The sequence below is a fragment of the Balearica regulorum genome, chromosome 3 (assembly GCF_011004875.1).
Source record: "Balearica regulorum gibbericeps isolate bBalReg1 chromosome 3, bBalReg1.pri, whole genome shotgun sequence".
Classification (NCBI taxonomy): Eukaryota; Metazoa; Chordata; class Aves; order Gruiformes; family Gruidae; genus Balearica; species Balearica regulorum.
Genome location: NC_046186.1, coordinates 69,766,960 through 69,911,138, shown reverse-complemented (window position 1 = coordinate 69,911,138; position 144,179 = coordinate 69,766,960). Strand labels below are relative to the sequence as shown.

Below are 144,179 nucleotides of genomic sequence, written 5' to 3'. Positions count from 1 at the left end.
CTCCCTTGACATTTCTTTTCTGTCAAAATATAATTAAAGAATAGCAAAAATGTGTTTCAGTAATGCATATAATTATGTCTCCAGCTGTAGACATATTTGCTTGAAGTGATAAAAATAAAGGCATTCCCAGGTGCTAATGTTGACTAATCAATCTGCTGTTAACAGGTAACACACCTTCTACTGAAAGAAAGGAAAAGGCCATTTTCCCAAATCAGTCAGTGCATCAGTCAAGAAGTCAGTCAAGAGAAACCAGGATAACAGAAGCATTAGATATGTACCACAGGCCCTGAATTAATGTGAATTACTAGAATTAAATTATATTTCTATCCAAAAAGTTATTCCCCCAGCTCCTGCAAGAAAGGTAATAATGTTGATCACATTTCTTGAAAAGCTTGAATTGTAACTTTTACATATTATTCTTTAGTAGAGGGACAAATTATGAGCTTCAACATGTAGAACTGTTTCTTGATTCTTCTTTGGAGACAGAGCAGCAAAATTTGCAGCTGTTCCCTGCCTACCTGCTCCTTTCCAGAACATACTTCTTTTCAAACCTGTAAAGACTCCAAAAGGTTCAGCGGAGAGAAAATGTATTTTTACCTGAGGTACCTGATGACATATTGTCACCCAAATTGACACAGCCCCCAACCTCAACAGAAGTGTTTGTTCTACCATTGCCTCCCTTGCCTCTAACTCTAAGAGGAATTCATCCAGGAATGGAGAATGGGAAAAAGAATTTCAAATACACAAACGAGTAAGTGAATGTCCTGGCAGACTCTGGTCCACCCTTCCCAGTGCATTTTGCTTTGCCTTGCAAGAACTGAGGAAATGGAGGAGGCTCCACTATTGTCCTTTAGGGCAATCCCCATATCTATGCCTTGCACTCTTCTCAAACCTGGAGCTGAAATCACAGCTAGGAGCCCCAGAAAGACCATGTGAAAGCCTGTGCCAATTGGGAAGAGCCTAGCAAGTTTAGTTCCTGCTCTCAGGATTACTTCTGATTTATTGCTTACTATTGGGAAGCAAGTAAGGTGTTGGCCAGAGTCCTCCGCCTTGTAATTCACATAGATTCTGGTCTGGAAATGCAGCAACACAGCACTGCTGTCACTGAAGGGACCTGCAGGTCCGAACAGAAGGTACCAAGTAAGCTAAAGTGCTGTTCGCGTTAGGGTGAAAATAGTGACCACAGTATGGGATCCTAAAGTCCATCTAAGTCCTGCTTTAATTGTCATAATTGTTTTCTAGATGCTTCTTCTCTCTCCCTATAGAAATCTTGTACTTGAGCAGCAGGAATGAAAACCTCGTTATTTTGATGGTGTTCTTATTGTATTCTTCCTCTCCTTCAGACATTTCTAACTGTTCCTCCAATGGCTCCGCAGCACTAGTTACCTCATTTATTGTAAAGTTAACACAATGGTGGTATCCTAACATCAACCTGGCTTGCTGATCAGCCAAGCAGTCCTTATCTCCAAAGGACAAAATACTGCTAATGGAACAAAAAATTCAGAAAAACTAAATTATTTTTGTTATCAAAACAGGTAGGTAAATAAGCAGGGTTTATAAATTCTGGAAACATTACTGATTTCTCTTGGGATATTTCATTAGCTCCATTTTTAATCCATGTACAGATAAAGGGTCACATTTCTGAAAAGTGGTTTCTATTAGCTGTGGAAATATGTTTCAATGTTCTTCTCATAATAAACGTAATATTTAGGGAGTCCTTTATACAGATCCAGTTCAGCAAAGCTCTTAAACAAATGTTTACACTGTAGCGATGCTATGCGCAAAACAACATCACACATTTCCTGTTTTGCCAAAAAGGTTATTGGAATACCTACTTTGACAGAAACATTTGCAACAATTATACACCACACACACACAAAAAAAATCAGTACAGGAATTGTTGGGTTTTCTTCCTACCAATGAATAAACATATTTGCAAACGAACTGATCATAAGCTCGTAGGGAAAAAGATGTTCTGTGTCTGCATGGAACAAGTCACGTTTAAATCCTGCTTTATGACCAGGACTCCACAATGCTATTGTACTTAATAGTAACAATAATAGTACTAACAGTCTGATCCTCGTTCTTAAAGATATCTCCTTTCACACACAGTGACTGTTGTGGTACCCTACCTTCACCCAGGAGAAGCTTCTTGTACCACTGTATATCAGGAAAATGAAGGAAATGCACTTTCTCAGCAAATGCACCAGAGTGCTGCTCTACCCATGCTAACCCAAGGGCACACAGAGACAGCTTCTCAAGACTTTCCAGCACACGCGCGCCCTGGGCATCGCGAGGAACGCGGACTGTACCGCAACCGATTCCACCCTCCATCTCACCAAGCAACATCATAGTGATGTCAGCTACAGCAAACGTTCTGGGAAGTGCGGAGATGGACAGAAAATGGCGCATTGACTTTCTAGATGTTTTCAGTTAATCAAAAAACATCTTGCTAAATGTCTAAAGTGGGGTGGGGGGGTGGGGGAAGTTTCATGTCTTCGGGTTTCTTTGCTGCATTTTGATAATTTTTCTGGCCAGATAGTCAACGATGATAATACTTCAACTGTATCAACTTTTCTTAGCAAGTATTGTTTCAACACAAAAGCACAAACAGTTAAGAAAAAAAATGTTGATCGGAGATTTTTATGTTAAACCACTATGCACTTTTGGAAAAGAAAAGGAGGGAAAGAAATAGAAATCCAGCATAGCTTGTTTTCCCATGAGTCAAAGGCATCGGCTCTTGTCTTTCCATGTCATCTTGCTATCAATAAGCTGTTGCTAGGATGTGAACGTTTCCATGGCAATGAGTGAACTCTTCAGCTTCACTAACAGCACTGTTCTCCACATACACCCCCCACCCACCCCTTTCATTTTCTGAGACTATTTATTTTTTCATACCTCTGGAACAAATATGGAAATGAAAATAGAACAAGATGGGTAAATCCTGCATTGGGCTAAATCCTACGAAGGCCTGAGGACTTCAGTGGACTGCAGGTAATGTCACTGAGAAGAGATTGTGGCTTTAGCCATATTTTGCAGCTGCTTTCTTCTATCTCAGATTTCTGACATGGAGCAGAGCACTATAGCAGGCTCAGAAAATGGCCTGAAACCTGAAAGGCAGCTTGTTCAGAGGAATTCTAAGCGCTGGCTTTGCTGGGTTTGGATGATTTGGCAAGGCAGAGGCTCTTGCGCAGGTACTCTGTGGAGGCGGAGGTGCGGAGGCCGGGCTGCGATTGCCACCTGTTGAGTCTGAAATCGCAACTGCAGGGCCGGGACCCCCACAGGGCTCCCCGCTGCCTGGGCCTGGGTCCCTGGCCAGGGCAAGGCTGCCGGGCGGCAGGAGCCTGCTTGCAGCCAGCGAGCCTGCTGGGCGCCCTGCCTGGCACCCCTGCTTGGGGGCCAGCACTCCCCACGCTGGCTGGCCTTGCCCCCACAGCCTGGCCGCGGCCTGCCTCTCTCTGTGGGGAGGAACTGTAGGGCCTTCCACTGTCGCAGCCTTTAGGGTAACTTGGGCTTCAACTTGGCTGTCACGTACCTATTTTTGCTTGACAAACTAATCAAGTAAGCAAATATTAAATCACTAGTAGGTGAGAAAAAGGGAAGCAGCTCCTGTGCTTCCTGTTTTCTCCTCTCTGTTTTTTACAGGAGGAAAAACACCTTGGAAGGAAATTGTTGGCTGAAAGTCTCCCTCCTCAGGCAAAGGAGACAACGGGCATAAGGCCATAGCTCTCACCTCATTGCTCCGTTTGTTCTTTCTTCTTCAAACAAAGCAAAAGGAAATAGGGAGATAAATGGCAAAAGAGGAAACTGAAGTGCCCCTTCTTGGCTTGCCTGTCTGTGTCTGAAGCACACTGGGAATAGCTGGCATCATCACAAGCTGGTGATGTCCAAACCCTGACATCACACCCCTATTGCTAAGAAACTCTCGGCTGGCTTGCCCTGATGATCCTTTCAGGACACTTGCAGCCCATCCAGTTGCTCAGTCACTAGACACCCTGGGTTCACTTCAGGATATTTTTTAAGATAGAAGGCAAAGCCAGAAGGCAGAATGTGGTAAAAAAATGACAGAAAAATTATATACAAAAAGGTAGGAATCAGCAAGAAGTTTTGAGTCAGCATATAAGAAGTTGTAGATAAGGCAGTCAAGGAAATCCTAATCTGTAGTTGTTTCTTTGCCTCCATTCATCAGATGGCTTTCTAGGAAGCAATGAGTGACAGTAAATCCCAGGAAGTATAGTCCTCATGGTGGTGGAGTTCAAGAGCGATGGAGATGATTAGACACACTACAAATGAGATCAAGAAACTCATAAAATACCTACAAAGATCTCTGCTTTAGAATGGATCAGATATAGACCAAAAATGAGAGGCACATTTATTCTGGTTTTCTTAATAACAGGGAAATACAATTTCAGAGCCCAGTTTATGAGTTCTTTACATCCCATCCCTTCTGCCTCACAATATTTGTGTGGCAACTTCTGTTAGACTCTCAGATATACTCAGCATTATTTTTTTTCCTTAGGAATAATGCATAAATATTTCTGGCATTAAGTACTTTGTGTGTTTGTTTTCCAAGTGGTTTTGACAGCTCTCCTTGACTATGAGACAACATTTTTCTTTAAACTACTCCATTTTCTAGACAGCCACCTTAGGCATAGACACTTTCCTACAACAAAAAGCTTATTTATGGAACTACATTGTTAAAAAATTAATGGTCTGTTACTGCTTTTCATCATTTGGATGGTCCTCTGTTTTCCACAGTCAGCTCCACTGCTCACCTGAGACACTCCAGCAAAGTCTCACCAGTGCCACATAGTCTGAGGTCTAGTCAGGATCTTCAGTACCAATGAATTTATCTCCTGACAGCCATTGCCTTCCCTCACTTTGATAAATCTGCCTTTACACTGAAGATGTCTTCCAGTGCCACATTGAAAGTTAAAGTGTTTTTCAGTGCTTCCTCCTGAGAGTCAAATGAATCAAAAGTAGATCAGACTCTAACCCATATACCTATCTGAGGCATTTATAACCCTGAAAGTATTGGTGCTTAAGTTGCAAAATTAGCATACTGAGCCACTTGGCAACAACATTAATTGATTTCTCACATATACTACCTTAACAGTTGGCATAAGGCTGTCTTTTGCAACAAATATCACCTGAAGATGCTGAATTATGACAGTTGGGGATCTAACACTACATACTTTGTTGCTCACAAGGAACACTGTTGGTGGGGTAAGTTATATAGTGGTAAGGTAGCACATAAGGACATAATCAGGTAGCTAAAAAGCTGGAAGGGGGGTTTGGGCTGTTACTGGCCCAAACAACTCATGAGGATATAAGATAAAAGCAGAACACTCTCAGAATTGCTGTTAGCTGTGCTAAATTCATTAAGAATGTCAAATGTGTTCAGATCCTTTAAACTACTTTTAGAAAAAATTTGTCATTTATCCACTTTCAGAAAATTTGATTTGAATAAAAAGTGGGTCAGCTTGAGACACAGCATCACTTATGCTCAGAGTGGACCATTTGTAGTGCTGATGAAGATAAACTACACGCTAGAACCTGGTCCCAAGTCCACACAGGCCAGTGGGAATCCTGCAATGGACTTCAGTGGGCTTTGGGATTCCCTTTACAAGGGAATGAGAAGTATTGGAGGTAGGAAGAAGCACTGACAAAACGTAACACTTTTTGAAAGGAATAAAGCAAGGAAACATTAAGTTCCTAAGTACCAGCACTGGATGAAACCCAAAGGCAAAAACATCAGCATGTCTCAGCTCTCTTTTCTTTCTGCCAGTGTAAATGATTTTCAGGGGTAACAGGTATCTCTCCACTGCAAGCCAATGATGTGAAAGGCCCTCTGGGTTCTGAGCCAACTCCACACACAGTGTGGGAACACTGCTGGGAAGATCATTGGGAGAACCCAAGGCTGTCCTCCCAGGTCAGAGATAACAAGGAAATAGCACAGTAGTTGCCCTGCGCTGCTCCCATGACTGCAGTGCTCCCGTACCCAAGAAAGCCAGTTTAAAGCAAACGTGACGAGTCCTCTCAGCTGGCACCCCACCACAGGGTATAAATATACTTTGGCTTTGCATTGCAACTTATAGTTCTCATCCTTTCTGCCCTGAACACAGTGCTAAAACTTCTCTTTGAAAACTGGGAGAACGTGCCCACAAAATAAGGTGGGGGTACAAATCCAATCTTTTCCCACTATCTGCCCCAGATCCCTATCAACATTTCTTGCCATAATATTCTTGTATAGCAAGGCCACCAAGGAGTGAGGAGACAAAACAGTATGAGATTTAAAAATTAGTATAGTGTAAATTAATTTAGAACATTAAAATTACCCAAATGCAATCTTGTAGGCTTTGCACAATGTCACTATGAGGAAAGTCAGAATTTCTTCCAAAGGAGGTCATTTCAGTGATGAATGAAGAAAAAAGTGGAGGTAATATCTGAAGTATTTAATGAGCACAATTGCAGCCTTTAAACCAGGTGAGAATTTGGAAAGGTTCTGAAAGGGAATATTACAGTTCCTAGCTGACTCAAACACATGTCCTTATGACTTATAATGTTTAGATTCACCTATCTAATAATACATTCTCTTAATTTTTTACTTTTGGTTTGGGACTAATTAATTGCAACAGCTTGTAAATCTATTTAAACATATTTCAGCTTAAACTGTTGAGATATGTTTTCAGCCTGGACTCTACTTAAATGAAGTTTTTGCCTGTGGATGCATCAAAAGAGCTCAAACCTATATAGTAGTCTTATTTGGTGATGGAATTTGATGCAAACTGAGACAGGCTTTTGTAAAAAAAAAAAATTGAATAATACAAAGTATATCTACACAAAATATCTTACTATCCTACATTATTTTCAGCATTTACCAGCCTTTCTTGAATATTTCACTTTCTTCAGTCATGCTGGTTTACACAAGATAAAATTAATGTTATCTTACTACCAAGCAGCCTGATGTGCATTTATTTGTTTTCTGTATGTTTATCACTTATCTGTTTCAGTTTCTTGATCTAAGGCTGTCATTGCATAAAAAACTGTCCTTTTGTCTATATTCATGGAGTTTTATGTCTTACATACACTCGAGACAGCTCACTTTTCATTTTTGTTACTGCTAATAAAACTTACTTTCTTTGACAGTTTTATTCTCAAAACATCTTTATTTCACCCCTGAGAAATGTAAGACAATATCTAATTTGGAGATGTGGCATATCAGGAAATCTGGATGGCAGTTTAAGTTGAACAAGAACCAGGATCTGCCATGATTAGACATCTGCTAAAAAGAACAGATTTCAGCCCTATCAGAGTGATGCAGCTTTTCCTCACATTTGAAAGCCACATTATCAGGGATGAAGGGGAGCAAAGGGGAGGGGGGTAGTTTCTAGGACATTCAATCTAATATTATTTTGGCAGCACTTGAGAGGTGGTCATATGCCATCGGGACTTGGTGTGGCCCATGGGGAAAAGAAAAAGGCATGGGAGGCTTGCTGGTGGCACCAAGCCACCAAGAGAAGTTTTCTCTGTGCCAGCTAGGTGGACGTGGTTGTCCAACTGACGGCAATTGCTTACAAGCAGGAAGGGATGGCTGGGCAGAGGTGATTTAAGGAGTTCCCTAAAGCAACAGGGCAGCAACAGATGGTCAAAGCTTGAATACCTCCTTTGCCCATGCCAGGGCCCTGGAAAGCCAGGCTGGCTGCTGGTCAGGGAGAGGGACAGAGCTGCTGGGGAAGGAGGGAGTTGGCATTACAGTCGTGCTTTTGTTCAACACCCCCTACAAGAAGCTCAGCTGTTCCAGACTTTGCCTCCCTCCCTGTGTCTCCTCTCCTCTGTGCTTCTCTGTCAGTTTTCCTCCCTACATCCCTGCCTAAGGGCAGGAGCAGCTAAGGCTGAGCCCAGATGTACTCCCTACTGCTTTGGTCTGTAACATCTTGCTTACACCTACTCTGCAAACAAATTTATAGTTAGAGTTTTGGCCTGGATTCTCCAGATTCAAATGAAATATTATTCCTGGCAGAATACTTAGATCCTCCTAAGAATCTAGAGCAGTTATAGATTTTTTCCAGCCACCAGTTCCAGTCTCCTATTAGCACCAGCTGTTATACCACAGATCCCTTTCACAAGCTGGTGGAGCTCCAATCCTGATGCTAGTTAGCATTTCAATCCCTTTACTGCTCTTGGAAAATGTTTCCAGAGCCTTGTTGCTTGGAGCAGAAGCCTCCTCCCAGTATTGAGCCAATTAATGGTTCATTCACACCCACTAGCTTTGCTAGCCATTCCCTTTAACCTAGTTATTTCCCCTTCAGCAGTTTGTCCCCCTGTGCATTTTCAGACAGCAATCATACCCTCTCACAGCTTGCATTTCCCCAGTTTAAATAAGCCAACCTCTTTCCTCTCTTCCCCTCCTACTCACCCTAGCAGTCCCTCCCAGCAGGGACTAGTGAGGTCTTTCCTGAATGGGGGGCAGGAGATTTGAACACAGTATTCCAGAGCAATTCCACAGTGCCTTTTAAAAGGACTGAACATTTCCCATCCGTACTGCTAATACTTTATCTGAAAGTTTACAGAACAGTGGTTGGGTTTTGTTAATATAGGACATTTTCAATTCATAGTAACCCCATGACCAAGCAGTACAGCTGGGTCCTTTTCTTCTATATTTTTCAACTGATGAATTCCAAGCTTGTCATAGAAAACCACTTTATTAGTTTCTAAATTCATGACACTGCATTTAGTATAATTAAATCGTACCTTATTTCTACTACAAGAACCTTCCGTGTCAACCAAAATCCTCTGTATGATATTCTGCTTTTTTTTTTATTTTGTGCTGAGCCCAGCTCTGTATCTTCAGTAAATTTCAGTAGGCTTCCACTTCTCACGCACCATTTTTCCATACCTGAAATGTAGTTCCATAAGATATATCAGTGGGAGTGATTCATTTAATCCTCTCTGAACCTAGAGAAGGTTGCAATTAATCTTACTCTATATCTAGGTTTTCTCTTTGCTTTCAGTTATTTACAGCTGTAGTACAAATTGGTTGATTATGGAGAATTTCACCTGTTCTATTCTGTAGAGCTATTTAAAATACAACCCTCTTCTTCTGGAGAAATAAGACAGTGGATCTGTTTGAAGACTGCAATATTAGAAATACCTACATCTACCCTCTGCTCAATTGTGGACCTTCCACGTGACCTCAGGCAAGGCATCCCAGCACTGGAGATTTTAGAAAAGGACAGACAAACATTTGTCAGAAGTGTATTTTGCATATTTAGTTCTGTCTTAGGGCTGGGGATGAAGTAACTATGTTCCCAACATTCCTTCCAACCTTACAATTCTGTGGAGTAAATCTGCTTCCCTGTGCATTCATTTCTTACTCTTCTCAGATCTTAATCAGTCTATTTGCCAATGGGCTTTAATAGGCAGCAACTATTGCTTACCTTAAGTTGGTACAGTGTCTTAAATGAAGACTTCTGTGACGTTTTGAGACCAAAAGTTAAGAGAAAGCATTTCATCAGTTCCAACAGTATTAATATACTTTCTACAGTTCACATACAGTTAATATAGAGTAAGGTTAGCAAATACGTTTTTCATGGACTACAGTACAATACTGCATATAATACTGTATTATTTCAGAGAGGCTAAAGTTCTGGTTCACTTTAATGTATCATGGGTATCAGCTTATCTACAGTTACTTGGGTAGTAATTATGTTCCTCTCATAGCACCTCAATAAAAAACCTCATTGTATGGTGTAAGTTCTCACTTTGAAAGTGATCTTATCCAGATAGCATTGGCAAGTCTGGGTCTTTTTTATTGTAAGTTCTGTTATTATTGTGGAAAGCGGCTCTTGCCTTTTTATCTGATTTACTATTGTTTGTAAATTGCTTAGTGAATGTAACCTCTAGGAAAAGAATATTAACAATTAATTGGCAGCCAAGGTAGAATATTAGCAAGAATGTGACTTGGTAGCTTAGTAGTTTGACCATTCAGATTAAAGTGAGGAGTCTGGGTTCCCATCCCTGGTTTACAGACCATTTGTATATTCTAACCAATGGCTGCTTGACATAAATATCCAAGTGCTTATTGAAAGAGGAGCCCCAAGCTATTTATTTCCCCGGTGAACAGCCTAAATGTATAGCTAAAGATCAGACCTCTTCTTTTTTTACTTTCTTTCACAACTACCCTCAATTCTTTTATGAGCAATGCCAGAACTGTAACAGAAAAAAAAGCACAATTCTTGGAGAAGGAAAATATGGATTCCTTTTTTTCAGGGGGAAATGGAAAGTGATGGCAGGAGATGCATAAATCTGCATACATGTTGTAACCAAGGAGTTCTTCCTTAGCAAGGAGACACCTGCTTGGAAAGAAAGCAATGGTCACTGCAATGTTGCCTGCAACCTGGGTCACGTGCTCTGAAATTGCCCACAAGATCAAACCCCTCAATCTAGACTGATGGAGGAGCACTTTCAATGACATCTCATATAGACTTAATTTATTTTGTGGTAAAATGTCACACTGTCTGATACAGTGTCTTAACTTAGAGAAAAGCTGCTAGCAGCTCAGGGGTGGCAACTGGATGCTAGTTGTTTTATTTATTATTCTCAGGTAGCTGTCTGCGGGGATAGCTGAAATGAACTTTAAGTCAGTGCCAAAGTCCAACATGAAGTCCTAATTCAGATGCCTGCATTCCTTTCACAGATCTTGGCATAACCTAGCATTTCTATAATGCATATACCTCCTGTGCGGGGTTTGATTGGGATAGAGTTAATTTTCTTCATAGTAGCTAGTATGGGGCTGTGTTTTGGATTTGTGCTGGAAACAGTGCTGATAACACAGGGATGCTTTCGTTACTGCTGAGCAGTGCTCACACAGAGCCAAGGCCTTTGCTGCTTCTCACCCACCCCACCAGCAAGCGGGCTGGGGGTGCACAAGAGGCTGGGAGGGGACACAGCCAGGACAGCTGACCCCAACTGACCAACAGGATATTCCATACCATATGACATCATGCTCAGCATATAAAGCTGGGGGAAGAAGAAGGAAGAGGGGGATGTTCGGAGTGGTGGCATTTGTCTTCCCAAGTCACCGTTACGTGTGACAGAGCCCTGCTTTCCTGGAGATGGCTGAACTGCCTGGCAATGGGAAGTGGTGAATGAATTCCTTATTTTGCTTTGCTTGCATGCACAGCTTTTGCTTTACTTATTAAACTGTCTTTATCTCAACCCATGAGTTTTCTCACTTTTACTCTTCTTATTCTCTCCCCCATCCCACCAGGGGTGAGTAAGCAAGCGGCTGGGTGGTGCTTAGCCGCTGGCTGAGGTTAAACCATGACACCTCTATACAATATTATCTCTCAGACATGCACAGCAACCAGCTATAGTGGTTCGGAAGTCTTCCTTTTCCCATCTTTAATACCTCACAACCACCAAAGAAAATTGAATGTATAAATGTTTTACAGAAATTAATCATAAAATAACCTTCTTTTGTTCTTTAATTTATGCTACATTAAACAAACTGTAAATGTTGAACATGTGACTTTCTGCTTGTCACAAACATCACCTTTCTCTGCACCTAACCAAAATTCAGCATCTCATTCTCCCTTTACAATTATTTTTCCAAAACATGACAAAAATTGAAGTCCACAGAAAGCTGATTGTATTCCTAACTAGCCCTCAGATAATCTATTAGTGGTCAATATCTAGACACAGTTTAGTTAGTCAGCAGAGAGCACTTTGACCTCAGAGTGGATTACTTGCACAGAAGAAATGTAAAACTGGGCCTACTTATTGATTCATTTCTTATGTTTGTTTAAACACTGTTAGACATATGACATATATTGTTTAAAAATTCATAAAGTGTGGGGCATGCTATCGGTGCTTGTCTTTCATGTACCAGTGAGCAGATTTCAGGTGTCACAATGTTCAGTTTAACTCTTTTCAAATTTTTGCCCGTGTGGCAATTCCTTCCCCTGATACCAGAACAAGGTCTGTCATGTTCTCAAACGAACCTTGGACTGAAATCTTTGGAAGGACTGGGATGTCAGCAGCAAAAGTCTACCTATTGAGTCTTTCTTTTTTTTTTCCTTCTCATTCTTCTCTTAACTGTGTACTTTTGACTTCACATAACAAAACCTTTAGGCATCCCATGTGATAATTAAGAATCTGAGAAAAAAGCTGTCAAGACACTCTACTTTTACCTCTGATTTTAAACAAAATTAAACTAGAAATTATGGAAAACACAGCTCAAAATGACTGAATAGAGCAAAAAATTATTAAACTAAAAATTACCCTAAAAATGGAAGGTCATCCAATCCATGCCTCCCTAATCAGGATTAGTTGTTGATGAATGACAGGTGGGCCACTCTCCAGCTTTTTTAAAACTCTCCAGTGCTGAAGATCCCCTGATCTCCCTAGGCAATGGTTAGCTGTCCCCAAGGAAGACAGTCTACCACAGGGCCAGGGAATTGTCCCAGGCAGTGAGCAGTCCTGTCTTGCCTGTGACACAATAGCATCGGGCAGGGCAATGGCCCATTATATTGCCTCAGCTCCAGAGTATGACTCAAAGATCAGGTTTACACTTTGACTACTAAGCTACTCATAGGTTTTGTACTTAAAAAAGAGCTCAGCTATTACAATAAAAACCAAATCCATCAAATATGAAATAGCATCTTTGGAATGAAAACAAACCTCCTTCCTTAACCTTTCCACCCTGTTTGGCTCAAGCCCACAGATCAGGGAAAGCTGAACAAGATCTCACCATACTAAGTGCAAAAAATTATTTTATATCAATTATTCTGATTATTCAGGCTACTAAAGTGATTGAGTGATAGAGGTGAATTCCAAAAATGTTCCTTCCCTCTAAAAGCTAGAAGCTTACCTGGAAAAATTTCAGGCACTGAGTGATAACACAGTCTGTAGCTATTGGATTTGGGAGAAAGAAGGGCTAACGTAATTACAGTCTTCAAAGCTTTGCTACAGTTGTTTCTAGCTACTTGACGATGCATTGAACAGTATTTAAAATGCATATCATTGGCAGTTATGTGGATACCAACTGAAAGCAAAAATAAATGTTAGAGGAAAAATTAACTATCAAAAGTCAGAAGCCAGTCATGCAAAGCTAACTCATTAAGGTAGAAAATTTTGCTTAAGATTAGAGGAAAGTTTCAAGCAGGTTTCCAGAGCATGTGGGACACTCAGCATGTATATGACTTCAGTGCCAGAGGAGCACCACCTTGGCAAAGGACTATCCTTTTATTATGTTAATCACTAATATGAAATCATCTTAATATATATAAAATGACTGGAGACCATTTTAGCAAAATGAGATAAAATATATGCCCACTTCATCCTTTAAGATCAAGCTAGTTCTACTGACTTTTCTGCTGGTGGAAATCTCTAACTCACCTCTTTTTCTCATGTCAGTTTTCCAGTCATCTAATTTTCAACATAACTAAAGCTATACTGACATAAGTAACTTAAAACAGTTATTCACATATACTACACTGCTACTTATATCTTATTCTGTCCCTAGTGGTTGACATGTATTATTTCCCATATTATCTGGCAGTAAGTGCTACAGTTAAGCCTACTAAAAGAATTGCTTTAAATAAATAATTAATACAGCTACCTGAAGAAACTGCAAATTTTGTTTATTTTTAGATCCAGCCCTGACTTTAATTAACCCAAAGCACGTTATTTAAACAAGAGGTGAATGCATGGATACCACTCTGGCTGAATTGCAAATCAGGAGTTCATATACTAAGGTCACAGCTTTCTTAACATTCATAAAGCATGTCTACAAATTCAATTTTTTCCTCTAAACATGGGAGCAATTCAAATAACACCAAAAATTAATCCATCACTGGGTTTTTGCTTATGCAGTACACAGCACTCTCTTCCTGGGAGAAACCAAACGAGGTAAGACTATCAGTCCTAAGCCAGTTTTCCTCAAGCTGTGAGGCAGGGGCAAAGAAAAAAGGAAAAAAGGAAGCATTCATTTTTTTCCTAAAAACAAGTAGAGCTTTCTTTTCTGTTTTTGCACATTGTTTTCTTTGCCAAAAATAATTTTTATAGCCCCAAGGCTCTCTGGCTTTGCATGCCTTGTCCCATTAGTTTTCTTAATGGAACAGCAGATGAGGACATGCCTCACAAATTCATTCAGCTTTGATGTGGGAAAAGGCAATGTTGAGCAAGGAGTAGGTGCAGCTTTAGCAAACAAACATAACTACTTTTCTGACTGCATAAATTATGAACAGGAGAAATGTATTTCCACTTCAGGAACTATTTACAAAGATAGTACTAGATGTATGTGTAAAGTATGCTGAGGCAAACTGTATGGTCAGGGTGCTTGTTTGCATGCCAACACTTAGGAAACTCCTCTATCCTGCAGACCTCGCATGGCAGCGGTCCAGCCAGAGACCTGGGAGTTAGTCTGAAGAGCATGAGCTTCTTCCAGCTTCTACGGGCTAGACTGAGCACATTTAAGGCCAAAACCATGCAAGTAAATACATAATCTTTGCATCTGTAGCGCTGCCCAGTTATACACAGAAGTTCATAAATTCGTAACTGGCATCGAGTCAGTGAATAAGGAAAGATTCTTCCCTGTTTCATTCTGACAAGAAGAATGTCCTGTAGTGCTGCCCTGCACTACTGGAAAAAGCTTTTTCCAGCTGCTACAGATTTGACAAAAGATACTGTTAGTCCTGTGCAAACCAGAGCCAAAACAGAAAAGTCAAATGCTGGCATTGTTCCAATGACAACTATTTAAGTTCAGATTTGACAATGGCATGACATCAGATTAATCAGAAAACCAGTTAGAGGTCAGCAAGTCACTGTTAAGAATGCATATGTACTGGATGGCAAACAGTGGCCAAAAAAAAGGCAGAATATCATACAAGAAGAAATATGAATTGTTTCAGAAAATGTCTGCATACCTAACATTATAGTATTATATCTTTAGAAATCATTGAACTCCATCCTTAATTGTATTGCCTACTGGCAGTCATGATGCATTGGTAGAAAAAGAGACACTGACATTTGGAAACATTACATTAAGTACAGATGGGTGTTAATGTCTTTTAGACAAGAGAGGGCTAAATACAAAATGCCTGCAATTCAATTCTGTTATCTACAGCTGACAGTGGATTTCTGATGAATATGTAAGGATAAAGATAGTTGTAGGCTGTTCTCAGACAGTAGAAAATAGCATTACCACGTGCCATACTTAATTGTCTATGAAAAAAATACAAGGTTATGAATGGGAGCCAGGAAAGGCTCACTGACAGTTCCTCCTGGATTATAGCTCATTATTACCATATTTATAATAAAAACTCTTCCACCTAGGGGAAAAAAAGGGGGGTGGGGGGAAGGATGGTTGAGGAATAAGAAATCTAAGCATTCATAACTGGCATTGCAACAGTGACTAGAGACCAATTCCCCACAATCTTTTTGGAACATCTCAGTAGAAACTAGCAGGTACCTAGTTCAAAATGAGCAGAAGGACATATTTCTCACATAATGGATTGAATGCCACAAATGGGAAAAGGTTACATAGGCTCAAAGGGGATTGGATGAATTCCAAGAAAAAAATAGCTCATGTCTTTGCAAATGCAAAGATATCCTCCCTGTCTCAGGAAGTCCCCAAGTGAAAACCTGTGGAAACCAGAAGAAAATCCAAGGAAGTACTGCTATACTATTCTGCTCCCAATAGCAGCTGCTGTTGATCACTATCAGAGTCAGGATTCAGGTTAACATCTTTAGATTCTTACCCTGGATGTGGATTTATGAACCATAAATGGTATTCTGGCTTTTGCAAGTAACCACAGCCTTGATCCTTCAAAGGTCTGAGTTCTGCAGAAACATGTTAGTGAGTGATACATGAACTTCAGCATCTGCTTAACACTGAATTCAGTGAAAGTGCTGGTATGATTCACTTGAAATAAACCATAAGGACAGGATTCTTGTACTATTTGAGAACACCACGTGGCTGCAAGGACACAAGACTTCCTAAAGACACAACAGGAGGCCGGGGGAACACAATATAGGATATCTTTAATGGCAATGGATGCCTCTGTTCAAGGAATTGAACTTCACCCTGTCTGCAGTGGGCACTGAGAAAGACTCTGTGAGGACTGAGCCCTCTAATTCAAGCTCAGCAGCGCACATTTCACAAAGCTTTTAGGCAGATAAAATGCACACTGTTAATGCACACTTAAATATTCTGCTGCCTTGGGACACAGAGAAGGTACTAATTATCTAAAAGCCAGAGGAGAAGGAATGCTCTGGGACCTGCTCTGGAGAAGGTCAGAAACTTGAAGAGTTTGTTTATTTGGTTGATTAATGTAATTCTAATCCTTCGAATATAATGGGAGAAACAACAGTGAGTCCAACACTGAGTAATACAATGATGCGGAGTTAGAAGACCATTCCATGCACAGAAGAAACACAGTGAACTTCATAGAGACAGAATGACAGAAAGAGGCAAAAGATCTTGGTATCTGAACTGGAAGTTCTGGGAATGCTAAAACATTCCACAGAGTGCCCTGACTGTGGTGAAAATTTATTTTGATTGCAACTATTTGTTTTAAAATTACAATTAGAGCAGATAAGACTAATAAAAGTAAATTATAGACACACCCAAAAAATGTTTGGAAAGTAAAAATTTATGTGAAATTATTTCTTCTGGAAATCGTTTCTTGACAAATTTTAAAATGTCAGGTTTCAAATATAACTGAAATGAAAGTAAATTTTAAAAACCGTAAACTTCTCTGAGAGAATTAATTTCTACTCTATATGTCTCAGAAAGAGATTGTGCATGGGCTTGAGGAATTTACACAGGGACAAGTAATTTTAGACGGAGACAGAAAAAGATTCATTTAAATTATTGAAATTTGCACTATCAGGCAATTTAAAACTGAATTGCCTTTTAGCTCCTGGACTTCTAAAATACATCCAAACCTTGCTTGGGCATAAGGAGAAGATATTCTAAATGAAAGTAGCATTATAGCCAGACTGAGAAGGCAGCTTGTGCTCTCCATTTGTGGAGTTGTTTGGGACATAAATTACTTATATCACAATGGGTCACTTATTTTCGGTGCCCCTAATTTCAACCTGGAACATAGACTCCTGACTTCTTTTACAGTATTCTTCCAGGGAGAGATTTCAGAGGGAGGCAAAGGAGTTGATCTTCTATCTAGAGGATTATACAAAGGAAGTCACGTGCTGTATACATCATATGTCTCTCCACAGGTAGATCTTCTTTTCTTTTCCTCTCCCTTCTTTCCCCCTTTTTTATATTCTTAATGCTAGAAATAAGCTTCACAAGTTTGTGGCATTTGTAGGAGTGGAGAGTTAAGAAATATATATCCACCTTCATGTTAAAGAATGGCACATAAAGTGAACATTGATTATAACCATACCTATACATCCTTAAATACTGTTCTGGGATTACAAGTGAACTCTTTTTCTAAACAAGTGAATGGCTTCCAGCCTTCAGGGCACAAATCTATTTCCTAAGATAACTGGAAATGTCTGGTAATGATGCCTCACCCCCTCTGCCACACAAATATTAGATGGAATGAGCAAATCCTTTAAAAAGGAGATATTAGATTGTTCTAATAGCATGTTGGGACAAAAACAGCCCTTCCCTTGTAAAAATCAAAGTCTCTGATGCTCCATAAAGGTACTCTACTCACACTTTTCTATACCACCAACAAAAGTTCAAATCAATAGTTTAAAATAGCAAGATATTTATGGTGAGAGGACACTCACATTATCCACTAATATCTGATGACAGATATGGTGATTAATATACTTTGGTTTAATTACTAGTATTGCTTATAGAAAACCACAAAAAAAAAAAAAAAGAAAAAAAAAGAGAAAATGTAGAGCAATATGTACCAACTGAGGAATCAGCCCTGACACCTTCCAAGTGTACCTGCCAAAAGAAGCAGGTGGTACAGTGGGCACCAAACGCAGTGAGGGCACAGCTTAGGATCTGAATGTATGTTGACCAACCCAGCAGCAAGTTGCTGTCTGGTAAGGGACCAGACAGGGAATGTGCCCAGCCCCAGTTCAGGGTTCAATCCCTTTGTGCCTGCACTGGTGTCTGGAAACAGAAGCAAAGAGTAGCAAATAACTCCTTTTATCAGCAAGTTACATCAGGTCAACTGATCTTTTCTCCCCCACTCCTTTCTCAGATCCACACAGATGGTAAGACCCAAATCACTCCCACTCAGTTGCTGCAGCTCACCTGCACCCCTTTCCCCCTCTCCAGGGCTGTAACAACAAGGACCGGAGTCTATCCCAAAGGAAAAAAGTTGGTACTTTATTATACCGCAAACTTACAAGGAAAACTTGTAAGCAGAATGAATTCAAGAGAATACAGCACCAGCTGTCTTGAAAAGGCACAAGTCCACAGGCTCCTGCAAACCTACCTCAATTTACACCCAAAAGAGCAAAAAAGCTGTTCTTTCCTGTCTTACAACACTATGGAAGAAAAGAAATAAATAAACTTAAGTCAAAATTCTGTTGCCTCAGCCTGAAAAATTCATTATTTTAGTCAACAAAAATTATTTCAGCTTATCCCAGGGTAACATAGGTCATGACGTTCTCATGGGCAAGTTATCACAAGGGAATTAATGAAATTGAAGTCTTCATTAATTTTAATTACATTTGGGGACTCAACAGAGGCACCTGTGTTAGGGATTTTGAGGTCCAGCACAGTCCAGCATGGACACACACAGTCAACAGAGAGACAGAAGCTTCCTCAGGAGAGAGAAATCCTCTTGCACACAATTCAATGTACTTCCCACTCTGTCACTAACTAATACTGTTCCCCACTGTAGCTCTGTTCTCTGTCCCTCTTGTACATCCTGCAGAGCTGGGAGTCTTTCTTCAGTTCCTAGCAGGAAGAAAATTTCATTATGGCTAGGCTGAAATAACAGCAGGTGCCATAAGAAAAGTGATACTGGAAGTTGCTACGCTCTTATGTTACTCAAGCACAATGGAAAACTTTCCTAGCAGGACCTGGAAGGAAAGAAATACACTCACTGCCTTGCTGAGTTATTTGTTAGAGCCAGATTCTTAGCTGCAATTAATTCTTCTGCATTACAGCTGAAGGACTGTATGCATTTGCTTACATTTTATTTTGCGCTTATGTTCTAAAACCAAATAGCATTTGATGGTACAATGCTGTCCTGGGTGCTTGCGTTTCAAGAGCTCCATCAGAAGGACCACCTGACTGATCAAGTGGGCTATTGGAAAGCATGAATCATGGGGTGCTCTGAAACCAGTTTCACCATACTTGTATACAAAAAAACTTTATTCATTCAAAGAGGGCGGACTGACTTTAGTCTTTCTTCTGTGCAAATGATTCATACCAGGACTAATGAAACTTCAAGGTTTTGGCAATCCATCCTCCCACAATCTGCTATATGAAAGGGCAAGCTTACAATGACGATCTGAACTCTAAATTCATGTTCTAATTACCATGGTTACTCTATTTGACCTTAGAAGTGGTGTGGGGACTGCAAAGACAGTCATGCATGGCAGTTGAAAACTTCACAGTGGCAGGATCATGGTTCCTGCCTTCTAGACTTCCTTTCCTTTGTGTTTATTTTCACACTGACTTCATAGGTTCTTACGAGTTACAGAACTGAGAATTGTTAAGATTTTTATATAAATAAAGTCTTGAACAATGATTTGTCACTGTCCCTACAATTGTGAGCAATCTCAATGAGAAAAAAAATCTCACACCCCCTAACACTATGTTTAGCCAGTACCACTGCACAAGTTCAAGTGGCCTTCTAACCAAGAACACTTCTACCCAAGAGTAACTTGATGAAAGATATATACGCATGAAAAATTATGCATTCAATGGTTAATAACTATTTTGTGTGCTTCCACTGTACATGTAATCTGAGGATTGCAGAACACTTCTCAAATGTTAATTGAACTTTGTAATACCCTTCTGAGATATATAAAAGATGTAATGGATGCTTCAGCTCCTCAGTAAAATGTACTAGCTTACAAGAGAGAACCAAGAAATTATCTGACAGTATATAAACACTTCAACAGGAAATGAGAAATGACAGCATATTACTTTGAAATAAAACAAAGGGAATTCAGTAGCAATTTATTCTAGAAGGCTAAAGCTTCCTTTTGCAGTGGATCCACTGAAACATTAATGAACACATAAGTCAGGAACTCGTTTTTCTCTCCTGTTAGGACAGCTGATCCTTTAGTAATATAAGTGCCTCCAAGCTCCTTCTGAAGTACTGCTGCAGTAACAATTCTGCCAAAAAGAGCCATCCATTGCTTCTCTCCTCCACCTCCTGCAGCATTTGCTATCACTGCGTGGTAGCTATTCCATCAACTACGGCTGTTGTACAATCTCCCAAACTTGTGGGCCCTGACATGGCTGCAGCGCGAAGTGGTGTGACTGCCAGGTAGGTGAAGGGCTTCCTGTTGCTGTTTCCTTTCTCCTTGGAAGCCCCGCTCCACGGGATCAAGGCTCTAGTGACCTCGTTCTCCATGACTCTTTGCCCTGGTGCTCTACACAGTTATAGCAAAAAGAAGATCTTTCTCCCTCCAGAACTTGCAGTCTAAGTAAATAAATATACCAGACAGAATCTGTTCCCTCAGGTAATGATAACTGACAAGTCTTTCCTCAAGTTCCTCTTGCCCTGTGCAGCTCCACAGATTTCAGTGGAATTATATCTTACTTGCCAAAGCCAAATTAGTCCCATAGTTTTCTTTCTGATTAAATGATTTATGATACCTAAAGATAATGGCACAAAAGGAAAAGTTTTGCTATTTGAATGTGATGCTAAGGGTAGCATACCCAAAACAGGCAAGAATAAGACTAACACAGATACTACTATTCTATAATTTCAAGCACCTCAAATACATAAAAACATTTAAAACCAAAAATATATGCAACTACGACATCCATATTTTTAGTCATCCATCACGCAGCTTTCCATTCCATTCCCCATATGTGCTCCCATTTACCTCAGGCAAAAATGCACATACTTCTTCGCTCTATTAATTCTTCCAGGCAAAGACAACATCAAAGTCACACTTCAGAGGTTACAAGAAATCTCAACTTAATAGACTACAGATATTTCATAGGAAAAATCAAAGAGATAAAAGATATTCTAAAACAGTTGAAACCATGAAACTTTCCATAAACGATCATTTCTACAATCCAAAGGGGCAGGGGGGGAGGGGAAGACTATTTTTTTCTTTCACTTCAAATGTCAGTGTACCCCAACAGGACACCTTTCTGTTGCCAGTGGCTGCTAGGATGCTAGGATCCAGAATCTTAGTAACAAATTAAAGGTCATCTTCCTATATGTCATCTCCTACTGTGAATTAGCTTTTGTAATCACTAACTGATGAGAAATTACAAGTGCTTATTATACACATAAGTGTGAAAGCTTCACTTGAAGTTGATTTCTTTCTACTATTGAGGTTATTTAGAAATGAATCATCTCCTATGCTCTCTTTTTAGTAACTGCAGGCTACTTGTAAATAAACAGAAAATAGAAAAGGAAGACAAAACATAAACCAGAGAAATCAGAAACAAATATTTCTTTCAAATTTTAGTTTTTGTGTCACTTAAAAATAAATAAATACAGGACATACTTACAACCTTTCATCCTGTTATAAGTAGTACTATTATTCCTCCCATACAAATGTGAAAACTATGACTCAGACAAGTTGTGTAGTTTGCTGACTCTGTTATGCATTTGATAAAGAGGCTTAATAATTCACTGAGCAGAGTCTATGCATGCTTGCACACATTCACATCACAACTACCTTATGGTACTCTGAATGCAATAATACATCTTCATGTTCCACTGAAATCCTATGCCATGTGGCATCAAGAAAGATTACTACCTGTTTGTAAGTTGTCTCTTGTACTTGCTTCAAAGAAATAAGCTAACCAGGTGTATCTGTCCTACAAAAATTAGCCAGGGAAACTCTTTGTCCTCCTGCAATGTCTCCTTTTATCATTCAGAATGGATTAGTGTGGGAACAAGGCTACAACAGTTCACCTCTTTCTTCAGCCCATGAATTGGCCAGCCACAGGTGAAAGAAGGATCATCCCAAGATAGTTCTGCTTTCTGAGGCAAGAAAAGTGGAGAAGTCTAAGTGCCTTCCTTTGGCGCATTATGTACAGATACAATACTTGTAAGATGCAATCTTGAACATTTATCAAAGGTATGACAAGGATGAATGCAAGTAAGCAAATTCAGAAGTGCTGCGTTTTCTGCCATAAATCCAAACCTGAAACTCAGGAGACTACATCAGCACTCTGCTTCAGGTGCTCTATTTAGACAATGTTACTATCTGGCAAGAGTCATCTATACAGGACTGGGTGAGCTAAGTTCAAACCCAAGGATTTCTTTACAGCAGGCATTTGCAAATGTTAAAGGGAATTTGAGCACCCAAATCAGCAGTTCTCCTTGGTACTTAAGTTCCCTTACCCTACATTTCAGGGAGATTCCCTCCAGTTTGAAATCACAGCCACAACTTCTTCTTCCACTGCTGGGTGCCCATCTCCATGTCACTTCATAAATAGCTGCTGCTGCGACACTTTTTCCCTCATACATCCTAACCCAGACTTCAAGGACAAGAACACCTGCACACGAGCTCACATCTCTCATGAGATCAAAAGGACTTAAGCACAATTTTTAGCAGAGTGCTTAAACAACAGATGATAGTTCAGGGGAGACTGAGAAAAAAGATGAAGTGAAAGACCTTTCTTTTCTGGAAGCTGCTCCACTTTGCTGTGGATAATTAATCCTTTACTTAGCCAGAGCAAAGGGACAATGATAATTACCAATTCAGCAGTTAAGGAGCTTTCCTTCCTGAGGTGAACCTTAGTATTAGTTCCTATTCCAGTGAACACTCTAAGTACAAAATATTTAGCATCTAGTGATAAATGGCAGACAAATAGAAGTGCAGAACTTTACATTTTGGAAAGAGTTTGTGAATCAGTGGTTGTGTATCTAAACCTTCTGGTCAAACTGACCCTTTCTGGCTAAGCGGATGACTTGACCCTTATGAACTCAAGTTGAGCTGTGTTGCATCTCAAGGCAATTGTTCCCACCACCCAAAACAAGAATTGGCCTCCCTCGCTATTTGCAGGTGTTCTAGGACTGCACCTGGCGCATATGAGAAGCCAAAGTTTGACATCAGACTCTTCATGGAATTCAAGCTTTTCTGGTTTATCTCTTCCTTTTCTGTTGTTCATGTCTTTGCTTAGTCTTTAACCCTGCTCCTGCCTTCTGGTCTCCATCTGTTAAGTGCAAGCTTTAAAGTGTAGTGCTCAATTACAGAAAACAGGCAGCCTTCCAGACCAGTTCTGAAAGAAGCAAGGCACACTGCCCACAGAAAGAATGCACACAAGTGTTTCAAGGAGTATTTTGAGTATTAATTGCCATAGCAGACAAATCAAGCAGGAAACAATTACTGTCATGAGCTGGCAAACAGAGGGCTTTCTTTTACACTAATTGATACTTACTGGGAAGACAAAAGAGAGATTAATTCACCTTACAATATCAGTTACTGCAGAAAGGTTTGAAAAGAAAAGCCCATGGCATACCTGTAGGTAATTGCTCCCAGTCGGGTTTGTTACTGGTGCCTTTTGCAACAACTGTTGCAAGGACACTGCTTTCATGATTTATATAAGCCTCTAAAATTATTTCCAACAAATTACTGTAGATATGGTGGTGAAGCGTGCTTCCTCTGCATGTGGAAGAATAGAGAGATAAAGGCTGTGAGGAGGTGTGCTGAATTTTTATTTTGGATCATTCCAGTGGTGTCTCAGCTCTGGCTTATGCTTTCATGAGGGAACAGCAGGGTATTTGAAGGGCACATCAACAGTTCTCTCTCTCTTTTTCCCCATTTAATATACTTTATTCAACTTGGCCTGAAAAAAAAAAAAAAAAAGAAAATAATAGACAAAAATTTCCTAAAATATAACATTTACTCTTTGTTAAGAAACATCACATTCCTTAGAAAATATTTTCTAGGATTTAAGGTCCATAAGCTGAGCCAAGAAATTCATCTCTTCTCTGCTTCTCTTTATAGTAATTTACAGTCTATCTAATATAATTTTTTATTAGTCTGTTGAAATCTTCTATCAACTTTATACAGTATACACAGTTCCCCAGTGGAACAGCCTGAAACACTATTATTTCTTTAGATTTTCTGAATGGCAGAAGCTTGAGGAAGTTTATTTTCATGTTTTAAATTAACAGCAAGCATATATCTGTTGATATCAAAATAAAATGCTGGTGTGTGTGAACAAATATATAAAGACCATTTTGTATTACCACTGACTTCTTGTATTAGAAGCTATCTGAATGCAAAGTATCATTGTAGAGTTTAAAAATCAATAATTATCTGAAAAACACAAGTAATATCTCCCCACAAAACCCTGGAAAATGTGTTCTTAACTTTTCCAGTGATGCTAAGAAAAAGAGATCATAACTCTTTGATTAAGATTGAAATTTAAAATACGGTCTTTATGACTTATTTGAACTCAAAAAGACTGTTTTAGAGGCAAGTCTCACACATACATAAAACTCTAAAACACCAACTTAACCACAGCATTGACCGCTGTGTCCTTAGCTGGCCAGCTGGTCCAGCTTTCAAATCGAGAACATAGAGTCCAAGGTTTGTGTTTCGTTGTGCAGCAAATAAGCAGATTTAGGCACTTCAGAATGAGATCCACCAAACTCCGCCTGTCAAGGATGTGACCCCCTGTGTTAGCGAACATGAAATGGTGACGACAAAGGTGAGTGTGACATCCTGCCGTTGTTAGTGACTCGGAGGTAACAAAAGGTATCACCCTCCACTTGTTCCTTCTCCTGACCCCTGCCTAGAAAAGGACAGTTTTGTCTTCAAAAATAAGAGAGACCGATTTTAGACAACAGTTAGTAATTCTGCATGATGACAGAGATGGCTTTAAATCCTTCCTTTACCCTATGAACGCCTCTGGAAAGCAGCCTGCTATTCCTGTTGAACTTGTCTGATCAATAAGAGAAAATTCAAGATTCAGTGGATGAAGAAGAGGAAAGTAAGCACATAAATCTATAATAATTAGATCACAGAGAAAAACCTTCTCTTCCTCCTAAAAAGAAACATATTGTATTTAGCTCTTAATATAAAATACATAAACAATCCTTGCAGCAGGACCAGAAGTCTCCCCAAAGCCCAGATATCTCCCAAAAGCCCGTACCCTTACAAAAAAAAAAAAAAAATCATCCTCCTTTTCTGGAGGCGGAAGTTCATCTAAGCATAAACAAAGAGTTTCTCAGCAACACTGAAGGTAAAAATCTAGGTGTCTATGGATTTCAGATTTCTGCAGAATTAAGGAACAGCTGACAGGTTCATATTTTTGAACCACAGAGCCTGAACTACGCTGATGTCCTGCTGACTGAGATCCTCTTGATATTTGGTATTTTTGTCCATGACAGGATTATAATTTGAGTTCATTGAAGACACATCACAACTCCTAAGTAAACTGTATTGAAACTAAGGGAGTATCTAAAGGGACTGAAGACAAGAAAGAGTGAACTCACTAACCTAAATGAAGGTCACTAAAGACAATTGGCGGTCCTTCCAGAAGAACACAGAGAACTAAACTCCCATTGAATGCTCACAAAAAACAATGTATCCCTTTATGGGAGACATTACCATGATAATCCATTAGGATGCTGAAGACCTAATATTTAAATCTAACTAACCCTTAAAGTATCTCTCAGTTGCAAAATAACTCCCCAGAAGGCAAAGTGTACATCTCTGATTCAAACAAGTCACTGACGCTGTGCTGTCATCTGTCGGCTTCAGCTACACACTTTTTTCAGCACTTTCATCTTGTCTCAGTGTATTCACCCCTTGAGAGCAAACAGCAGCAAAAAGGCAATAAAGTAGGAACATCATAACACAAAGAAGCAGCAATCGGGTTTTGTGCAGCATGCATTTTGCAATACATATAACACCAGGATGTCACTATCAAAAAGGGAAAGAAAATTTGTCAAAGCCTTGCCACTCATTAGTTTTTAAGTTCTCTCATTGAAATGTAGCAAAATACTGTTCTTACAACTTAAAGGGGCAACAATTCCTCCCACTGAAAAACAAAAATACCTTTGATAACCAGAGGCAACTTGCAGATTTAATTTTAACATGATGGTTTCAGCTCATATGGTTAGGCTGTTTTCACTAGGGGGCTTTTTAAAGTAACTCAGCATATATTTTTTCTTAAATTGCACAAACTTAAGATTGGAGTAACAGATACTCTAATCTTGGCCAGCACAGGGAGGAGTAATTTCCCAAGTCAGACTTGTTCTGAGAAGTGAGACATTGAAAATTCTCTATGAAAAGATGTATGGATAACTGTGACAGAAGTCACTGATGTTTACTGCTTGTACTTTTTGGACTTCCCCCCACCTTTTGATAAAAAGAGCAACTTCACTGTTGCATGCCAAAAGACAAAGCTGAGAATCTGACTAAAAGAGGTGTCAACAAAGATAAATACGCTTAGTGGTACAGGGGACCTGCCCCAGGGGTAAGTTAATCAGCTGTTTAAATCAAATCCTGTCTCCTCCTCTCTCTTTCCATCTTTTCATTAGCCAGGATCTAAATATTTTCAGTTTTCCAACCTTAGAAGCTTACAGCTGGCTTTCCTGAGGACTGAAGATCATGATTTTGCCTTGAGAGCAAGCTACCATATGTGCTCTACCTAAACTTCAAAAATTTGAGATTCATATCCCAATATTGAGATTATCATTAGGAAAGACAGTTATTCAGACTTGGCATCTTATTTTTCTTTCTCTAAGCTGTGAAATATTATAAAGACAGGAAGGTGCAGCTCATATTTTATTTTTATTAGCTCTCTACAGTTTTGTTCCCTGCACCACAGCAGCCAGGGGAGACCTGAAGCATACCAAATATGAGTCACTGCATGGCTCTAAGGGTGATACAACCATAGGACCTGTTTTGAGGATCAAGAACTGCTAGGAAGAGATGGGATCCACCTGCAGTGGGGCAAAGGCCCACAGGCTGGCCAGCCAGTGAGGAGAGCTTTGAACTAGGAATGTTGCGGAGGGAGTGGATGACCAACAATCGAGAGAGGAAACGGTGGACTGGGGCAACAAGCAAAGTGAGCGGGATGATGTGAACAGGAGATAATTAACAAAACAGGGCAGAAGGGGGCCCACCCCAAGGGTATGCACACAAACAAACCAGTGCCTACCTGACAGTATGGTGGGGGAGCCACTAACACCTCTTCTTGAAAACCCACATGACTGGACGCCTCTGAAGTGCCTGTACGCTAATGTATGTGGCATGGGGAGGACACAGGAGGAATTAGAGGTCTGTGTGCTGCTTCAGGGTTATGATCTCATTGGGATCACAAGGAAAAGGTGGTATAGCTCACGTGACTGGAGAGCTGCAAGAGATGGCTACAGGCTCTTTAGGAAGGACAGGCTGGGACAGCAAGGAAGGGAGACAGCAGCAGGAATGCACAGAACTCTGCCTAGGGATAGATGAGGAACCAGCTGAAAGCTTATGGGTCAGGATTAGTGGGCAGACTAATGTCTTAATTGGGCAGAAGGGTTGGTGACAGAGGACAAGGAAAAGACCAAGATATTCAATGCCTTCTTCACCTCAGTTTTTACAGATAAAACTGCCCTTCAGCAATCCCAGGCCCAAGTCCCTTGATAAAGTCTGAAACAAGGAAGATTTACCCTCGTTGGAGGAGGATCAAGTTAAGGAACATTTAAACAAATTGGACATCACAACTTCATGGGCTCTGATGGGACACACCCAGGAGTGCTGAGAGAGCTGTCTGTTGTCACTGTGAAGTCATTCTTGATTATCTTTGAAAGATCGTGGTGATCAAGGGAGATTCCAAAGGACTGAAAGAAAGCAAACATCACTCCTGTCTTCAGGAAGGGCAAAAGGAGGATCTGGGTAATGACAGGCTGGTCAGGCTCAGCTCAGTCCCTGGGAAGGTGACGGAGCACATCTTTCTGAAACCATTGCCGGACACCTCAAGGACAAGAAGGTGACTGGGAGTATTCAGCATAGATTGTTACAAAAGAAAAGTCATGCTTGACCAACCTGATAGCCTTCTACAGTGAACTGACTAGCCTGGTGCATGAGAAGATAGTAGTGGATTTTGTTTATCTTTTCTCTAGCAAGGTTTTCAATACTGTTTCCCATAACATCCTAACAAACTAATGAAGTATGGACTAGATAAGCAGACAGTGAGGTGGACTGAAAACTGGCTGAATGGCTGGTCTCAAAGGGTTGTGACTAGCAACACAAAGTCCAGCTGCAGACCAGTCATTAGTAGTGTACCCCACTGGGGTCAATACTGGGGCCAGTGCTGGTTAACATCTTCATTAATGGCCTGGACAATGGGGCAGAGTGCACTCTCAAGAAGTTTGCAGATGATACAAAACTAGGAGGAGTGGCTGATACACTAGATGGTTGTGCTGCTATTTGGAGGGAGCTCAGCAGGGTGGAGAAATGGGCCAACTGGAATGTCATGAAGTTCAGCAAAGGAAAATGCCAAGCCCTGCCCCTGGGAAGGAATAACTCCTCGCACCAATACAGGCTGGGGGCCGACTGGCTGGAAAGCACCTCGGCAGAGCAGGCCCTGGGAGTCCTGGCAAACAGCAAGTTGACTATGACCATGAGCCTATAATGTGTCCTCACAGCAAAGAAGTCCAACAGCCTCCTGGGCTGCATTAGGAAAAGCATTACCAGCAAGTTGAGGGAGGTGATCCTTCCCCTCTGCTCAGCATGGGAGAAGCACACCTGTTGGAGCGAGTCCAGAGGAGGGCCACAAAGATGATCAGAGTGATGGAACACCTCTTCTATGAAGACAGGCTGACAGAGTTGGGATTGTTCAGCCTGGAGAAGAGAAGGCTCCGGGGAGACCTTATAGCAGCCTGCCAGTACCTGAAGGGGGCCTACAGGAAAGATGGAGAGGGACTGTTTACAAGGGCATGTAGTGATAGGACAAGGGGTAATGGCTTTAAGCTAGAGGACTGTCCTGGTTTCGGCTAAGATAGAGTTAATTTTCTTTCTAGTAGCTGGTATAGTGCTGCATTTTGGACTTAATATGAGAATAATGTTGATTACACACTGATGTTTTTAGTTGTTGCTAGGTTGTTGTAGTGTCCTTCTAGAGCAGTCCTCTAGAAGTCAACAGCCCATTCTATGATTCTGTGATCTATCAATGTCTACAAGTACCTGATGGGGCAGTGTAAAGAGGATGGAGCCAGCAATGGGTACAAACTGAAATATAGGAAATTCCATTTGAACATAAGAAAAAAACTTCATTACTCTGTGTGTGGTTGAACACTGGAAGAAGTTGCCCAAAAAGGTTGTGGAGTCTCCACCCTTGGAGATACTCAAAATCTGATAGCACAGCCCTGAGCAACCTGCAGTAGATGACCCTGCTCTGACTGGGCTGTTGGACTAGATGATCTCCAGAAGGGCCTCCTCACCTCAGATATTCTATGATATCTGCGATCTAGGACACTGGCACCATCCTGAGCATTTGCACAAGTACTGAGAGACAGGTTAGCTTTTTCCTCATCTACTCCTTTGTAAGGCAGTCTTAAAAAATATCCATAAAGGATGCCCAGCTAAAGGTTTCAGAAATGTGATCAGGTAGAGGCAATGAAATGTTAAGTTTAATGAACATGTCAGGCAACAAGATCCCAGAGTTGAGTTTATGGAAAGAATCATAAGCTCACACTTCACGTAGGAGCCAGTTGAGACTATTTCCTCATTTGAAAATAAGTAGAGATTGTCAGATTTAAAATTCTGTAGTTTTTAACTATTTCTAAAATTAACCAAAACACACATTGGAAAATTCTCAAACATATAATCAACATTTTCTCTCACCTTTTAATTCTGAAATGATTTTTTTTTTCTCAAAATGAAATCAGAGAAATTGAAAAGCTAGGCATCACCATGTGCACTCTGTAGTGATTTCACTATTATTTTTCCACTCCAAGAATCAAATTCATCTCTTTATTCTGCAAAATTTTATTATTTAATTTCATTAAACAAATAATGGGTGGCAATTGCTTAATGATACATAATGCTCTATTTTCAGTGCTACCAAAATAGCATTAAACTGTGATTTAGAAGTTATACAGGTCAATTTATGGTGGCTCCTCAGAGTCTTCTGTTTATTTCAAAATGCATTGTGGAACCCGTGAGGGCCATAACAAGTACTTTGCTAGTGTCTTCTGAGGATTTCCTAAAACTATATTTTTTTATATATATATTGCCCATTTGAATCTCCTTCTTTCAGCAAAAGCCAATTGTATCGCAACAGAAACATTTTTCCCTACATTTCCATCTGCAGTGGCTAGAGGAGTCAGTCTCTTTGTGGACAGTATTTCTCCAACAGGTGCATTCTTTGCATATGTCTGATGCTTTCTTTCTGGCACATCAGAGAAATCAGTATTCAGTAGTGAGATTGCCAAAGTTATGTGCTCTGTGTGTCTGCACACATGCAAAAGCACAGAGACACAACAGCAAGTGGGGGAGCCTAAATAATGCTCTGTCCTGACTAGTCCAGGGGCCATCACAGGAGCCATCAGCCCATCAAAGGCCCACCTCATCACACAGGAAGGAGCACTGGGGCACAAGGGCAGGTGGGGGAACCCCAATAATGCCATCAGACAAATAAGACTCTTCCCTAGACTGGCCCCGGGCTGTCGCAGGAGAACCTCAGCCCCATGGGCCAGGCCTGACACCCAGCACCACGGGTCTAGGGGAGCAGCTTCCTGGAGCACTTCACAGACTGAGGCGTGTCACCACCTAGGGATATGGGACACAGTACGGGATGCAGGGGAGGAGCATTTTGGGATTGCACAAAATGTATCACTGGATGCTTAAGGGAGGAACCACAGGTGAGGAAAGGGAGGGATCCAGGCCAGCTACTGGGTAGACTGAGAGTCTAAGGAGCGTTCCTAGGGGACCTTAGCTTGTGTCCCCATGTGTGCATTGGTCTCTGTAAGTGGGTACATATCAGCAACTGGAGTAGTGCTGCAGCCTCAGGGCTTGTATGTCCAGGTGCCAACAGCTGGGATGCAGGGAGCAGCTACTGGGCAGACTGAGTGTCTGATCCCAGCTGATCACTGAGGAGAGCCACATGGTGTACCTGTATATACCTTCCCACTAGCAGACCTTCCCCCTGAACAGACAGGGAGGGGAACAGGATGAGGCCACTGGTGCCGTTTGTGCTTCTGTGAGTGCTGAGTATGTGTCTGCTGGTCTGTGTGGCCAGCCTTGTGTATATGTTTATGCGTGGGTTCTATACAGGTGTTTGCGTGCATTACTATTAGGAATACAAGTCCATCCTCGCTACTGGTTGGACTGGAGGGCACAGAGCTCCAGCAGTCTCTCCTGTTGAGCTACTGGATTTGGAAAGGCTAACCAATGACCATGAATTAAACTTGCAGAGTCAAAATATTCAAGAGTTAGAAAACATAAGATTGTATGAATGTAAGTGTTCCCCTTGCTGTAGTGTTTAATTATATCACATACTAACTACCTCTACACCCTTATGTCATTCAGTACAGCAGTAATTTTTCAGAACACCTTTCATTCTTCTCATTCAATATGTAGCTCCAATTCAGCAAATGCAAAATTATTAGTTTCTTCAAGGATAGTTTTGTTAATAGAGTCCTTAACAAACACTAATGAATCTACCTAGTAGCCTTGCCAGATTAGGAAGTCCATGTCTATATCCCCAAACCACGATGCCCTTCAGACTTGTTATACAAACACAAAAGCTGTCACTCATAACTACACTTATTAAAGTTTGAAGATACTTTTTTTTTTTTTTTCACAAGTGCAGAAGAACTCACAGATCCTGGAGCGTAAAGCATTTGTTTTCAACTAATGGATTTAGTATTTGCCACCCTGCAGATTACCCTTATCTGAAGAGTCACTAGCACAACTTAGCAAGGAGATACAGGTGACCTGGGTCACTAATACAGAAGTAATGCAAATGACTGAGACTGCTTCTTCCATGTGAAGAAGGAAGAAGCTGAATACAGAAACTTCTACTTCCTACAAAGATAATTGACTGGAGACCAGCCTTGCACATGAGTTGTTAATACATTATTATTATCCATATGCTAGAAAATGAGGCAAAAATGTTAATATCAAAATTGTTAAAGCATTCAATTAATTTTAGGGACCCAAACTGTTGCAAGCACGTCACATATTCCTAGCACCCCAGAATTCACAACAGCCCTCCAGGCTATTCGGGCTGTTGGCACTGGTGTCCCTCATTTCCAAAAATCAGTCCTCACATAGCTACTATAGCCAAACTAGTCCACTCTAAACATACCACTTAAAATGATGTGCGCACAGATTTTATGCCAGAAGTCAAGACAACTGTCATTTCGCCAAGTCAGCACCTTGTTCCCTCACAGCTAAACACCTGTAAGAGAAAAGGAAAAGCCCTGCTATGTCAGACCAATGATCTACCTCACATCTAACCTCACTGACACTGCCTTGTACTAGACACCTAAACTGAGTTGGTTTTGTCTTTGACTCCATTAGGACCTGTCCATCTCCCTTTTATTAAGGCACACTACAGTCCTACCCAAGCCTCTCATGTCCTGGGTCTTTCCTTCACTACTACCTCCCTCCTCCCAATTGCTCCATACCCTGGCTTCTGCATTTCTTCTCATTAGCCACCAGCATTTACCCTAACCTCTTCTTTGGCTGGTTAGCTCTTGGGCTCCTGCTGCCAAAATCCACACAACTATTTTCATTGTCTATGAAGATTAGGAGCAGAATTTTCAAAAGAACATAGGGCAATGCTAAACATTTTTACAAATCCTGAAGTTATATGAAAAAAGTGTTGAAATCTATGATTCTAGATTATGTGTATTTGTCATCAGCTGAATTCTGTAGCCTATGTCTAAGCTCCAGAATTATGTAGCATCATTATATAAAAATTGTACTTAAAATACCTATATATTGAATAATGGAGGATTTATTTACTTCAGGGAAGAAAGACAAGTTTTGGATAAAACATTGCACTGAAACTACGGAGATGGAGACATGCTGATCTCAGGGTGATTTTGGGTAAACGATTTAAAGAAGAAACAAGACATAGAGGAATTATCTGAGCTACAGTAGATAAAATATCGGCCAATGTGACCACAGTTGGCCCATCTGGCAACTGAAATGTTAATATTAATTAGCAGACTTGCCTGTAAATTCTTAAATAGCATTTTCCATGCCACACATTCCTTACATTGCATGGTAAATTGGGCTCTGCCAAAACCACAGCCAAACCCGAGACTTGATCATACAGCCTGGTGGTATGGTATATGTTATTTAAAATAGCCTTCACAATGCTGCTACCAAGACATTATCACTACATCACCTTGAGGATGTCCTTGAGAGGAGAAAGGAGGATGTGTCCTTGGAGGACTTCAGAACCGGTTGAAGGCTGTGATGCAAGCGGCTCTGGGATTACTGAGATAGTGCCCTCTTTCCTCTCTTGCATAACTTCTCCTGCTCCTCACTCTGCTCAGATGGATGCAGCACAGGCTTTTTAGGTAACACACTGGTAGGAGAGGGAATACTTCCACCAGCAGGCTGAAGGAGAGCACAGCCTGCTTCCAGACCCCTTCTTTTCCTGCCTCTAGAAGAAATAGGTCACACCACCATGATACTAGTATACAGGCCATCTTTACAAAGTGCCAAGCCACAACAACCCATCTCTCAGCTCTGTTTCTTAACTAGACTCTAAGCAAGGCACATGGTTTCCATTTAGTTTAGGACTCATGGACAGACTGTTGAAGTGAATGCGTGACATGAAACCCTGGGTTTGCTCTTGAGATAGATATACATATACCCGCACCAGAGTGACCTCACCAACTCCTAGGACAGTCTTTGCCAAACTATTTTCATCCTAAAGTTCTCTGCAAGTCTTAAGTCTTTCTCAAGTCTTCAGTCCATCCATTTGTAGCTACAGCCCTGGAAACTTTCCTATTGCTAGTGCTTTGGCAGAAAAGAGACAAGCAAAAATCTGATTTGAGATGGAGGTTGTGATTCTGACCCCAACCTGATGCTGAGGCATCCATTTAAAATGTGCATGTCTCAAAGCTATGTATTTCTCTTTTCTACATGCACTACATTACTACCCAGAGGAAGGAATTACTGGTCTGCAACTTCACAAATACCTTTTCAGCAGAATCTTGACTACGCAGACCTTCATTATCTGAAATTATTTGAAGAAAGGGTCTCATGCATTATTATACTTAAAATGTCCTTCATCATCTGAAAGCATTATTGTAAAGATTTATTGCATATTGCCTATGTCCTTGAGAAATAACACTTGTAATAACTTCACAAAGAGGTGCATTTAACTATCATTCCCCTACCTTGAAATTTTGCTTAATGAGGCCTATCTTAAACAGGCTCAACTCCCAGGGCTTTTTGCCAGTTCTCTCTGCAGCCCAAGATTTCATCTGCACCTGCCAAAAGGTTGATTTAATCGGGCATAATAATTCTTCTCTCTTTAATAATAAAGACTTGTATATAACACTAGATTTACCTGGGCACCTAATTTTAAGGTTTTATTAAGACGCTCATTTTTAATACACCAAAGGTCTTTCTGACAGCGAGGATGATACAAATCTGTCTGTAACACAAGATACAGAGTGGATCTCCTAGCAGCCTTGATTTTTGTTCTCCATATTCCCCATCCCTTCCACAGCCAGGCACGGGTATATTCAAAGGGCTAAATACTAATTGTGTCCAGGCTTACATTAAACTCTTCTGATGGCTTTGGTGGAACAAAGGGCAAAGCACAGAGAGAGGCTCCTGCACGCTACGCACATACCCAGAGATGAAAGTCTTTGAGAATGGCCCAGTTTTAAAGCCTTGTTCCTCCTCCTCTGTGTATGACTAAACATGCTATACTTCAGAAGGGGATAAAGAGGCAGTGACTTTGACCATGTGATACCTCTGAGTTCTTGCTTTCATTTCCCCTTGTCCACAATTTTTTTTCCAGTGACAATGTAACTCCTATTCTAAAGCTCTTTTTTTCTGAATATGATGCTAAACGGCTCTCTCCTATCAATAAAGGATGCTGAAAATATTCTCTGGCCACTATCTATCAAAAATGCCCATTAACAGCTTACTTGATCTTCTTCCATTCGGCTGTATGCCTGGTAAGACTTGACAGTACATAACTTGAAAAAAGGAATACCGATTACCCAGATCTATACCCCTCTCAAAGTCCAGTGCCACTCCTTTCCCATTCCCTATTCTTCCTTTCCACTGCTGATGATCAGAGACACTTTGGAAGTGTGTGGTCTAACTCCGCTGTTACCTGTCCTGATCGGCACTGGCTGCCTTTGCTTGTGGCACGGAAACACAGGAACTCCTCAGACTAAAATGCCTGGGGTTTTTGCATCTTTCTGTCAGGGTGCAACTTGCTTCTTCTCCATTTCTGCCATTACCACTCTTGAAGTAGCGGGAGGTGAGCAAATACTAAGCATGTGTCCATGATGAGGCAGCAGGAGCAATCACTGCCACTCTATCTCCTTCCTGCTCAGTAGGAGGTACTTGTTCTGCCTTACCAAGGAGTGCCTCTAATTTCATCGATGAGATGATAGTAAAAGAGCTAGGTCCTAGTAATTAATGATCAGCCATCCAGCAGGCAGTCCTGGAGATGCATCTCTGTGCTCATCTGGAACAAACTGATCACAGAAATCTGCTGATGCAAATAAGCGGTGTGCCAGTCAAGTACCCGGTACAATGCATGTACAGTTCAGAGAATGGTTTGGATGTCTTCCTTATCTGTGTTATCTCATCCAATAACAATCACATCAATGTCTAGGGGAGAGCATCCTTGGAGCTCTGGAGCAGAAAGTCCTCTGAAAATCCCGAGAATCTGTGAGGTTCAGGTCATTTCTAAAGGATAATTCTGTTCAGTCACCCCTCCCCGCGTGGTGCCGTACAGTTCACATTTTATTACGAGGCTTAGCTATCTCTACAATCACAGAGGGCATCGTTTTGTCAAGATCCCTGACTCTTTACGTTCATCAGTCGCGTACTGATCTCCCCCCTGCCCCGGTCTTTAGCCGGCGCAGTCAGTCTCTCCCGGTACTTTCTCTCTGGTGAGCCACCGATGCCTGCGGCGCGCGGGAAGGGAACATTTTAAGCGCTTCAGTTTTAAGTGCCGCCCGCAGGGAAGGGGAGACCTGCTGGCGCGCCCAGCGCTCCCCCCCTCCCCGGCCTTCCAGCGGCGCGACGGGGCGAGCAGGCCCCGCTCCGCACCAGGTGCGCCCCGGCGGGGGCTCCGCTCAACGCGGAGGGCGACCGCGCCGGGGGGCTGCCCGTGCCCCGCCGGCCCGGGAGGGAGCGGAGGGGGAAGCCCCGCCTCCGCACCGACCTCTGCCGCCGCAGGCCCCTCCTCCCCTGCCCGCCCCGCCCGCCGCACACATGTGCCCGCACCCAGCGGCGGGGCGCGCCGTCGGGGCGGGCGGGCGCCGCCGCCTCCCCGGCACCGCGCACAGCGACAGCAGCGCACCGCACCAGCACCGCGCCGTGCCGCGCCGGGCATCCCTCGGGCGCGGAGAGCCGGTGGCCGCGCTAACGCCGCTGCGCGCCATGGCCGTCGCCTACCTGCTGGGCAACGGCTCCGCGCCGCTCCTCGCCGGCGCCCTGGAGGTCCCCTTCGCCGCCAACGCCTCCGCCGCCGCCGCCGCCGCCGCCTGCCGCGCCGCCGCGCCGCCCTGCGCGGCCGCTCCGCCGGGCGCCTGGGGCAACGCCTCGGCGGCCGCGGGCTGGAACCGCTCAGAGCCCTGCGGCGGAGCCAACGGCAGCGCGGGCAGCGGCGGGCCCTGTGCGCCCGCGGGCGGCGGCCCCTCCGTGGTCACGGCCATCGCCATCATGGCCCTCTACTCCGTGGTCTGCGTCGTGGGGCTCTTCGGCAACTTCTTGGTCATGTATGTCATCGTGAGGTGAGTGCTGCCCCGCCCTGCCCCGCAGCACCCGGCCGCTGCCGTCGGGGCGGACTCCCCGCCACGGGGGCAGCGGGCCGGTGTCCCGACGGCGGGGGATGCTCTCCGGCAGGTAGCGCGCAAAGGGCCGCACTGAGGGGTGCGGAGGGGCTCCTGCCCCCCCCCCCCCCCCCCCCCGCGGGGAAGGGAAAGCGGCTTTTGAGAAAGCGCCGGAGCGAGTGATTGGGGAAGAGAAAGTTGCGATGGGGCCGTGAGGACCGGCGGGGCTGGGCGGTCCGTCAGAAACCGCTGCGTGTCCGGGGATGCTCTACGGACCCTCCGTGCTGCGGCAACTCTGCGAGCTGCTCTGGCTAATGAGGCCCGAATCCCGCACCTGTCCGCTGAGGAGGGAGGATTTAAAGGGACTTTGGCCACTGCCTGTGAGCAGCTACAGGGTCGCACACGGACACCCGGCACACATCTTCGCGTCTTCCCCCCGCCCCCACCTTTCCCAAATGCACAAACAAATGTAAATGGCATCGCAGCTAAACGCTTCTCTCTGCCCGGGTTTATAGATCCTCTGCCTCAAGTCTTGCTATATATGTTTATATTCATATACATTTATATATGTATATATGCATGCATGCGTATACACGTGTATAAATACGCCAGGATCGCAGCCGCTGTCCGTAATCCCGGCTGTGCTGCAGCACTTCCCAACTTTCTCTCCCGCAAGCCCACGCGGGCTTTTCCAGGTCACTCACAAGTGTGTCTTTCACGCACGAGAAATCCCATGCCCGTGAATCGGCGGAAAGCGGGCGAGAGCGAGATGAAACGGGCTCTTGTGCCCGCCTGGAGCGGGGCGGGCGGTTTCCGTGGGGGAACACTGCCACCTCCCGGGAGCGGCGGGGCGAGACGGGACGGGACGGGGCGGGATGGCAGCGGGGCGGTGGGGCGCGACAGGACGGGGCTGAGCAAGCTCCTCTTCGTGGCTGCTCGTCGTTTCCAAATGAAGCGGGTGCTGAGCCCTGCAGAGCCCAGCGGGCGCTGCTGCGGGGGGATGCCCCTGGGGCGGGCAGCCTCCCTGCCGGGACAGCCCCGGCACTTCCAGTTTCCCCAGGTCTGGAAAGCACCCCGTTTCCCTGTGAACACTTCGTTTCCCAAGGGGTCGGGGTAGCAGCTGTCGGTCATGGGTGCCGTGGCCGCAGGGTGCTGGCAGGCAGGAGCAGAGGTTGGTGCCCAGCATCGCTTGCAGGCCAGCGGCAGCGGGGTGGCTTCACGGTGGGTGCAGCGCTGACAGTGCTAGCTATGAAAAGCCGGGTGAGGATAGTGGTCAGGGTAGGGTGCTGCGGCATGCCAGAGGATGATTCCTTTGGGGTGTGTTTGGGATGTCACTGCAAAGCCTGCACAGCTCATAGGCCTAATGGGAACACAAGTAATATGCATCAGTGATTCAAACTATAGTAGTTCAGAAACCTAGTGGCTTTAACTATACTTTAGAGACTGCATTTTAAATGCACAGAGCTGGGGAGATTCTCTTCTGCCCCATGGTTTTGGTCTGTCTGAGACTCAAGCTATCTATGTGAAGATACAGCTGCAGAAAGGCTTCTGGAGCTGGGGCATGACTGCAACTGGCTGAGCAGTGGTGAATGCATTCCTCTGGGAGAAAAAGCAGATGTGCAATGTAACAGAGCCAGGATAGCTGTCAGCAGAGAAATATGCCACAGGTTGTCCCTGGAATTATATATTTATACCAGGCATAACCCATAAAAGTTCGTATTTCTTACATTAATTAATTGAATTACACTTGCACCACAAAGCCAAATTGAATGAGGCGCTTGCATTTAGATTTCTATCTAAAGAGAGCATCTTTCCCTGAGATTACAGCTTAAAAACAAAAGCCAGAAGCAATAGGAGACAGCATAAATGTATTTTCATTTTACAGAGGAAAACACAAATAAATGAAATGGCTTCTCCAAAACCGTCCAGGAATTCTATGGCAAAGGCAGGACCAAACCCAGGTCTGCTGTGCAAGAACAGCTTTTGGTATGACAGAGTTCCTTCCTAATTAGTATCATGCAGCTGTTTACCAATTTGAATAGGATCTGTGGTTTAAGCAACATAAAAATGCAGTTTCTTTCTGTGCTTCTCTATAGGTTTAGTATATCTAGACAGCAATAGAGAACTTCTTGATTTATTTCCTGTTGCAAGCGATACTAAGATGACAGCATTCCCAATCACATAATATGCATATATGAAATGGTGAGCATATGCACTCATGTATCCTAGGATCCAGCTGCAGATAGGAGGCAAACCTTTCACTGGACTGAATTTGGCATCATGTAATGCTCCCCTTCTTTATCTACCTTTCACACCATGCCTGCTCAGGAAGAACAAAACATTGAAGTTTGTATTAATTTTGAGAAGAATTGAGACGACTAGAAATATGATTTTAAAGTGATATTGGTACCTAGTTTGCCTTGAAAATGCTAGGAGTTGAGAGGTAAGTGCGTGCTTAGATACCTGAAACTTTGTCCCTACTCACCTTCTAGAGTACAGCCCCAGTGACAGCAGCAGTGACTTCATATTCAGTGTGCTGCATGCTAATAGGTCATGCTTGGCTTCTTTAGAAATATTTTTTTAATTATTTTATCATTCTTACAAACATTATTATTATTATTACAACTTTTCTGCCTGAAGCAGATCCATGGGTTTGGAACCAGAACCATGCAAGTGCTTGCCTGATGTGGAACTATCAGTATCAGTCCACAATGCCACCCTGTTATCCCAACTGGGGCAAATAGGGGTAAGAAAGCAAACTTGTCCAACAAAGAGTTAGAAATGCATTGTCATTATCGGTACAAAAATCAGGCTCTTCATGCAAAACTGGTCCATGGATTTCCAATTTATATACATGTTAGTTTATAGTTAATGCATTCTCATCTACCCTCCTCATTCTCCCAATTGGTTCCTGTTCAGCTGAATACTTTCATCCTTGAATTAATATTTATATGTTATATCTGTAGTGTGTGAGGCTGAACCCCATGTTACTAACACTGACCTGTTTCCTTTGTCAAGTACAAAACCATGCCTTCTGAGTGACAGCAGTATAGTCAGGTTATACTGCCAGCCATGAATTTCCTGTAATCTGAAAAATCTGTAGATAATTTTTATTCTCTATTTTCCTCCTCATGTGCTTTGTACAAGTGTAAATTACTAATATGAACACAGTGTTGTTATGGCTATGTCAACAGCAAATGCTACTTCTAGCTGCTGCAGAGTACAAGAAGACAGTGCACAATTAGTACCATGTGGTATTAAATTAATTTACACTGTAATCTATAGGCTTTTCCAGCTTTCTCATCAAGTCAGTGGGATATTAGTCACACATTAGAGTGGGAAGAAGAATACTCCCTGTGATTAAGGCAATATGCTAGAAAGCTGTAATAGATCATAGATGAAAATCTTTATCATCGCTGGTCTGGAAGAGAGGAATAGCTCTCGGAGGCCCCAGTCTTCCACGATGCCAAGTGCCCTGAGAGGACTGTAATTCCGCCAAGCACTGTAATTCCACCAACAGCTGCTAAAGTCACTCAAGTCAAGAGTGATTCCTTAATTGCTTTGCTATTAATTTTGTCACATATGGTAAACAAAGGGGTCTCAGGTTCTCCATGAGCCTTCGCAGGAGGAAGGAAATACCTTGTTTCATTAAATGATTATTCTGCTTAAAAAAAAAAGTCTTTTCTGAAACAAAGAGATTTCTTTCTACGTTTCTCAAAACAGCTTTTTAATAGGGCTTTGAAAAAAAGAGCTGTGCCTGAAACGTCATCTAATCTGGAAAGACTATGCAACACTGAAAGCTCTGGTTACTTCACCTCGGCTCACTCACACTTCAGGAAAACTGTTTTACTAAAAGTAGCATGAAATTTGGGGTGAAATTTCAATTGTAGAAAGAATTGATATCACCAGAGGAATAAATACTCTCACATATGTGCACAGAAAGGGAAAAGTGAGGAGTCTGGAAAGAGGTCATAACATATGAAGCAGACAGAGTCTGTTTAGAGAAATAACTCTAATGATCACAAGCTTGAAAGTGGCTGAAGCAAAGCAGGTTTTTCTACGAAACAGAAGTTCTTCTTTGCAAGGTGACATGGAGTTATGGATGCAGTGTGAAAGAAAGCCTACAGCATCTCTTGTAGCAGCATAGATCAAGGAACTTAGAAACCAAGAAATGCATAAAATTCACTCTTTTCTTTCCTGTCCACAGCCACATGAACTTTTCTGCATTGAGATGGCATTGCATGTGCAAATGTACGTCCTGCCTGTTCCACTGTCTGCAAAGGTTCCACCCCATTGCTAAGAGCTGTTAACTAAAGCCACAGCAGCCTTAACCAGTCATGTCAATTATGAATTGATACTGCTCACCAGCCCAAGTCAGAGAAGATCTGGGGACAGAACTGAGGGAGTCAGGTTGGGCAGGAACAGCACAGAAGCTGAAATAAATGAGCAGCGCAGTGAGGGGGTCACGCTCAGCATCCTGTGTTACAGAAAGGCAGGTGTCCCTGTTTGCACACTCTTTGTGATGGAAGTTTACCAACCCCTGCTAGTGGGTAAATGTTTGACTAGCAAGCTGCTCCCCTCTCTCCCCCAAGATCAGGGGAAGCAGATGGATAAAGCAGCATGCATAGCTTTGTATTCTGTTTTTGTTTTTGTTTTAAATTATATTGGCATGGCTATGGTCAAAATTTGGCCCAAAATACATTAGCCTGTAGCCTGGGGATAACCCCCATCTCCCTGTGGGAGCAGAGGTGACTGCGGGATAAGAGCAGCATCTGTCTCTGCAGCCCCACACTCGTCTCCAGACCCTGTGCCCCCCCCCAACCCCGTGCCCCCCTGTGCCTTGTGCCCAGTCCCAGCGAGCTCTCGCCCACCGGACAGCCTGCCCCAGGCAGGCAGACCCCCTCTGCTCCACTAGCGGCTACCCCCAGGCACTTCTGGGCAGAAAACATCCCCTCTCACTCAATTTCTCTTGAAAAAACTCTTCTAATCCGCCTGTATTTTTCTTGGAGTATTATTTTGGTAATGGGTCCCATGAAAAATAATGTTAAACACTTCCTGATTTTTATTTTTTTTTTAATTTCCTCATAAAAATAAGTCAAATGGTACCAACTTTTCATGGCTTCAGTAAAACTATAAAATATTGTAAGCACATATTGTTTATATGATGTAATTATTAGCAAGCTAATGACTAATCTAATTAGCTAGCATAATCCTGAAGTATTGCTTTATTTCATTTTAACTTACAGTATTTTTTCAAATCATCAGGCATAGCTTCTGCTGAACACTGTTGATAAGCTTTTATAATTTTTCTAGATCAAAAGGTGGCATCTTTACAAATATAATGTGATGTAAACCCAAATGTCTCAGAATCATAGGCTAGCTTACTAACCTCTTTTCCAACCATAGCCAGCAGCTGGTGTTTAGTCAAAGGGTGGAAGAAATAGGAGCATCACTGTGCGAGAATCATTCTAATGGTTTGTTAGACTGCAGAGGGACTTTCTGAGCTGCAGTTTGCACCAGCATTTTATTCAATAGCTTTTTGTGGACATTTCTACCATGCAGCAGTCCAAAAAAAATCAGAATCAAAAATAATGTTGGAAATAAAAGGTCACAAATGTTACCACATCTAAATAAAGCTGGTTTGAAACAAACATTCTCTAAAGTAAAATTTCAGAATTCTGAAACAACTTTAAAGATTTTAAGTTGATTATTTTTAAGCCTACATGTTCTAAGATGCATGTTATAGAGATCCTCAATAACAGATATTTTTTTAAAAAAATTTTCATTATAATTCCAAGTGAAAGTAAGTTTTCAATCCTTCATCATTATATTTTTTTAAAAAATGAAAGCAACTATTTTCTGAATTGCTGTGGTTAGGCTGGTCTCAAACAAAGTTCTTTTCATAACCATCTATGCCTTCTTTGGTTTATACCATAAAGTTTGAGTTTATGGTATTATAAGTAGGGGTGCTGTCATTATCATTCAAAGAGCCTGCTCCCTTTTGGAAGTTGGCTTTTAATGGCATTCACTAGCAAGTAGTTCCACAGCTTAGCCCAGCTGTGTTAAAAAACATTCTCATTCATGTTTAATGTTAAACACTTTTAAATTTTATTTATACTTCCCTTTGAATTTGCATGATGAAAAAAGGTAAGGATGACAGACTATAGCTATTCAGGTAACTGTGAAAGACATGAAAGAGCATATTTTTTCCACCTTCTCACTGAGAAGTGTTCAATTATCAGCTGTAAGATCTTGTATCTCAGATCAGGAATAAAAGTTCAAAACAAAACTGTGTGAATATTTGTGTAGAATGGAGCAATCCCAGCTGAGAGAAGTCACTTTCTTAAGGAGGAACAGGGAGCAGCAGTTGGGGTATCTTTTCCTGCTTTCCCCTTGCACAGTGCTAACCTCCAGCCCTGGGATGTGCTGCCTCTACAGAGAAATCATCCAAGAAGCCAGTTTCCCAAATACTTCTCATAAGGTGACAGTCTCGCTACCTCCCTCAGAGCCCCAGTTTCAGACACATTCTCATCCTTGCCACATGGAGGCTGAATCCATGTTTCCTGGTACTTTTGATCCTGTCATCTCAAAACACGTAATCAAACTCCGTCTTTCTGTCATGCCTACCTCGATCATCGCCTGCTTTCCCCGTTCCCCCCATCACACGCAAGTCTTCCTCTGCATCTGTTCTCTCTCCAGACCCTTTTTCTCACCTCTTTCACTCCTTTCCAGATCACACTCGACAGCTTCACTGTAAGATCCGGATTTCTTGTATGAGAGAGTCCATACCTTGTATACTTAGCATTACTTTGGTCTGTATAGTCTATGGCATTGCCTTGAGCCCCATGCTACCTCTCTGATACCCTCTTGCCAGCGGGGATTACTACTGCTGTTCCCCATCACACCTTTGAGAATCTCATATCTACTAGTCGTAAAATTGTCTTCAAAGGCTTCCCTGCCGGTTTCCCTGCCAAGCTGGGGACGTTTCATGTAGAATCCTCACCTGAGGTGATCAGTCCACAAATCAGGAAGAGGGAGCCAGCACTTGGAAACCAGAGGAGATAGCCATTAACTTGTCGCCCCTAGAAAAAAGTCACCGCAGTTATCATAGCCGTAGTCAGCAGTTTTACTTGCAATCATGCTGCCCTGAAGGCAGAGGGGAGAAAGTTAAGTTGAAGACACTGACAGTTTTCCTTTCCATGTCTTCCTGGCAAAGCAAAATTTCAGCAAAAAGCACCCGCTGCTGGATAATGACAGTAAATTGGAGTTAGCCTTTTTAGCACCATTGATTTATCTCTGAGACCTGTTATACAATGACTGCGAAATCAGCAGCCTTTACTGGAGACCCATATTGCCTCAGCACCAGGCAAACAGAGACTCAGCTAAAGGTGGTTTAACAAACAGGTCAGATTAAGTCCTGGAATAATTTGCAGATAATTTTCCGCCCATTTAACTAGGCTGGAGGGGAAGGAAGTGTACCCGCGGATGATTGTTTCGGCATTGGAGCATGCATGTTACTGTCATTTGGGTTTTTATCGTTAAGCAGCTTTTTATGGTGTCTGGGAAAAGAAAGAGAAATGAGGGTAATAGGAGTTATAAGACATTACAACATCTTAAATGTTTGTGTGGCGAGTCGATACAAATATATCTATAGAGATCTGTTCCTGGCTGGTTCCCCTTCCCTTTTTGGAAAAAGAAAGAATGCATCTCATCAGCTTTATTTTGTATGGATTTCTGCCACGATATTATGCATATACATGTAATTAAAAAAGGCATGAAAATAATAAAAGAGAAATAATAAAACAGTTACCTGTTATGGCTACTGTGTAGTTTGTGTGTTCTGTCCGAAGTAATCTCCTTGCTTGTTAATCCTCTCAGTCACACATCAAGGGAAAGGACCAGCCTTCCTCCCCAAAATAGCTATTTTTCCCAAAGAAAGAAGCTTGTTTTCTTTTCTCTGGGAAGCAACAAACTCACTAATTCAAACTAAACAGCAGAAAGAGCATCTCTATATGATGCCTTTCAGTAGCAAAAGAAGCAAGAAGAGCCATGAAGAAAACAAGAAGTGAATTTTAGCCCAAAGCCCAACACAGTACTGTAATTAATTGAAAACAGGGTGAGTCGGATACCCTCCCAGCTCTCTAGGTGCCACATCATTCCCAAAAAGACCTGCACAGGAGTCTGAAGAAAGTTGACTCTGCCTAAAAGGCTTCTGTTTACCTCTCGCTCTCCCAAAGCTGAGGTCTGAGAGAAGTCACTAATTGGTTCTGAGTACAGGAGAAATGGCCCTGAGCCAATGCTCCTCCACCAGAAGTGGTGTGCCTGCTTCTCCTGCCTGGGTCCTGTAGGCAAACACTGATGGATCTCCACATGCCTTGAGACAGCCCCTGATACAAGGAAAGGACAAGCTGGGAGGTCAAAGATGCTAGCAAGATAACCTGAGGGAAGTAAACTTTGGTGAACTTCTGGATTAATTTCATTTGTGCTATGGAGGAGAATAAAGTGGAAAAGGACCTTGGCAGTGGGAAAACAAAGCATTAGGGAGAAAATAGGTAGCAGCTGAAGCAACTACGGTCCAGCGGTTATCTGGCCTCTGTTCAGATCCACAGTCAGCACATACATTCAAACTGCTTCAGAAAATGGACATCTCCTTGCTGGTGTGTGAGGAATTAAGGGGGAGGTTGCTCCAGCATAATGTATGTGGAGGCCTTGCTGCATTCCCCACCAAGTACCTCAAATAACTAGGCCTTACTATTTTAGATCCAGTACACCCCCTTCATATGTCATGCCTTGACACTTGAAGTGATGCTTGGTATTTGTATGGTTTTTTTATCTCTCTGATTAAATCACCATCACCAGTCACAGAGGTGATGTGGCTAGCACCATGTTGGGAGTCAAGATGCAAGGCTTTAACAGGAGAAAACAACCGCTGCCTCTGTCTTTCTTAAAGGCAGTAAATCTGTTCCCTTCCCCAGCTCAGCTTTTACCTCCAAACTCAGGGGTTTTTGGTTCTATTTTTTTCCCCTGAGGGCTTATTATTTTTAAATAACATCCTTGTACATGATCTCTTCAGAAGAACATAAATGAAAAGGACAAGTAGATTGCTAACCACAGCACGGCACCTACAATCTGGGTGGCCTGACCACATCATAATCTGTAAAGGTTGCACACAAATTTATGGTGTTTGTTCCCAGAGCTTGAATTTAATGGCTTACGGCATAAGCATTCTGAAGTATCCCTGAATAGAAAACTCAAAGACTAAATCTTCAAGCTGATTGAGTCATAGGCTCCCAAACAGGTAGGTTAGGCTCATCCAAAATATATATGGCTTCAAAATTTTAATAGGTAACAGTCTGCCACAGCACACGTCACAACCATGACTGAAATGCAGTATGGGTCTTTCACTCTATAGACAACTACTATCATGCAAAGAAAGAAAAAGGACAATGAGACAGGATGGCTACCATTTAGGTCTGTCATTTGAGACCCTTTAGCTCAAAAGGACTTTCCAAGATATGGCCTAGCTGACAGACATCATTTCAGTGTCAAACATACTAATTGTATTGGCAGACAGAAGAAATTTGGGGGCGGGGTGGGGGGGGAGGTTTCCAGACCATCCTGAATATAAGATGACCTTTGTCAAAGCTGTAATGGCTCAATGAAAAATGAAAGTACCTGATATCTCAGGAAAGCATCCTACTGTTTTTGAGTTGCATATACAAGATGCACCAGAACAGCCATGGAAATAAATGTTCATTTAAATTGGTTCAACTAGGCATACTTCACATGTTTTAATCATCCCACCCAAGGAGACTTCAACTAATCTAATGTATGCACATAATGATTCTTCATTTGTTTAACAAGTCATTTATGCAAGAAGAACATGAATTTGAAACACTAACCTAATCTCCTCCAGCATCAACAAGAGTTATGTCAGGTTTTCTGTATGCCTGACTTAATTGCTGGTTGTTGTTTCTTTCAGCAGTCAAACCATTTTCATGAATGACTGCTTTCTGCAATGAATCTCCTGTAATTAAGCCAGTTTTTCATATATTTTGCTTTGAACTTAAACACGGATCAGTTGAAACAGGCTTTATCTCCAAATTAGCATTCTGTGGACAAAAGCTTGCAGGCCTTTGTGTTGCTGAAAGTAGTTATTACCAATCTATCATTGGCCAGCCCATTTCATAAGTGAAAAAGGCTGTTTCTGCTTTTCTCCTCACTGTTCCTATTCAGATAGGAGCAGTTTTCAAATTAATTTGTAATGGTATGTGTTACTATATTCATTGAGCTAGATGTGGACCTCCTCTCTGACTTCTTTGCACCAGCCTCGTGGTACAAGGATGCTATAAAACTGATCTAGTACAGAAGGGCTGAAGGATCTGGAGGAGGTTATATTTCAACAATCCACCTTGTCCAACAAGTTATAGGGACAAGGCTCAGGTTGCAGTATACCAACTGTGACTATTAAGCTTAGAAAAAGCGTGATGCAAACTAAAAATGTCGTGATTTTTTTTTAAGAAAAGACATGGTCATCTTATTATTTGTTCTTTACTTTTGAGCCATGGAGGCTTAAAAGAGAAGACTCCTCAAAAAATTTTGGGAGTGGTAAGGCGGAGACTAAACCTTGTAGTGGGCAGGCCAGAAACAGAGTTGTGGCACGTGTCTTGCAGAAAGAGTGTGTTTGCAGAGCGTGGTCACATCTCTCTTGCCAGATGACTGTGAGGTGGAAGGGAAGGTGCTCGTGGCTCCTGCTCAAGATGCTGTTAGGCTTTGTGCAACGGAGCTGGGCATCTCTCTAGATCAGTTTGGTGAACCTTTTATTTGGTTTGCAAATACAAGTGGCCCATGGGCTGCAAGTTGAGGAGGTCATTTTAAGACTTGCTCTTTATTCTTGAATGCTAGGAACTTAGTGACTATCTGAGTAGGATTCTTATTCTTTTCTCTATTGTTTTGCCTTATTCCAAGCAAATCCCAGTTGAGTGGACCTCTACAGCTCAGATAGATTGTCAAACTTCAAGTGTATTTTAAAGCTTTGCTGGACTGAAGGTAAAAGCAAGGTTGAGTTTTCCCTACAGAACTAGACAGACATAAAGTATATTCTTACTGTTGTAAATCTCATTTATCATCTACTACCAACAAAAAACCACTTCATAAACCTAGATATTTTATGATGCAAAACCTGCACGGAGATAGAAAGGGCGTACTAGTGGGTATCAGTATTATGATGAATGTGATTAATTTGAATATGTATCAAGAGCAGTATTGAGCTAAATATTCACCAAAAAAATTGAATCATCCTGTTGCTTTATTAGTCTTTCATTGCAGAGTTGTAAAAATAAAAGTAATGTTGCCCAAAGCCAACTTCTGTCTTCACTTGCAACCTTGCTTATTGTCATGCAAAATTTAATGTACTTAGTGTTTTAGGTGCTGAAATTTCAATGTAATCTAAATACCAAATTCCAATTTTGTAATCTAAATTCAGATTTTCATGGGTTTGCATTTAAGACTCTTTCTTTACACACCTGTTCATTTTTAGATTCTCTGGTGGCCTTGAATGAAAGTGTGAAAATAGTATCTGTTAAAAAATTGCATTTATAAAAATACTTATGGTATTATAAGTCATACAGATATCCTGTGACTTTAATTACATATAAAATCCAGTCTTTCTGAAATATAGTAAACTCATCACATACACATCTATGTCTGGATGATAGAAATGTTTGTGCTGCTTGTTCAAATAGGTAGACTAATACCTTAGCAAAAGACATTAACAGCTAAGACCAAGGCTTTGAAGAGCTCCATTTTGAGGGACTGTTATTTTTCATGCTGTTAAAATTACTTTTAAGCAATTGCTTCAGTATTTATTTGTTCGTACCAAAAAAAATAATCCTGCAGACAGTGATAATCTACTTATTTGGAAAAATACATGTTTAACAAAATGTACCTTTCAGAAATAAGCACTTTATAAAGTCTTGAAATATTCAGTACAGGGAAACACCCAAGTCCCATAGAATTCACTGAAAAGAATATTGTGAATTTCAATAGGCTTTTGTTGATTAGGCAATTGTGGAGGTAAATACTTTCTATCACCACAAAAGCTCTGCTTTCTTCCTTTGTAAAAACAGAGTGATTAGAAATATAAAGATTACAGAGTACATCAAGTAAAATCATTCATTAATAGCCTATAGAGCACATTAAATAAGTCCAAGAACTTTTAAGCTTAAACTGACAATGAAAGCAAGATACCAAAATTGAAAAATGTGTAGCATTTAAGTGGGATAAGGCCCACACCAGTCCCAGTGAAGAAATTTTATTCCATTTATTCAGAGCTTTTCCCTGCCCGTCCTCTGGCATGCTAACTTGAGAGTCGCTTACATATTGGTTGGTGTATTTATATTTTTTCCTGTATCAAGCATTCTCTTTAAATCATAAGAATGGCTTTAATTACTGATAAATAAATAAATAAAAAAAATTATCATCTGATGATGTGCTCCCCAGACAGAACTGTGCCAGAAGGTGTGTGATGGCAGCAGCACTGAGCAGCATGCCTAAGCATCATTTCTTGTCCAGCCATAAAGATAGGGCAATCACCTCAGGGCTGAGTAGGGATGAGCAGCCTGGGTGAGGGTGCAGGATCCTCGTCGTCTTTCCTTGTCTGTGCAGAATGGAGAGCCACGGCCCCTCCGCTGCTGTTGCTGCCTGAGCGGATCAGACTGGAGCAAGCCGGGTATGCCTGCTCATAACACAATCAAACCTCCGGATTATCTCTCTGGACACAACCTTAGCTAGTCCTGGATCTGTTGTCAGACCTATGGGGAAGACATTCATTTCTGATAAACAGCAGAGGACATGGCAAAAAGAGGGCTTAGTACAACATTTTCATTCTGGATAATAGTAAAGTCAATATAAAAATGTTGCTGTTTTCATCGTCCTCTGCAAGATTCTCCAGCAAATTGCCCAGAAAATATTTTCTCCTCCCTCCAAACTGTTTTTAGAGCTGCAGCTTATACTGTACGTCTCCCACACTGCAATCCTGTACATTTTTTCTAAATAATTCCCAGCAGAGAAAGGCATGGATGCTTGCAGCATCTACCTCTTCCTAAGTTAGTGTTACAATCTTGTTGGATAAATGTAAGAGAAGTTTTTAGGGTACTTTCAGAATATAGCTTTTATTTAAAACTTGGAAGTATCATACTCAGATCACACTTTCTCCAGACAGCAGTCAAGAAAAAGCTTGGATCTACTGGAAAATCTTTTTTTAAAAATCCACCCTCGATTGAAATTAGGGTTGTTAGTGGCTCCTCATGCACAGTGCTATAAAATGAGAGAACAAAGCCAGTATAAACTTCTTCAGATGTTCATCATAAAAGCTATCTAACTGCTTTCATCAAGAAGTCTGTGTTTCTCCAGACCTTACCAAAAAAGTTCCAAATGTGTGTTCCCTACACAGCCCTGTCATTGTGGGGCTTTTGGGGTGGTTTGTTGTTTTTTTTTAGCTGACTCATATTCTGAAGAGATCAAAGAGAGAAAAGAAACATGAAATACTGTATTTCACACTTTGTCTTCCCCAGCAGGTTGCTTGAAAGATCTTTTCAAATGGGCTATTCCTCTTGCAAATCACTCTATAAATTGTAAATTTTTTGATCAAATATTGTACTTGTTACTTTGCAGAAACAGAAGGAAATTTTATTAAAAGAGCAAGCACAACACCCAACAACCTGGGCCGGACAGGCAGCAGGGCAGCATGGCTGGGAACATTACTTAGAGTGAAACATTCATTGTACCACTGCAAAAGTAATGCATCCTCATAAAAAGTGGGTCTCAAGTGCTGCTCAGTGGATACAATGGACTTGAAACAGTGAAGGGCTCTTCAAAAATTTGATGAAATTAAGGAGGAATTTGGACTCAACTCTTAGCAATGCAAATACAAATGAAAACATAAAAACTCCCCCTGCTCAGCTGTGATCGTAGTGTGACGTATTCAAAATTCAGGAAGTGAATTTTGAGTTGTTGGCAGCACAGACTTAGGAAGAAGGGGGTGCAATGGACGTTGTAGACCCTTCTGCCGAAATAGGCACTGTGGAGCAGAGCAAGCATTCCTACCTCAAGCAACAGGGCTGCAGCATCCCACCCCGGGGTGGTGGTTCTATTGATACATTCAATGCATATTTTTAAAAGCATTTGTCTTCTCAATTGATTGAAAGAACATCTGCCCAACTTACATTGGACATTGAGATTAGTAAAGCAATGTAGTAACCATCTTTACAAATTATTTTAAATTCCTTAATTTTAAACACATGAGAAAGTCTAAAAGCCTGAATTTTTAGACACAGAGGATTTGATAATCATAATAATCTTTTAGGTACTTATTCCCTGAGGAATTACATCATCACTACTCTACAACCTACAAATGAGTTGTCTATTTCTACAGACCACAGTTCTGATACTTAACATGACATCAGCAGATACAGAAAAGCTATCCATTTAGTGCAGTGTCTGATATGTACAAATACAATTTTTTCAGCTGCTTAATTCTTTAGCATCTGTAACATTGTTTCTTCTATGTGTATCCTTTCTCTCTGCACAAATTAATCTTTTCTTTTCTTTGTGACACCCTTTAGCTAATGCCTCACTGAACTGTAAACTTTATTGTAGATAAACCATGGCAAGATCATTTGGTTAAAAGCAGAAAAGATTATCTTTGTCTAGCACATTATTTCAAAGAATTTTATTACAGATGGTGCACTGGACTCAATTTTGTTTAACGTTGTCAGTTGTGGTAATTTACATACTTTGCTGATTTTTTTTCTAGGTACACGAAAATGAAGACTGCCACCAATATCTATATTTTCAATCTTGCGTTGGCAGATGCCCTAGCAACAAGTACTCTGCCATTCCAGAGTGTGAATTATTTGATGGGAACCTGGCCATTTGGTACCATCCTTTGTAAGATTGTTATATCCATAGACTACTACAATATGTTCACCAGTATCTTTACACTCTGCACCATGAGTGTGGATCGCTACGTAGCTGTTTGCCACCCAGTTAAGGCCCTTGATTTCCGTACCCCCAGAAATGCCAAAATTGTCAATGTTTGCAACTGGATTCTTTCTTCTGCCATTGGCCTACCAGTTATGTTCATGGCAACTACTAAATACAGGCATGGTAAGTTTGGCTTTCTTTCCTATATTGAGTATTTCAATGCTTAAACTCCTTTCTGCATTATTTCACTTTATTGTAGAGGCATTAATTCTTAACTTCTGGCCTCCATCCTGTATAAAGCAGGTGTCAGTGCAAGTGGATCCTTTCAACACTTTTGTGTCTGGCTGTAGTTGGCTGGACATGGCACTGCACATGTTCCGTCTTTTACAACAGGCAGCTCCAGCTTCTTCTGTGGGTCCGTGCGAGTCTCGCTGCCCCACACAGTCACTGTAGTGTTTGGAAAAGCGTCTGTGCCTGCCTGCCTTCTGCTGCTGGGCGGTTATGCACTGCCCTACAGCACAGAAGCCTGTGCCTTACCCAGGGCATTCCCGCTGAAGCTGGCAGTCATAGATATGTTGCACCTAGTCTGGCGGGACGTGATACAGAGCAGAAAGCATGTTCTGGATCACTGGTGCTCAAAGACCTTCCATGAAGTGACAGCATCTCAACAAAAACCCAAACCCTCCATTGTGCACAGTTACCAAGTATCATTTCATTCTCTTCCCCATTGCCCTGAAATGCCCAAACTCTCAGCAGATATGGTGGTTAAACCATCTTTCTTATCACCAGGATTTATACTGAAAGTGAAAATGAGTCAAAGTTTAAACATTTATGACAATTCAGATCTTTTTCTTCTTTATGGAATTCCCAGCAATAAAATGCAAAAGAGAACACATTACTTGGGTTTTGTTTTTCTAACTCACACTTCATACATGTTTTGCAGCACTGTGTCCCATCAATGTTTGTGCTGATGACAGGTCACAGACTGCTTCATTTTATGTGTTTACTTAGTAAATCTTTGTGTATTTGCCTATGATATTTAATAAAAAAGGTTTAAAAAGAAGCAAATTAAAGCCTGACCTGCTTGTTTTTCTCTGCTGTTTTCTTTTTTTTTCCAGGTTCTATTGACTGCACACTTACGTTCTCCCACCCTGCGTGGTACTGGGAGAACCTCCTGAAAATTTGTGTGTTCATCTTTGCCTTCATCATGCCAGTCCTGATCATTACTGTGTGCTATGGGCTGATGATTTTACGCCTGAAGAGCGTTCGCATGTTATCTGGCTCCAAAGAGAAGGACAGGAACCTGCGGAGAATCACGAGGATGGTTCTTGTAGTGGTGGCGGTGTTTATTGTCTGCTGGACTCCCATCCACATTTATGTCATCATTAAAGCCCTGGTCAACATCCCAGAAACTACTTTCCAGACTGTGTCCTGGCACTTCTGTATTGCCTTAGGGTATACAAATAGCTGCCTTAATCCAGTCCTTTATGCATTTCTAGATGAGAATTTCAAAAGGTGTTTCAGAGAGTTCTGCATCCCCACTTCCTCAACCATTGAGCAGCAAAACTCCACCCGAGTCCGACAAAACACTCGTGACCATGCTTCCACTGCCAACACTGTGGACAGGACTAACCATCAGGTATGACTAGCAGTGGAGATGTCATCTCTGGATCCAGGCCTCCCGCTTGGAGATGACATGTATTCTGAAGTTACAGTTTATACTGATTTGTAGCTACTTGAAGGTCTGAACACCTTCAGGGGTAGATTTGAAACTGGTGTATGCATACCCAGAGGCCCGAGTCCTGCATGGTGCTAGTTGTTCTCTCCTCTAGTTGATGCTCAGAAGCTGAGGGCTTTCAAAGGTACCTTGCATGACCGGGTCCAGTGTGCATGCATATGCAAACCACACAAAAAAGTGTTTCATTTGCAGGATGTTTACAACAGGTGACTGCTTTACAATTGGTTGGAGATTAATCACAAATTTCTCTATTCATACTCCTTGTCTGCTGATGGGGAGTGGGACAGAATATAGATCTCTCTGCTCCCATTGCAACACTGAACAAAAATGAGAAGAAACTGCTTGTACACTTTTGATTGATGTACAAAGAAGGCCTACCTGGCCTTGTTTGTCCTGGAAGACATGCAAGAAGTAGACAAAGGTTTGTCTACATGCAGTTCTTGTATCAGATAATTATCTATGTTGGCTAAGGTGGGGTTTGAGATATATATATATATATATATATAAAAATATATAAATATATACACACGTTAAGGAGTATTGTGCCATTTTGCCATTTAAGATATACTCAGAATATACCTTTTCCATGTAGAAAGAGCCTTTGAGAAGTACGGATTTTATGGCACAAAAGATACCAAGAGAAATAGTTTTTGGTGGGGTTTTTTTTTTTATTTAGGCTATTTGCAAAGCTCTTTTTTGTTACATGTTCAACATCCATGTTCCTGTGATTAGTCCTGAGAATTTCCAATCCCCATCCTTCAGTGAACATCAAGCAAAACATGAAAGCAAATCTTAACATTCATGAAAGTAACTCAAGAGCATCACAAGCACTAGAAATAGTTTGAGTCATCTCTGTAATTCATTAAAAAGAACAAAAGGCACAAGCCTAGTTCATTCCTTGCCATACCACCTTTCAGCAATATACTTAGGTTGCTCCTGCACCGCTTTGTCACTGCTGCCACTTCAGCCACAACCTAGCTGCCTCCTCAAGGTGCAGCAGTCAACGGCTTCTTGTGAATGCAGTTGCATTTCTGCCACTAGGCTGCTGCCAGAAAGCCCAGACCAGAAAGAACATCACCATCTCCAAACAGACAAAAGAGTAATTGCACCAGAAAAGAGGAGGGAGCAGGCTAAAGGGAGAAGGGCTAAAGGGAAAAGCTTTATTAAGCATCTGCCGTTGATGTTGTCATTCACCAGCATCTGATTCATACATGCCAAACTGTGGCCTGTGAAATCAATTAGCACCTGCTTAGTCTTACGCACACTTTGATGGTGGAGCAGAGCTGCCAAACTTGGCATAGGCGCCTACATATATGTATGTATGTATATACGTGTAGTATTTACTAGGTGTAGCAAAAATTTATTAGACAGATTCAGCTGTTAATAATGCATTTGTAACCCTCAGCGGAGTCAATTTTGTGCATGTGTCTGACAATAGGATTGTATCTCTATCATCTAGTACAATTCCAGCTTTTTACAGTGTGTGTGCACACATCTTCTACATTTAGTGTCTATATATTATTTTTAGGAGAGTTGTAGCCTTCTAAACTTCTACCCTTAGCAAATATTAATAAGGTACTGCCCAGAGGCTGAGAGAAATAAACTCTATTTTCCTGGGCACTGAGCAAACACAGAATAGAAGATGATCCTTCCCACAAAGATCTTTCAACCTACACCAACAAGGGAGAGAGCCAGCTGAGGAAGGGACAGACCAAGCAAGTGAAGTGATCTGTATAGTGGCAATAAGGAGCAAGTTACTCTTATAGCTGGGTTCTTGGTTGGTTGGTTGTGTTCCTTCCGTTTAGGGTGCAGTGATGGAAATAGTGAAGAGATAGGGCACAAGTAAAGATAAGTGAAGGGGAAGACACTGAAGGGAAAGGGAGGCGAGAGGAAGACTGCAGAGCAGAAAGGGGAACATCAGGAGTGAGGCAGGAAGGAAGGAAACTGAAGCAAAGACCCAATATGCACAGAACAAAAAAGGTGTATGCAGAGCTGTCAGAAATTGTTTGACTACCCAGCTTTGACCTACTTCTGTAGCTCTTCCTAGCAACTAGCCAGCAGTTTTCCCCAGGGCCGGGGAGAAGACAACACTTGGAAGCCTCATAGATGCGTGGATAGGTCTCTATGTGGTCTGGTATTTGAAAGAATTTGAACTGGCCATAAATGGGCCCAATTTCACTTTCCTCACCTCCATCCCTGCAGGCCTTGCTTTGGCAGCTACTGCTGCTTCCAGTGATTTATTTCTGCCAGATGTGCTCGCTGGATGCTGATCTGAACGTTCTCACTGCTGCGCTCCCTGGAGTACAGCACACCAGCTGTCGGGTGCAGTCTTTATCACTCTCCACAAAGTCTATAGAATACATTCACACCAAGCCATGTTCAAACCTCCGTATTAAACTTAACTATTTTTATCTCCAGCAAACATTTCTGTAAGAGACAATATTTTTGTTGTATACTATTATCAGAATGACAGACAAGGTTGAAGGACTAATCTACACTAATAGGATTCTCTGGGATAGTATTTACAAATGTAACATCTAATTATTACTTTATTATTATTATTATTATTATTATTATTATTATTATTATTATTATTAAGAAAACCCAAGGGTGAATACAGCTTTTGCTCTCAGAAAAGAAAAAAGAAGTAAAAAAATAAGGGAAAAACCCAAACAAATCTCTGTTTGCTCAAACAGTGAGCTTTTGTAAATTCTATTAACAGGGTGTCCTTTTCACAGGTAAGTGCTTTCTGTACAAGAAAGTCTAGCTAGTATAGCTGTATTGATCTAAGTATACTGACAAGCTCTTTCTTGTACAGACGAGGTCTTGGAGAGCATTTGGTATAAACTGCAAGACTGTATAGTACTCGGCAGAGTTCACGTCATTTTTGAAGAAACAGATGTTCTACAAGTTGCTTTTTTGCCAGTGAGAATACTTTACTCCTGCTAAAGTTAATGAGAACTGCAAGCATGCAATTGCTCAACAGCTTAGCGCCTCACACTCTTAAAGAACTTTAAAGAAAAGCATGCAATCGCTCAACAGCTTAGGGCCTCACACTCTTAAAGAACTTAAAAAAAAAGCATTCACTAGTGGAAGGAACAGTGTTTTCTATCACTGCAAAAGCAGTAACAGGAAACATCTTAAATACTCACATTATTCTGAGTTAAGATACTGGCCCTTTGCCTACTCTATGGATCTTTGGCATTACCAAAAAGATCCAGACCAAGGGTTTGATTATTGCTTTATCAGCATTTAGAAAAAGTAGAAGAGCAGAACAAGTTCAAAACTCCTCGAGAAACAGGGCTGCTTTCTGATGCACAGAGGAGCATCCAATCCATAACACTGATGGTGTGAGCGTTTATAGAAATGGTGCATGCTCAGTGGAGCAGCATAGTTCTGAGGGAGAGAAGACAGTGGCTAATCAGACGTGCAAAAACTGGAAGAGTTGTAAGACTGAGACGTTTCACGTCTGTGGGGGGATGTATCCAGTATTACACTCAACTAACTCCTGCAGTAAAATGCATAGGAGTTAGTTGAGTGCATTTGTTCCAAATCGAGCTTAAAGACTTAGCTCACTTAAATTTTGAGGGAGGCATATGCAATCTTACAAGTGCATTTGCATGGAGAGTTAAAACGAGAGAGTGTAGGAGTGATGGAATCCTGGAAAAAAGGCTTGCAAAGCAAAACTGCTTACTTTGAACTTTTCTCTGTATGGCCCGATATTGGTAGGGAATAGTAATAAAGGACCAAATAATCGCTTTTGCAAATGGCTGAGAGTTTTTTATGTCATTGACATTAACCTGATTCATAACTAACAACTAAGTCATTGGCAAGTATGTTGAAATAGCTCTTACTTCAGATGCACAGAGACTATCTGCATTAATTTATCTCTGAGATTTTAAATATTTTTAAAATTTAAAATCCATTGATAATGCTTTTTTTCTGAAAACTAGGTTTTCCAAATACCTTTTATTTTTGTTAATATCTATCAGTTCATAAGAAAAAAATCTTAAATACTTAGGAAAATGGATTATTAATAACTACAGAAATCTGAGAAATTTAATTTGTTTCAGCAAGTTAGTTTCTTTGTGGCCTATTTAAGTCTTTATAGCAGCCACACCTGAATGTATCCAAGCAACTAAGCAAATTATGTATAGGCACATTTTCAGGACTATTTAGTCATCCTGTGTAACTATTTTTTGTGATTTTAGCTTCTGATGCTTTCTCCTTAACAACTAAAATGTCTAAATGCCATAATGGAAGGTAGAAATCCTCCTCATAAGCTGAAAATGAGGCCTCAGATATGTTCAGTAACCAGACGCTCCGGTATTTGTGCTCAGCCCTGAAAGCTTTGCCCTTATTGCTTGAATAGGCAACTATATGTAGAAATAAAAAGGATATTGGATTAAAGAAAATATTTTAAGTTGAAACAAGGAAAAACTGAAAGCTAGTTTGACTTTGATTAAATAAATGAAGTGCTTTCTTACATTTTAATTTTCCTAGTGCTATGTGACAGATTGCAAACAAATATAAGGAATGCTGGTGAGTCCTATGCAAAAACATGACAAAAGCTGGGCAGATTCTGTAACTCCAAACCTTGGCGCATTTACATCTACCTGTATTAACAGAGAATGGCCGTTCTGTGGATTTTTAGAAACTAGGCATATCTCCTTTGCATATTTCAATAATAATTATGAAGTATGGATTTCTTATAAAGCCCATTTCTGGCAAGATAATAACATCTATGAAAATCTTGTCTAAATGCAATAGATCTTTAAAACTGGGCTTTCTTTTGTAGCTGATTTGCACTGACATGGGCCCTTCATAAATCTTCTAGGTAGCAGAGAAAACAGAATGCATTTGTCAGACTATTTCATGAAAGGAACCAAGAATAAATTATGCTATATGAGGACCAGAACTAATTAGATGGCTTCTAAGGTTGCCTGTGTTTGTGGCATTCCTTAAACTGTGAATTAGAATAAATGGGGAACAAAACATTTCAATTTTTTCCTTAATAAATTACAAAAAGTTCATTGGTAAAAAAAAAAATACAACCCTCCCAAAACCCCTTCTATTTTATCTAATCCATAAAGATAAGTGAACACAGAATTCAAAATCCATTTCTGGATCTAGACTTCTCCAAAAGAAAGGAACATTAACATTTAGGATCAGGTCAGTTTCTGGCCAAAAGGACCTGAGGAGAAGTATTCCCAATACGGAATAAAGAAAATCCCTAAATATAGCATGTTAAATTTAACAAGCATTTGATTTATGTTGTGGCCTTGGAGAAATTTATCTCCCAATCAGAAGTGCTAACAGCCTCCACTCTGCTGAACGTGCGATCCAGGTACAAAATGCTCTTTCCATCTCCCTGCCCCAAAATCCTTACCCATGTCCCATGACTTTTACAGGAGCACGTTCCCTCTCTTGTCTCAATCAGGCTTCGTCTGTGACTCTACTTTCCATACCATAAGCCCTTTATTTGCAGGGTCTCCCAGTCGGTTTTCAACACAGTTCTGGTGCTGCAGGACAGCATTTGCTGGGCAGTAAAAAGGGTCGCAGACTTTCAGGACGTGCTGTGCAGTGCGCAGATTTTCTTGATGAAAACATCTGTAGTGCTCTTGTGCCTGTACACAAATAGGACTTCACATGGATACTGTGGGCACACAGGGCTAGAGGCTGTTGGGTTTGCTTGCTGATTTAAGTCCATCTCACACAGAATTTAAACTAGCCTTTAATTGCAAACCCAAAAGTTAGCCAACGTACTGATGTGAGTACAGAGTGCATCGTCTAAAATACTAACTCCCCTGCAATTGCTACAAAAAGAATACAGGGAGGGAGTGAAATCCTTCCACACTCATGAAATTCATAGAGAGCTCCCCTCTAGAAAGAACAACTGGCTTGGTATGAAGTATATTCTGATTCAAATTTCAGATCTGCTAACATTTCTTTGTCTTTGAAGGTCAGACATGAAACTTTTCTGCGATCGTTTCCTCTGCCTTTGTTGCTTCATGGCAAAGGTATAGTCTTGCCTTACTCTCTGGGCTACCTGTTTAGCTTTATGCGGCAGGACAGTAGCTGCAAATGAGAAATAAATTCCTCTTAAAAAAAAAAAAACCACACATGCAAACACACAGACGAACTTGTGGGCGGGAAGAAATCCAGTAATTGTTCATTGCATTTGCAATTTCTTTCCTTTCAGCTGGAACTTCAAGAAGCTGAAACTACTCCACTGCCGTGACAGGGTCTCCTGCCGCATAGCTCTCACAGCAATTGCACACCAGTGCCACAGTGCGTCTGGGCAATATGCTATGGGAATGTGTAGGATACACTTTCCCTCCACAAAAAATACCACAGAGGAAAGTGCCTGCTTTTCCAGTCTGTCAAAAATTGCTTCTGCGGCACTTCCACATTGCGCATAACAGAAGCATGAAACTTAACAGCAAGCAGAGCCAAGAGATACGGGGGCTTGACAGGCTCCAGTGTTCAAAACAGTCATGTTTACCAGGAATACATACATTAGTCTAAAACAAAGCTACTGTACCTGTAGCGATCTGACGTGCTCTTGACAAGTTACAGTGGTGTTAAACAAGTTGGAAACGAAAATTCCAAGGCTAGACAACTATAGTTTGAAAAATGAAGGTGAGCTTTTAATGATGGGAAATAATAGGAAATGAAGTCATAAAACTGTTGGGTAATCGATTTACTCTTAAAATTTATTTGTAGAGGTGTTTTCTGTGTAGGTCGTTTATGTGCTGAAGTCTCACAAAACCATTTAGAACAACATATTTGCAGTTCAAGAGGTCTTCTCTTACAAGGATTGCATGATCCACAGTTTCAAAGGGAAAATATTTTTTTCAGTGTTCATTTAACAAAAACCAAAACTTTAAGCTTCACCTTCTGCTTCTGTTTCTCAAATTAAAAAGACTTTAAAATCAAAACAATGAGCTATCACTTCTTCTAAGAGAGATGAGTAAATAAAAGTATTCCATGTTGTAACTGATTGTCAAATGATTCCCAAAACAGCATAGACTCTATTAACATAAATTCCTATGTGAATCGAAATCTACCTATAAGCCTGTCAGAGCTATCACAGGCTGATGATGGCTTCTCTTTCAAGTACTTTCTCAAATTTCAGCTGCCCTGTCAGCAATATTCTGAATTTGCAAGTCATCGACAGTCCTTATGTGAAGTGCTTGGAGCAGTTAATGCATTAGACTTTTTTTTTTTTAAATAAAAAAAAGTTTTGCTAGACATCTATTTTTTCTTAACCAAACCTATGACACGTTTGCTTTTCTAACTAATGTAATACAGTGTGCATCTCCATTTTGTATTAGCTGCTAAAATACATTAAGATTTATGAAAGAAACATTGTACTGAAGTAAATGTCACTTTAGCTGTTTTCTAGTATGAAAAACAGAAATGTCCATGTAGATAATCTGTGGTGCAATGATATTTTCTAGCCATTGTTTGTTATTTGCTTTGTAAATAAATCATCAGTAGATAACCAAGGAAAAATGTACTTTGACGAATTTAAGTGTATTCTACAATACAACTCTATGGAACAGGGTGGGGTTTTATTTTTATTTCTGCAGCCAAAATGTATTTCTTATTTTCACTGTTAAAATCTATGTAACAATATGCTTTTAATGTGAAATTGTTTGTTTCTGCCATGGACTGCATAATAAAGATTGAAGGCCAAATCTTTACAAGTTGTAAATTAAAGTAATGTTTGAGTTTCATCACTGTGTTGCAGCTAAATATGTAGCCCTATATATCAGCAAAACAAGAAACTAGATATAGCAGAAGTGCCTTATTTTTTTTCCCCCTTTTCTGTCGAAAATTCCACTGTGCTGCCATAGGGACTTGATACTTAATTTTGTATTAGTTTAGAAGGATCTCCTCATAGTGATCATTAAAGTTTAAACCAGAGTCGACACCATTCTAAGAGGTTTTGCATCTACTTTTTAAACAGCATAAAATAGACACTCAGAAGAATTTGACATATTGTTTTGCACTACACAGCAGTATTATTTAGATAACAAGAAAAACATAGAATACTCCAGAAAGGCAAACAGATTAACATCATACAACATCATTATTATCTAACAAGTTCTGAGTAGTCTGCTACGCTCACATACAGCAACCTCCCAAAACTGAAATACATTGAATGACTGAAAAGTCTTAACTGATAGATCAGAAATATGTTTAATTAAACTTAAAATCATAGTTTCATGACTAGTCAAAAGTCCATCAGCTTTCACAGAATTTACATAATGAATTGAAACCGTTATTTCTTCTGTACTTAGAATGGAATGAAGCTTATAGGCAAAACACTATGACTTGCCAACAGACAGCCTAATATTTTTAAAGATATTTTCAGCTTCTACAGTCCGATAATTAATTGAGCAACCTGACTGTAAATATTTTTAGCAGTAGTAATGTTGTTGTAGCATTGATGGTCTAAGGATATGAGGAAGCAAATTTTATTAGCAGAGCATTAGCAAAAATAAGTAAAATGTCTTGTTTTTTCCAGAAGACTTGGATGTTCATTGGTAGTACTTTGCAGCAAATAGCATATTATTACACAATTCCTGTATCTGCACTGTAAACTTTAATAAAAATATTTGTGTTTCTTGTATATTTGCAATATACTGTATTCAAATACACATTGGTAACATGTTATGCCATAGATTAATATCTTAGCTTTAAAAAATGGGTTTTCAGACCTGACTGCTTTAAAGAATATGTTGTATTTTTTATTTTAAAAAGGGGAAATAATTCGTTTTAATAATAATAATAATCATAATAAAGCATATGGGCAGAATTCAGTTTTGATCCAAACCACACGCGCCCCTCCTGTGCTGAGAACTCGCTGTGGGGGCTCAGCTCCAGGAGCCAGCCAGCGTGGGAGCGGGTCTCTGGCACAGAAAGACAGGGTGAGCAGAGGGAAACTTTCCAGCTTCTGGCAGACGGAGGCTTCCCAGGCTCTTTCCTATTAAATTAAACAGCCTGGGCACATGCCCAGGCACTGGAACGAGGTTGCCTGCACCGCTAAATCTGGAGGCAGGGTAGAGCCTGGTGCTACTGCCTGGCTCCCCGCTGACCTGCATGCTCCTGACAATTTTGGAGGCTAAAAGAATTTACTAGCTCAAACGCAAGCTGTTTTGTCCCAGTTGGTCTCGGTGTCCTGACAATGTTACCAGACACTTTTTTCTCTATTGTTGTAGAAGTACTCAGAATTTTTAAAAGACTTTGGTGAATTTTTCTTTATGGTGTAACTGGACAAATTCCTCAATCTCTACATTGATAGAGGTTATTACCTAAAACATCCTCTCGCAAGAAGTCCCGTGGTTGAGTTATGCTGAAATATTCTTGTTTCGTTGATTTTAAAAAGTCTGCCAGATATTTTATTTGGACATAACTATTTCTTATATCTGGGGGACAAAAGTGAATAATGGCCATTTGGTACAACGTTTGAGCAAGATGATGTAAATATGACTATTCAGTAAGGAATAATCATGACTATTTTTATTTTCTCCCTAATGCTGGTCATGATTTTACAGATTTTATTGTGTAATACCTCAGTTTTTTCTTCCCTAGCATGCTTATTGCCATTTTGAACACTCTTGAGCACTGCATGGATGTTTTCAGGGGATTACCTACAATGACTGTAAAGATCTTTTGCCTGATCAGTAACTCGTTTACTACCCACTGTTGTACATATGTGATTGGGATTTATTTTCTCTGCACACACACATTATTCTGTATAAATCAACTTTGCATGCCATCCATCACTTGATCCCCCAGTCACCCAACACCATGAGCTCTTTGTCACATCTGGCCTAGCTTTGAGTATTTTAAATAACCGTGTGTTTTAATAAACATTGTTACTTAGCTGCATGCCCCTCTTACATGAAACATATGACAAAATGGGACAGCATCTTTCTGGGACATCACTAGAAACCTCCCTCCCACTTACTATTTATTTCTACTGCTTGTTTCTTGCTTTCCATTCAGTTATTAATTCATGAAGGATTTTTTTTTTCCTTTATATTATTATACTTTACTTTCTTTAAAAGCCTTTGGAGAGGTACAGTGTCCAACAGGTTTTTCAGAACTGATGCACACAGTATCTCAGCTGGATCACTTTGTTCCACATGCTCATCAGCTGCCCAGTGACCTCTGAAATGCTGCGTCAGTTCTTCATTCTGTCATACTTGCCACCTGTCTGTCCACTCTGCTCTTCCACCTACCTGGCTTACTGAAAAATCAGAATTGCCTGTCAGTAGTTCTCCTTTCCTCAGGCTCTTCTTTTTTTTAAAAAAAAATGGGGTTCCCAACTGCCATCTATTATTTTAGTTCTAAAGTCAGTTTTAAAGTGCATAATACAACACAGTTAGTAGCTCAGCAATTTCATACCTGAGTTCTTTTAAAACCCTTGAGTGAATAAGGTCTGGCCCTCACTATTTGTTCCTATTGGAAAACCTGATTTATTCTAAGCCACTTTGGCTGACACTTCATTCTGAGATGCCTCTTCAGGTGTCACCTCTATGGAGGATGCAACACAGAAACTCACCTAAGTTCCTCTGTAATGAACTCTCATGTGAAGGATTGACACATCTTTTCATTTTCCACCATGTCTTTTATTTCCTAGTTATTTATTGGACCTTTGGCAGCCTTCCAGTATGTCCTGCTATATTTACTCTAGGTCTGAATATTTTTTCATATTACCAACATATAACAGGAGTAGTCAAAGAAGCTAAGTCCATGACAAAAATGCATTTCTATCATTCTGTGATTGCATAGCACAGCACACAGGGCTTCGGTGAAGTTTTGGATATAGAAGAAAGCAAATAAATGCTCTATATTAATAGCCTTGCTTTATGTCCATTCTGCACCCACAATTATCTGTGAATAGAAGTGAGATGAAGCAAGCCAGCAGCTGCTGAAGACACTGCTCTCAGCCGTTCCCAGCCTGTGTAAGCCCCTGGAGAAGAACCATTGTCCTCAAAGAGCACATCAGCTGGCATCAGGAATTAGCCTACTGACAGCAGGCAAGAGGATCCCTCAGAGCGAAAAAAGATGATGCAAAACCACATCTATCCCCAAGTTCCATTTGTTTCATAGCCATCACCTGGCCAAAAAGTGAGTGAGCATCCAGACATAATAAACCACGTGTTGGTGTTGAAAGGATGGGGAGATAACATGGGAGAAAGCACAGTAGCTTCAGTTCCCAAAGACACATTTGTACATAGTAGGCAGCCACAGTAGGTCAGACCCCTGGGCCCGAACTGTGGAGCATGGCCTGAACCATGATGCCACTTAGGGCAGCACCGACAATTCAGTTTCTCCAGCCTTCAATCTTTCAATGATTTTGTTGCTTTGGAAGAGACGGAACCCCACTATTTCAGTTTACATCTTTCCTGATGCACTATCTACTGCCTGGTTAGGAAGCAGTGATAAATTCTGTTTATGATCCAAGGGAAGCTGCCCAGACACTGCACAGCTCCCCAGCAAGACACAGATGACCTCTGGGATGTAGAGCCATCTGCAGCCACAGTAAAATGACTCACCAGGTTAAGGGCAGGACACAGTGTTTTTCTGCTAGTGTTTTACCAAGTCCAAATGATCCCACAGCATGATGTAACTTTTTTTTTTTTTTTAAAGAAACGTGGGGAGGAGGGTATTCTTATTCAGTGAGTTTAAAGGACAGAAATCACATTATATCCTCATGATACTTCTGTCCAAAACATGTATCTGCTACCTATATTTTACACAGGGGAGCTACCTGAATTGGCCGTTGCTTCACTTCCTACCCATTGCAATGCCTTTTCTGAGAGTTTAAGGACTCCCTGCTATTAAAAGACACTTCCTTGGATATTGGGTTTGTATGAGATGCTTCTTAGAGGGACAACTTTTATCTACTGAGTTTATTCTCCCATTTTTCCCTTGAGTAAATTCAAGGCAGAAAGGCAGGCTCCTCCAGGGAAGTTCAGAGCATTAATCACTAAGAGCCTCATCTGAATCGAGATGCTGTTCAGCCTCATTAGGAAAAAAACAGACCATTGCAAAATCTTTCTACTTCTCCAAATACATTAAATGAAACACTTTGCACATCTTAATTTTCTTCCTACAAGATACAGTTTCCAAATTTCCATTCTTTGTATATCTCTTACTGCCAACTAACCTGCTAATATCAGTGTCTCTGTTGGTGTGGAAATGAGAACGTACTCAAAGTTTCAGACACATGCATGACATTCCAGAAATTCATTCATATACTAGCCACTGTCCTTCCTAAAAAATACCTTACGGGGGGGGGGGGGGGGGGCGGGGGAAGGGCATGTTCATCCAGGGGTTATATTCTCCAAGGGCTCTATTCACTTTATCAGCATCATACCAGGAACTTCTACTGATTTGATTGTTTGCTTTTATCTACAAATTTGTCACAGTTACTTTATTTCAGCAATTTTTTTGTTCCCATATCCATGACTTTGTATCTGCCTGTATTAAGACATACAAGGTTCAAATGACTCTCCTTCACAAAGCTCAGTCATCAAAAGCCAAAATAACAATGAGCAAACCTAAGTTTGAACACAAAATTGAAGAAAAATCTTTAATCTCCTATAAAGTAACTTGAGAAAATTAAAGTGATAATTTTTTTTTTTTAAATCTATTAGCTATCCATATTCAAATTTAAAACTTCTAGCTAGTGAAGGGTCTAGAGCACAAGTCTTGTGAGGAGCGGCTGAGGGAACTGGGGCTGTTTAACCTGGAGAAAAGGAGGCTGAGGGGAGACCTTATTGCTCCCTACAACTACCTGAAAGGAGGTTGTAGCCAGGTGGGTGTTGGTTTTCTCCCAAGTAAGAAGCAATAGAACAAGAGGAAATGGCCTCAAATTGTGCCAGGGGAGGTTTAGATTGGATATTAGGAGAAATTTCTTCACCAAAAGGGTTGTCAATCACTGAAACAGGCTGCCCAGGGAAGTGATTGAGTCACCATCCCTGGAGGTATTGAAAAGATCTGTAGATGTGGTGCTTAGGGACATGGTTTAATGGTGGACTTGGCAGTGCTAGGTTAATGGTTGGACTCAATGATCTTAAAGGTCTTTTCCGACCTAAATGATTCTATGGTTCTACTTCAGTGCAACCAGTAGACAGAAACACAGGTGGTGTGACTGTGAATGTGTAATTCTGCTGCTACTTCTCCTATTTTTATACAATTAACATGGAGTTTCTCTGTCACCTCTAATGCATGGCTTTCTTAGGAGAGAAAAAAAGCTTTCTTGCAATTATCGCATATTCAAATTCCAAATGACAGAGATAATGACGGTAATATAAAAAAGCAACGTAAATGCTCTATCAGATGCTTTTAAAAAGTTAGTCTTGTGCTGCGCTATAATGAACTGCATTAAGCCAGAGACCATCAGCACAGAGGGAGGTTATAGTTATTAGCAGCACCAATGGGAGGCCTCCTGTTCAGAGTTCATCTAGTGATGATACTCATCTTCTCTATTATCAAGAAATTCTGATCCATCATAAGCTGATGCTTAGATTCGGGTATATCCTCTCTTGAAAGAAAAATCTCTTAAACAGTGTATAATAACTTTCATGGTAGTGTTATGTTGCCACCATTCTCTGCTTTTATCTAATTGCATCATGATACACAGAAGCAATCTTGATTTGTAAATCTTCAGAGCAGGAGGGTTTGGCTGCCCCCATCATCAAACTCCTAACACATTTGGATCCATCAGGTTGTATTTATCCCTCTGATTCAACATGTGGGGAACTGGGAAGAATGCTTTCTTCTGGTGCTGCATACTAACAGCATTACAAAGAAAAATAAAATAGATTTTTACAGAAAGAGTCTGTGACAGTAAACAGATGTGCAGAAACACCCAAGTAATGCATCATACGTGAATGATGCATGCCTTGAGCCCTCCCATTCCTTGTTCTTTTGTCTTCTGATTCTCTGGAACATCAGATACAAGGAAATATTCCAATGAAGGAATAAAAAAAGTAATTAAATTTGAACAGCCTGTATCATCTCTGCACTATTGACTAAACTAAGCAAACATTCAGTAAAAGAGTTTGAATATATACATGCAAAGACTTGTTAAGGAACGAGAGAGAATTTGGATTATCCTGAACTAAACTGCACCTTATTCACCTTATTGTAAGAAAATATTAGTTGTTAGAAATCTCAGGGCGGGGGAGGGAAGAAGAATATGATCCTGTGCCTGGTAAACATTCAGGCACAATATATGAAAGTACAAGTCATTTTGCCTTCATTCTATTTGCTAAAATGTAATATATGGAAGCACTAGTAAGGAGAACATTTTAAAAAGTTCAAGAGAAACAGATCAAATGATCAAAAGACGATCAAATTAGAAACTGGATACCAGTGGACATAAAATATTGATCCTATCACCTGGTTTGGAGATTTCAGTATTGACAATCCCTACATGATATATTTTCCAATCACTTATCATTCCTGCCACAAGAGTAATAAATTTGATCCTATATGATGCAGATAAAAGTTTGAAACAAAGCAAAATTGAAAGGAGGCCTTTCAGTTTATTTGTAGGAAAAGGCTTTCAAGAGAACTCAGCATAATCTTGAAAAAACACATAGTTCTGAGAAAATCAAATTACTCATAAGTCACTGCAAAAATTATTGAATGATCTTTGGAAAATCAAAGCTAATTTTTTTTTCATGTTATTTTACCAAAACACTGACCCTATATTGAAACCTTTTTTGCTCAAAAAAAACCCAAAAAACCCCAAACCAAACCAAAACCCAGTGAATAATAAGTAGCAAGAAGAACAAGGACACCCCCAAGGGACCATGGCTACAGGCAACCCAAGCTGGGGGGGCAGGGACCCACCTGAGGCCGCTGAAGTAGTATTTTTACCACTGCAGCTGGCACATTTTAGTTGATTTCCAGAGTTTTTCTTCAGTACCTGAATCCTGATGAAAAGTTTGTGTTAATTGGCAAGAATTAGTCGAGATTGTTTTGCCCATGACACAATCTGCCATCGACGCACTATTTTTTTCTGTTAATTTGGAGACATGGAAGGGCCTGATATGGATTTCTAAAGTAATCTCACATTATTAAAAATGAGAGTTAGATGCCTGTAAGGTAAGCCTCCTCACACTGCTTTGACTTAAGTAATGATAAAGCCAAAAAGACAAGGAGTTCAGCTGTTGAGCCTCACTCCACAGGGTGCCAGCGGAGAAGGACTTGGGGGTGTTGGTGAATGAAAAGCTCAGCATGACCCAGCAATGTGCGCTTGCAGCCCAGAAAGCCAACCATGTCCTGGGCTGCATCAAAAGAAGTGTGACCAGCAAGTTGAGGGAGGTGATCCTGCCCCTCTACTCCGCTCTAGTGACACCCCACCTGGAGTACTGCATCCAGCTCTGGGGGCCCCAACATAAGAAGGACATGGAGCTGTTGGAGCGAGTCCAGAGGACGGCCACAAAAACGATCAGAGGGCTGGAGCACCTCTCCTATGAGGACAGACTGAGAGAGCTGGGATTGTTCAGCCTGGAGACAAGAAGGCTCCGGGGAGACTTAATTGCAGCCTTTCAGTACTTAAAGGGGGCCTATAAAAAAGGACAAACTTTGTAGCAGGGCCTGTAGTGATAGAACAAGGGGTAATGGTTTTAAACTAAATGAGGTTAGATTTAGACTAGATGTAAGGAAGAAATTTTTTTACAATGAGGGTGAGACACTGGAACAGGTTGCCCAGAGAGGTGGTAGATGCCCCATCCCTAGAAACATTCAAGGCCAGGCTGGACAGGACTCTGAGCAACCGGATCTCATTGAAGATGTCCCTTCTCATTGCAGGGGGGTTGGACTAGATGACCTTTAAAGGTCCCTTCCAACCCAAACTATTGTAAAATTCCGTATTCCCAGCAGCAACCCACTTATAGATCATCAGTCCTCAAGATGTGTAAGATTTACCATGTTACCGCTGATTGTCATAGCCTGTATCAGCAACTCTATGTCATCCTCTATTTAATCAGTGGAGTAGCACTGCTGGATTTACAGCCCCCTGCAGCAGACACGTCTCATCACCAAGTCGCAAACAGGGGACTGAGTGACTGGGTAGGAGTGATTTAATCAAAACTAAATGTGTTATCTGTGACCAGAAATTGAACTTTGGTCCTTCAAATCTACATTCAACATTGCACACCTTAAATTATCTTTTCCACCTATATGCATTTCCTCTGCACAACAAAATTACAGACAGGAAATTTATTATTGTTCAGAGTATACCAGACTCATTCTTACGGGGTGAAAACACATTATGTTGCGTTGCTACTTCTAGCTTGCCTGACCAACCAGTGCCATGTCATATACATCACTTCTTTTCATACAGTGTTACCTTTGCTGCCAAAAGAAACACTGACCATCATTTAGGGAGCAGGGCAGGAGGGCCAGACTAAGAGCATGGAATGGCTGTAGAACATAAATAGCAAAAGGGCTACACTGCTGTCTCCTTTTGTGGTTCTAAAATATCCAAATATATAATTTTTTTTCTTATTTTCTACAGCACAATTTTTCTACAGAAGAGTTCCTAACAGGAAGGTGGAAGTCAAAAGGTAGCCCTTTCATGACAACCCCACCTATGAACTACCTCCCAGTGGCTCCATGTGGTCCAGACTCCTTGAGGTTCTGCTGGGCTTCTCTGCCTCTCTACCTGAACCAGACCCAACCTAGTCCCACCTTCTAGCTAAGTGCATTTAAGAAAAGATCCACCAGAAACTCTAAAACTCATTCTGACAACGTGAATGTATCAAATATAGCAGTTTTCAGTATATCCACATCTACAGGTGAAGTTCTGTCCTCAGAAAGCAATCAAAGTCTCTTTACTTAGCAGGAAGAAGCTGAGGTCACCTGAAGACACGCAAGCCAGACACCCCTCTCCAAGGCTGTGCAAGTTAGGTTTCACTTCAGTCAGTATCTCCGTTCTTTTTGCCAGTCCCCATGTACATTGAAAAGAACAATTATGCAACCTTTTTTCTTACACAGTCAAACTGTGACTTCTCTGTGAGAGCTGATCCAGGATTTCTGCTTTCTGGCTCCATCTTTGTCAAGGCACAAAACTGCCCTCTAGAATTGAGACAAAAGTTTAGGGGAATATTTATGGTCTTTGAAGCAGTAGTCAGTCTCTGTCTACTGAGGGATAACATTCATGTAATCAAGGACTGATGCGCCTGCAGTAGTGCTGGGTGTAGAAAGAACCACCGAGTTACATTTAAGGCTATTACGGATAAAAGTGACAATTAGGGCACAGGTAGAACAGGTCTAGGACGGGCAGAGACTAAGAAGCAAATGTCAGCACATGGCCTAACCATAGCCCAAATGTTAGTTGTCACCCTAATCTGAGAATGCCACCCAACTCCAAATCAAAATTAAAAGAAAGGCAACAGCCTTTGCTAACCCTAAAATATCCTCTCAGCTTTTTCTGCTACCTGGAAAATAATCTGTACCTTCAGCTCTCACTATGCCAAACTGAATGCAACCCTAGAGAGAAGTTTCTGTCTACCCTTGGATCTTCTATCTTAAATCGATCCCATTTGTTCAAGAAGGATCTTGTAATAGAGATCCTAAATTATTTCTGTCCTGAACCTGGTCATGGTCTAAGCCTAAATTCAATCATGAGCGTCCTGTTGGCACACACGAGGGCCACAGCTAGAAATAAAGCAAAGATAGGTGCATGATGCGGTGCTCCCTTAGCTCTGCGATCTCTCCTGCACTCAATATTAAGTCATGCTTTCTCTGACACAAAAGCTAATCTTAACTTTAGACTAATTTTTATCAGCAAAAGCAATTGGACCAACACTGAAATATGGACAAGAAACCCTGGCCAGCCTTAGACACAGCTACAGTCCAGGGCTTTCACAGGATGAAGCCAATAAACGAGGCACTGGAGCCACTGCCATCCTGCACCCTACAGCAGATGTTCTCAAGCAGAAATAAAAATGCAGAACTAGACCAGGTGATCTAAGCTGGGCCCAAATCCACAAATCGGCATAATGTCAGAGAACAGCTAGCATGGGTGCTAACGTCTGGAGGAAAGGCCTGGCCATGTCATCTCTCATTCACCTGGCCCAGCACGCAGGCCTGCCTGGGCTATGGCCCGACCAGGTTGCCCTGTGATGACTCAGAGCAGCCATGCTCCCAAACCAGCCAACACCTTCCTGCATCTGGACTTTGTTCCCAGGAGTTGCTTCACACTCAGATTTTTTGTATGAACAATGCTGTCACGGAAACTCTGCCTTCGTCATTGTTGTGATTCCTCATGAGAGTAGTTTCCTTCCTTTATTTAATGAGTGAGATTCCCACATCCCCTTTTCAAGACATATACATCATTTACATCACTGTCTCCAAAGTGCTGAGCTTTGTTTGCTGCCTCAGTCCTGAGGCTCTCACCTGCTTCTTCCAACCAGTATCAGCACCACGGTTCATCTTTTTTTGTGCATTAGAAAACACAGTTCAGAAACAGCACATAAGATGCAGTCACCCAAATTCCCTCAACTTGTCATCAGCAAGATGAGCAGAATAAATTCTTTCACAGAAAACAAATGATGCTCATGATGAACTATCACTACAAGCTGGTAAGGTGATGTGTGCGTTTCACAGCAGTATGAAATCTTATTTGGGGCTCCTCCTGGCATTTGTTCAGTGAAATTTTCAAGTTACACAGGAAAGGACACCACCACCAGGGTCATCTTCATCACTGCTGTAATTTATGAACTTAAGTCCTAGCCAAGGTGAACTGAATTTACTGTCTGTAATAAAAATAAGATTTAAGAAAAGGCACCATAGAAACATACCTTCTACTTCAGCAACAGATAGGCCCATAGATTACTAGGACATGGCTGCTGTCGCAAGGGCTGAGGACATTGGAGATGCTTCTGAATTTTCAGTTGTCTTCCCGTGCCACCCTGTGATGGTGGCTTTTGGGTTTTACCAGACTTGTGCAGACATTTCATGAGGGACATAAACATGCCACGGTGCTTAACATCAGCATAAGAACGTTTTCCACAAAACAACCTCCAACCTCTCAACTCTTGTCTTTTATGGCAGTCTCCAAAACAGCTTTAACAAGTTACTGGCTGAGATTCATGGATATTAAATAACCAGATACTAAAAATCATCCCCTCTGGGACATCAGTTGTATGACAGGTTGTGGGTTTCCACTGATCTCATGCCCCTCATTTTCTCAAAGGCAGTAATTACTCCTTTGCCCCCCACCAGATGATTTACCACCTCTCATTTCCTAGTGTCTGTCTTGGTCCCTCAGGCATTAACTTGTTTTTCCTCACAAAGCATTTTTATCCTCAGACTATACTTGGCTTCAGTTTACTGTTTCTGTTTCAGGTCTGGAGAGGGCTGGTGTGCTAGACAGCATGTCCAGTTTTCCACCTGCAGCAAATGCTGCCACCTCACTGTAAAACTTGCTCAGATGTAGACTGAGATCATCATGCCTACAGCAGTAACACTTTTACTTCCCCTCTTACATATAAACCTGTGCTTTTCTCCCTTGCTTGCTGTCTCACTAACAGCCAGCGGGCTGTGCTAAGGGATCAGTTTTCTCCATCAGAAAAACTTGCTGAGACCTGTTTGCAAGAAGCTGTGTTTTCCCACCGGCAATACAAGGAGGATTTATGTGTCTGCCCAAGACTGACACCACTCTACACAGAAGAGGAGAGAGGAAAGAGGAAAGATACACGTTTCCCCATCAAAATAACAGAGCAGTTTGTCACCATGCATAGTATTCCATGTACTACCAAGGCTTCTGTCAGACAATTTTAAACATCCCCTAGTGACAACTAGGTCATTTCTTGAGCACAGGAAGATACTACAGGAACACTCCCCCCTGACAGCAGGTATTTTCTTCCAGCAATAAGAAACAGCCCATGATAATATCAGAAGAATGACAACTGAGCCTTTCCAAAATGTGAAGTGATGAAATAGGGTCAGGTGCCAAGAATTGCGCCTTTGCCCTCTGTGTTGCCAGTGAACATACTGACCCCAAGCTCACAAGGACTGTCTGGAAGCCTGATGAAGCCCAGCATTTTTTTTAAGCAGATAAAAGGCAAATGTCAAAATCACAATGACCAACTCATTTCTGTTCTTATAAAACTCTGGAACTGGTTATATTTTGTACTAGCACAGAAGGGTGTAAATCAAAAGCCAGAGGAAAACAAGAAGCAGTCCAAGCCAGTGAGGTACAGTTTCATAGCTAGCGTAGACCGGTGCACGTATGGTGCAACAGCCCCAATCACTGCCTCTCTCATGCCTGCACCAGCATCCCTGCAGCGAGCATGCCAGGAAGGATCCTAAGGAAACATACCATTGTGTTTTGTACAGTTTAGCTTTCATGCCCAGAAACAAAACATTCGGCCATGCATGAGGCATGGAAAGCAAGAGCGCAAGCTGAGATCACAGTAAACCCCACATGAAACCTGTTCCCGCGGGGTGTCTCCACAACCACGTGTTGCAGGGGGAGAAAAGGGAAATCATCACTTGGTGAAAGTGAAGTTATAGCTTTTTGGGAAGCTGAGTCAAGCTAATGCTCTCTCCTAAAAGGAAGAGGTATCCCTCTTCCCTCCCGCTCACGCAGCTCTTCTTCCTTCTGCTTCCGCCTACACAATCCAGCTGCCTCCCTTGTGAGGGCTCTGGCAGGCACTGAACCTCTCCATAAGCCAATTTTATTCACCATCACAACAGACAACTATCCGGCTTGCTGCGTTTGCTCCATGCTGCCTGACTCGGCTGAGCTGACAGAGGTGCACATGATGAGCAGATTAGCCCAGGGCAAGCAGTGGGAGCATGTAGGAGATTGAGGGGACAGAGAGGGACAGGGACATTCTTTCTTCAGGGCAGACAAATCCTTGGGCAAGCTCATTTCTTAGGAAACACACCTTCACTGTGGCTGGCCTGTCCAGCTAAACTGAAATTCTTTTGACAAAGATCCCAATCCTCTTTTAATTGAAACAGGCTGCTCTGTGAGAGAAAAAAAAATAAAAATAAAAAAATAAAAAAAAAAAATCCAAAAATCCAACAGCATCCTACACCTGTCAGAAGAGACCATCCTTCCTTAAGGGTGGCTACAGCAACCAATTAAAGAGAATTAACTAATTTAACAGCAGTTTCAAAAATTACATTGCCAACTAGTGGAAGGCATTCCTCAGTCAAACCATTCATTGACTTCCTGGTTCCAGTGTATTCAACTTAATAGCAATATTAGTCCCAAGGGGAAATTGCTTGTTTAAAGAACCAGCAAATCCTTATTTTATTATATGGCAGTAAACTGAAAAATCCACAGGGAGAAGTAAAAAAAAGACTGAGCAAAATATTCTCTCATTTCAGTGTTTAATTGACAAGTGCAAACATAAGGCTCTCATTTTGCAAGATGTGTGTATCATTCCATTAAAATCAAGTCACATGTGTGGGCAACAAGCAGTAAAAAGGCAGCGCTGAGTGCAAACATTGTGCTTTGAGTTTGAAACCAGTGAAAAAAAAAAAACAGACTCAGCAGATAAAATACCAAATTGGGATTTCACATACCTTCATGGTGCTGCAGGCCCTGCTCCTGCCTTGCAAATACTCCTCTATGCATGGCTTTCCCTGTCTACACAGAGGGCACTGAAACAGACCCCCTCCCATTCCTCCTTTTGGCCAGTCCTCAGCACTGACAGCTTTGTACAAGAGCACTGCTATTAGTATGCACATATGGCATTTCACCAGGTTAGTTATTTTGCTAAATGTTCACAAATAAAGTGACCTACCTGAATCTTTGCTAGACTAGTGCTAGTTTGTCTTCACATGAGAGTGGGAGACATGTTTTCATATCCTCTCTTCTTTACTTTTAGGTGGGAGAAGGCAAAACCACCATAAGCTACTTCAGGAGTCAGAATAATTTGGGTAGGTCCTAAGGCATCTAGGACTCACCAAGTGTTAGAGTTCACACAGTTCCTAAGCTAGGTATGATGACATAAGCTATTTGCCCTATAGAAATGCCATACACCTACATCCTCAAAATGGACCTCATGTGAGCCAGATAGGCTACATCTTCCTCAGACACTGCAGTAGCTACAATGGTTTCCCAAAGAAATGGTTTTTCTGCATTAAAGGCTGACTTATCTAAAGTCAATCATTTCAAGGTAATGCATCAAGGTTGATGAACTGTCAATGAATTACGTGCATATTTCATTTTTAACTTTCTGCCAGCTTATAAACCACTCCCTTTGGATTTTTACCAGGAGAAAATAAATTAGAAAAATATTCATTTTTCCAGAGCAGACAGATCTTGGAACTTCTCCCATTGCAAATTTCAAGGAATGTAATACTCTCCTCAACACCTGACAATCTTTTTTTCAGTGTTGAAATGCCTAGCTTTTGGCAAGCTTAGCTCCCATTACCCTTATGCACAGAGACAAGAATTTGAGCCTGATCTTAGCTCAGAGCATTTCTGTTCTGTTTTTGCTTTTCCTTTTTCACCTTATTTTTTCTTTTATTTAATAACGAAGGCAGTTCTTAAAAATGCAAGAATGTGGCAGCTTGAAGCAGATCGAAATGGGACAAATCTTCAAGCCAGCAAGGCAATGCTGACTGACATCCTAAAATGTCTGCTGCTTCAAAATGCCCCACACAAAACAGGAAATAGCGCTTTGGCTCTACTACTACAAGAAAACCACTTTGGCTTCCTGTTAACAGAAAGATATGTCTCACACAAATGAAGTAAGCCCAGGCCTTCATTGCAATTGGTCACTTTTGTACCACCAAACAAGTAAAACAACAAAAAAAGCCCAAACCTCAAACTTCAACCACAGTACATGGAGTTCCTCGCATAGAAGTATGCTTACATGGACTCCTTTGATACTTTGAGAGTTAAACAACACAAGTTTTTTATATTAAGTCTCTAATAGACATGTAAGCTTACAGGCTCACACAATAGACACAGCATGCCCATAATTTTTCCTAGTTAGAAATAATTCAAAATTCTTAAATTCTACATAGTTCTAAATCAAATACCACCTCTTTTCTTCCCCTCCCTCCTTGGCTGTCCCAAAACAGTCCTTTCTTTCAATGTGAAGGTTTCCTCCAAAAAGAATATTATTTGCAAAGGAGAAAGGTTGTAGCACATTATTTATTCCTGTTTATTCCTGTGTCAAGTGAAAAACAGTATTGAGTGAATCATCAGAACTAGATGCAGATGCAACAATTCACAGTCCCCACATCAATCCTCTCCCATCTTAGGAAAGGAAATGGGATCCCACCTCATTCTGGTAGCTCGTGAGACCTACACCACCAAAACAGATTCAATTTCCAGAAAAGCCAACAGAGACAGGCTGCAGAAACAGCTGAAATAAGATATTATTATTAGTTACTCCAAAATCTGCATAGCTGGACTCACTGCACCAATACCAAAAGGCTTTACTGACAGAGGAATAACTGTGCATGTGCACGCATCCATGCACACACACTTTCTCCTGAAAAAGTACATAAAACAAGTCCCATGAGACAGATGGTTAAAGACTTTTGGACATTCACTGGGGATGTACAGTTTACTTACACTACGTCAATAGTGCGGGCCTTCCAAATTCAGACCAACAGATACCGTTTACACCAAGTACCACTGAGCGGAGCACAAAGTTGCCCAAGTTTCTCCTGCCGAGGTGGCTTCGCGCTGCATCCACTAATTGCAGCTGCCAGCTTGTGCTTCTTTCTCCAATCGTGGCTTTCACGTTGCTGCGCAGCCTCTTGTGGTGAACCCAGCACCAGGTGAAAACTCTCACGTTAGTTAGCAATGCCGGACAATGAATCCTGCTTTGCTGCAATTTTCACTTCACGTTTCCCACGCTTTCCATTTGTTTCAGGTCTAAATAGTAGCTGAAGAGAATGGAGATACTCCCAGCACTGCACTTGCATAAACCCCATACATTTGTTTTCTTGAACACACAGAAAATTGTTAAAACAATAACTGCATTAAAGTAACCACATTCAACAACTTTCTGTTCTTTTCTAAGAGCGTGCTACAGGCCATCCTCAGCAGGTTTCCGAAACCTCAATAGTTCGCCAATAAGTGTCTACTGACCATCTGAGAGAGAGTTATTTAAAACCTATTTTAGGCTACATAATCTGTCAAAACCAGTAGTAGAGTTTGAGCAGCCTGAGGACATTTGTCTGTTTCTATATTTGGGAAACCTGTTTTGTATATGCTTATACAAGCACAGTGTGAAAAGAGCCAACACAGCATGTGCAGGCCACATAGTGCTTTCCTTTGTATAGTGCAAATCAACTTCAGCAAACGGAGCTGACTAGGACTTTGCTCAGAACTGCAAGGCACTGACTTGTCTGGCCCAGTTCAACAGGCCATTTAAGCATGTGCTTGTTTTAAGATCTAAATGAAGATGTTTTTGAAGATAAATGGTGTTTACACACTTTGTTTCATGAGGAACTGACACTTGTGAGAGAAAATATACATGTAATTTGACCTCCATTATTTATCAATTGTTTAGAGCCAAGTAGTTAAAATTAAGATGGGCCAAGCAGGTTAATCCCTACACTTCTAATTTTCAGTGTGCTCTTGGTGGTTAATTGATATCATGTCAAATTCAGGGGCTATCTCTCTCCTACCTACGCCTCTGCTTTGAAGAATTCAATTAGGAGCAGGACATTCACAGATGTCCACTGTCCAGAGGGTCTGGGAATGGTGAAAGATTAAAAATACCCCAAACTTAAAATGGGCTCAATTTTTGAGACGCAATTACTCTAAACCAAATTGCACCAGGTATTGAGCTTGCTTAATTTCTATACACTTCCAGTTAGAATTAGTGAAGTGATGAAACCATTGCTCATATGACGATTTCCTGAAAACAATTGCTTCTTAACCAACTTGGGGTTTGTGTCTGCTTCCCCATTTAGTCACTGTCACCCACTTCCAGGTCTCAGTTAACATTTGTTCCCCACCAGCAGACTAGCCCCAATTATTAACTCCTGACCCAAATCAGTCCTTACCCTCACACTCCTAAACCCTTTTACACCTGAGACAGTGATGCTATCCCAAGCATAGCCCTGCTTCTGCATTCAACCAGACCTCATTTTCCCCGACCCCCTCCCATTAAAGCCTGTATCAAAGAAGCCTACATCCTCCCTTCTGTTTCCCCTTTCTTATAGCTTACCATCTGCTCCTCAGTTCTCACACTCAATACAGCCTTAACTACCATTTTTTGATGCATTGAGACATTATTCTATATCTCTATTTTAAAAGGGAAGCTGCTGAGTGTTAAAAATGCAATATCAGCAGTCAGACTTATCGCTACTCAGGTGGAAAAGATTTCACATGTTCCCACTAACACTATTAACTTTTGTTTTCTCAGTCAAGCCATGATAAAACATATAATGTATAAAGACAAGTGAATATGGCTGCATCTGTATAGTGTATTTTGCTTTAAAAGATAAACTATATTGAAAAACTAATGACAAAGAATATCTTTACAAAATAGTCAACAGAGGTGCCAATTGCCACAGTTCCTGTAGCAGCATTAATTTGAGAACGGTGAGCTAATTGTTGCTTTTCAAAATTCAGCACTCTGCAAAGTTCCTCATACTTGCACACACGCAGGCAATGGGAAGGCAAAAACCCCAAACCTTGTACTGAGGACAATGAAGCCAAAAAGCTATGATCCTGCAGCAGAGCCTCTTAAGATACTTATTTTTGTTTGCCTAAAGGGAAATCCTGAAAATTTCTAGAAAACTTATTTTGCTGCCCTAAGTTGTACAGCTTTTCTTCATCTAACACTCAAAGCTAGAAAGACAGAAGAAAAAGTTGCAGCAGATGTCCCAGCGTAGTCTCAGCTGTAGAGCCACTACTGTGATTCACAATGGAACAAAAACCAAAGACGCATTTCAAGTGAACCTGTAAACACACTCATCTGGGTGGGCCTGGTCCATGTGTGCCTATCTACATTAGGAAATTCAGCATATATAAATATATAAATAAAACATATATACAGTACATAGTCACATTCATATAAGACGTAAAATGACATATATTTACAAAAATATTTTCAGCTATGTTTCAACACTTTCAGGTCCACATCAGGAATTTAATTATTTAGCTTCTACTTTGTGAACTTGATCACCTTCCTAAGTAGTAATCCGGGATGAACTTGTACCTTATATATTCACAACTGTCAAAAATAAGAAAGAAGAAAATAATCTTCCAAGGAATTCTGCCAAGTCCATAAGGTAAGTTGAAACTTGTTGAAGCATTAGCTGCCTCACTGAAGAGTAAATTACATGTTAGCAAACATTGAGAGACCTTCTCTTCTTCATGTAGAAAGACAGTACCTTGGTCTGGTTCATAAATAAATTTGAAACTCATAAAACATCAGGCAGAGCACAAACTGGGTGCCTGACAGCTGTCTGTAGTATAAACTCATGCATAACTACTATTCTATTTGTCTCAGTTTAAATTGGTAGAGTGGTGAAACTGAATGAATGTAGAGATGAAAATGCATACATCAGGTTACCTTACAGTCTAAACAGGGAGAAAGTAGACTACATCCTGTTGGCATTGGTTTAGCTTCCTTTAACAGTAAGTTACATGGTTAAAATGACCCCAAGGATCTCACACGTATACAGTACCTACTATACACTTCTGTGATTTCCAGGAGTTGGATATATTTAATTTACTACTCCAAAGATGGAAAAACATTTCTTCGCTGCTTCATAAAATAGTCTTTTTAGGTACGCAGCCCAGGTTCAGGCATGCTTTTTTAACTTGGGGGATTCGCCTTCTTGACGTGAAATGAGTTTTGCAAGAGGAATTAAAGCTTTGCAGAAGGGGTTGTTTTCCTTTCGAAGAACACTTGGAAAAAACAAACCTCAAAATGCAGCAATTTAAAGTGCCTGTACATAAAGACCCGTGGGGAAAAATCTTGCCATGAACCATTGAACCATGGCCTCAGATAGCACTTTCAGTGATAGTCTGTGGAGTCACCTCTTGCTCCTTGCTATTCTCTGTGGACACGTCCTGGACCTCCTGCTGCTGATAAATATCTTGGACCAGCATGATGTTTGTGTTCCTCCACTCTCTGTACTTCATTGCTGTCAACTTTGGGTCCTCTAGTAACTGGTTAATTGTGGCCAGGTCATGTTCCTTACACTAGGAAGAGAACAAGTGGTTATTTCCCACAGAAACTGTCAAGCTCATTGTCCATAACAAAAACATTCTGGAAACATTAGAGAACCATGTAGCAAGGAGATGGCCAATTACCCATCCTCCTGGCAACTTGTTCCCATTTTTAGAACACAGATCATCAAAATTAAGTCCACAGCAGAAATTCGTCCCAGCAGAAATTCGTCCCAGTTGAAGGTAAGATTATGATCTCATGTATATTTTTTATTTTATAGGATTCTTAGCAAAACTTCATGATAGAGGATTCATGTGAAAAGTAGACATTGTTATGCTGTCTCACAAGTTAGTACTTGCATGAAACTAGTCACAACAGCATTTATTTCTGTAATTCACACCAGTTCCAACTTTCGCAAAAAAATACTTACTCCCTGGCCACATTATAAATGTCTCTTTTCTGGGAGATAGACAGAAAATAATTTTATATATAATCCGTGCACTGGCAGTGCTAGAGCACATGTGGCTGCTAATACATCTACCGCCAGCCACTACTAATAAATCTGGTCTCCACTTTTAGATGAGAGCAGCTCAGACCATACAGTGCAGGTGCCCTGGTTCAATTGTAAGACGTTAACAGTCACTGATAATAGGGACACTGAGACCCTTTATGTCACAGAATCACAGCATGGTTGAGGTTGGAAGGGACCTCTGGAGGTCATCTGGTCCAACCTCCTTCCTCAAGCAGAGCCACCTAGAGCAGGCTGCCTAGGATCATGTCCAGATGGGTTTTGCATATCTCCAGGCCCATTGCCTCTGGTTCTGCCACTGTGCACCACTGAAAAGAGCCTGGCTCTGTCTTCTCTACACCCTCCTTTCAGATATTTATATTTATTGATATCCTCACATTTTCTGACACAAACAACCACTTTGCTTTTCCAGCTCTTATTGCCTATCCATGCAGTGGACCACAGGATAGAGAAGCCCTCGTCAGCAGCTACAATTTCTTAATGGAGGCACCATGCTGCACTAACAAACCTTTACTGCTTTTGCCTGGCTCCTTTCCCCCCCAGTCTGCGTGTGAAAGCAATGGAGTAGTTCTAACCATCTTCTCCTGCTGCCACTGGTTTCATTATGCCTGAGGACACTCTGTGCTAGTGGCTGCCTTGAAAACACCTTGAAAATACTCTCACACATTCATGACACTTCCTGATAGTGTCAATGAGCTGTTTACACATCCATATCCCATTACTACTCAATGGACTATCAACTACTGTAATCCCTGTGATGCCTGAGCCGCTTTTTAAATGCAAAAGCTTGTTCAACTGTTGGTTTACACAGATCCTACCCTCAAGACCTAGTTCCAGCCTTTGTAAGAAGGCTTCTGGCATTAATGCAGACATATGTGCAGCTAGCCTAAGAGAAGAAGAGGAGAAGGGAGAGAAAAGTATTTCCAGTAGACAAACTTGGGGGCTAAAAGCCATGCCGTGGAATTTTTCCTGTACCACTGAATCTATTTCCCACATTCATTAAGCCTGTGATGCATTTGCACACAGCTTCCCTCTCTTCCAAACTATCCAAAGCATGTTTTGTTAATGATATATTATGGCAGCAACATTAATCTGTTGTTAAAGATGTGGAGTCAAAAGCCCAAAATTAAAATTGCACTGAATCTTACATAAGTCACTTCCCAAAACTAATAAGAGTTTTAATCAAAGCAGAGTAAATATGGATCAGACACAAAACTTTCCTAATTTTTAAATTTCCAATAGATAATTTCCAATTATCTCATATCTCATGTTATACGTTGAGATAATTGACTTTAAAAGCACATAATCCCACTGATGCAAAGAATATGGCACTTTCCCACTGCAGGCATTTGCCTTTCAGACAGGCTAACTTAAACACTGCTGTGTATAGAACTCTGTTTGTGTCTGTGAGAAAATGTCTGTGCTATATTTGTCTTGTCAATACTCCAATTTCTTACTTTGAAGAAAGCAAAAAAAAGTTCAACACACTTTATACATTGTGAACACTCCAAAAATGATTTTTCCATATTACATGCAAGTGTTAGACTAGCCTAGGGTTATAAACTCTGCTAATCACAATTTATACAATACTCCCACGCTAAATCAATGCAAAGCTGCCCTCCTTGCTCTCGTCTGGCAGTAAGGCTTCCATTCAGCTCCATACTAATGAAATTGATTATCCCACAAGATACAACTGCATTTTGTATTAACTGGTTCTTAGATTTATTAGGGAGGCTCCTATCAGGGAAAACTTTGCAGTATGTTTCTATATTTAGCTTCCTGTCCCATAAAATAGGCATACTTTTTAAACTAACTTTCTGTTATATGGTGGGCTCACTTTATTGCTGATGCAGATTAATACTGCTATAGTCAGTACCATGTCACTGAAGACTCTTTGATACTGAGGAGAGACTTCACCAGGTTTCATATGGAGCCTGAGAGAACGCCTATATTCCCACTCGTCTTTTCAACTGTATCTTCAGGAATTTTAACACAGGCCAGGGTGCCAAAGCCAAGCCTCCCATTGCAGATAACAATAAAATCAATGATTGTGCTGATAGGAGAAGTTTTTACATGCATTTCTCCATCTTACAATGCCTGAAGTCAAATAAACCCATTTGAAACAAGATACTCAATTCCTGCTTCTAATGCATACAAAAAGAAACAAGTGAAGCCCCAGGTTTGCATTTATTCTTTCTTCTCCTTACAATTTCAATGCTATGGTTAAGCTTTCCATTCCCCTCAGCACCATTCAGAAGCAGGCTTTGAAATCCCAAGACACTAGATGCTGGCGAGTAAACAGCCTCATAAATCCCCATATTCCAGACAGATTTATTGGCCCTTTCATGGAACGTCCCCTGAACCCCTCCACCCCTCCAGTTCATGATACATTTCCAACATAAAAGCAGGATGCTTATGTTATTAAAAATATTTTAGTTACAGGAGGTCTTTACAATAGCTTTGGCACATCCTGTACATTCTCCAATAATCACATAAGGAAAACTTTTTTTGGCTCAGGCTCATTTTCATGTCCTTTATCATCAACGTACTTTGTCTGCTCTTCCTTTTTTAAGGTTGCCTTGTTTAGTGCATTCAGCTGAGCTTGCAAGTTTTCCAACTAACTAAGAGAAGCTTTATTACATTTTCCAAATGGGCTGGAACTTCTGCAAGAAGAGTCCCTTATGAACTATTGCCTCTGCTTCTAGTTCAAAATGAACAACAAAAGACAGATCAGTATTTAGAATGAAGTAGAAAACAATTTTAAAAACTTAACCAAATTCTCTGGGGCTTCAAGTAAATATGTAATTAGAGTTTGGCTGAAGTATAGTCTTGCCTCTTTTTTCAGCCAAACTGTTTCTTTCTCTCAGGCTTTTCCTTGGCTAGCTGTGCAACCTCACCTTTAATGTGCTGTTCAGCATTCGAATTTTGTGGAGTTTCTCATTAATGGAGGGGTTTTTGCTGCGTTTGATAAATGACTTCCTAAGCTCCTTCTTTGTTGACAGCCGACGATCACCAATGGGAGACAGGCTTGCTTGTTCTAATGATTTGTAAAGTCGCTCCATCTCATCATCATCACATTTTTCCTGATCTGCAAAGAAAAGAGTAAATTGGGTATGAGAATGTGAATGTGGCAGCAGGTAGCAGGAATGTTAAGTTCAGCCATCAGGAAGGCTCTGAGCCAAGTCAAAAAGCAATAGTATTAGAGTTAAAACCAAGGGCAATTTTTAGGGTAATTTATAGGGTAATAATGCACATGAGAAAGACATATTACCAAACTCAAATGTTTTTAAGAATCAAGTCGTGATCCAAACAGATACAAGCATGTCTTTCCACTGCTGGAGTGCTCCTTTAATGCTTTTATATCACAGACTTTGAATAACTGTCAGTAATGCTACATTTGAATGAAAGTAACTTTAATAGCATCTACACCCATTCACCCTTCCCTGCATGCTGCACCCAGTGAATTATATTTCTATCTGGCAACTCACAGGTCAAATTCTATTTGGTGTACTGATGCATCGCCAGGTTTTGGTAAGTATTAAAAACAGAATTTTTTTTTTTATTTTTTTTTTTTTAAAGAACAATGAAATAAAACATAGAAACATTTCAGGGGCTCCAAGAGAAGGTCCCTAGAAAACAGATTAAAGCAGGAGCCCTGATTTAACCCAGGTTAGGCGCCTGATGCCTAACCCTTGAGTTTGAGTTCGCAGCACAAAATTTGCTTGTGGTGCCTCACAACAAAGCCTTGATTATCTCTGCCTTAATTATTCTGATGTCTCACAAGCTGCAGCACCATCTTCCATCACAGAGAGGAAAATCTAGTAAAATGCTGAGAATGAAATAGCATAAAGTAAGATAAAAATTGAAGCAAAGACATTTTTTCAGAATAAAACAAGTTAAAAATGAACAGTCAGAAACTAAAAATATACCCAGCATATAGAGGGTCATTTTGGCAGAAGGCCATTTTCAGCAACAGACTGCACAACTCGCTTCTTGTCCCACAGTCCACACCGCAAGCTTTTCTACTCCAGTGTTTGCTAAAGGAAAATCTTAAAATTATTGGTGTTTTCAGGGTGCTAATGAGTCCCTCAAGATACACTGGGATAACATTTGGTTTTATTTCACTAGGGATAGTGGTGGTGGTTCTTTTCAACTGCAGACCTCCATGTGCCAGTCAAACTATCTGGGTACTTTTTTCTTTTAATGAAAAGTTAAACATTGACTTTTCTAAATCATCTTCAGTCAGCAAACATTTTCTGAACAAAAGGAAGAAGTCCTTTTGCTCACTCATGCCACAGCAAAAAGACTTCTCCAACATGGCAGCACACTTAGAAGGCTGCTTCTTATCTTTTCCATGTTTTAAAAAGTACAGCATCCTCCTACACCCCTGTTCTTTCTAAATATTTAGGTTACAAGAAAGGTTATGATATGCTACAAATATTTGCCTTCACTGTGTTGCTGGCCTTTTTTCCACTACTTTGTATTTATACAAAGCCTGCTGTAACTTGACAAGAACTAAATATAGCTTCCAACATTGGTACAGTGTTGGAGGAGGAAAGGGAGAACTGTTGTATATTTAACAAGCTGCGGGAAATAGAAAAAAATGCAAGTGTAAGGCATAATACACGGCAGTAGTATTTCCCAAAAACTGTCGGTTCATGCCATGAGGCTCGTAACTATAACTAGCTTCCTGCCTACTTTCTTGGGATGAAGCAGCTGTTTGTTTCATTAGCCAGCTCCTGCACAGGACTGGCTCAGCTCTGCTGTAGACATCACCCATCAGGACTGTACACAGTATCACTTTGAGAGATAAATTGACCTTTACCAGATATCCAAGAAAGAGTATATAAGAAGAAAAAAAAAATGCATTGATCCTATCCAGCAACTTTAAAAATAGTCAAGCCATGGGGGACATAAGGTCCCTGCTTCAGATATTTTTTGAGGCTAACTCATGATGCTCCTTAGTGTCCTAAAAGGGCTACAAAGCAGCAAGCATGAGAAAACACCCACACTGAACACTCTTCTTCCATGCTAAGTATTCTGATATCTTTCATGGACTTGTGGGTGAAGTTAAGGAAAACAATAATACTCAGAACAGAAGAAGATGGAGCCAAAGTCAGAAGAGCCCAGCAAAATGCTCCCAGACGATGCACTTGACCAGCAACGTGCATTCGGCTCCTGCATTCTTTCAAGATTGCAACCTTAAACTCCACTTCTGTTTCTTATTCTTCCACCACTCCCATCCCCAAAGGACTGAAGAGGGTCAGGTAATTCCAGAGGGAGAGGAATGTACCAGATTCTTCAGATTGGGTGGATAAAGGGAGCGACAGTGAAGCAGCTAAATGGGATTTCAGGAAGGAGTTGGAAAACAAGGGCGACTGAAACCTACAGTCTGTATAGAGCCAGCTATGGGTTATATAGTATTTTTGTCTCCATCTTTGTTTACACTGATGAGCAGTGAACTCCCACAACAGTTAAAAAAAACCCCAAACCTTAGTATTGTGCTTTTGTATAGAAGCAGATACTGCTGCTATTGACAAGGAGTATGTCTGCCAATAAACCCCTATAAATTGAGGCCAGACTGTCTGATACCTATCTGGACTTTTACCTTCAACGTCCTGAGTTCCCCTAAGCCAGGCTCAGAAAGCAAAAGCCCACGATTTGCAGGCTTGAAGCTGCCACTGAACACACTAGATTGATGCTGTAAATCTGAAAGGGGGAGAGGCATTATGTCTAGCACTCAATTAACAAGCCTAAATAAAATGTTCTGGGATAAGAAAATATATTTCTCCTCACTCACAAAATGGTGCATTATGGTATTTCACAGGCCTCTTAATGCCACAAAAGTAAATGAAGAAAGCACTACCTGTAGTTTGCTTAATTGTTTTCCCCACAAAATACCTGAGAGAAAATTAAGGCTGGCTAATAGAGATAAAGCAACATGACTCAAGGCTTAAGCACAGACTGGACTTTTTCTCCAGATTCAAACATTCACAGCATATTTTCCCAGAACTTGATATTGCTTAATTCCCTTGCACCTGGAGTCAGAGCACTGACCTGCAGATGGGCAAGTCTCTAACAGCAGCACAGGCATTCACCAATTCTGTATTTTTAGACTTCAGTGACATGGATTTCTCGTATGAAACCTTGGCTGTCTAGACCACACTACTGAATTGTTACAAAATATTTGCTTTCCATCACAAAGTAAAAATTTATGTAAAAAACACATAGTACACAAGCTCAGGCCCTGGTGTAAAAATGAACAGATTGTCTGTGTCAGCCTACCAAAGACAAATGTACCGCTCCTACTCTGAGCTTTGTTAATCTCTGAAGGTTTTTAATGATGGATATATTCCACTGGCAAAAATTCTTAATAACATGGACAGGTTGGGCCCCACTAGCACTACTCTGGAGTGAGTTCTTCCAGCCAGGTCACACAGCTAACATCAGGTGCATTCAAAATCACTTCAAAATATAATATTGCAAGTTATCTCTTCCACCAGTACTCTTCAAGCTAAGCACTTTCTGTCTCAGGCATGCAAGTTAGGAAACTGAAATGCTGCTACAGCACTTCTTAATCTCAGCCTATTTTAAAGATAAAATACATACATTTTTCTTCAGGACCTACTGAAGGATTAGTGGTAAGGAACAAATGGTAACAGTGGAAGGATATTACATATAGCGTGCATTTATGAGCATGTACATGCATACAGGGGAACATGTGCATTATACACGTTTCCCTTCCCTTGGCAATATTAACTACAAGCAATTCTGTAGAGTGATGCCACTGAAGGGATCAGTCTTCCTGGGATCCTGCACCATGCCCTTCACTCACAAGCCTCACAGCCTGCTAAAGCTTCAGAGCACTCCTGGAAAAATTCTGTGGTACTGTATAGCTTTATTAACTTTGTTAAACTGTGTTTAACTTTGCTGGGTTTTTTTCACTTCACAGTGGAGAAAGTGGAAGAGAAGTGCTGACCTGAGGAAAATGGAAGTTCTTCCCTGAGATACTTTAACATTCAAGAGAAAGAAACCTTCTAGGTTAGGGTGAGGAAGACAGAGTAGTCTATCAGGCAAGTCATAACTGACAAATTCTGTTTCAGGAAAAGTAAAATGCAATTTTGTGGCTTGATGCCACTTATCTGGAATTTCCCTCTAACTAACAGGAGATATCACAGACAAGAACAAGCTTCCAGAGGTTCAGCACGCCAGCTCTTCACCTCCTCAATTTTCAGCTCCCACCTTCCTGTCGGCCAACTTGCCACAGGTGGGAGACATTAAGGTATTGAGACTCCCCACCTTGCAGCAGCAACACAGGAGCCTGCCTGAAATCTCAACTTTAATGCTCTTTAAGCCTACAAAAGTGAAATTATCCAGAACTTTTCAAAAAGCAGCTGTGAAAAATCAAGCTGATTGTTTCCCAGCAGTAAAAGATACAGAAATCGGCAGTGTTTGGCAGAAAGAGCATTTTGCATTGAAAACCACTTCCCATAGAACATATCTTACCAACTCTAAGCTGAAATGTAAATACTTGTTCTCCCATTCTCTAACTGAGATCTCACAGCTCTCCAACTGTGTGTTAATCCCAGGAAAAAAAATCTGCTTCTTTCTCCTGCCTTTGCTACTCTTATGAGCTTCCTGTAGCCGTGCCAGCAACCCCATTTCTGATTCTGCCAAAACTTTTGATGTCAATGGGACAACATATATACCCAGGCTAGGGAGAGCAGAGGAAAAAAAGTCATAAACCACTTTTGCCCTTAACTACCTACCTACCTCCCACCCCCTCACCCCTTCTCCATAGTGGTGGTAGACTTTTCAATGGGAATATGATGGTACCTTGAGGGAATCACATTTTCCACATAACTACAGAACAGAAAAGACAGGAAATATTTGAATTAGGTGGGGATAGCTTAGGCAAACTCCTCACTGGAAAATGCAAAACTAAAGGTAAGAGAGAGTGGGAGAAAATAACAGGAAAATATGTTACCACCAACAGTGAGATGCTCTTGACTATAAGAGTATAGTGGACTAAGCAGTGAGGAATGGCATTTTAACAAACCGACTGAACTGGAAACAACACAAATAAGTATCTCTTTTTCACAGAGTTCAGAAAGCTGTAACACCATGGTTTTCACTGTCATTTCTAAAGCTTTTTTGACAAGAAACAAAATAATCATTCAGATACAGTTGTTTCTCTACACAGTTGTTCTCCCCATAGGCGTAATTCTTGGCTAGTCCCAGCCACGATCTAGCCTTTTGCTGTAACTTTTGCAGAAGAAACAAAGGGGCCAGAGCACACCAGAGGATCTGTTCTGGCTATTACTGGCACAGGCAGACTCCAGAGGGGAAGAGGATGTAAGTTCTGAGAAAAGAAGGAATTGAATGCATCCAGCTCCTATTTAACCAACTCCTTCCCACAAAACCAACCCAGATAAAACTCAAGTGGTATTTGAAAAGCTTTCCAGGTTTTTCAAAATATTGGCACACACCAGATCTTCTGCCAGCTACTGGGAGCCAAGGTAAAATAAATAAACCAGAAGTGGTACCATAAGAATTCCTTGCCAAGATGCATGAACTTTGCATGATCATAAAACCCTCAGAAAATGCAAGGAAGAAGGATGTTATTGCAATAGTAGAAGAACCCTAAATAAATACAAACACACATTCCTGTTCTCTTATAGTAACCTCTCAGTTTCTCCGGCTTCCTTTTGTTATCATAGGTTTTGATGGGGGCGGTGGTGGGTCATAGTCAGATATTTTTTGTTCCAGTGGTTGCCAGAAGAAATACAAAGGATGGAGTCTGGCTGCAGAGCATGTCTAGCCAGCCCGGACAGGGCAAGGCCAGCTTCTGGATATGGAGCACGTAGTCAGATAGCTGTTTATACTCTAAACCGTTTCTTGTTTACCTTTCAGTTTCTTCGTGTCACAGGCAGCTTTGAATCCTTTGTCACTGTGCATGTAGCAAGCTGCAACACGGAACTATTAGATATTCCAGCAAAGTAAATAGAAACATAATGCTGATCGCCTTTCAAAAGAGAAAACTATTAAACTCTCCTTTTTTGTACTTTTGTATTACTCTCTGGTATGTAACCTCTCCCCAGTAATTGGCACTGAGGATTAACGCTGAGAATGGTCATAACACCGCTAAGAGTTGCTGGAAAGGTCATTAAAAATATCATATGGTACAGCTCCTTGCACCAGACACAGTTGCTTAGCAGATTTCAATATTTTTCATCAAAAAAAATAATCCATGATCATTTAGTGGAATCTGTAGTTTCTCTTACATTCATCCATTTATCTCTGAGAAACTTTTCTTTCATTGTTTAACTCATCGCTGATGTTCTGTCGCTATTTTCATATTTTCATGATAAGCTCTTCCCACAAAGCCACAGCTACTCTTTCTTCCTTCTAGATACCAACTTTTCTCACATTGGCCTCCATTTCTGACTTCTGCCAACAAAAGTGCTCTTCAGTTCTTGAAAGCTTTCACCTCAGCTCTAGGCTGCTATCAGCTACAACCAAAAATTCCTCATGGGTTTTTACTAAGCAGAATGTGGCCACAAAGCAGAGTGTGTGACAGGTTTTTCCTATCCTCACAAGGAAAAGGAGAGAGCATGGACACACACAAAGGCTCTACGGGGAGTGGGTTCAAAAACCACATAGCTGTTCTGATAACAGCTGAGCCAGCTTTACGCACACGGGACATGCGCTTTCAGGACAGATGCCAATGCAAGACAGACCTGTCTCCTCCCAGACGCAGTCTCATTACTCTGAAACATGACAAGCTGTCAGAAATGCACTATTCAGGAGTGTTGTAAAGCAAATAATATGGACTGCACTGAGGTATGCATTCTTGTTTCACGTCAGATAACAAGGGTGTTCTTTCTAGTTATTGTAAATCATGAGGTTTTGCAGCTAGATTTTACCCCACAATTTGAATTCATCTCACAGTATTTGTGCACATCCTTATCAACCAGCTGGAGGGGGAAATTCTTGGGGGATAAGCCACAGAATCAGAATTGCATCCTTTGTGATAACTTTCATTTGGAACTGAATTGCTATTTTACGTTAATCCTTTTTTTCTACTTCATTCTCAAATTGAAGTCACTTAACTAATCTCCTTGCAAATTATGTCTTTTCTTTTTTTTTTCCCAGTGGCCATTGCAGGGGAGGGCCCCACACGCCAACACTCTCCATCCTCTGCCTATACTATGCAGACTGATAAAGGAAAGAAAAATGTGTGTATGGCCTATGTCTTACTTGCTCAACAATGGGTTATGATGCAGACAATAACTAGTGAGGTTGTTCGGTTTCCATAGAGACTGTGTCATCGAAGTGATCTATTTCTGGAATTCCATCAGAGATCACCAGTGTGGTTAGGATGGAAGTGTTCTGTGATCAAGGTTGGCCATCAGCTAAGCAGTGATGAACAGAAGAATTCATTTCCCCAGGAATACTTCTGGGAAAATTAAACCACTTTGCAAATGGCAAGAATATACCAAAATGTGGTATATTGATTTACATTTTAATCCTATTTTTGTTGATTAGCATTATTGAGCCTATCAAACTATGCTTTAAATGATCATGAATCTGTCATGCTAATTCTATAACCATCCATAAAAGTACTTGTCACCCTTACAGTTACGATGGAAAGCATTAACCTAAGCATTATTGCAGGATTGCTGACAATACCAGAGTAACATAAAACCAGAAGTTTAGATTTCTGAAAAGCGACCACTGAATCTTGCTCAACAGGATCTATAAGCCACCATGCCATATATGACCTACACTCCAACAACCCACCTGAATGTACCTAATAATGTTTCCCAAAGGCACTACTAAGTCAAATTTAACCCAGAAGGTGAAATTACAGAAGACAATGCATTTACTATGTCTTTGTGACATTGTCATTAGGTACCTCATTTCTGCCAGCCCCAGCTGGCACTAGTTGCAAAGCCAGAGCTCATGGGAGTTAGATTCCACAGTAACTCTCTCAAAACATCCACTCTTTCCTGCCACATAGCAATAGTACATATGCTTGCTCTCGGTTTTAATTCTTACGGATTTTCATTGCTGCGGAAGTCTCTAGAAGAGCAGCTTAGAAGATGGAGAATGACACTGAGCGCAAACCACTCTGAATTAATTTTCACTTTTGCTAAAATCTGTACTTCACTCAATTTCCTTTTTTTTTTTTTTTTTTTTTTTGTAAAATCAGAAAAACATATGACAAACTAAAGGGGTGCTAACTGTTGGTATTTGTAAAACAACTGGGAGACTGACAATATAACAACTAATGCGCCTTATACTACCATTTTTCAATCAGTGCCAAGTTTACCTACAGAGAAGTACCCTAAGTTCCCAACGAGGCCAGTGCTGGTTTTTCCCACCTTTGCATTACCTTCAGCCTAAGCTTTTGGTTGCACCTTTGTTTTGCATTTTACTGAGACAACACTGCTCTTTCAGCAACAAAGTACTCGCTTCAAATCTTTACAAGGATTTGGAATCATGGGTAGACGTGATGCATAAGAACATCATCACTTCCTTATGTATTACCTCTCTAGGCAGCATGCTGAGTGTCTTCTCATTTCAGCATTCTGTATGCCAGAAACGCCTCTTATGCTTCAACTGCTTCTCATATAGGAAGAAGGAGCTTTGCTCAAAAGGCAAGACACATTGCCTCGCTATGGCAGGAGAATTATTAACAGTAACAATGACCAAATTGTGCAACTATGCCACCTTTTTAATTTAGCAGTACATTTCAGTAGGAGGATACCTATACAGATCCTCATTTGCTTAAACAAAATCCAGTCTTAATGGACTTTCTGATTCAGGATTGCAGTTGTTTACCCTTGATTACAATGAACTTCAATGAAACAAATAGGGAATACGTACTGGAAGTAAACACAACTGCTTTTAGTTTTAAAATTGGATTAACCTAACCCCATGTTCACCACTTCCTACATATGCAATTTTGCTTAAGGTGTCAGTTCTGTGACATAATTTTGATTCAATCCTAACCAATAAAAGACAGCTGTATTGAAATAAAGACAGCTAATAAAAATATATTTATGTTAGGATTTTATACAGAGACTACGATCTTAACATATAGGTAAAACTTGAAAAAAGCTGTAGAGGTACTTACCAATTAGATACTAGGTTATATATTTAATGCACAATAAACCAAATATTTGTTATAAATGATGTGCCACTGGAAAACTCTTCAGTGAAGAACATAAAGGAAGGAAGGGGAAAGGAAGTTGAGGAAAATCCCTGAACTCCCACACTGTATGGCTCCGCAGAGAAAAATCTCCTTTTTCATTAGCTCACCTTTGGCTAGTGATCTCTGTCCTGTTGCATCTGGCACAGCTAGACAATGGGTATCCGGACCTAAAAAAGAGTTTTGGGATCCACCACTGGGTTTGGAAAGCTGGACCTCCTGGCTTTCTGCCGCTTCTCCACAGTCTACTTCTGGCAGCTCATCAGAGTGAATCTGTACGCAGAAAGTTAAAGGCTGATCACCCTCTTCTGTGGCAGAGCTGTTAACTAGGTCAAGCCAGGACTGCCTCTCAGAATAAACCACTTTGGACGTCAAGGAAGAAGATGACTCTTGGGAGTTGAAAGTGCTTTCAGGAGAGGAGAGAGAACAAGATGCTTCACTTGACAGAGTCGAGGTGAAAGAAGACTTCTGCTGATCCTGCTTTCCAGAAAAACGGCGGGAGTGGGAGGGGGGGAGAAAAAAGAAAAATTATTTCCAAGTTATTCCTGTTCCTAGGTTCTACAGGTTATAGATATGCAGCTGAAATGCTAACTGACCAAAAACTGATGTAATCTGATTAATTATCCATCCAAACAACTCTGAGATATGGCAGCAAATATCCTACAGAGCAGTAACTTCAGAAACTAAGCCACAAGGAAGCCAGACGTAAAAGAGATAAAAACCTGACAATGCCTAGAAACAAAAGACCAAGGAAAAATACTGTCTTGAAGGTAGCCTTCATGCTAGGTCTCACACTCAAGTTCATTCTTTACTTTGTCTTCACTTTATTGGACTGATCAAGGGTGCAGAAGAGAAATTCCAAATTAACATGAACATTAAATTGTCTTGAAGCATTCAACAAATCCACCAATGCCGTAACTATGGATAGACAGAAATGGGCCCAAGCACTGAAGTACCTTGACCTTCTCAGCACACAAAGCCTTTTTACTTGGTCCATTCAAGGGACTAATCATTCACCAAGGCAAGAAGGCTGATGAGTAATATGATGGCAAGTTAATGGTGGAAAGAAAAAACAGAGCGCCACAAGAAGGCGGCAGGAAAAGGGGAATGGCACAAGATTTGTGCTGCTTATTCACCTGCCAAGATTCATCCTCCAGCACATGAATCTGGAAAGGGACCCAAACTTCACTAGAAACACATCAGAAATCATTAAGACATCCTAGGGCCCTCCACACCATACTTGTCACCCTACCTCAACAAGAGCACATACAACCAGAGAAGTCTCAGAGACATCTAACAGTCATCATTAGGACCTAAGAGTTGAATGAGAGAGGGTATGATAGATGCACAATTCAATGTAAAGAAAGGCTGAGAGAAAGAACAAAGTTTTGAAAAGTATTTAGCTTCCCAGACAAGCAAATAGATGCCCAGGTCTTTGTCGACAGTAGGCATTTACATTGGCTGAGTTGTACTATTATCTGGTCACCAAAAGCAACTCACCTTAGTCTGCCTCTTAGCCACCAAACACCGCTGAAAACATGAGCCAGGAGAGTCAAATACACAAGTAACACATACACAATCACATAAATACACGTACAAATACGCAGAAGAGGATTAATTGACAGTAATAAAGTAATGGAAGACAAGGGGAGACAAAGCCTTATAGTGAAGCTTTTAGCAGAAATTATCAGAAATCATGATGAGATCATCATGATATGAAAGCCAGATTTCTTGTATCTGCTACTGCAGGAATTTCCTCCTTCTGCAAATCATCTGCTACTGGCCAATGCCAGAATCAGAATACCAGACTCGATGGACCACAATTCTGGCAAGTTTATGTTCTCAATGCATATGTTGAATAGATCTGTGTAAGGATTAAAACAGATGATAAATAGACTGGAAGTACTGAAAATTACTGAGAAGGTGTTGCTAGGGAAACCCGGACAAGCTGCAAACACAATGAAGGGACTAGCCTGGAATATTTATTTATAACCTGGTAAGCTAGAAATAAGATGTATTCATATAAATCAAACCAAGAATGACAATTTTTTTTAGATTATAATATATAGACTTCTGCAATTCAGTGTTGCTGTAATATATACTACTTCCTTTTTACATTATAAAGCAAAGTAGATCTGCCTTCCTCTGCCTAGCTATAACACGTAGCTACTAATCAACTCAGGAGATGAGGATCAATATCAGATTGTCTGTCACCATTTGTTTGTAGCACTTTTGTAAAAAGAAAATCACTTTTGTAAATTTTCGAAGCCATTCCTCCAAGACTGTCCCAAACACTGTGGGATCAGACATAATTTATATTCCTATTACAAGAAGTAGAACATTGTTTTTCAGGTGCATTTTTGTTTTTAAAAAGGAAACCTTCACAAACTATCCTAAATCAAAGGACAAGGAGATGCTGTCATAAGCTACATGTATGAGTAAGAAAAATGCTCTTGGGAACACAGGTGACCTGAACCATTTCATCTGAGTTCCTATCACAAAGACAAATTGTTGAAGAATTTGTACAGCCTAGCAGAACAACTGAACAGTACAAGCTCTTGCTCAGGTTGTGTGAATGGTCTAATTTCAATTGTTCGAAGACAGGAAAGGAAGATGTTAGCTCTTACCTCTATTTTTCTGGCATTTGCCCATGCAAAAGAAAGTGCCATTGAAATAAAAACTGTGGCTCACTGAGTGGAATATATTTTTGTTTTCATTTTCATTGTGTGTTAAATAAAAAAATGTGTTGAGAATAAAAATGACTGACAGAATGTGTTTCTTTTTCCTTACATATGTGTTATGGGTTTGGGGTTTTTTTTCTTTGGTATGACAACTGTTTACCTTACTTGAGTGGTTCCTTTGGAAGTTTTGCAATCATCCATATAATCATAAATCTCCATTTGGGGGCATTTTAAAAAGCAGATGCTTGAGCTAGCAGATCATAAGGATTCCACTGGAGATCAATGAGTCTCTAGGCATTTTTAAGAGAAAAATTATCACCGTGAAACACCTCAACGGCTCTTTTGGGACTGCTGCAATCTATTGTCTCAACATAGCTCCTGGGTTTTCAACTGTAAATCCATTCACATGTGGAGAAATTAATGCATGTGGTCAGTTTAACTTTTGTCCTACAGATGTTAAAATTTACTAGTTCCTCACTTGCTTTTTTCTTCCACAGTACTCAAAAGCATGCATAAACTTAGAAAGGTCATAATGACTACTTTTTTCTTTTTCAAGTTTCAGAATAGTTTGGGTCAGCAGAAAACAGAACAGCAAGTGAAAACTTTGTGCTAGAAGTACAACAAAATGTTTGCTGCCTTACCACGTAACAGAGCCTGCACCTGGGTGGCTATTAGTTTCCAGACTAATAGTTTTCTGTCTGGAGTTGATCTCAAGAAGTTTGGAGGCCTTTCTGCTTATGACAGCATTGTTTTGATTTTCCAAAATGTCCATAGCTCCTAATCCCTATTTTGCAAAATCCCTTTGGCACTCGGGAGGAAGAAAAGCAACTTTAAAAAAAAAAAGAGATAAAAATAATAAAAAGAAATGAACCCCAGTCAATGCCTGTGGTACTCTTGACCCTGGGCTGGGTTTCGAGTATAAGTGTCTCTGCCAGTAGCAATCTGAAAAGATTCAAGCAGGCCTTCCAAAAGTGGTGTACCCAGGGAGTATCAACCCAAATCCATGACATGTTTGGGACCGCACACGGTTCAAAAACTCCACAGTGAATAAACAGGCAGCAAGCAATATGTAACCAGCCTTCCCTGAGACAACCAAGAACTCCACTCCTAGAATTGACCTTCCAATAGAAGCTGTCCTTTCCCAATCCTTCCAGTGGTTTTCTTGCTTCAGTACTTGTCCAGAAGGGAATGGGGCATTAAATCAGGTATTTGAAAGAAGACTCTGACTTGCAGTCAAACATAGCTGCGTTGGTACCTAACTGTTCCTACCCACCATGTAAGCAAGCTGAGCATAGGGTAGACCCATGGCAGCTGCAGCTTATTCCAGTGGCCACTTCTGGGGTGAAAAGACGACAATTTTGCTCAGGAGACACTAACCACTATCATGGGGAAAGGGATTTTAAGCTGGGGATGAGGAGAAGCGAAATCAGCTGAGAGAGGTAAAGGCTGGAGGGAAGCTAACCTTTAAGGGAAAGGCTGAGGAGGCAGGACCCCTCGGCACCTGCACCACTGCCTGCCTCCCATGCGTCCCCTGCTAAAACATGGAGGCCAGCACTCAAGAAGAGCATATGGGAAGGAGACAACCGGAGATCGCCTCTGCAGCAACAGATTGACAGGCAGCAGGAAGCCAGAAAAACAGAAAACTAAAAACCAGCACCTGTTTAAAACTCATCATCTGGAAAAATTCAGGCATTCACTCAGAGGTGAGCAGAGGGAATAGACATCTACAGCCTCTTAAAGGCAAGCCATTGAGGTATAAAATTCAAGACGCTTTATTATTGGCCCAGTATAACTCTTAGAGATACATTGCCAAGGTTCCTATTTTCTCCGATATTTATAGCCACTGGGCCACATTTAACTTCCAGTTACTACAGGCAATAAAGAATCACGTTTTACACAGCAGTGAACACCACGCACCCCCCACGTGCCAGGTGGATCGGTTTACAGTGATTAACGTTACACAACTGTTTCAGGAGAGGAAGTGAAGACTGACTTATCTGACTGAAACAGAAGGGGGCAAGTGAGTGACAGTGTGACATACGCTCCCAGCTTTATGCGAGCTAATTAAAGATTGCCAGACAGGCAACTCTGTGCATGACATCTCCTTTCGTTATTGCCTGTGACCACGCAAGCTTCTCCAGCTCATCTGTACACTTCAAATTTGTTCCAGCTTTGCTGCCTCTGTGCCCACACCAGCTACTGGACGTCATTTCAGCATGCCATACGGGAACCTGTACCACACCAAGGAGGCAGCAGACACTTCCATGAGATGATTTAGAACTAAGTATATCACTGCATACCCCTCAATGATGACTTTCAGATGGGGAAGGGAAAGGCTTGAACTCAGGTTTCCTTATTTCAGCTGCATTACCATCCCAAACCAGCTTACTCATTTCTAAACATAGAATTAGTTAAATCTCATATCTTAAAGCACAGGTAAGGGGAGATGAGATCACTGGGGAAAGCAATAATCTAGAAACAAGATTAACAGGGAGATAAGTGGCTAATAATTAGGCAAGTCAATTTGATTAGACACATAAGGGTGCATAGTGCTTATTCTAATTTATGAAATGAAGTGAGGCAGGAAGGAATATTCTGGGCAAATGCTCTACAGCAAGAGAGAAAAATAGCATAGATTTTGGGAGGATGCCTGTTTTCTTTTTTATAGTCTATTTTTGAGGGGTAGAGGAAAAGAACCGACTTTATCACTGTAAGAAGAGGCCTCTTTCCTTTCACTTCACTGCCACAAAAGCAGCTTCAAATTCAGCAGTCTTAAGAACAGCTCACTCAAATAAATAAATCCAAATCTGTTGGATGATGCTACCGGGGTCACAAAAAGAAAGAAGATTTGGGACTGATTAAAAATAAAAGAATAGCATGACAAACTAGGTTACGGTAGTGTGATAAAAACCTTGTAAAGAAAAGACACAGCGTGCGTATGAGGTAGCGTGACACTTTCCTTTCTCCAGCAAGATAAATATGCTTCCATCTGAAGGAGCTGTTCTTTTACAGTGTGAGGCTCCCAGCAGCACAGGCTGCAATAACTGCGTGCTCTGCCATGATGCAGTCAGTGCATCCTCATTTCACAGGCACACAGGGTCAACATTTCTAGCCACTGGTTCAGGTTATTTCTCAAAGGTCCACTACCTCAAGATTAAGTTTTATTCCAACTGGCTAGCAACAAGAAACAAGCTAATTACTGTAACACTTACCGAAGGAGGAGGAGGTGATGGCTGGACTTTGTAGGGGGGAGGTGGCGTGTCTGTTATTTCTGGATCATCGTGTTCACTTTCACTGTAACACTCTGAGGCAGGCATGGAAAATGAGCAAAAACAAAGTGTTAGACCGACACTCATTTATTCCTCCCAGCACTGTGGTAACCAAAGATCCCTAAGTAGGATGTTCTGGGCTGAGGACCACACTGTAACAAGTCAGTGTCTTCTAGGGCGAAAATTAACCCACTTGTGGTAATGCTACGCTACCTTTTTTTTTTTTTTTCTCAAGTGAAAAACGTTGCTAAGTTGCTATCGCAGGAAACACTAGGTGGCACTGCTCTAGATAGGTTCATAAATAGGTTTGGGGTTTTTTTCCCATCTCTTTGCAGCCTTTAAAAGAAAGGCTGCACCATTTGTAGCATAAGTCAGGGAGACCTGCTGCAAGTAGCAGATACTGTCCCTTAATCTCTGTAACCAATGAGTTTGCCTGGAGCTAGCAACAGGCATTGGTGTTTTGGCTGCAATTTTGGAGAAAACAGATTGCTCGCATGGTGCTTTGGAAACCATAGAGCAGCCTCATGAAAGTCTTCTGTCAGCACACAGTAACTCACATAGGCACGCCGTGCACCATGGCAGTACATGTGCACACCTAGTACTAAAAGTAAACACAGTACTGTAGGACTATACATCCCATTCAATTTTTTATTTTTTTTTTTAATAAAAAACAATCTGATAGAGCCTCAGTATCTCTTGACATGTGGCAGAGAGGCAGTTGTGCTGTTATTTTCATTATTTCAACTACCTGTGTAGCAGGTGAAAGCATTTTCTCAGATGTCTTTTAAAAGTAGATTAAATGAAATGATATTCATTGATAAAATAAGACACAGAAAAGGGGAGGCAGTATGTTGCTGGTTCCTATTCCCAGGGCCTGGCTGTAACCACTGGACAAGATCACTTCCCTCTGCTACATCTCCCAGCACGCATCAGCCTTTCACATCCAACCTTCACACGAGCAAGTGCTTGCACCCTGCCCTGCACTGCGTGTGAGAGGTGACAGTGCTCACCCCCACCCGACCGAGCTGGAGACGTGAAAGGTTGCAAAGACATAGCCAGAGCTTAATGAGGACAACGTGAGCGAGCGCCGAGTGCCACGAGAGCAGAGGCTGTCCCCGTGGTCCCCAGAGGAGCCGGCACTCTGCACTGCCTCTCCCTCTGCCCGCTGCACGCAGCCGCTCGTGCTGTCCAAGGGCAGCTGGGTCTCTCTGCTGGAAGCAAAACCCTCCAGCTCTCTCCCCATGTGGGCGAGGGTGCTTTACGTTCTGGGAGTACTCTGTAAGAGCTGGACTTCATGGGTTCACACCACTAGAAAGCAGTGTGTTAGCACAATCTCTGGGAAATCACCTGGGATTATCTCATTTTTTAACTAAATTAATACCTGCATACTTTTTTTGTGTGTGTGTGTGCATGTCATTTGGGGGTTTTAATAAGCACAATGTGAGGGGAACAAAGTTTTAAGAGAGAAGAATTTTATACATGAGAGGGAAGTTTCTAAGATGTTAACGAAGTGAAACTTAGAGATTCATTACTTTTTTCTCCCCCTACTGTTGGCAGAACTATAGGGTTTTTTAATAGCATAGCTGCTAGTCTGTTTACTGGAAATATGTGCTGGCACATCTCAGCATAAAGGACTGAGATCGGCTGCAATAAGGCCTATATCAAATTCTAAGGCTCTATTAATGCCTTCTTGAATAACTCTTAGTAAAGACCTTATTGTTTCTACAGCTCCCCTTTTAGGCACACAGAAGAACTGAAAAAGAATCAACAGCTGTTTCTGATACTCTAAATAGGCAAATGGGGTTGGGGGGGTGTATTAAAATGCATAGAAAGCACATGAATATGCAAGAACTGCCATAACAAGAGCCAAGACCCTCCTGAAGAGTTATGGTGTGTGATACAGAGGGGAGAACCAGGTCAGCAGGAACAGCAGTGGCTGTGGGTAACGACAGCGTTTTTCTGAAGCACAGCAATGCCTCTGCAAGGGGACGTCCGCCCAGGCGCGTCGGTGGGGTGCTGAACCCACGCTCAAGGCAGCTGCTGGAGCACCTGTGACAAAACACGCACGGAAAGACAAGGAGGTGTTTGACACCAGAGTCAGAGTGCCTTTTTCTGAAGGGGAAATGGGCCACCAGCTTTAAAAGATGAAGAAATCTTGGGTATGTTATGTTTAGTGCTGGGTAATTGGATAACCTGATGCAGAGGTTATTGAATGGATCATTTTGTATCTTTTTTTTTTATTAAGATTAGTGGGCTGACTCATTTTGGACTGTTTTATAATTCTCAACTCAGACAACACAACTAATACTACATTTTTTTGAGGCTTTAAAAAAATTGTTTTCATGTGTAGAATTTTGACCATCCTCATCTTTCATCAAACCCTTCCTTTGTGAAAACATGGACAACGTATTTGGACACTTCTTTCCCAAGTACAATTAACATGCAGTTCTTGCTATGCAGTCTAATACTCAATATAGCCCTTTATCCTAATTATCTCTGACTGGTTTGATACAAAATTGGGTTCAAAGAGGACACAGGCATTTTGGAGGAATTTTGGGGTATGGGAATTAATGAGTTTCCTGACAAGAAATAAAGAGAAACCATGAACTGAAAACAAAGAAATTGATGAGACCTGCTGAATCTCCAGAAATCGGTGGTATCTACGTTTACCAGCCCCAAAGCTGCTTTTAATGGCAGAATATAAATGGAGCCACAGTGTAAACAGAGCCAGATCAGACTAATCAATAACGGAATTACATGTCCAAAGCCTGAACTCAAACCACAACCTTATTCTGGAAAAGCAGAAGGGATGCCAAAGGGAGCATTTCAGTGCTTAGACAATACAAGCTGCATCACCTAAGTGTTCATACTACTACAAATACCAGTTTCTTCTTCATAATGACAGACCCGTCACAACCTGAGCAGTTCTAGAAAAGGCACTGGGTACCAATACTCTAAAAATGGAGGGTCAAAAGCCCAGAAGATGGTACATATTCCTCAGGTCAGAGCCCATCCCCGGTTTGCTAACATAATACTACCCACAGCGCTTCTCATTCTAAACCAGCTCCCATCACGTGTCCCCTCACCAGCAGCTTTTCCAAGCTCTCTGACAGGTGACTTTCTTTGTGTTCTGCCCAGATTTGTGATTCAAGTGCAGGTATCCTACCACCAAAATGTTCTATTAGGTCAGTGTGCAAATTAAGACAACAACAAAATTACTAGGGAACTTTTAAAATTGCTCATTCCACAATGAACTCTTGGGCTTGGCTCTGAAGGAAATGGTAGGCTTCAGTACACCACTACCACCCCCTGAACATCGCTGTTGTTGAAACCCCCAGGAATGGAGGAGACACTAGCGATGGGTCTACATTGCACAAGATGTTCCCAAGCTAGCAAGCTTCCAGGCTGTAGCACAACTCCTGTAACATACCTTACCAGCTCAGAACCCAGAGCAGCACAGCTGTTTCTCTTCACACTTGGTAGGCATACAAAGCTAGCAAACTGCCAGAGAGTAGTTACACACCTCTCACACGATCACTGAGTGTTTCTCAGTGGCACCGTTTCTCGCCGTTGTTTCTTTTTCTATGATTATTCTGTGTTGTGTCAGTGGGGTTTCTCTGAGCTCAGTCAGTAGACGGACGCAAGTTGACAATTTAAAAGAAAGAGAAAAGCTGACAAACATTTGGCCAAGCAAAAACTGTGAAGAACGTGATGTTGTTACACTCTGAAACCACCTTTGGGAGCATACCTTCCTCATTCTTCCCTTTGGGTTCCTGAGGGTCTACAGCCATCCCCAGCTTACTTAGCCACCTGTGTTTGAAACAGAGGGAACAGAGTTAGGGATACTTGCATGCTGTGCAGACAGACTTCTGCCCCTTTCAGATGTGTTCTACTTCACCACATCTATTTTCATTAACCTGAAGACTAAATGTCAAAGTTTCTTTCTATTTCTTAGATTGTCTTCTAGAAAGGCACCAGTTACCTGAATACTAATATTCCCTGTGGTGAGCAGGACGAGTTGCCTGGGACATCTTCTTTCCCTGATGCTGAAAAAAGCATTACTGATGACCAAGGAGTTGCATTCATGGAAGCTGAAGGAAAAGTATGTGTGCTATAACACAATGTCAGTGGCTTAGTCCTTCTCTCCTTCACCCGAGATGAAGCAAAAGGCACAGGAGCCATAGAAGATGATGTCAGCTGCCCTGGCCAAAGCTATCACGGCACAGACTGAGAATCTAAGCCATTTAAAACCAAACTTTCTGACCATATATACTGCTTTCTTCAACTCCCTGTGTACTTTTGTTTTTAGTAAGTCTCACTTCCTGTGTTGCTTTAAGCTATTAACAGGGAGGTTTTTTTTCATTACTCTTCCTAGGTGGCTGCATTTTTCTAGTGCTAGAAACAATCCCTGGATATACTTTCTGTATATTGTGTTTGCTTGTAGGTCGTTCAGCTCTATCCAGATTTTAAGAAACTAACAACTAAAACCACTCAAGCCTTTCAGATTAAAACTCAAGGCCTAAATAGGGAACATATGAAGGGCATGAATTAAGATTCATAACTCTGAAAAAACATTGAGTCTGATCTTGATTCTACTGAAGCAATGGGAAATTTGCTAGTAAGATCAGTGTCAAAGTAACAGGATTTTTACAGTGCAGTATGAATAGAGCCACATAACAATTCAAGAAAACAAAGTGTCCTTTCTATGAGAGTGAATTACTGACTTTCTTCTAACAGCTAATCATAACAGAATTATTTTTTTAAATAAAAAAGTCTTAACAAAAGAAAAGGTTTACTAAAAAATCCAGGACTTCATTAACCACAAGGTCAGACAGACGGCTAGTAACTGCATGCAAAGGTAGATGGTCAGACAGACGGCCAGGTAAATGCATGCGGCTAGCCAGTCTGCATTTACTTTACATTTGTGCATGACAATAGCAAATATATGCTAAATTAATGAAGCAAATGACTGTATTAATAAATCCACTGCCAATATAATATATATATGCATGAAGAGTTACAAAAGGTCATGATCCATCGAGCATTTACGCACACCAGTAACTTGACACACACAAATGCCCCAGTGAGTTCAGTGGAACCACTCATATGCATATGTATTTGTGGGACTGGAGCCAAGAGAACAGATGTCTTTTAGTCTATTTTGACATATGTGTGAGTATGCGTGTACTTTATGTATTATATGTATTTTATACTTTGCCAAGGAAAACATCATCAGTTACAACAGTGAAGAATTAGTATTAGTTCAGCATAGTGCAAGCTGCTCTAACACTAGGCTACCTAGCTTTAAGCCAAAATGAAATTTACTCAAGAAGTGGAGTTTGAAGAATATCGTTCCGGGGCCATAAGATCTGGGACACCTGCATAGATTTCAATCACTCACATGAGACTAAACATTTCAAAAGCGTCATTAAGACACTGAGAATTTCCAGCTGGGCTCCAAACTGACTGTTAGCACTCACTAATGTCCTCCATTAGCTGTAATTTTCCTTTTCCTCCTCCCTACATCCTTTCCTCTCTTCTCTCTCAACCAGGTTATTCTCTCTACAGAAATATTCCTGTCCAGCAGTCCCTCATTCTCAGTCATCCTCAGCCCATCTGCCTCAAGAAATTCTTATTCCATTCAGCAGCTCCAGTAGGAAACGCAGGGATACAGAAATGGATGGTTAGCTCCACACCAGTATGTTCTGCGCTGCTCCACATTGCAAAGGGCCACGTGTTCTTTCCATCTACAGATGTGTTCAAGGCCAGGTTGGATGAGACTTTGGGCAACCTGGTCTAGTGGAGGGTGTCCCTGCCTGAGGCAGGGGGGTTGGCGCTAGATGATCTTTGAAGTCCCTTCCAACCCAAACCATTCTATGATTCTATGATTATATATATATCTCTATGTATGTACACTACTGTAGTATCGTACATTTCTGTATCTATAGCTCTTTTAGAAGATCACACACGTTTTCTCAACCTCTGCCCTTTTCTGTTGTGGTAAAAATGTATGAGGTCTCCTATTTACAGAGGAAAGAACAGTCAATGCCCTATGAAGAATCTCACTCAGATCACCAGCAGAACCATGATTAAAATCCTGACCCGACTATTATAGGAGCTTTCTTCCCATTTAAATTGTACTGCTTTGTATCCAGTATTTGGACATTTAATGCAATAGCATTGTGAACATACTGCAATCTGAAGTAAAAAAAAAAAAAAAAGAAGATATGAGATGTATCTAAATCAGCCAAAACTGGATCAATAGCAAATAATATCTATTTCTGATAGCTTAGTGGTTTCTAAAAGGGCAGTATTCATATCCATTTTTACTTCTTGCATTAAAAATTGCATGAATTAATTGTTTTTACAGACATTTGTGGAAAGAAAATTTCTGATCTGTCATGAGGATCGTTTAACTGCACTGTAGTTTGGCACTGAAGTAAATGCTTACCTACGTTAAAGAAACAGCTCTTTCCATCCCTTTAGCCCTCCTTGTTGACTGACTCTGAAAGTAGACACTATTATATTCTAGTCCTAGATCACTTCTGGGACAAAACTATATTAAGCTTTTCCCTCTCTTTCCTTTCTTCCCTCACTTCTCCCAAGGTGATGAACTTGCTATCGAATCTTTGCACCTCTCTAACAGAAAGGGATTTATACCAGCGAACGTTGGGAAGATTAGTATCGAAATCAGGCTAAGAATGTGATTCTGATTTCAGCTGTCATTAGTGAACAAATAATAGTAGTTTCCCTCTATACAGTGACCAGAAAACAAAACAGACTCAGTAATTCCCCGAATAACTTTGTCAACAACCACTTGACAGTGAGATAATAAACATTCAAAGGGTGTTCTCAGGCGTGAGACAGGATGAAACATGGCCAGTCGCTCCTACTTACGTGTTCATTTCCAGAACATTTTCTGCCGCAAAATAAAATGTCTTGATCTGTGGGTGGCTGATCTTAATAGCACTTTAAGAAAAGAAAAATAGAAGAGATATAAAGAAAACTAGTTTACATAAGAAAGAAAAAATAATAGCTGAATGAATTATTTTAAATATTTATTCACTGCGCTATGTTAAGCCGGATCAGCTCACCCATCCATATAGCTCTTTCCTTAAAACTCTTGTCTGTTTTTAGCTCATTTCCTAGGCCACACATTATTCAGAGAGTATAAACTACAGGAACTAAAAAGGAAGGAATAAAGAATCAAATGAAGACTTTCATTATTCCATTACATAATTCTGTTGCGCGTCTACATCTCGAATACTGTGTGTAGTTTTGCTCCCCCTCCAGCTCTGTAGAGCAAAGTAAACCTGAAAAGGTTCAGAGAAAGCACCAGGGGTGACCCCAGGTATGAAACCGCTTCCATGAGTGGTTAATCCAGCTAAGACCCCACAGCATGGGAAACATGGTTCAGGGAAGGGACATGCGATACAATAAAATCACAAGCGGCATGCAGCAGGTAAATATGGACTGACTCTTCACTGTCTTTTCCAAGACAAGTTTTAGGAGGCACCAAAGAGGAAACTAGGTGGAAGTTTTGAAACAAACAAAATGGAGGTAGTCCCCTGACTACAATAGTTAACCTGTTGGTCTCAGCCCCAGACTATGCTTTAGTTAAATATCCACCAGTAAGACTTTTAAGAGATTTTTTTTTTTTTTTTTCCCTAAAACATAGTTTCCGATCCTGAGACTGTGGCTTCCCTCTGTGGTTCCTTACTTGGTGACTGACCGTCCCCGGAAACCCATACTCTTTGACTGGGACCCAGCTGACTCAGCGACACCCATTACCTCTCACAGTTCTCCTAACTTACCCTATCCCAAATAAGTGATGAGCACATGTTTTCCTCCCAGTCACTGACAAGCAGCAGCTGCAGAAGTGAAGGGCAACATTTTCTCATGGTTCTGTACTATGTGACTCAACCTTTCCTCTGAGAAAACAAAATGAAGCTCCCCATATTCAAAATAGCTGTCCCCTTTCTTTGGAGGAGTCAAGCCTACAGTTAATCTCAAGAACACCTAATCGCAGCATGAGACCCAAACAGAAGAACAACGGCTTCCTCTTGAGGCACAGAATAAAAACCATGCTGAGCTTTCTAACAACTTTGAACAGCAGCAACACCCCTCCCAACCTTTGAAGTGTACTCAGAAGCAGCTGGAAGTCAGTGCTGCATATGGAGTTTGGAGAGAATATTTTGAAATGTGTGCCCTGCTAAATCAAGTTTTTGTTCCCTGCACAAACAGAGGCTTCAAGTAGAGCCCAAGTTCAGTTGCACCACGGCAGCCTAAAGAATAGTCCTGACTTGGAGGGAAGCAGCATTGCTTCCACCACTGTTGACCTCCCCACCGAAGAGAAGGTATCTGAGATAGATAGACTACGACTTACTCATAATCAGTGAACAAAGAAGAAAGGAAGGGAAAAAAAAAAAAAAAAAGCATTTGGCATACTGATCTACTTTTTTATTTGTAGTTTTAACAGAACACATCTGGCAGAGAATTTTCAAAAATATTTTTGCAATATGGTTTTCTTTCAGTAGCTCAATTAATATCTCATTATTTACACAACACAGAAGAGCTCCCCACAGCTTCATTGTCAGGCACTACTGAGATTCCTTGCAACATTGCAAAAATCATGCAAAACTGGGGGGTAAGAAATAAACTTACTGCTTTTTTTTGCATTCAATTGCTCGGTCCACACTGAAGTCTGGAAGTCTGATGAATCCTTCTGCTTTTTCAGCCTGCAATAAAAAAGCAATTTAAAAATCACCACATCAACCAACTGGCAAACTACCAGACTCCAATGTTCAGTGATATTTAACATGCAAATGCTTGTTTTTGACAGCTTTTTATAGTGTGAAAATATATGCTCATCACCATGGGGACAGATTAACACCTGACGTTTTGGCTGATATTTGGGAATAAGAAATATTCCTATACCAGCTACTATTTGTGCAAGTCCTGGATGCTAGAAAGCCACCATTCCTGTCTGTGCAAGTGGTGAAGTGTGAGCATAGGCTTTGTTGTACACTTCTAAATATCAAAGCACCTGAAAGAGGAAGGATCCTCAACTCCTAAATAGTGCTGAAGTAGATTCCCTCTCCTCCTCACCTCAAAGCATTTGTATCAGAGCACCCTTATCTAAGATTCATCAAGTCATAAGTCTAGTCCAGAGTCTGAAATCATCAAGGCCAAAATTTAGGGTTGGATTAAACCAGAACTAAAAACATCGGGAAGGTGGAGAAACCTGATTCATTCACCCAAGCAGCTATCAGTGATCACACGACTTCTTCTGACAGATACCAGCCATGCTTTGTGCATAGACCACCAAAAATCAAACAGCCGAACCTCAGCTCTAAAAACAGAGGCCTCTCAAAAGAGATGGATGACATAAGAGAGAATGAATCATCCATTCAAGTCTGGATGACAGACACAATCTCAAAGGAGCATTTGTTCCATTATACAGTATGGATGCATGTTACACAGATGTGTAACAGCACCACATATAATGATCTATGTATATTTGAAAGATACACATCTATAGTGACGGGAATTCAAAAGTGACCCAAAATGATCCTAGGTAGAGATGGAGGAGAGTCTCCCCTGGGTAATTGCAGCATGGACCGTTTCGTAGGGTCACCTATATACGCCTGTACACGAGCAAGGCAGAGGCAATATGGGCTGCTTCCACGCCAGGAGGTGAAAGGCTGCAAGGGGATGGTCCCATGCAGCTGAGCTCTGTTGTTAAACACTGCAAAGTAGCCTCAGGTGGCTTTGGCCACCCAGCTATCACTCCCCCCAAGAAATTTGCAGGCATGGTACAGGACGTAGCAAAAGCCAAGCGGACATTTACAGCCCACTGTTTATATGTGGTCACCCCTTTCTGGATGGGAGAGGGTTTACTGAGCATTGGCATCTCTGTTCTGGGTCAGCTGGACTCAGAGAGTGTCAGAGTTTTGCTCCAGCAAAACTGAAGTTACCAGTTAGCCTCAAACCCCTGTTCTTGCTGCCTGCAGCTGAAACATCTTCCTTTACTACTTCTACCTACGTTCAACCAATCAGCCGCAATAAGACTAGGACTTCTCCTAAGAGAAGCAATAATGTAGACAAAAGTATGTAGCACAGAATGTCAGGAAAAACTGTACTTTACAAAATACAGAAAGTCTTCATTCCTGAATCTTTTTTTTTTTTTTTTTTTTTGCTGCTCCCAGTCCTTATCCCTGGGCACATTAAAATTCTGAAACCGTACACTGAGTTAAAGCAGGTAAAATACACACAACAATTACAAAGACAGAGGATAAATGAAGATGACTGACAGCATCTCAAGGCACATTATGCACGAATATGAAGAGACTATAAAAAGATGTTCATCGAGACAAGTCTTTGAGATTTAATTCTTGGAAGTCTGAGTTTCTGAAAACTGAAATATGGGTACAGAATGGATATTTCATTGGTTGGCTTCTTTGCACCTCTGCATATCTGTTCTTTGGTATACAATAAATCACAGCATAACCATCATTCCTGCATTTTACATGTATTACATATTCATATGAGAAGTTTCACGAGTAAATGGTTTCACTCACTCCAGGATGGGGGGGGGGGGAAAAAAAAAAAGAAAAAAAAAGAAAAAAAAAGAAAAAAAAAAAAGAAAAAAGAAAAAAAGAAAAAAAGCAGCAGCGGAGGGAGTTTTTGGTTATTTTCTTTCAGTACAGAAGAAACAATGATGTTTATCAGCATCTGGGCTGAAAAAAACTTTGATTTTTCAAATTCACTTAGTTTGTACCAAAAAGTGCTTATTTGCTATTGTGGGTTTTTAAATTTCTCTGATTATATTTGTATCTTTCAACAAACTTGTTTAGACCCTGGCTTGGGGAACTTTTGTTTCCATTCCACAGTTTGGAATTTAGTGAGACTAAAATCATTGAGATAAAATAGCAATCAACTAAAGAAAAAAAAGTGACAGGTTTTTTTTAAAGTTGGGGTTTTTTTAATGTGTATTTCAATCAATTAGACTTTAAGCTAGTATTTCCATCCCAAATCCATTGTACACCAAGTATATAAGGATGAGAAAATGAGTAGGGATAAATAAAGGAGGAGCTCTATTCATGGGCTGCATCATACAAAAGATAGAGACTGTACTAGCCTACATTTCTGTACCAAAAAGAGTGGTCACTTACTGGACCAAGTGTGGCAAGAACACTGAAATTCCTATTTGGTTCTGAGGACCAGTCTAAGAACACCAGAGACCAATCTCAAAAAAATAGTTCATGAGGTACCAAAGCCATTATTACACACATTGCTGGATGAGATACATATACAATGCCAGTTGTTTCTCTGAAGTATGAATCAATAAACCCAGTTTAAAAAAAAAAAAAAAAAAAAAAAGTGATCCAGAAGACCTGGTGTGAAGGAATATACCCAGATACCTTCTCACCCACACACAAATAAATCCATGGCCTGAGCTAGGTAAAGTCATCAGGTAGGTGAGTGGGTGATCAGGGCTGGGGCGGGTTGGCCTTACACGTTACGAATGCAATCACAGCTCAGCCAGTTTTATCTGTTGGTGCAGTAGCCATTGCTCTAGACTGCAGCCCGTAAATCACTTAGGTTGCTGCACAAGCGCTCATGAGGCAATTAAGTCCATAAAATGCCATTAGATAAGTCACTGTCTCTATTGTCAATGTATATAAATATTTGAGCACTTGGATTTTGTATTGGACTAGTGAATTATCAAGACCCTGTAAGCCAGTGTGGGGACACTCACCTGGGGTGCTCCCACCTATGCGGAGATGGAACTCGGACTTGAACCACTGACATATCCAATGACTAAATTAGAGGAGTACTCTCTAAATTGCTAATGAAAATAGGTCTGTAGGCTTTGATTTCAACAATTTACATTTACTAGTTTTACAACAGAGAAATCTCCAGATTCCTTATGCGGTATTTGGCATGTTCCAGTTGGTAAAAGATTATGGTCTCGCATATGCATTCTATCTCAATGCATTCAGATTTTATATTAATTCTGTCTGTGATTTCACATTTGTTCATTTATAAGAAAAGTTTAATGTTTCATTTTATGTATGAGTGAAAGGACGGAGGAAAATGGTGTGATTTTTTTTTTATTTTTATGCACTGTTGGTACACATCTCAGATGTGCCATCTATATAACAGAAAACAGGGGTTTGATAGGTATGTAGTTCCACAATTATCAGAAAAAAAGGAAACAAAATCATAAGAGGAAAACCTTATGAGCATTATTACAGTCAGCAAATAGAATTCCAAATAAACACTATGAACAGAACATGTGGAAGTCATCTTTTCAGTCATTCTTGGAATAAAAATGACATTTTAAAACATTAAAAGTGTATAGAAGCCCTAAATGTTTTCTTTTCTCTGAAATGTTATCTTTAATGTGACTTTAAACATGCTATTATTTAACTCACACATTTCGCTCAAATTTCCTTCAGATTTTATTACAATGCTGTAAAATAGCCCTAAAAAACTCAGGTTAAAAGAACCTTGACCTGTTTCTTATTTAATCAGGGTGTTTAAAAGAATAAGCTGTTATCTCTTGTGGTTTTTATGCAGGTTAGCCTAACACATAAATCTGCAGTTTTTGCTATACCCATTTGTAGAAAAATAATATCAATAATAACAATAGTCTCTGCAAATGCTTGGGGCAAAAAGAAAGTAACCACTTTTTCACAGAAAAAGCTTTTCACTAAAAAAAAAAAAAATAGTCAAACATATTTATGAAACATAATGCATAAATCCAATGAAAGAGGCTAATGCCCTTTTTAGCTTGCCTTGATACATTGTCTAAATGTTGTGGCTTTAGATTTAGCAGATCATTTACTAGATCTTTTTCAATATTTAAAGTGAATGTAATGGTGCAGAAAGATTTTTTAAAATAGTGCTGTAAAGTGAAAATATCTAGTTATTGTGGAACGGCTCCAGTCCGCAATTCAGGGTACTCCTCATGGCTTCATCACAGTGTTTCAGCGCTGCCCGCATAAGACCCTGTGGATGTTGGAGGAGCAGTTCAATCCTCAAGCCTTTTTAGTCTTTTTTCTGTCTGCAAAGTACACCAGTGAGGCAACCTATAGAACTGTGAATAATTTGTGTAAGATATTGGAGCAGAAGTCCCCAAAGCTCTCGGCACCATCAGCCGACATCAATGACTTTATCATCCGCGTAATCAGCTACTATAACTCAAAGGTGAGAGATTCCTGTTTTAAAAGACTGCAATTATACAGCTCCTGGCAAAGCTGTTGGAGTGAGGACCAATTTAAATGCAGTGAACGGGGAAAAAAAAAAAACCCAAAGATAAATAGTGACAGTAGATCACAGCCTGCAACCCTTTGATTTTATATTTATATTTCTTTTCAGTTAAATCCCCATGACAACCATCGTTAACACATCCTGCAAAACTGTATTTCAACTCTACTTGGAAAACCAGCCGAGTTATCCTAAAGGCCCACAAGACAGAGGCGTTTAGTCCTCTGTCCCTTTCCAGCCAACACTACACAACACGGTCACAACAAGCACAAGGAGCCAGGAGCCTGGGATTATGGGTGACAATCTTCCCCAGCAGCCCTCTTCCTATGCAGGAGTACTGCAGGATTCTCTCCAGGGTTTCAGTATGAGAACTAAAAAACTGCTAAAGGAGCAGGCACGATCACACACTGTCCTCTTTCAACCCTTCTCTTCAAGGCAGCTGCCTACAGAGAGCAGTACTTGAAAGAGGGAACCAAATGCTAACGAAGAGCAGTTGTCCAAGGAGTCTGGTGTTCCTGAATGCACTCAGTAAGTCAACTGCTCGGATCCACTTTCTGATGTTTCTGTGTTTCCATTGCAAACCCAACCCTTCTGTGTTTCTTCCTAGTGCAAACAGCTTCCCCTCCACAGAATGGGGGCATGTCCGTACTGCAAACAAAAGTTCACCTGCCTCATGTAGCATCCATGTTTTATAGAAAGAACAAGAGTACATGGGAAAAGGTTTCAGGGCAGTCTACCCAAGCCTGCTGAGACCACCGGGGCCCTAACCTTACCACTGACAGTACCTCAGCTAGCTGGTTGAGAGCTAATTTGCCTGTGTGCTCTGGTTTGCTTTTAGTGAAGGAGAAGCTTGACTCCCAGGACATGTGATCTGCTGTTGCTGACTCTTCTCAGCATTTTATTGTTTTTTTTCTCTTTTATGCTATGGCTTTCGCAACATATTTTACGTTAAATTGTCTGCAAACATCACCACAAGTGTCCTATATCGCCTTCCCCAATCTGCCTCATGTGGAAGACCCAGAACCAGAGTGGCTTGAAGGCAAATTAAATCAGAGCGACAGCAACATCCAGAGCTTCGGAGTCGCCTGAAGACAGGCTTCTCCAAGAACACTATGTCAGCTAAGGTTACCTACCCAAATCCGGGACAACACACATTCCCATACATATTCCACCCACTCCCTATTTTCTCCATCTCCATTAGAAAAAAAAGGTTAGGTCCAGCACCCTGTTGCTATGCTACAGTTGCCAGTGTCTGGTTGACTGCAGCTTCTACACAGCCGCAAACCGAACATGCTCACTCCTCACAAGAACGAAACTGGTCAGGCAGAGCTACAGGCAGCCAGCCAGCATGCCCTGGTTGCTTCAACCTCAGCCCCGCTCCTCCACTGCCACCTTTCACTTCAGCCTCTATAAGACGACCCATCACAAGAAGCCTCAGGCACATGAGGAGCAGGAGTCTTCCTCTTTCAACACAACTGTGAACTTAAGATTGTCATCTTGGATGCCCTGTTGGGACCGAGGATTAAGTCCACTGGAGGCAGTGGAAGTTCAGGCAGTATTAAAGCCAGGACAGATAGAAAAAAGAAATATCAAGCAAGAAAGTGAATATGTCACTGCTATTTCTGCTTCATCAATCTAGAGGTGCAAATATCTGTGAAAACACCATGAATATAACTCATCTCAGATATGACTCTCAGCGTGGCTCTGGTCTCATCAATTTAAGTAAGCAGATCTTAGCTAAGGACACCTCCTCTCCTTCCCACACCCCCTACTTACTGCCAGTCTGCAAATGTTGCCCAAATCTACAACTATGCAGAGGCTGCACTTTAAGTTGTCCAAAGAAACCTTGGGTTTTTAACATAAAATAGTGTGTGAAAGTCAGCAGAAGTTGAAAGCAAAAAGGTGCTACCAGCTAGCATGTTTACAAGAACTGTGATAGGTGAGAAGTCAGGGCTGACATAAGTCTACAGTATTTTGAAGCCATATGAGCTCTTCAGGGTACATGAAATAAACTGGAATGAGGCTGCAACCCATTCTTCAGCCTTGTTTATTTTGGGGCAGTCAGTGACAGCAGGAGAACAGGCACGGACTGAAAGGACTAATTCACCCAAATGGCAGATGCTGTCTAGTAGCACTGGGATCAGCATGACCATGGTTTGTCTGGATCCCAAGAGAAGAATTTAGTCAGCCGACAAGAAGTGAAGGAAGTGGAGGACTTTGCAACTCTTCCCCACCACCCTCCTCCTCCTGGAATGCAAAATTTATCTTGTCTTGCCTCATTTTATTTCCTCCCAACTTTATGTCACCCAGCCAGCTCACCTTTCTTAACACTTCTTGGCTAGAGATGCAACTGCAAGTGGTGATTTAGAATAGTCAATATTAGTAAGAGTTTGCAGGTTATTAATGCCACTGAGGGGTACGTCTGCCAGGCCATATCTTCCAAGCAGAAATATTGGAAGCATTGGAAAAACAAAGCCTTTTTTTTTTTCCCCCCTCTCTTCTCTTTCTCTCACACATGTGAGACTTGGTCTTGAAAGGAAGCTAAATCAGACCACCACAACACCACACAAAACCAACAGCTCAAGACCAGCAGAGTTTTTTTCACTTCCCCCCCCCCCCCCCCCAAAGAATAGCTAATACCATCTTTAAATGACATTCAAGGAAGATCCATCAAAGTTTTTATTCTGTTAAAAAAACACCCAACACCATACTTTTACAACTGAAGAGAGAATGTGAAATACTCTTTATGTGAGTAAAGTTTTGTTTAGGGTTTTGGGATTTTTTTTTTTTTTTTTTATGGTTTAATTTATTTTATTCGTACCTTGAAACAGTTAGCAAGATTTTTAGTTGGGATTACTGCAATAGAAATAAACAAGTGGAAACAATCCAGATGGTATTTAATTTCTTAAAATGTTCTAAGAATTAATAAGAATTAATAAAGGTTTCTTTAATCTTTCATCATTTGCTGGACCTGGGACATGCTGATTTCCAGAGCAGCCCATTTGCATTTAGGAAACCTGATGCTCATCCACAATTCCACACTGAAGCTCTTGAGTTTCAACCTATGTTGCTATTAACATCCCCTAATCCGCTGCACGCCCCCGTTCTGGGCTCTGTCAGCCCATCGCTTGAACATGACAGGAGCTTTCTTAGAGGTAGCAGTGCAAGAAAGCAAAGTGAAGGGAATAATTATGTCTGAATCTTCCTAGGACGGGTGAGACACCCTCTCTGCCCGATCGAGCCGAGCTGTATCAAGCAGCCTCGAGTAAGGCCAGCTGTTCTCTAGGGCACGCTGCTGCTTCGCACTCGGCCACAACCTTTCGTTAAAAGGGTTACTCTGGATATCTCACTGTGTCTTCCCCCACTGCCCCTTTTTCACTTTTTAATTCATAGTTCTTTGGCTGATTACAGGAATTCAGGGCCTGCTCTTGTTCGTCTCAGATTATTTCCCACTCACGCTGTAAGTGGAGTGGGCTATTTAGGCTGGATCCACTGGAGGAGAAACACTACCTATACTGGTTGTCCTGAGGAAACCTCATCCTCTGAACAGAAAGCTGGACCTTGAATTCAAAACACTGTGTTCTCCTGCAGATTTGACTGTTAGCATCAACTCATCAGGACAGGAAGTTAAAAAAAAATCAGCAGAACGTGAGAACCTTTAATTACAATGCTCTGGATGAGAAATCAGCAAGACCAGGAGTAAAAACATTACCAGCTGACAGTGCTCATATCTTTAACCCTACCAGTGCAAACTGGTAAAGTTTTCCTCCAGGGAAAAGAAGAAAGAAAAGAAGAAAAAAAAACAACAAATAAACAAACAAACAAAAAGGCAAACAAATAAACAGATTAATCTCAGTGTGGAAGGGGAAGGAGAGGGAAGCAGGAGAGAGACTTCTGAAAATTAAACTAATTAGAAGTGAAGAAGCATCCCTGTTTTGAGTCTTGATAGCAAGTGTCTGCAAACTGTCCAACCCAGGAAAACCTTTCTCAAATTCAAATGCCAGCAGTGCTTGCGAAGAGCAGCTCTTTAAAGGGCAGAACAGATAGCAAGTTAACATTTCACAAGTGCTTACTGAACTAGAAAACATATAGTTTTCTGCATGTTTCACATTCACGTAGACAGTTCCCAGGTTACAAGAAATGTCGGGGCTGAGAAATAAGCCCAGTCATTTGTACATCTCCAGGGCATTTAAATTGTGAGCCCAGCTCCCCTTCTCTTGGTCCCGGCAGATGCTGTTTGTCTGGCACCCAGAGCTGGATGGACATTGTACTCACCAGCTGACTGCTGTACCAATACAGTGATGACTCCTTCAGCACACACCAGAACTTTTTCCATTTGTTGCCAATGAAAGCTCCTTTTTCCTTCTTTTTGTAGAGCCATCCTTGGCAATCAGCTTGCCCCAGCTCTTTACACGATATCCTCCGTCGGCTCATTATAAAGAACCCTGTGCCATGAAAAATACAGTGTTCTGCTTGTTTAAAAGTGCATTACCAGGAAAGATGTTGCTGCCAATTAAAGATATCAACCTTACTTAGTAATCTCAGCGAGTCATCCAAGCATATCTTAAAATATACTTAGAAGTCGTTCAGTTTTATAATGGCTGTGTCAGTAACACACATTCATTTGAAAGACATTCTGATGTACAGAAACAAAATAGTAAGCTATAGATAATGCAGACACTAATTAATGCTGATAACTATACACGATTTTTTGTAAATTAAAAATATATTCCTTGATCCTTTTAAGAGAAGCGTGCATGCATTTCCCTTCGCACAGCTGCACTGAAAAGAATACATCTATTTAAGTCAGCTAGAGAAAACTATTATGCCAAGTACATGAAAACGGTTAGTGTGTTTGTGTGTATGTGCAGGCAGCTGATTCTACCTCACTGATTTCCAGCTTTGATTCGATTAACATACCACAAGGATTTAGTCCAAAGGAACAGCCCGTTGTCATTTTTCTCAGAATCGGTGCAAGAATCAGAGGAGTTAAAAAGCAGCCTTCTACCAGCTGAGTAGCAGTATAAAATCCTCACCCTCCCAAGAATAAGACATACTAAGAAAATAACAAAAGAGCAACCCAGAAGAGAAATGAAAAAACAATCTCTCATTACCTTGACTTTTCTTTTTTGTCTTCTGACGCAAGGGAACCTGTAAGAAATGCAGGAAGGAAAGAAAAGAGGAAATTTCAGATTGTGTTGCAACATTTGTGTAGAAAGGGGAGGGGGAAGCTAGAGAAGGACGTGGTGGTGATGCTGGTGGTATATGCAGGATGGAAACGCATAACCCACTCACTGCTGAAGGGACGTTAGTAGCTGAAGCATAAAACGTGTTAATTAGAATTGATGTATATCTAGTTGAGCAAGAGCAAATGTAACTCTGTTATACATGTGTCTATCTACTAGTGCTTCCTGTTTCACACCCACAGGCAGCTTCTACTCTGCTACGTGTTTGCCTGAAATGTATTCTGTGTTTAGAAGTTAAAAAAAATAGAAGTTAGGACTCCAACATTTCAATGCTTTGTTACAATCCACGAGGGGGATTTACAAATGTGGGGAGATTAAAAATACATGCTAGGTGTCTGATTGTCCTTTAGCTCATTCTAAGAAATCCTGAAAAAGGAAAAAAAAATTATTTTCCACTTCTCTTTTTTTATTTAGTGCAGAGAATGTATTTCCCTCTATATAAGAGTTTCGTAATATTTCTTAAAATTAAAAAAAAAAATCAAATCACACCAACTTGGCAGATTATCCAAACCGTAAAACATAAATATGCCAGAAGTTTGCCGTGGCATAAATGAGAGTTTTAGTCACAGTAAAAATAACAAAATTAAATTATATTTACTCATTTGCAGTCTATATATTTCATCCCACATAAACACATAGAAAATGAAACTAAAACAGAAGACCACAGACCAAAAAAAGAGGTCATTAGAAATGTGAGGTCTGACTTTCAGGGTAAATTCTCGCTGGACAGGCTGGTTGGTCATGCGATTGTGGACAAAGCACTTGACTTCTCTTTGCCTCAACATTTCCATCTCTAGCATGGGAACAAAAACATTCACCTTTTTCTATTTTAGGAAGGTTTTGAAGCCTCTGGATGACAAATGCTGGATAAGGTGATGTATGATTTAATATGCTCGGCCACGGCGTTGCTATGCAAAGCCGGTAGCTCCCTGATCCGCTGCAGAGCTGCGCTGCAAACATCCCTAATACAGCCCCTCTGCCTAGCCAGCCGGCTTTTCAGTAAAATAAAACCCCATTTCATGTTATTCTTGAAGTATTTGATGGCTCTTCTCACAGCCAAATTAAAGGTGAGTAAAGTACTCCATCTGGAAAAAGTAATAGAAGAGATCACTGCCACCAGTATTTACAAGAGCTAGAACTTTCTCTAACCAGTGATTTTTGCAGCATGTACCACAGAGTGCAAAACTGCATATCGCAGTCGTGTGCTTATCCAGTGCCTATTTGACATGACCTGAACAACACACTTGTGGGAGGCTTTATCGGGAATGAATAATCCCAGACTCCTGCTTAATTGTCACATATCCTTTTTTCCTTTTTTCTTTCTCCTTTTTTTTTTATTTTTTTTAATTCTACCACTGCCTCTCTCCCTCTCTCAGACTGTTCTCCATGACAACAGACAAAGAAAAGCAATGAGAAAACACATCGGCTCTATGGAAGGCTCTGCTATTTCCCCATCCTATATGGGCCACCCCTCATGTCTTCATTTCAAAGAAAGTAATGCCCTATTTAGGACACGTGGAAATAAGAGATGGCCTCGGTCAATCAATGGGTCACACAGTCACATGAATTACTTTCCTTTAGAGCTACCCAAAGTGATATTAAGAAAAACAAATATGGATCAGCTCTCCTTGCACAAAAACTATGTGGTGGAGCAAGATCACATCTTTGCCAAGATACTACAGTGGGGTCATTTCATCTTTAACCAACATAAAGTTGTACAACAAGAGCAGCAATACTGAGACAGGATGTGGCTCTCTGTAAAGAACTGAGGACGAAGCAGATCTTTCCACTAACTTTATTGATGACCTAAAACAAAAAAACTTGGTCTACGGCTCATCTGTCAAGAAAGGATTAATATCCATATTATGTAAATCATCTGTTAGGGTATGCTTTATATACAGATTGAGGAAAAAACTGATTACTTAGTAAGAGCTCACGGTAGCAAAAAGAATTTACAAACGTGCATTTATTATTCAGGTGCAATGACAGTATCCTGCTGCAAGCTGACAGGCTTGATGAATCCCCATCTCTTCATATTTTGTGGGAGGAGTTGGGAAATTAATGGGGAAAGAAAGGCAGTTTCCCCAGCCAGCACTGCGTTTAGTTTGCCTGGATAAAAATCAGTGATAAATCTGCAAAAAAATCATTGCTGAGTGAGATTCCACGAATTAAAATACATTTCTGGGTTGGGTTTTTTTTCCCAGTATTCCTGAAAAGTGAAGTAGATTTTCATCAAATTAGTCCTAAACCTGGAATTCAGCAACCTTAAAATGTTTTTTAGTGCTGTACAGAAGCCTAACGTCATATAAAAACGTTAGGCTTAAAAAAAGTATGTTTTGCTCTGCACAAGAGAAACCTCTAATCCCAGACTGCAGCAACAAAATCTGGTATTATTCACAAAATTGCCTTCCCAAATTTACTTGATTTATGAACAAACAAAAGCAACCTCTTTCTCCAAAGCACCAGTGTCTGGAGTCAGATATTTTATGAAATAAACAAACAGTTTTCAGTAAAAGTGTTTTCATCTTAAACCAATAGAAAATGAATCTACCACAAAATTCATAAACTGTCCCACCAGCAGGATTTGAATTCAGTTTTCCGTGAGAATACAACACAAAGGCAAAGCTTTCCTCAAGAAGTAAATTAAAGTATCCTCCTCTGAAAACTGATTTATGAGAGTCAACAATCTTTCATTGTGGTGAACACGGGTGAACATTGATTAAGAGATACTTTTAAGTTGCACTCCTAAAAGGAGACATTAACACCAGTGCAGAACAAAGAGAAAACTGTGGAAGGCCAGGGTTATTACCACTAAAACCAATGGTAACGACCAGGGGTGTAATAGCAGTTTCAGATGTGAATGTACTGTAACTACCAGACATAGTCACTGGAACAATCTGAAACTGAACCAAATGTCATGATTTTACTATGCTTCCGACAATAGTGGATGTTTCTCTACAAAGCTCAATTTCCTGATAGCAAATGATTTATTTCATTATCACAGGTTCAACTGAAAAACAAACCCCAAAAAATCAGATCTATTTCTAGCTCTTGTTACCAGGGAAAATCCAAGAGCAATAGTCCTCAGAAAGCTCTGAAGTAAATGCAAAACGTTACAGCTATTTGCAGCTTTAGGAGGGTCGTCATTTTTGTGCAAGGCTGGCAATATAGGGTAGGTTTTAATCTTTTTTGGTAGGTTTTGTGTTACTCCTCAATTTACTGAGACCTGAGGGCTGAACAGGATGGGATAGTGATCCTGCAGGAGAATGCAGGCTTCTAGCTTGCTATCCATTACTCCTCCACTTGGCAAATACACCCATGAGCCAGCTGCAAAGGGAGATGTACAACTGAGCATTGTTCACAGCCACTCCTGTGCCAGGCAGGCTCCACCGATGAGCAAAACTGTACGAGAGAAGTGACAACTTCAGTGACAGACTTCTGTCACTTTAGAGATCCTATTTTTCCACAGAATCACAGTATGGTTGAGCTTGAAAGGGACTTCTGGAGCTCATCTAGTCCAAACTCTCCCACTCAGACAAGGACATCTACAGTTGGTTGTCCAGAACCATGTCCAGACAGCTTTGGTATATCTCCAAGGACAGAGACTCCACAGCTTCCCAGGCAACCTGTGTCAGTGCCCTGTCACCCTCCTAGTAAGAAAGCGTTTCCTGATGTTCAAAGGGAACCTCCTGTGTTTTGGTTTGTGTCCATTACCTCTGGTCCTGACACCGGGCACCACTGAAAAGAGCCTGGCTCTGTCATCTTTGCACCCTCCCTGCAGGTATTTACATGCATTAATAAGATCCCCATGAGCCTGGTCTTCAAACAGTCCCAGCTCACTCATTCTTTCCTCATATATTAGATGCTCTAGTCCCTTAATAATCCTTGTGGCCCTTCATTGGTCTCTCTCCAGTATGTACATCTCTCTTGTACTGAGTAGTCCAGAACTGGACACAGTGCTCCAGGCGTGGCCTCACCAGCACTGAATAAAGGGGAAGGATCACCCCCGTGACGTGCTGGCAATACTTTGTCTAATGCAGCCAAGGATACCATTTGTCGTCTTTGCCGCAAGGGCATGTTGCTGGCTCATGTTCAACTTGATGTCCACCAAGACTTCCAGGTCCTTTTCTGCAAAGCTGCTTTCCAGCTGGGCTGCCCACAGCATATACTGGTTTCCCCTGGCAGTATCATTTGTACTCACATGGAATAACAGGAAGGGGTAGAAGTCCAAGGGCTGGACAAGCTTTGGCAGTCCCTCCACAACATCCTGGATCCTGGCCTCTGCCAGGCAGCAAACATTTCTAGATGGTTGATAGGCCTACACATGGGTGCCTCTGTCCCCACAGCAGGGAGTCACCCATTGTGATAATTCAGCATTTCATCCTGGTAGCCTTGCATGGATCATGGTTAGGTGAATCGGGTCCTTTGCTAGTAGGCACATCTGGCTTCTCTTCAATTTTGAGGGCAGTCAACCTATTTTGCAGTCGCAAGTTGTTAGGTGGGGCAGGAGCCTTCCTTTTGGTACTAGAAGTCATCCACTTCCATCCTTCCCCTTCTCCAGAGGTTTTGCTTATTTTGATAGTGGGGCTAGACACTGCCTGCTTCTTCATTGCAGGTGGGGACTGACACTCTTCAAGCTGTTGTGTCTCAGGGGAGACCCCATCCACCATCTGAAAGTCAGTCTGTGTGGAAGCCTCTGCCCTGGCAGGGACAGCTGCTCCCACATATATTGGGGAAAACTGTCCTGTTACCACCATGTCTAAGATGATTGTTACAGCACCACAATTTCAACTGAGGCCCCTTGCTTCACTCCTTCTTCATACCCTGCTGCACAAACTGCTGGGTCTCTTGGCTGCACTCTGAGCCTGCCAGTTAAAGGGTACTTGACCCTCCCTAATCAGAGGGAGCTGCATCAAAAGCTCCAGGCACCCTGGGTCAGGGGCAGATGATTACAATCATTAGAAGCTGCTAGAGCTCCCTTGGTCCCACATCCTCGTGGCCGCCCTTACCTTATCCTTGCCTGGACAGGAAGGATTTGCAAATATACAGCATGGGGGCTACATGTTTCCACCACCCTTCCAAACTGCTGGACTTGAGCAATCATCTCTGGGAACCAAACTCAGGTGGACAGCATCCCTCTGGGGAGCTGCCAGGAACAGTCAAAGATTGACCCAGGGGATGCTTCTACCTAGAGTTGCACCCTGCAAACTCCCCAGAAGAAAAAAATTGGGTGAAATAGGTGTATGAGGCTGGTTTGGGGGAAAGAAAAAAATGTTCTACGAGCAAAAACAGGCACATTGGGCTGAAGACCAGCCTTCATGTCTCGAAATACATGAGTCTGAGAAGGCACCAAAGGCAGCTATGATTGACAGTTCATCTTCTACAGAGCTGTACTTTCCTTAAGCTTCTCAAGGTTTAGACAGATGTGTGGCTAAGAAAATCCTTTGCTAAGCTCACGTATCCTAAGTTACTGCTTTCTCATCCATTAAGAGGTAGGACTTGGAAGTGAGGGCACCCTTGTCGTCAGGTCTATGCAACAGACTTTCATTTCATCCTTAGAGCAGAACTGGGGCAGTCTGTGGCAGTCTCACCACTTGGCCTGGCCTATAAGCAAGATCTTGTTTGGATATTGATGTTGTCCACAGTCTTCTATGATTACAAGGACGCAACCCCAACGTACGACCTCTTCAGCTGATCAGTAACTCTGGCATAACTTCAATTATACTTACGAGAGCATTGCCATCAGCTTCCATGAATGGTTTCAAAGCTTAGTGGGAAAGCTGTGAAGAGAGAAAGTTTTGTTCTATATTATATTTTTGTATAACATAAATCTTGCAGTAAAGTAAAAAGATATATTAATACACTTTGATCTGCCGACTTTACCCTCCCCACACCACCCCAAAAAAAAAAGAAAATACCTTTTCCAAAGATAATGCTGTGTTATGTGAACTGATTTTACTGATTTAGAAGCCAACTAGTGATAAGGAACACTAACTCAAAGCTATCCAAGCTTGTCTATGAAATAAACAGAATAAAGCTCATGGATGTGATTGGGGGGTTTCTTTTTGTTGGGTTGGGTTTTGGGGTGGGTTTTTTTTTTAGGAAATTGATAGAGAATAAATAAGTAAAACTGGGGGTGGGTTGGTGTTTGGTTTTGTTCAATTTGGTTTTTACTTAGAAAGAAATCTATAAGATTTTGATTTCTGTGTTGCCTGAGTGATTCCTATGGTTTTCTAGGAATTCTAATTAGGTAATCTGCCGGCTTTCCTGAATGGGATGAGATCTTGTATTGGACAACCCATTTTATAATGAATTGCAGTTTTATGTTCTGGAGAGCAAAATCTGTGCAGTCCAACAGTAGACGCTAGGGTTTATTTTCCAAAGATACACAAAGTTAGTAGTTATCCATTTAGGTGACAGTTGAGGTGATTTCATTTGTTAACACAAACAATAGTCAACTCCCTACATGATTTTCCTCTGGCTAGTAGAACGGACAGATAATGAAAGGATCAGTGCAGTGTACAAGATGAAGGAAAACATACCAACTTTTCAGTGCCAGCAAAGTTCCTATAAAACTCACCCCTCTGCATATAAAAGAATCGCTGAGTGAATGGGAGAGGATACAAGACTGTTGAAGTGAGCAAGAAAGGAGTTCCAAAAATAGAGCCACACTTCAGAAGAATTTCTAGCAAGAACTTTTTCTTGTTACTAAAACCAGTAATTTAAGATATGTGCCATTCCTCATATATAATATTTGTTTTACTTTGAAAATAAAATCTTAAAACAGAAAATAAAACCCACCTAGTGGCTTCCAGCAATTTCAAACCAAAAATAGAAAGGGAAACAAATACGTATTTTTCTGGCTCCCAAGTGTTTCTGTTCAAAAATAGAAAGAAACACTTTCTATAAGTGGCTCAAACTGAAGTAATATCATGATGAGGAGAGATGTTATGGCAAATAATTTCAAGGATGTTTAGAAATCATAGCTAGCATAAACAAGCAGAGGAAACACCTTTAGTTATACAAGTAAATTAACATTGGGCCTCAAATATCGAGCCAGAAAGCAAGGGAATAACAGACCAAATTATCATAATTATTGTGACATGTGGCCTTTTTCCTGTCATTTCTTCATTTCATGTATGCTTTGGGTTTGGGGAGGGTGGGGTGTAATTATATGATCTGCACAGATTTGAATCAGCCATGGTACCAGGAGCAAGAGGAGAAGTGTTAGTTAACTGGCAAGGAAACGTTTCCGCCTGCATGCTTTGTGCCAAAGGAGTTCAAATGGATTTCAGCAGAACCTTTTCAGTGACTTTAACTCCAACTTTTGTTTAGTTTCCAGAAACTGGATAAGCAATCTTTGAGTCAGTATCCAATTTTCAAAGGCAGCATTGACTTCTGTCTAATTCTAGTGAAGAGTATAATTTATTATTCCCTGTGTAAAGAAAGATATAATACAAAAAAAAAAAAAAATCACATGTTCACTGCAGAAATAACTCTCATACACATAATCTGAGTTTATTTCACTGAAGTAAAGCCGACCTGAGTGAGATTAGTTACACTGTGAAATAGCACTAGGATTTTTATGTCCGCTCAAGTGTACTCAACTGTTGCAAACCCAACATTTCAGAAGGGCATAACTTGTTTATCTCTGCACTACAGTAAAATAAGGGTTTCTTTCAGTTTTGGTGGACTGTGGGAAACCATCTATCCTTTCTAAACAGGCAGGTGAATTAGGAGAAGCAGCTGGATAAATACAGCCACTCAAGTAGAGCTATTCTATACCCACCTTACTGGATGATCCAGCATGCACCTGCAGGGTCTGTCTCTGGGAACCATAGCCCCCCACCTCCCAGTATTCCCCTCCCACAGGCTGCAGATGCTATCCCCGGCTGAGCTATGCCCCTCACATGCCTTCTGTGTGATGGTAGGTGGCTAGACCATGGTAGTCCAGGAGCCCGCCCAGGGCCGGTGGTTTTGCTGGCAGAAGAGCTTCCCAGCCCACAAAAGCTAAACCTGAGCTTGGGAGCTTGGCAAGCCAGCGAGAGGTTAGTAGGAGACAACTCTTGAGTTCATACCACCAGGAGAGCGTCCCGATTCCAAACTGGAACAGCTGCAGCATCGGCAGACTTGGCGCAGACCACCTTGTTTTATTGCACTGAGGGTGCTATATTAGACCAGAGACACCCAGATGTGTAGCCTTGTCCTGACTTCGGTGGACATTGAATTTGAAGCAGGGTCTCACCCCCAAAGGTGTACCCTAAGCACCAAAGTGAGGATGTGGGATTCCAGCCCTCTTCCTAAGCCTCTCCATTTGCAATGAGATAAGATCTAGGAATACAAAGAGAGGGAAACTTTCTAGCCTAGAGATGAAGGCATCCACATGGAAAACATTCAGCAGGATTGCAGTCTGCTGCGATGGATGTTTGATTCACTAAAACTGAAAACTGGAACAAATGAAAGAGAGAAAATAAAACAAGGCACAATGAAAACTCTCCCACTTCAAGTGGCTTTATAAAAGGAGAAAAAAAAATGAATTTCTCACTTCCTGGAGGATAAAATGTAATGGATCTACTAGATAAAAGGAAAGGGGATGGATTTACATTATCAGTTTGTAAACTATACCTACATTTCTCTGGCTTTTCTGAGAGGTGCCCGAAACAACTCATTTAATTTCAGTCTGAATTGAATACAGTATGTCAGAAGTGGTTTCAGCTAAAAGATTTCTAATTCAAGTTTTTGAGTTTTTTTTTTTAATTTTGATTCAACAACTGAACTATAAATATCAGTTTGCATAGCTTTATTAGTCTCACTTCACTCCTCTTTCAAGAAGAGTAATAAACAAGTAGGTACATGAGTAATAGCTGATGCAACCAATGTGGAAACACAGCAAGTGACATATCAGAAATATCTTGCAATCATTTCCACTTGACTACATCATCTCTTCTGAAATAATAGAAATATCTCTGTTAAAGATCAAAGGCAATATTAAGGGTGGAAAAAGGGGAAAAAAAACCCCACTGAGGTTCCAGTGATTCTAACTGCAAAAAGCAATCTTAATTCATTAGAAATATTTTTCTTGCAGAAGTCAAAATCCACAAGGCCTGACGCTGTCTCTTACCAGATACAAGCTACAGTCAGTGTGTCAATCTGCAATAATATTGGTATAAGCCTGCCAGACATGCCTTCCAGGCATCCCTTAGATGACATCCAGAGTGGGCATATGCCTTTGTGCTTCTGAGCAAAATATTTGAGATATGTAACATGACTCAAACTATTTGTGTTGCAGAAGCACCCAAAATGTGCGTAGCTCAGTTCCTGTTCAGATGGCACTGACACAGACTACTCGGAAAAAAAAAAAATCCGCTTTCCCAAGCACTAAGTCAGGGCTATAAGACAACCTGGAAAAATAAGCTTTTTGCCTTCCTTCTATTTACATTTCTCAAAATGGTCACCAGCTGTAACCTCTCTGCTTGCTTTCTGTTTATTTGGCTGCCTACAACAATCTGCATTTCAATGGGCAATGAATTGACAGGCGAAATGAAACTAGGGATAGCGCTACAAAAATTTCCCTAAAAGATCAATGATTACTTAATCACATATCTCATTTACCAGGCATTAGGAATAGCATTGCCCCAAATCATACCAGCGCTTGAAGCAGTGTCCTGTGTCAAGGAGACAGCCTTATATAATAGTCCTAAATTATCACATTACCTCTAACTGGGATTCTTGCAACAATGCAGGGGAAAAACAATCACAGTGATTGTAAGCTCACAATTGTCCTTTGGGTGAGTAGAGATCAATTTAATCTGACAGAACCTTACCATTAACTACTAATTAATCAGATCTAGTCAGTTACTTAACTGGTTAATTAGCTATCTAAATCAACTCTCCTACTTGTACAAGGAGTTTCTTGATCCACATATTTTCTCTTATTTACTGGCTCACCAGGAAAGTCAGATATTAAGCTGGCACTGCACCACGAGGCAATGACAAACTGACATCAAGGCACTTTTCACAAAATCTCATGGACCATCCCACCCCGGTTAAGTCATGTCCCACCCACCTTCGTCCTCATGACTTCGTGTTTCCAATTGCAGATGAGACTACAGAGTCACCATTAGCATCAGAAACAAACAGTCCATTAATGTATATTCATAAGTCATAATTGTCAGAGTATACCTTCTGCTTTGACCACAATGGACAAATTTAAGCTTGTTAAATAAAAATTACCCTTTGAAAAGCCAAAAGGGTTCTTATCACAGGCCTAGCAGCAAGAAACTGCATTTGTCACATTATAATACTGTTGGTTATAACTTTATTTTCAAATACATTTGAAATTATTCAATCCCCTCACCTGCAAGCAATTCAGAAAGACAACTTCTGACTCCGTTTGGGAGAGGGCCAGGAAAAACTGGAACAAAGTTCACTGCTCCCGTCTCTGAGACAGAAAGGGTCTGGAGACATCGCCCTGCTCGGATCACGGCCAGGTCCTGTCAGTCCAGCCGGGAAGCCCAAGAGCAGGAGGTTACAGGCGCTGACAGCTCTGAGGAGGCAGCTGCAGGAGCCCACGCTCGCCGCCTTCGGGAGGAGAGGGGCTGGAAAGGAAGAAGTTGTTCAACAGAAGAGAGATGCTCCAGCTGCCTCTGTGGCATCACGGACAAAAACGAGATATCAAAATGGCATGCTTAGTGAAGTGTGGCTGCCCCAAATGTGAATTTGCATGCAGACTCCTTATAGTGTGGAGCTGATTCCTAGTTCTGTTATGTTTAAAGGCCAAGGAAGAGTTTGCAGAAACATTAAGTGCAATACTGCAATTACTACTGCCTCCTAGCTGGCTCTTTTGCTGTGGCAGGCAGTAAAAGCAGGCAAAGTTAAGTCAGATGCAGAAATGGGTGAAGAGTTAGCACAGTTAAGGGGTAAGGAAACATTCCAGGTCTAAAGAAGCACCTCCCCAGTGTTCTGCCCGCTTTGAAAGATGCACAGTTCTTTGCTAGCCCAGAAGATGAAACACAGAGGGGAGGCAGAAAAAAAAACCCAAAGCCTATAGCCCCTCCTGAGACAATCTAAGGGGTTCTCTTGAAGCAAGTTTCTTGCAGATACAGATGAGGGGAGAGGGAGCATCATTCCCTCTTCTATTTTTTTCAGATCAGCCGTTCAGCAAACACAGTTTTGAGGGAACACTGCAAGGTCCAGTGCCTAAAGAAACAATGGAGGGGATATTTTTCCCCAGCACAAAAGCACAGAACCACTGCACTAATTGTAAGCGTGAATCATCACAGTGACAGGAACCTGAGGCATGCTCACTGCAAGGCAGCTCTGACATACATTTGCTGTCAAGGCATTGGAGAAGATTTTATGCATTCAATGGAAGGTAAAAATTGAAAAAAATTAATCACACCAGTAAGCTCCTGCAAAACATTTTGTGAATTTGGAGGACAAGTTTCAGAGGAAAAAGGAAAGAAAAAAGGTATTGTCATCAAAATGAACCAGATTTCCTAAAATAAGACTAATAAAAAAAATTTCTTGCTGATAGAGCTGACATGGGGAGACCGCCTGCCACACCTCAGCTTCCAGCTCTGCTCCACACCACTTCAAGGACAAACTGGCTTTGGAGCCCTTTCCTCAGCACACAGAGTGGCATTTTTCTTTTGGAAAATTTTTACTATTTCCCCTCCAGTGGCCAATGGGATGAAAACTCACCTTGGGGCAGGAGCTCCCCAGGCAGGGAAGAGCCTCCCACTGCCCAGCTGCCCAGCAGGGCTCAGCCCCCACCCACACATTGCCAGAGGCATCTAGTGGGCAGCAATAACTTGATTTAAGGCAGCGAAGCTAGAGCAGAGACCAGTCCTTCCTATGTTTACAGCTGCTGTCCAGAGCACTGTGGATGGAGTTTTCTCCTATGTCCAAAAAAACATGGTTACCTGAGCAATATTTCCCAAGCCGTTGCCCTCATGAGAGATCCAACAAGGACATTCAGTCCCATTACAACTGGCCACAACTGCAACGCAGTATATCACGATAACAGGAGCACGCTTTTGGCTTCTGTATTTGAAACAAAAGGCCACAAAACATTGCTACTGTTTGCACTCTCTGAAGCTTAGATGTGAATCCTCTCCTCCTTTCTTCCACCCAGGCAACATTCATTATATCGACAGCACTATACAAAAGGCCAGCGTTCACACTTTCAGCAAAATGTCAAGAGAAGATCTTTTAAAGACTAAAGCAAAATCATTATGTTGATGATTATGAGGATGAAGTAAGGAAGAAATAGCTGGGGGGGGGGGGGGAGGGGACACGACTTGCTGCTTCTTCCATCAAAGACTTCCACTTCATGGTCACAAGAAACAGAAGTCTTGAGAGTCCTGTTTGATTCTTTATTAAAAGACCACGAGCATTGAAAAGTTTATCTTCCTTTTACCCTTCACAGTACACAAAGTACATACACCGTACTCTAATGTCACTTCTGCAATAGAGCACAGTGATGCGAGGTATAGCAATGGCAAACTGCCCTGGCAGGTTGCACCAGAGGAGGGTGAAACTGCTCCTGGACTACAGCGTAGCGCAGCCAGCCATAGAGATTTGCTTGTGGTCTCCTTTTCCCCATGGGTGAAAGACATTTCCCCAGGACCAAGAGAATGGAGAAAACTGGACTGCTCACATCAGGGCATCTCCAGAGATGTTTAACCAGCACCCATTCCTCAATTCAACATCCAGATCCGTATGCCAATATATAACTTGGAGTTTCTCCAAGGTCCGGGACAGGCAAACCAGCAAGCTGGGCAGGTGACTGGGGGCCCAGTGCTGTTCTCAGTACATCTGAGTTAGACCAGATATGGACTGCTGAGAGGCAAAATATCACCTCTAGGATAAAATCTCAAAGATATGATGAGAAGGTGCTCTTAGAAACACTTTGCCCTGGGAATCCAGTTTAATCATCTGTGGCTTCCCTGTTTCTAGACTATTTCAGCAGTAGATCTGGTTTTCTTTTAAGCACATTAATTCTCATTATCTGTTCAAATTGGTACCAGCCATCTTTGCTTCGATTTATGTTTGCAATGAGCAAGAGAAGACTGCTACACCACACAAAAAGTGTAGTAAGAAATATCTGCTAGAAGATAGCCTCCGACCAGTGTGAAAATGGGGTCTTATCCAAGATGGGTAGCATAAAAAGCTAGTTGGCCCTGAGACCTGAAATAAAACTTAGAAAAAAACCCTATTACTGGTTGCAAAATATTGCTGCAATACTTTTCTGCAGCCGTCAGCACCTCTAGGCATTCAGGATTTACTATGATTCTTGCTTCTTCAACACTGTAGCCTTTGCCAGAACATCTGCACACAGAAATAAATCATTAAAGACCATTTGCTACTCCTGTAAATGCAGATCTGACTACATCAGATGCTTGCTTCTTGAATCTTACAGAAATGAACGCTTTTCCTTACTTCTTTTCTCTGGGGTTGCCCTCATTGTAGTAAAATCTGAAAGGAAAGCAGTGAGCATTTTTCTAAAGGAGAAGGTAATATGGTGAAACTATTTACATAAAACTAAAACCTCAACTTGTTCTTTCACAGGAACAATTTCCAGGTTTTCTCAGATCTGGATTTTTTTGATGTCATAAGCTGTATTTCACCAAACTTTTCCCCTTAAATTCCACCATATTACGGCTCTTCCAATACTTTATACAAAATTAAATCTCTGTCTCTCTCCGTTTTCTTCTAAGGAGAGATTCTTTTCTCTTCCCCAATATAGAGTACCTCCATTTGTTAACTTAATTCTTACACAAATATCTTTCAAGTTTCACATAAGAAAAGCAAATAGACAAAATAACTTTTAGAATTTCCAGTGATAAAAAATATTAATAAAGACAAAATAAAATTAGTATTATCAACTATTCAATGGCAATTAATAGCTCACAGTAATTGCAACCTCAATAGTTGCTCTTACTTTTATGATCCTCTTTAAATAAATTCTTTTTAATTGTTACTTTATTTTTCCCTCTCATGCCATGTGCCATTTTGGCAACAAAAAAAAAAAAATTGACAACAAAGCCCCCATGTTAGTACAAATAATTAATAAGCAGTAAGTGCTTGGAGAAAAGCAATCCCACATTTGGTATTTCCCATTGCAGCAGAGCTATAATTTATACCAGTTAAAGAGTCTGAGGTTAACATAAGGATTTGAAACACCCATAATTTAAATTGTCTCAGTTTGAATCAACTCACTTGATGACACAGCTTTCAACACGGGGAAGGAATGGTGTGTACGTCTTCCTAGCTGATCTCTCAGGCTTTACTCAAGTAAGTGCCACGATGCATCCCGTTTCTGTTGGCAGCTAGATAGCTTTTCATGCCTTCTGACCAGATATTATAATTTAGCACATTTGTAACAAGGCTGTAATATTCCTGTCTTACAGTCATGCAGAAGACTGGATAGATTGAAAGAGCATTGAAAGATTTGGATACAACTCCTCTAGGCACATCACTGGCAGGTCGCAACTGAATTACTACCTCATGATGGGCGATGGTGCTTTTCAGACACACGGGCATGACCAGAAACACCACAGTGAACACACAGAGCTCTGAGGGGAACATCTGAATGCAAAAGCCCTACTCGATACCAGTAAGAGCTTTGACTTTTTGGGCGAGAGCTGTTACTGTCCATTCCACCCTCATTTTTTCAATGATGAAAAAATGTCTTGCAGAAGAGTGAACAAGATAAGCATCACACTTAAGTGACTTTAACATGCCAATACAACAATCTTAAATCCCACCAACTAATGTGAGTTTTATTATGCTAAGAAGTTAACACCATAATCATGACCCCCAAAATTTCTCATCTTCAATCTATGATTGGTTCTACTTTGCACTTCTCTTCCACATAAAATCTCAGGAAAAAAAAATCATGGTTTTATTTTTTAAAAAAAAGAAAAATTTCGCTCTCCCCACAAACCCCAGAGATTTTAAAACAGAAAATATAACAAAATTTGTTTAAAAATATACGACTTTGAAGGAAAAGTCTTGCTTTCTTACCATGAAATAAAAATGAAGGGAATTGGTTTTATCTAAAACAACAAATTAGATAAACAGTCTAACAACTAAATGACTAATTAAACAAAAATAAATTTTTTTCAGTTGTATTGTCTCACAATATTGTTTCCTTTTTTTCATTAATCCTTCCTCTTCTAATCCTCCAGAGTCCAGAGGAGGGCCTTGAAGCTGATCAGAGGGCTGGAGCACCTCTCCTATGAGGACAGGCTGAGAGAGTTGGGGTTGTTCAGCCTGGAGAAGAAAAGACTCTGGGGAGACTTTATTGTGGTCTTCCAGTACCTAAAGGGACCTACAGGAAAGATGGAGAGGGACTGTTTACAAGGGCATGGAGTGACAGGACAAGGGGTAGCAGGTCTAAAGTAAAAGAAGGTCGATTTAGATTAGATGTTAGGAAGAAATTCTTCACTGTGAGGGTGATGAGGCACTGGAACAGGTTGCCCAGAGAGGCTGTGGACACCCCCTCCCTGGCAGTGTTCAAGGCCAGGTTGGATGGGGCTTTGGGCAACGTGGTCTAGTGGAGGGTGTCCCTGCCCGTGGCAGGGGGGTTGGAACTAGATGGTCTTTAAGGTCCCTTCCAACCCAAACCATTCTGTGATTCTTTTTGCTGAAACCTATACCACAGCATAGGATGACAAAAGTATTAAGTGGAATCAAGCCAGAGTGTCATGTCTAAAGTTCATTATGTCCTGATTTTAAAATGTTTACATTTCAAATTCTAATTACAGTCCTTAAATTTCAATTTTATAACTTATATAGAGCTGAGTAATAATATAAAATGCACCCAAATTCCTAAGAAGGTTGGCACAAGAAATCCACTTATGAAGCAGACATTTGACCATTAATCTGTGATTTGTTGAGATCAGTGAGGAAGACAAAATCCAAGCTACTCCAAAAAAGAAAATCAAACTACTCCCGAGGACTCACTCTCAAAAGGTTTGTGTTGTTTGGCTTTTTTTTAAATGTCTGCCACTCCAGATTTTAAGCTCCAATTCTTAGCAGAAGAGAGTGAGCTGAGCACAAATATTAGGATAAAAAGAATGCTGAAATGTTGAATTCAAGGTAGCCAAGGCTGAAACTCCACAGGGCTTTATAAGTCAGGTCAGAAGGTTGAACAGCTGTTCAAACTGGACATCAGTCAAGTTTTCAGCACATTTCATAATGTGTTGCATGTGCAACTAATATGTTCTTACTGTGTCACTTCATTAAAAGTGAAAGAAGGGGGAAGCAGCAGCGGACAATGATATGAACTTTAACTGAGCACCTGATGTCCTTGCACATCTGCAGGCAGCAATATAGGACCCAAATATAATATCATATCATGTGATATAGTATAAAACAATTTCATGGTCCAAAAGTAGAAGAAAAATAGTTAAGCATGCTAGGTAACTGTCTCTATAGCTGTTCAAAGGTTTCCATCAGGAGATAAACAGGTTAGAACGCAACCACCACCCAAAAGTATATCTCATCAGAAATCAAAGTGGAGGGACTGGAGAAAGCCCTACAGACTCAGTAATTAACCAATACAAGACTAAGATGTCTTTTCTGTGGTTGCAGGAACCCAAGGCTGGGGTTAAGCTGCTGTGATTCACTGTGTTTCTAGGACTGTATCTCCACAACACATCTTTATTGGAAACACAGTTTATGCCGAGCACAGGCAACGCAGCCGGAAAACAAAAAACTGCTGAAGGATCTCGCTTACCCTGGCAATGGCATGTACTATGTGGCACTTCACAGTACAGCTTCAATCTTCATCTCAGCAGGAGGAAAAGTGCTTTAAGTGCACTGAGCGCACTTGGGTGCAAACCACAAAACTCCAGATAGAAACACAAGAGAAAAATGACACCTGAAAAGAACCCCTCCAGTGCACTAAATTGCTAGTACATAATAATAATAATAATAATAACAACAATAACAACAACAATAACAACAATTCTTGTTTCCCCATTCCATCCACCCTCTCCATTCCCTATTTTGCTCTTAACTGAAGAGATGTTCAACAACAAATTTGGGAAGTGCTGCTTCCTACTTACTACAAACATCTTCACACTGTTGCTTTCTGAGAAAATTTGACTATTTGACATCATCAACATTCTCCTTTGTGAGATCCACACAAATCATATAAAGACTGCACTAGGGAGCTACAAAAAGCTCAAACCCACAAGCAAGTTACTATGTGTCAGCTGAGACATATTAACTATGAAAGAGATTTAAGCTAAACTGAATTGCCTAGCAGTTGCATTTACTTTAGATTAAGAGAAAATAAGCACAATTAATATGACTCAGGTGGTATGGTATTTTGATGGTGCTTGTACCCAGAAGCTGTTCCTGGAAGAAGCTTATAGACCTGGATGCACCAAAGAATAAGAGCATGAGTTCTCCTGAGACCTTGCAAGAAGGAATGAGGATAATAAAGCAGCTACACAATGTAACAAAGCAGGCAACTATGCAAAATGAGTTACAGTATTACTACCCAAAATATTTTTGAAGAAACTTTTCTGAAGTATTAGCAATAGGGATTGCAGTATTGTTATTTCCATTATAATGGACCATGTGTCAGGTACTGTAGGAACATGGAAGAAAACAGAAGGTAACTCTGCCCCTGGCAGTTTAAGACAGGATACAACAGGAGGATGTAGACTGGAATCAGATAGAGTCCAAGGTAACAGTGAGACAAGAGTCATCAGGATCATATGTTGGGTCTCAGCATGCCTGAGAACAGACATTGTCAAGGTTTGTATTAGTGCGATGGCAAGGGGCTTAGAGAAATAATGAAATATAATGTTTTCAAATGTTTCTAAAACAAAGAGAGGGATGATCCCAGGGATTTCAAAATGAGAGCTAATGTTCAGCAGTTTGACACTGCTCAGAAGGATAAATAAATAGGCAGGGAGATTCAACAAAGCAGAGGAAGAAAATTATCCTTGCATTGAGTTTCTGAATTGACATGAAGTGGTGAAATTACTTTTGTCAAGGCCAGAGAATAGGAGATTTCAGTAAATGTGACATGAGGTAATGACAACTTGGATGACAGTTTATTTCTACGTATGGAGAGTGAAGACATTTGAAAGTGTGTGCAAAATTTAAACATAGCTTGGAGATGAGGACCCAGAGAATTGAAGAAGGTACGTAGACCATAATTTCACTGTCAGCAATGCGCCAGGATGATTTAGGAGAGAGAGAAGTTGGATGCTGGATCCAACTAAAGGCTGAGCCATGATATATCAGAGAGACAGGCCAAACTCTACATTTGGTCAAAAAAAAAAAAGAAGACAACTCTGTGTAGATCTGCCCTTCGTAGGAGCAGAAGCCATGCTGATGTTTGTGAATAAAATTACTTGGGCATAAGGTGCAGAGGAAAAATGGATCAGAGGACAGAATCTTTTAGCAGACCATAGATAGTATTTTGGGGTATACCAGGACCTTCTGAAAAGAAATTTGTAAGTGTGTCTCAGAAAACAGGTGGAGAACCTTTGGCAGACAGAATCACAGATGATAAGGTTTTAAGAAGAGATTTACAGATAAAATCAAAGGTAAGTGCCAGGATAAAATGATGGCAGAGAACAGAGGTTTTTGTTAGTTGACTGTATTTGATGGAAGAAATAAAATCACACTAGCTGAGAAAAGGGAGAAAGACTAGAGGAGGTTCTGGGGAAAAGCAAGGTAGGGAAGTCAACTGAAGATGAGGTCTACACAGATGAGGAAACCATATCTGCAGGAGAAGAAGCAGTTAAAGAAATAGTAGGTGAGGCAAGGCTATGTCATTATGTTGATTTCTTCCCCCCTCCCACCCAGAATCAATCAGCAAGACCTGTTTGGAGAAGAAAGAGACAAGAACATGAGGACAACTGAAAGTGTGCGCACAGAGAAATCGTGACTCAGCTAAGCCAGCGGCAGGGGATAGAGCTAAAGGAGAACAGACACATCCGTGGCAGAATTCAGTCTATCCACGGGACTTGTGCCAGAGATGCCCCATAGCAAAAGCAGCAGACACTGGAGGGCAGCCAGCCTGTAGCTTGATGATAGGAAAGAGAAGCGAACAATTAGAGGGTAGAGGAGGGAGAAGGGAAATATTTTTAGAAACGTATGTCACTAAGGCATAAACACAACGCACACACATAGGCACTTTGATGAGCTATGCATTTAACTGCATGTATTGCTTTTCAGAAAAACCCTTAAGAGACAGAAATGTGGTTCTGCTTCAGCTGAGAGGGAAATTGAGATGCAGAAAGGGGTAATGGGTATAGTTTCACATACAACATTACCTCAATACCCATCTCCCTGTTTAGTGATAGTGTAGCCACATTCAGCATGATTTCATTAGCAATAAGTGATGCATCAGGCGGGACACTTTCTCCAGGCCCATAAACAGTAGTAGCTGCATTGGCCCAGAAATAGCACTGGGTGCATTAGCAGGTGATTGAAGACAGTTCCATGCATAAAACAGTGAAAATATTCAGCATGTCATTTAGGGACACAGGCGTCTCTCTGGGTTACTGCTCCTACCACAGGATCCAACACCAACTGAGAATCTGCTAGGACCTCCACATGACAAGCTGATGAGCAGCAAGCTGCACATCCGTACCACTTAATCAAGTGAGCACACAATACTCTTGTCTGTACAGTGTCCTACTGCTGCATCATATCAGTCCTCATCCTATTTACTCACAACCAAGTCACTATTAGTTTACCTAGATCATGTGGGAGTGTGGAAGGGATGGATTTGGAGGGCAAGGGGAAACATCTGGGATTAACAAAAACAAAACAGAGAGCATCTTAACAACTGTGGAAGCTCCTCAGCCCATGTTGGCTTGATGCCTTCCCCAGCCACCTTGCAGGGACTGCGCAGACGCTGGTGGAAAGCGTGGCGTACTGAGCATGCGGCACCCGGCTGCTGCACCCACTCAGGGAAACACACTCAAAGAAGTGAGATGCAAATGCTGCTTTCTGGCCACTGGACAGCCCCACAAGAAATCAGGTCTCCCAGTATATATGGGGATAAGTAGCAAGCAGCTTGCACAAAAAGTTCATGTGAACATGAGCACCCTGGCATTAATAGCTCTTGCCATTTATAGAGTTAAACAGAGCTTTACGTCACCCTGTTTCTTCCTGGCTCTGGATGCTGTCGTGAAGCATGCTGTTGCAGACAGTATACATTTTAATGTACCTTTTCACCTTTCCCACCTACAAAACCAGCGTGACTTTCCAATGGAAAGTAGGTGTTGGAATGCAGTGTGCGAGGACTCGCTCTCTGCTTCAAGGAGCAGACCACTTTCTCAGGTCAGCGGTGAGGCAGCACGCTGGGCACAGTCAAAGCAATGCAGAATTTGAAACCAGAGAGCTTCAACATCCCTGACCACGCAGCCTCCACCATGCCGCAGGACTTCCACCTGATCAAATCGTGTGCAGCTGTGCCCCAGAGTCGATGCCAAGAGAGGGGCATGGTGGGAGTATCTCCTTCCCAGAGAAGCGCTTTTTGCCTCTAGAAAGTGTAAAAATTTCACCACGGGGGAAGGTACAGAAAGGCCACTTCATGAGAAGTTACCAAACAATTTCTCTCTCCTTTATGAATTGTCACAAACCATTAAATGTTGGCATAACTGGCAGACAGGAAAATCTTGCAGTTCCTAAGCAGGGATAATAAACCTTCCAAGAAATCCAATTAATACAATTGAGCCCAATAAAGAAAGATACTACCTTTCACCCCAAAAAGTACTTGTTGGAAGCAAGTAGGTAAGTGAAGGCTTAAACAAGCTGTTAGTCTCAGCTGTCACCAGAGAAACATTTTGTTGAGAAAAACCTGAGTCCAGAGATGCAGTCAGGGTTTGGGGTTTTCTGTTTCAGTGCAAAGGACAGGAGATTTTAATTCCAGCTGTCCTTTTGTTCACGGTATAGGTAAGCCCACTCACATAGTACTTTTGTTGTGTCTTTACTCATACAATTTCATGTCTATGAGAAAAACCATTAAAATTAATGTATTCTGAAATTCTTTTCACATTAAAACCAGAAATCAATCTGCTCAGTGCTGTCACCATAGCACATTACAGTCTACCCCCATATTGCACCTTAAATACTCTTTACACGATACTAGATTTGCGCATTTTTCTCTAAGAACCTAAAATCAGTAAAGGAATTCCTTCCATTTCCATATTACATACTTGTCTTCACAAATATCCAATTTACATGAAACAGTCATGACTAGACTGTCACCCTGTCCTTTGATGGATCTTAAAACATAACTGAATTAAACTTGTTCAAAATAGGAATCATTCACAAACATACTGTCACTTGTCCTCACTCCACAAACAAACTCCATTATTTCTAATGATTTCATTATTTTCAAGTAATTCCTTTGCGTTTTTTAACCAAAAGGGGGAAAAAGAAAAGGGAAGCATAAGATCTTTTACACTGCCCTTGAAAAAAGGGCAATTACAAGCCGGTGTGAACTTCCTTTATTGTACCAAGTAAGTGTTGTTTCTCTCCAGCTAAAACCATACTTAAAAACAAAACAAAACAAAAAAAACCCCTAGATGTTATTAGACAGAAACAACTAACGTTTGTCACTTAAGAGGAAAGAAATAAGCCACGACCTTACCAGCAAGGAATTCTGACAAACAGCCACACTTGTCCCATCAAGTCCCACACTTCGCAAAGCAGAGAGGAAACTCTTACAGAAATTGGTTGCAATGCTGAAATTGCCCAAGAGGAAACTGGTGTCTCTTTTACAAGTCATGACTATGCAAACCACAAGCCAGGCATCAAAGCAAGTGCCAAAAGCCATGCCTGCCAGAACTATTAAGACTAGAACCAAGCTACGTGGAAATGTGATAGGGGATGGGACTAAAAAATTATAAATATTCCCAGATCGCTATTTGTTATGTTTGTTTCACAAATGGAAAATGGTTTAAAAACTATACTATCAAATACTTCTGAGAAGAGGCTCAGAGTGCATTGTGGGAGACAGGAGAAAGCATGTTATAGGTGCCCAGTAACAAACGGCAGTATCCAAGCCTCGGCGCAGTCCCTGTCTCTGACCCGATCCCCGGAGCACCCCCTAACTGCCTCAGTATCCCAGGGGCCCTCCAGGGTCCCACCCTGCACCCCGAGGCGCGGGAGAGCTCAGGGCAGCCCGAGCACAGCCACGCCGAGGCCAGGGAGCCCTCGGGACTAAAGGAAGGATGGGGCATGAAGCGCTACCGGTTTGGTTTTTCTGGGTCACCTGCAAGGTGTGTCCCTGGAAACACCATCCAGGCAGGGATGGGGCTGACTGCAAGCTCTGCAGAAGAGCACATGGGTCTAATAGTTCCAAATCAACAATCTTTATTTCCCTTTTTTCATTTTTTACTACATGATGTAATGGCAAGCCAAAATTAATAGCTCTATTCAACATATGAGGCAGATGCTTCCACAGGTTACATTTTCACTAGGCCTGGGGAACAAAGAAGAATAAAAATCAGGGCCTTGTAGTTTTGGGTACTTTTCTGGCTTGTGTATTCAACAGTTTCAGCCCCAGGCATATGAACTTCAAGAATGAATAAAATCTAACTATAGTACAAATATCTAAATAATTTTAGATATTAACAGCTCTCTGCTTATTTCACATTAGTCTAGAAAAGACAGAGCATGCACTCTGTTAAATCTCATCCTTCTTCAAAGTGATAGGGATTGCTAAAAATAAGGTAGATCATTGCATGCTTTGATGTGAATTTTTCCTTTTTGACTCACTGGAATATTGCAGACCGGTTTCTTCAAAGCAGGATGGAGGGACGTTGCTGCCTAGGGATTCTCCTGTGTTTCCTCAGATCTCTCCCTGCTGTGGCAGGGAAATTCCAGGGTCCAAAGACAGGTAAAGGAGACATCCAGAGATCCGAATGCTTTACTATTCATGACACTGAAATTACAGTGCCACCTGTAGGACACCTAGAAGAAATTTAATTTGGCCCTTGTTGATGCCACGAATGCCAGTTGTTTTAATTATAAGGCTTTCTAGTAGTCTCAGCAGAAGCATAAGAGCATAGAAAGCAGATGACTCATGTCAGTCTGTGGGGAGTAATTTGAGAGCCTTACTCACACTGAGCAACGTACATTGTTTTAAGTACCTCAGCGCACCCAGAAGAAGGTATCTTGCTACGAAGATGAATCTTTTGTGGGAGGAGGACTTGCCAGTACAACGCACTCGTAGTCCATCCACCTTAGAGCTGGTGCCACTGTAGGCAGGGGGAGAACTGCCACATCCTCAACCACTTCCAACCAAGGCAGAGATCACCCTCAAACAGATGAATCTGAGGAAAGTTTCCATTATGGCTGCACACCTTTTTTTTTTTTTTTTTAATTTACTTTTTATGTTTTGACTATATAACTCAATGCATCACACTTCATGACTGGCATTTCTATTGCATGCATGTGGTACTTTGCATCAGTGTTGGGAAGCATTTGTATATCCTTCAGAATATACTAATAAACTTATTTTATATTGCTTTGTCTTCTCCACACGCCCCCCCGCCCTATACCGACAGAGTCATTTTCCACTTTTTCAACTCAAAGCTAAGGTGATGTCTGTGAAGACTTCTCTCCAATGTATCATTTGAAGATACACAGTAAGACAAAGGTAAGCATATGCACCTTGTTTGTTAAATTTTCATTAATAGCATTTGAAGTGGAGAATACTCAACTGATTAACTTAATAGCTCTGTTGCTGCAAACAGACTTAAAAGAGGAGGACAACACATTCAAAGGCAGCTTCTGCTTAATCTTCAGCTGTGGTCAAATCCAGAACAAAATGTTCAGACAAATGAGGAAGGGAATGGTGAATAATATAATGGATTTAAGAATGCTTTTGTTTAAATCAATGGCAGTTTTGTGTGGAATATACGTAAAATAACCATCACCGACAAACAATAGAAATAATTCTGTAAGACTAGATAGCAGAGTGAAAATGATCAAGAATTGTCAGGGAAAAAAAGCTCTTGTAGGAAGATGGATTTTAATATAAACAATGCTTTGTAGTGTAGCATAACTGATAAGGAATTCAACATAAATATTTAAAATTATGATTTATATAGGGAAAACACAACTCTTTCTCAGTCATATAAAACAAAAAAGGAAGGAACAAACAATTAAAGGTGATAAACAAAATGGACAGAAGGAAGTGGGTTTGAGTGTAGTATTTGGAACTCACTGCTGCAGTGAACCAAGCATGGAAGTTGGTGCAGAATTGAAAATATTACTCTGTGAAGCAGGGCAAATAGTGATTCACTGGGTGCAGACAACAGTAAATGAGGTAATTTCCAGGAACATTAGGTTGAAACATACATGGCAAATTTCACGGCAGAAAAAAATTATTCTCTCCATTTTACTAGCTTCTTATGGCCACAGCAGTGACAAAGAGTAAGAGGCCTTCACTAACTTTTGAGGTTAGATGCTGTACATCACAGGAAGCAAAATTTCAGTAGGATGAGTAATGCACAGAGTTAAAAAAATCTGCACAAAATTGTACAAATACAGGTTGTAGAAATCACTTGGCTTCCATCCAGGGAGGTGGGGGAGGCTGGAGCAGAAGAGAGATTTCTGAAGGGACTTCCAAGTCCTTGACAGCTTGCCAACATGGCTACAAGGACACAAGAAAACTTGGAGGGGGTGGGAAACCACAAAAATTTAGGAATTCCTAATTCCCATTTATCCGGCAAGCTCCCCGTGAGGAAGCAAAGGGTTGTGGAAGCAGAATAACCAAAATCATATGTACCAGGAACAGGAGGGCAGCTCACAGAGATGAGGAGAATAACACTTGGTGAAAGCAGGCGGGTTAAATTATTTTTCCGTTGTGTTCCTACAGCAGATTTCAAATCCATTGGACCTGGGCGTTGCACAGAAGAAAACACATCTGTCTGTTTAAAAATTCAAGACATAGCATCTATATTTTCTCCTTGAGCAGAGCAGCAGTTGTCACAGGAATCAGAAAAAAAAGTGACCCAGTTTGCAGCTTGTTTGCAATGGAATCCCATTGGACACTGTGTCTTTTTTATTCAAAAATGCTCTGTTTTTGTTTCTTACCAAAGGGGAAAGTACGGTATCATCTGAGCCTTCCTTCCCCTATTCGGCCAACTAAGTAACCAATGAATGTACCAAAAGGAATGGGAAAACCACTGAAAGAAGATTACATATCACTTACCAACAAACCCTGTTGGCTGCATGACTTCTGCCACAGGCTGCGGAGACCACAAGTGGGATGTGATGAGTCTCCATCAACCAATATGATTCATATTTGCCGTACCCATCTGTTACATGCAAACCAGTTGCTGCTGGCACTTAACATTTATGATTGAAAACTACCAACTCCCACTACCATAAAGTTTTCCTTCTAAGCAGTAAAGATGTTCCAGCTTCCTCTGTGAGGTTTCTTTTCTATTTTAACTTGTCTCACATAATGAAGTGAATTTGAAACTGGGAGTACTAACCAGCCCTTGAACTCTCTGTTGAGAGAACGGTGGGGTTTTATACACATCACTTCACATTTGTGTTTCTCTCTTCTTCAGATCAAGTCAACCTTGTGGGAGCATTATTTGTAAAATCAAAGGAAAGGAAATCAGCTTTATATTTACCTCTACCACTTGGTTAAATCCCAGTGTGAGACTTTGAGAATAAAATGCTGATGGATGCGATGGGACTGACAGCCTTTGAGCAGGGAACAAGCACTCGGAGGCTCCAGCCCCGGCTTTGACACTGACTTACCACTTGACTTTGAACCGACCACTTCCACAGCTTTACCTCCACGCTTTTAAAGGAGGTACACAGTAATTACCTACATTAGCAGAATGTTATGAAAATTTGCTAATTAATATCTCTAAAGTGTTTGGAGTTCCCCAGATTAACTATTTCACAGGAGGGCAGTATATTAGCTATATTTATGATGACAGCATTATCAGAAAAAAAGAGAAAAAAAAAAAGAAAAAAA

General features: G+C 41.1%; 2 protein-coding genes across 5 annotated transcripts; one reads left to right on the top strand and one right to left on the bottom strand.

Moving 5' to 3' along the window:
• The first annotated feature begins 36,555 nt into the window (after positions 1-36,555).
• OPRM1 (opioid receptor mu 1) lies at positions 36,556-61,370 on the top strand. 2 transcript variants are annotated; one of them, XM_075748358.1, is made up of 4 exons: positions 36,556-37,046; positions 51,901-52,253; positions 53,189-53,709; positions 60,011-61,370. In XM_075748358.1, the coding sequence occupies exons 1-4, from the start codon at positions 36,694-36,696 to the stop codon at positions 60,047-60,049; spliced, it is 1,266 nt and encodes a 421-aa protein (XP_075604473.1). In that variant the 5' UTR covers positions 36,556-36,693; the 3' UTR covers positions 60,050-61,370. The 2 variants fall into 2 exon arrangements, with proteins under 2 accessions (XP_075604473.1, XP_075604472.1); XM_075748357.1 differs by lacking the exon at positions 60,011-61,370 and adding an exon at positions 56,627-56,793.
• A 15,587-nt stretch (positions 61,371-76,957) lies between these two features.
• On the bottom strand, positions 76,958-139,940 carry IPCEF1 (interaction protein for cytohesin exchange factors 1). Of its 3 annotated transcripts, XM_075748376.1 has the most exons (12): positions 139,824-139,894; positions 128,541-128,781; positions 123,913-123,963; positions 118,052-118,088; positions 117,213-117,382; positions 108,327-108,400; positions 106,560-106,631; positions 103,411-103,472; positions 99,606-99,697; positions 93,823-94,189; positions 84,393-84,583; positions 76,958-80,998 (listed from the first exon to the last, which is right to left on the bottom strand). In XM_075748376.1, the coding sequence occupies exons 3-12, from the start codon at positions 123,934-123,936 to the stop codon at positions 80,798-80,800; spliced, it is 1,290 nt and encodes a 429-aa protein (XP_075604491.1). In that variant the 5' UTR covers positions 123,937-123,963; positions 128,541-128,781; positions 139,824-139,894; the 3' UTR covers positions 76,958-80,797. The 3 variants fall into 3 exon arrangements, with proteins under 3 accessions (XP_075604491.1, XP_010301613.1, XP_075604492.1); XM_010303311.2 differs by lacking the exon at positions 128,541-128,781 and having other exon boundaries at positions 139,824-139,940; XM_075748377.1 differs by lacking the exons at positions 118,052-118,088; positions 123,913-123,963; positions 128,541-128,781; positions 139,824-139,894 and adding an exon at positions 117,858-117,984.
• Positions 139,941-144,179: the final 4,239 nt, after the last annotated feature.

Bases quoted from the DNA above. Each gene is read 5' to 3' on its own strand.
- OPRM1 (XM_075748357.1), top strand. From the start codon at position 36,694: ATGGCCGTCGCCTACCTGCTGGGCAACGGCTCCGCGCCGCTCCTCGCC. The intron at 52,254-53,188 runs GTAAGTTTGGCT...TTTTTTTTCCAG, and splicing joins AACTACTAAATACAGGCATG to GTTCTATTGACTGCACACTT. The intron at 53,710-56,626 runs GTATGACTAGCA...TTTCTTGTACAG, and splicing joins TGGACAGGACTAACCATCAG to ACGAGGTCTTGGAGAGCATT.
- IPCEF1 (XM_010303311.2), bottom strand. From the start codon at position 123,936: ATGGAAGCTGATGGCAATGCTCTC. The intron at 103,473-106,559 runs GTAAGTAGGAGC...TTTCAAACACAG, and splicing joins AATGTTCTGGAAATGAACAC to GTGGCTAAGTAAGCTGGGGA. The intron at 84,584-93,822 runs GTGAGCTAATGA...TTTTCTTTGCAG, and splicing joins ACAGAGATCACTAGCCAAAG to ATCAGGAAAAATGTGATGAT.